Genomic DNA, 102,290 nt, shown 5'->3' on the forward strand with positions numbered 1-102,290 from the left:
GGAATAATACATTATGGCCTTTCTCTTGCATTTAAAAGATGATGGTACCAAAAAAATGCAAGAAAATGTTTTTTTCTTTGTATTTTACCAGATCTAATGTGTTATATTCTCCCACATTCTTTTCACATTTCCACAAACTTCAAAGTGTTTCCTTTCAAATGGTACCAAGAAAATGCATATCCTACTTCAGGGCCTGAGTTACAGGCAGTTAGATTTGGGTATGTCATTTTGTGCGAAAATTGAAAAAAGTGTCTGATCCCTTTAATGTACTTTAGTAGCAGTCTGTGACCTATTAAAGTGTCATGCAGTCTGTGAGGAGCACAGAGAGGACTTGCGGTTCCTTTAGCAAGCTTTGAACATAGCATTTATCCGCTACAATACAATAACTTTCAAACTTGTATAGTGGTATTTAGTAGGGGGAAGAATTTATTTATCTTGTAAATTAATTTGCAACCTGTTCAGGGCAGTATATCACCATACCATAGATTTAGCTAATCTAGTCGGAAATTACTACCAAGACCATCTATTTATATTTACGCTGGATTTGTTCCGACTTTGAAATTAGCCTTTCATTTTTGTATTTGATTAATTTCTGCATTGGAACTGTCAAATCGGTGAGCAGCTGCTCTTTTGATCATTGTCATGAAGCCACATCCGTCTCACTCGCGTTAGAAGTTCAGAAAGAGAACGTGTAGGCTATATAGAAATAATGACTCACATTGAAAATCATTAAACAAAATACTGAGGATTTTTATCAGCCTAATGAGGTGTAGATTACATCTCACATTCCAGTGTTTGTACTAGTAAACAAGGCTGCATGGGATTTCTCTTAAAGTGACGACTCCGTGTAGCCAATGGCAATGCCCAGGTATAATGCCAGGAGCCGCTTGTGGATTTTACAGCTCTAATGCAAGTTCCACCTCTTACATCATCCACACATCATCTATGGCGATGTCGGCTAAAGCGTATCTAAAGTGGTTCCCTGCGTTGTTGGATATTAGACTGTCAAAGCGCCAGCAAATCACCTCGAAGTGATTTTAATTTGGGTATTCTGTTTCAAACTATTCCCACGCATAATAGACACGTGATCATATACAAATGTAATCATGGTTTTAAATTATGATTTATTAATATTACATCTGGTTGGGTTTCTTGCGGTCAATTTGCAGTCTACAAATAATTTCTAATTATGTTCTGCCCTCCTGAACATCCGCTCAAGAAAAAATCAGCCTGCACTGAATTTAGTGGATGATCCCTGGACTTGTGCGTCACGGCTCTCCTTAGCTGTGTGCCATGTGAGTCGCGTCAGCCAGGCTAGTAAACAACAGGCAGATAGATGTTTTCTTAATATCCATGAAATATTATATTACAGGCCTGGCGCCTCTGACGATAGAAGGGTACGCTGTTTTGATCTAAACAGATTTGATAGGGGAGTTAGTAGAAAGAGTTAGGGGAGTTAGTAGAAAGAGTTACACTATTTCAAGGGAAGGTTGTACAATATGGATTACACTGGTTACAGCTTACTCATCAGTATGACATCCTACCACATGGCAGGGCATTCTGCTGCTTATAGATTTCAATAACCATCTGCCAAGTCTGCTACTATTGGCTCTTCCCATTGTAGACATGGAGGGCACAGTTTTTTATTTTTACCTTTATTTAAGTAGGCAAGTCAGTTAAGAACAAATTCTCATTTTCAACTAGGAACCATGGGTTCCCAAACATCCCCGAGCTGACAAGGTACAGATTTGTACCTTGTCAGCTCGGGGATATGAACTTGCAACCTTTCTGTTACTAGTCCAACACTCTAACCACTAGGCTACCCTGCTGCCCCGTTTTGAAATAGGGTCGTTCCACAAAAATAGTGCCTTTTCTGTCCCTTTGATATTCTAAGTAGAAATTCTGCACTAATGAGGCTGGTATGTTGAATTAAGTTCAATTTAATATAGACCACATGGACAATTCAATAAAATTGATTTTGCTATTTGAATAAAGACTTGCTAAAGTGCCAAATTTCAGCATTTGACATGTCCCTCTCTGCACCCTCTGACTTTCAGGAAGATTTTAACCCACTTAACCACTCTGAATTCTCAATTGCCACTCCTTGTTGCACACAAAAAGCTTCCATTCCCCCTTTCACAAGGGGAGTTATGGCTGGTTTAAGATCATTATCAAGCCTGTTACATTCAAGCCTGTTGCGTTCAAGCCTGTTAAGGTCAACCCTGTTAGGGTCAACTCTGTTAGGGTCAACCCATTTATGGTCAACCCTGTTACTTTATTTGGCATTAATAGGAACTTACAGTATATTTTTTATTTAACCCTTTGAGATGGGAAAACTCCTTTTTTATTAAGTTGAACATATGCTCTTTATGACAGGATGTTAATTAGGTAAAATCCAATCTTTTTTTTACCAAGTTACGCTCTTCAAAACGGCACTGAATTGGTGGAACGACCCGGGCAATAGTGGCAGTTTTGAATTGGGCGAGCTTGTTTTGCATAGCGTAACGTAACAGGCGTAAAATAAATGCCTGAAGCTAGATCTCTTAGAGCAGTGTTTCCCAAACCCAGTCCCGGGGACCCCAAGGGGTGCACCTTTTGTTTTTTGCCCTAGCACTATACAGTTGATTCAAATGATTAAAGCTTGACAATTAGTTATTTGAATCAGCTGTGTAGTGCTAGGGCAAAAACCAAAATGTGCACCTCTTGGGGTCCCCAGGACCATGTTTGGGAAACCATGCCTTATATTCTGGTCTTGATGAGAAAAAAAAAGTTGCGTCACAGGCTCTCTCTCTCTATTATTTTCATTCCTCCTGAAAACCGGAACATCTGGTTGTTGGGGACTGCGGGGGGATTAAAGCCTTGTTTATATCTGGTGCTAACATGCATCCTTTGTCCTGATTTTGTCCTCATTCTGATTGTGCCCACATTGTATCTGCTGCACAAATGTGTCTCATTTCCTCCATTGTGCCTGCATTGTAATCAGATATCAGGTTCCCCCGTAAGCAAATTATTTATTATTCATTATTTAATTATTAATAAATTATTATTTATTCTAAAATAATATTTAATGATTCATTTTAAGACATATATTAATGCCATAAGTCAATGGCGTCACAGGGCAAAGATTTTAGAAGACGGGATAATGATGATTTAAATGGTTTCACTGTCTAAAACCGTCTACACTTGTAAGATATCCAGACACATTAGATCCCGGACTACCTTAAATTCTGATCAAAATGAGACTTAATCGTCTACACCTGTCTAAAAATGTGCGCACAATCAGAATGTTGACAAGATCAGAACAAAGGATGTTAGAACCAGGTATAAACAGGGCTGTACACTGACCATCGACGACAAGGCCAGCTATCAGGGGTGGTGGATACAAACCAACTTCTAATCATTGACGCCCCGGCTGTGCAGGAAGTCGCCTGGCTGTGTACCGTATGATGAGGTTATATTGCTGAGCTTGGCAACCAGTGGAAAATGTGACATATGTACACTAATGTAAGTGCAAGCAATGTCTGTTTGACTGCTTCTCCCACAGTAACCTGAAACCAATAAACCCCATCAGAGTTTTATTGCTGTAACCCAATGGAAAGTGATACAAATTGACATACTCCATCTAACTTAGGATTCTTCTAGAAAAATGAGACATTTAAGTGAGCTTTAAACCATCTGTTTCCATAAAATGTGGGTTTAGCAGTTGGCACAAAAGGCTGGCCAGTAACCCACTCCAGTAGATGTTCACATACAGTATTTTCCACAAACATATTAGCTACTCATAATTCCCTCACAGAGATATGCTGCTTCAAAATATTACGCAATTAATATTACTTGAGACGTGTGGTCTTTGTTCAAGGGTCCTGCCTGTCACTTTGACCCTTCTAAGAGACTGAACGTTTTGCTTTTGGCATTTGCTGCTGCCTATATCCACAGAGGTGCTTTTCAACTGTGATCAATGGCCAAAAACCAGAGACAAAGACATGCCATTGGAACTGAGTGCACCACTCCTGCTTGGCTTTTTATTGACCCATTCAATGACTTCACAGTCGACTGCAAGGTGGATTAAGGCCAGGCAGACAAATTACTTTCCACCGCACAGATGATTTTCAACACAAACACACTTCTACAACATTTGGATCCTGACCACTTTAAATCGATTATGCACAATGGGACAGAAACAGTCAAAAGGTAAATAATAATATAAACTTGTGTTTTCATGGCTTGGTCTGTCAATACACAAAACTATACACAATGATGGTGAAACACAGTATATATATATATATATATATATATACACTGCTCAAAAAAATAAAGGGAACACTAAAATAACACATCCTAGATCTGAATGAATGAAATATTCCTATGAAATACTTTTTTCTTTACATAGTTGAATGTGCTGACAACAAAATCACACAAAAATGATCAATGGAAATTAAATTTATCAACCCATGGAGGTCTGGATTTGGAGTCACACTCAAAATTAAAGTGGAAAACCACACTACAGGCTGATCCAACTTTGATGTAATGTCCTTAAAACAAGTCAAAATGAGGCTCAGTAGTGTGTGTGGCCTCCACGTGTCTGTATCACCTCCTTACAATGCCTGGGCATGCTCCTGATGAGGTGGCGGATGGTCTCCTGAGGGATCTCCTCCCAGACCTGGAATAAAGCATCCGCCAACTCCTGGACAGTCTGTGGTGCAACGTGGCGTTGGTGGATGGAGCGAGACATGATGTCCCAGATGTGCTCAAATGGATTCAGGTCTGGGGAACGGGCGGGCCAGTCCATAGCATCAATGCCTTCCTCTTGCAGGAACTGCTGACACACTCCAGCCACATGAGGTCTAGCATTGTCTTGCATTAGGAGGAACCCAGGGCCAACCGTACCAGCATATGCTCTCACAAGGGGTCTGAGGATCTCATCTCGGTACCTAATGGCAGTCAGGCTCCTCTGGCGAGCACATGGGGGGCTGTGCGGCTCCCCAAAGAAATGCCACCCCACACCATGACTGACCCACCGCCAAACCCGGTCATGCTGGAGGATGTTGCAGGCAGCAGAACGTTCTCCACGACGTCTCCAGACTCTGTCACATGTGCTCAGTGTGAACCTGCTATCATCTGTGAAGAGCACAGGGCGCCAGTGGCGAATTTGCCAATCTTGGTGTTCTCTGGCAAATGCCAAACGTCCTGCACGGTGTTGGGCTGTAAGCACAACCCCCACCTGTGGACGTCGGGCCCTCATACCACCCTCATGGAGTCTGTTTCTGACCGTTTGAGCAGACACATGCACATTTGTGGCCTGCTGGAGGTCATTGTGCAGGGCTCTGGCAGTGCTACTCCTGTTCCTCCTTGCACAAAGGCGGAGGTAGCAGTCCTGCTCTGGGTTGTTGCACTCCTACGGCCTCCTCCACGTCTCCTGATGTACTGGCCTGTCTCCTGGTAACGCCTCCATGCTCTGGACACTACGCTGACAGACACAGCAAACCTTCTTGCCACAGCTCGCATTGATGTTCCATCCTGGATGAGCTGCACTACCTGAGCCACTTGTGTGGGTTGTAGACTCCGTCTCATGTTACCACTAGAGTGAAAGCACCGCCAGCATTCAAAAGTGACCAAAACATCAGCCAGGAAGCATAGGAACTGAGAAGTGGTCTGTGGTCACCACCTGCAGAACCACTCCTTTATTGGGGGTGTCTTGCTAATTGCCTATAATTTCCACCTGTTGTCTATTCCATTTGCACAACAGCATGTGAAATTTATTGTCAATCAGTGTTGCTTCCTAAGTGGACAGTTTGATTTCACAGAAGTGTGATTGACTTGGAGTTACATTGTGTTGTTTAAGTGTTCCCTTTATTTTTTGGAGCAGTGTATATACACACACACACACACACACACACACACACACACACACACACACACACACACACATATATATACATACATATTTTTATATATAATATATACAGTGCATTCCGAAAGTATTCAAACACCTTGACTTTTCAACATTTGTTACGTTATAGCCTTATTCTAAAATGGATTAAATTACTTTTTTCCTCATCAATCTACACACATTACCCCAGAATGACAAAGCAAAAACAGGTTATTAGAAGCTTTCGCAGGTAGCCTAGTAGTTAGAGCGCAGGGCCAATAACCAAAAGGTCACTGGTTCGAATACCCGAGTCAACAAGGTCTATCGATATGCCCTTGAGCAAGGCACTTAACCCTAATTTGCTCCATGACTGACCCTGTAAAACAACACATTTCACTGCATCTATTCAGTGAGTGAATCTTTTAATTTTTAAGCGGATCTGATTGAATAGAGCCCTAAGTCAACATATTACACCATTTAAGTGGCCATGGGGTCACTTTTAGTCTATGAGTTGAGTTGAGTTTATTTTTTATTTTTACAGGGACAGTGCACATTAATCAACGTTTCAGTAAAAGTGCCGGTTTTAGCCAGCCGGCTAATTTTCAACCGCAGTCCCTGGGCAGGTTATTAAAAACAATTACAATATAGACAATAGCAACATAGAACAAGCAAGACAGCAACATAGGACAAGAAGACATAGCATACAGACAGAGCAACATAGGACAAGCAAGACGTAGCATACAGACAGAACAAAAAGCAGCAAGACAAAATTCATAAAAGCAACAAAGTGTTTCCACACCTCACAAGCTACAGACAACAGACAACATGGAAAGCGGCAACACACAGCTAGGGACCATGTTCACAAATCTGATTGACCTTTAGCCATGTCTTCAAGCATTTTGTGAAAGTGTGATATGTGGTGCAGTTATGTGTGTCTGATGGCAGTGTATTCCAGACATGGGAAGCTCTCACAGAGAATGCAGATTTACTAAAGGTGCTTTTCCTTAGGGGAACTATACAGTCACCTCTCATTGCAGACCTTGTGGATCTGCTGCCATATGTCTGGGTTTTCTGTTTAACAACAATATTGAGTGGAGGGGGAGCCAGGCCATTAAGGATCTTGAATACAAGACATGCGTCGGTGTATTGCACAAGATTTTCCCAACTCAAGAGCTCATGCTTTCTAAGGATGTGACAATGATGATGGCTATTGGGCTTCCTATCAAGCACTTTGAGAGCCTGTTTGTAGACAGACTGAATAGGTTTTAATGTTGTACAGCAAGCTTGGGCCCAACTAGTCAAGCAGTATGTTAAGTGGGGGAGTATCATAGTTTCGAAGTACAGTTTTGCTGCCTCTGTAGTCAAACAATTTCGTATAAATCGGAAATTAGCTAGGTTGAATTTGGTTATTTGAATTACCTTTTTCACATGCTTTTTAAAAGAGAGGTTGGAATCAAGTATGATACCAAGGTACTTAAAATCTGATACCACCTGGAGCTTCTCCCCTGACACATAGACATCTGGCTCAGTAGCATCTGTTGCCCTCTTTGTGAAGAACATGCAAACAGTTTTTTTTTACATTGAGATGCAAACACGAGTCACTGAGCCACTTTGTCACCTGGACCATTACAGTAGTGATGGCTAATATGTAGCTAATACTGAAGGGTTATGGCATCTTCTTCCTGAGAATACACAGTTGATGGTTCGCATAAATGGTATCTATGTATGTGATCAACAACGGAACAATAAAGCAATTTAGAGGAATATATAGACCTCGTATATGCATGATGGATATGGGAGTGGCAATACATGTACAGTACCAGTCAAAAGTTTGGACACACCTACTATTTTCCACATTGCAGAATAATAATGAAGACATCAAAACTATGAAATAACACATATGGAATCATGTAGTAACCCAAAAAAGTGTTAAACAAATCTACATATTTGTTCTATTTTAGATTCTTCAAAGTAGCTACCCTTTGCCTCGATGACAGCTTTGCACTCTTGGCATTCTCTCAACCAGCTTCATGAGGTAGTCACCTGGAATGCATTTCAATTAACAGGTGTGTCTTGTTAAAAGTTCATTTGTGGAATTTCTTTCCTTCTTAATGCATTTTAGCCAATCAGTTGTGTTGTGACAAGGTAGGGGTGGTACACAGAAGATAACCCTATTTGGTAAAAGACCAAGTCCATATTATGTCAAGAACAGCTCAAATAAGCAAAGAGAAACGACAGTCCATCATTACTTTAAGACATGAAGGTCAGTCAATACAGAACATTTCAATAACTTTGAAAGTTTCTTTAAGTGCAGTCGCAAAAACCATCAAGCACTATGATGAAACTGGCTCTCATGAGGACTGCCACAGGAAAGGAAGACGCAGAGTTACCTCTGCTGCAGAGGATAAGTTCATTAGAGTTACCAGCCTCAGAAATTGCAGCCCAAATAAATGCTTCAGAGTTCAAGTAACAGACATCTCAACATCAACTGTTCAGAGGAGACTGCGTGAATCAGGCCTTCATTGTTGAATTACTGCATAGAAACCAGTACTAAAGGACACCAATAAGAAGAAGAGACTTGCGTGGGCCAAGAAACATGAGCAATGGACATTAGACCGATGGAAATCTGTCCTTTGTTCTAAATTTGAGATTTTTGGTTCCTTCAAGACAGTTGGAAAAGCATTCCTCATGAAGCTGGTTGAGAGAATGCCAAGAATGTGCAAAGCTGTCATCAAGGCAAAGGGTGGCTACTTTGAAGAATATAAAATCCAATATATTTTGATTTGTTTAACACTTTTTTGGTTACTACATGATTCCATATGTGTTATTTCATAGTTTTGATGTCTTCACTATTATTCTACTATGTAGAAAATAGTAAAAATAAAGAAAAACCTTTTAATGAGCAGGTGTGTCCAATCTTTTGACTGGTACTGTATATACATTAATATTATGTACTGACATAATTCAAAGATACAGTACTCACATATGAACAGCACATAGCGCCATCAATACAAAACTCATCCTGTACATCACATCAATGTAAAAATCTATAGGGTAATTGGCAGTAAACTTGTGATCATGCAACTGATATACATTATGTACAAAAAATCCATAGAATGAGAAAAACATTAGTATGAATACTATGGTTCTCTTCCTATATTCTACAGCTGCCCATAGCAGTCTGAAATGAATGTAAATTGATTGGTGCACCTCATCACAGAAATATCAAAGAAATGCTTCACATTTTATGACCAGGAAAAAAGCTCAATGGATTCATCTGGGACTGTAAAATACTAACATTTATCATATACTTTCAAACTACACAGACCATCCATTATTAATAGCTCAACCAATCTGAAGGGCAGACCAATTTGTTCTGAACTTGCCCTAAATTTGGAAAGAGTGAGTGGAAGAACAGCCTACATAGATCAATAGGGTCCACTCTGCTCTGTCCCTGTAAAAGATATGCTCAATAATGGTAAGTGTTCTAGAAAACATGACAAATACAGTAATGATACATATTCCTTATTATCTAGGCAAAATTAATGTACTCCCAGCCACTTTGAGATCAGCATCAACAATTACCCCTTAAAACAAGACCCAAACACCTTAATTTCCACCATCAAGACCACATGGCAGTAAAACTAACCATTTATTCTTAACACCTTGCCATGCACTTCCATGATTACGTTAAGTTAAGGACTATGTGTCTGATTTGGTTATATTTGTCATTGCACTGTTGGGGAAGCTTGCAAGTAAGCATTGCATTGCACGGTTTACATTGTATCCTGTGCATATCACAAATAAACATTGATTTGATTACTGTTACCTTTGGCTGGACTTGCCTAACCTACAACATTGTCATAGTTGCAAAACCATTTCCCTTCCAGTCCATGGGGACTTGGTCAAGGCCTGTTAAGGTGCTTTAGGGAAGCCAAAAAGTATGTGGGTAATTAAATCAGTGCTGTGTTACAAAGTGCAACAGTTTTGTCCTTCATGGATACTGGCCTCTCTCTCTCGGTCTGTCTCTTTTCACACAGCACTAAAGCCCAGTCTGGTCTGGGCTGTGTAAGCAGGTGTGGCCCAATGTTATCAACCTCTATTGATCTGTAGAGCTGGAGCCAGGTTGGCCCTGGGAGACGGTGTCCATGTGTCCGTGCCTAGGGGCATCCAGGCCCCAGGCTCCGGGGAAAAGCCCGATGGTGAAGCACGCAGCGGGGAGAGAGAGCCTTTAGGCAGTGCCGGCAGCCGACCAGCACCCCCACTGGAGAGAGAAATGCCTCAGGGCCGATGGAATCTGCCAAGGTACAGGGAAACAGACACTGTTGGATCAGAACTGCAGTCTGCACCTTATAGCACACTGTTACTAGGCCAAAATCAAACAGCAGTTTATTATCTTGTATGACTCATAATGAAGTGTAATGGCTGGGGATCAATAACGTTCAAGTTGTCATTACCTGGTAAATTGTTTGCTCTCTTCATGAACTTCCATCTCTTTGCTTTTGAACTCATTCAGTTCTTTACGGATAGCAGCCTGAGGGAATATAAACATTCAGTTCTTTATGGATAGCAGCCTGAGGGAATATAAACATTCAGTTCTTTACGGATAGCAGCCTGGGGGAATATAAACATTCAGTTCTTTACGGATAGCAGCCTGAGGGAATATAAACATTCAGTTCTTTACGGATAGCAGCCTGAGGGAATATAAACATTCAGTTCTTTACGGATAGCAGCCTGAGGGAATATAAACATTCAGTTCTTTACGGATAGCAGCCTGGGGGAATATAAACATTCAGTTCTTTACGGATAGCAGCCAGAGGGAATATAAACATTCAGTTCTTTACGGATAGCAGCCTGGGGGAATATAAACATTCAGTTCTTTACGGATAGCAGCCTGGGGGAATATAAACATTCAGTTCATTACGGATAGCAGCCTGGGGGAATATAAACATTCAGTTCTTTACGGATAGCAGCCAGAGGGAATATAAACATTCAGTTCTTTACGGATAGCAGCCTGGGGGAATATAAACATTCAGTTCTTTACGGATAGCAGCTTGGGGGAATATAAACATTCAGTTCTTTACGGATAGCAGCCTGGGGGAATATAAACATTCAGTTCTTTACGGATAGCAGCCTGAGGGAATATAAACATTCAGTTCTTTACGGATAGCAGCCTGAGGGAATATAAACATTCAGTTCTTTACGGATAGCAGCCTGGGGGAATATAAACATTCAGTTCTTTACGGATAGCAGCCTGAGGGAATATAAACATTCAGTTCTTTACGGATAGCAGCCTGAGGGAATATAAACATTCAGTTCTTTACAGATAGCAGCCTGAGAGAATATAAACATTCAGTTCTTTACGGATAGCAGCCTGGGGGAATATAAACATTCAGTTCTTTACGGATAGCAGCCTGAGGGAATATAAACATTCAGTTCTTTACGGATAGCAGCCTGAGGGAATATAAACATTCAGTTCTTTACGGATAGCAGCCTGAGGGATTCATAGATTAATTGTCACATTTTTGAATTCATTGTCAAACTATCAGACCATCAATAGCTTCAGACAGGCAACACATTTAATATAAGTGAAGATGAAATGGTAGATAAGTCATTATCTATGAATAATGTATTTACAGCATTGTTCAGGTAGCTGGAATACATGATACAATACAATACAATTAACCTAACCTCTCTTATAACCTCTCTTATTTCAAGTATTTAATGGCATTATGAATGTCATGTGTTTTAGTTGCTTTAGCAATAACATTATACGGTAGGAGTCTGGAACCCACTTTGTCAGCTGGAGTGAGCCTGGTCCAGGGTTTGTCTGCGCGACGGTCATAGTCCTTAGCATCTGTGCACTCCACGTACTCATTGAAGCGCAGAATCCGCCGAGCCACCAGCTCTGCTACTGTCGGCCTCACACTCAGCTATACAAACACACACGAAATATACAGAGTGGACAAACCATTAGGAACAACTGCTTTTTCCATGACATACTGACCAGGTGAATCCAGGTGAAAGCTATGATCCCTCATTGATGTCACTTGTTAAATCCACTTCAGTGAGTGTGGCTGAAGGGGAGGAGACAGGTTAAGGAAGGACTAAGCCTTGAGACAATTGAGACATGGATTGTGTATGCATGCCATTAAGAGGGTGAAAGACCAAGACAAAAGATTTAAGTGCCTTTGAATGGGATATGGTAGTAGGTGCCAGGTGCATCAGTATGTGTCAAGAACTGCAGCGTTTCTTGGTGTGTATCAAGAATGGTCCACCACCCAAAGGACATACAGCCAACCTGACATACAGCCAACTTAACACAACTGTGGGAAGCATTGGAGTCAACATGGGCCAGCATCCCTGGGGAATGCTTTCGACACCTTGTAGAGTCCATGCCCTGACGAATTGAGGCTGTTTTGAGGGGGTGTTCCTAATGTTTGGCATACTCAGTGTAAGTAGCCAGTGATTGACATCTGTATAGTGTGACTTCTAGACAAGACAGCTGCGGCACGGGAGATGGATAGAGAGTTGTCGGAAGAGTTTAAGTCCTTCCACAATGCCATACAGGGGCATTGTGTTGAAACTACACTCCAGTTCTCTTCATTATATCTAAGGTCAAGCAGTGTTGGCCTAACCCTGGAAAATTCCCTCTTCCCCCAGCCACCACAGGGGCGAGCAATCTGAGGAATTTCAAGCAGCCTGATACTACACTGAGGCATGCTTCTCACACAGAGCTGGAATGCCCTACAGTATGCACTGTGGCATGCTTCTCACACAGAGCTGGAATGCCCTACAGTATGCACTGTGGCATGCTTCTCACACAGAGCTGGAATGCCCTACAGTATGCACTGTGGCATGCTTCTCACACAGAGCTGGAATGCCCTACAGTATGCACTGTGGCAACTGAGTCATACAGTTGCTGCATTTTGGCTTGTCAAAAAACTCTAAAATTATGAGTTTGTTATTTTCTATTATACTTTTTTTAAACAATGGAATAAACACAATCATCTTCCTCCACCTTCAATGTGGGTTCTGAATGTGACAATGTGTGCACCCCCTCACATTGTATAACCCTAAATGAGTTTGACATTTGTTTGGTAATTCATAAATTCATAAATTGTTTGGAAATTCAGTCAATGAGATTGAATTTTTATTGGTAATTCAGAACCTAAGACATTATCTGGTAATTCAGTGAATATGAGTTTGAATGTGTTTGGTTCCAGTTAATTCAGTTCCGGCTATGTCCACCAGATGGATCTGTGTACCACAAATATCAACACAAGTCATCAGCCATAAACTCAATGAGATGCAGACGTTCAGCAGGCTTACCTAAACATAGTATAAATGACAGTACCTTTCGGGAGAGTCTCCTTTTAATCTCTTGTATGGCTTCATGTTGATCAGCTTCATTTGTCTCTGCAGTGAAATCAAAAAGAAGTTGTAAGTAGGCTGGGGTGGTACTTTACTCCCCAATATAGCGATTATTAATTAAGCAATGTGGTCTACAAATGGATGGAAAAGATAGATCTGGAAATGATACGGTGCTTATCTTTCCAATTGATGTTGGAGTGTGCCTTATGGCTACATCTACAAAACAGATGTCCTGGAATATGGAATTATCTCAACAGAAGTCTGCTTTTGAGGTCTGAAAACATCTGACAAACTTTGATTTTAGAGTTGTATTTTGTTAACCATACATAGTCAACCCTTTAAACCCGAGCCCAGCATAGACCATTGTTCTATTCTTCAACAGGTAGTTGTTGAGATTCTAACAGATGTGCATAGCGTCTCTGCGAGGCTGTGCATAGCGTCCCTGAGAGGCTGTGCATAGCGTCCCTGCGAGGCTGTGCATAGCGTCCCTGCGAGGCTGTGCATAGCGTCCCTGCGAGGCTGTGCATAGCGTCCCTGCGAGGCTGTGCATAGCGTCCCTGAGAGGCTGTGCATAGCGTCCCTGCGAGGCTGTGCATAGCGTCCCTGAGAGGCTGTGCATAGCGTCCCTGCGAGGCTGTGCATAGCGTCCCTGCGAGGCTGTGCATAGCGTCCCTGAGAGGCTGTGCATAGCGTCCCTGCGAGGCTGTGCATAGCGTCCCTGAGAGGCTGTGCATAGCGTCCCTGAGAGGCTGTGCATAGTGTCCCTGCGAGGCTGTGCATAGCGTCCCTGAGAGGCTGTGCATAGCGTCCCTGCGAGGCTGTGCATAGCGTCCCTGAGAGGCTGTGCATAGCGTCCCTGAGAGTCTGTGCATAGCGTCCCTGAGAGGCTGTGCATAGCGTCCCTGAGAGGCTGTGCATAGCGTCCCTGAGAGGCTGTGCATAGCGTCCCTGAGAGGCTGTGCATAGTGTCCCTGCGAGGCTGTGCATAGCGTCCCTGAGAGGCTGTGCATAGCGTCCCTGCGAGGCTGTGCATAGCGTCCCTGAGAGGCTGTGCATAGCGTCCCTGAGAGTCTGTGCATAGCGTCCCTGAGAGGCTGTGCATAGCGTCCCTGAGAGTCTGTGCATAGCGTCCCTGAGAGGCTGTGCATAGCGTCCCTGCGAGGCTGTGCATAGCGTCCCTGCGAGGCTGTGCATAGCGTCCCTGAGAGGCTGTGCATAGCGTCCCTGAGAGGCTGTGCATAGTGTCCCTGCGAGGCTGTGCATAGCGTCCCTGAGAGGCTGTGCATAGCGTCCCTGCGAGGCTGTGCATAGTGTCCCTGCGAGGCTGTGCATAGCGTCCCTGCGAGGCTGTGCATAGCGTCCCTGAGAGGCTGTGCATAGCGTCCCTGAGAGGCTGTGCATAGCGTCCCTGAGAGGCTGTGCATAGCGTCCCTGAGAGGCTGTGCATAGCGTCCCTGAGAGGCTGTGCATAGCGTCCCTGCGAGGTTGTGCATAGCGTCCCTGCGAGGTTGTGCATAGAGTCCCTGAGAGGCTGTGCATAGCGTCCCTGAGAGGCTGTGCATAGTGTCCCTAGCGTTCTAGCAGATATAGAGAATGATCAGGTAAACATACAGACGTAGGATCTTTATTTGAGCCAGTTTGCTACAGCAGGAAAACAATCCTACAGCAACAGAAAATGTGCATCATCATGTGAATTACACTTAATATACATTTTTCTAGGGGTTGATACATTTTTCCTAAGGGAAAATCAATCAGAAATTTCAGAGTGGAAATTACAAACTTCAGAAGCTTTTTAAACCTAATATGCACTAAGTTCTACTGCAACTGGGTGATCAAGTTAAGATTCTAGATATGTAAAGAACACATTCCTATTGACTTTTATCCTGCCATTCTCTGACCAACAATGTTTTAACACTGTCTGGCACAATAAGAGCTCAAGATGTTTTCCTCTTAAATTGTTTTATTTTGACTGGTCATGCTCAATCTGGGGCAATGCGTTTCTCCACATCGATTTTACTAACCAATAAACTGGGAAAGCAGATGGGCCATCAGTCGATAACTGGCCCTCCCTCCATATCAATGGACCACAGGATGTATGTATGCCAACAGCATACCACCCTGCATACCACTGCTGGCTTGTTTCTGAAGCTAAGCAGGGTTGGTACTGGTCAGTTCCTGGATGGGAGACCACATGCTGCTGGAAGTGGTGTTGGAGGGCCAGTAGGAGGCACTCTTTCCTCTGGTCAATTTTTTTTTTATCCCAATGCCCCAGGGCAATGATTGGGGACACTGCCCTGTGTAGGGTGCTGTCTTTCGGATGGGACGTTAAACGGGTGTCCTGACTCTCTGAGGTCATTAAAGATACCATGGCACTTATCGTAAGAGTAGGGGTGTTAACCCCAGTGTCCTGGCTAAATTCCCAATCTGGCCCTCAAACCATCACGGTCACCTAATAATCCCCAGTTTACAATTGGCTCATTCATCCCCCTCCCCTGTAACTATTCCCCAGGTCGTTGCTGCAAATGAGAATGTGTTCTCAGTCAACTTACCTGGTAAAATAAATAAACGTGGCACCTTAATTGGGGAGAACTGGCTCGTGGTAATGGCTGGAGCGGTTTCAGTGTAATGGTATCAAACACATGGTTTAATGCCATTCCATTTGCTCCATTCCAGCCATTATTATGAGCCGCCTCTACGACAATGCACCAATAGACTTTGATACACAACTATCCAAGCCAGAAGAACAACTTCACCTTAGTCTTGGATTCCAGCCTGGCTAATTCATTCACATACAATGTATTCTAATGAAAACCTGTAAGGCTAATTCATTCACATACACTTTATCCTTATGAAAACCTGTAAGGCTAATTCCTACACTACCGGTCAAAAGTTTTAGAACACCTACTCATTCAAGGGTTTTTCTCTATGTATTACTATGTTCTACATTGTAGAATAATAGTGAAGACATCAAAACTACGAAGTAACACATATGGAATCATGTAGTAACCAAAAAAGTGTTAAACAAATCAAAGCATATTTTATATTTGAGATTCTTCAAATAGCCATACTTTGCCTTGATGACAGCTTTGCACACTCTTGGCATTCTCTCAACCAGCTTGGGGCCAGTGTGGTCCTGTCTATCTGTGGTATGACTGGGGCCTGTGTGGTTCTGTCTGTCTGTAGCCTGACTGGGGCCAGTGTGGTCCTGTTTATCTGTGGTCTGACTGGGGCCAGTGTGGTCCTGTCTGTCTATGGTCTGACTGGGGCCAGTGTGGTCCTGTCTGTCCGTAGTCTGACTGGGGCCAGTGTGGTCCTGTCTGTCTGTAGTCTGACTGGGGCCAGTGTGGTTCTGTCTGTCTGTGGTCTGACTGGGGCCAGTGTGGTTCTGTCTGTCTGTGGTCTGACTGGGGCCAGTGTGGTCCTGTCTGTCTATGGTCTGACTGGGGCCAGTGTGGTCCTGTCTGTCCGTAGTCTGACTGGGGCCAGTGTGGTCCTGTCTGTCTGTAGTCTGACTGGGGCCAGTGTGGTTCTGTCTGTCTGTGGTCTGACTGGGGCCAGTGTGGTTCTGTCTGTCTGTGGTCTGACTGGGGCCAGTGTGGTCCTGTCTGTCTGTGGTCAGATTGGGGCCAGTGTGGTTCTGTCTGTCTGTGGTCTGACTGGGGCCAGTGTGGTCCTGTCTGTCCGTAGTCTGACTGGGGCCAGTGTGTTCCTGTCTGTCTGTGGTCAGATTGGGGCCAGTGTGGTCCTGTCTGTCTGTGGTCTGACTGGGGCCAGTGTGGTCCTGTCTGTCTGTGGTCTGACTAGGGCCAGTGTGGTCCTGTCTGTCTGTGGTCTGACTGGGGCCAGTGTGGTCCTGTCTGTCCGTAGTCTGACTGGGGCCAGTGTGTTCCTGTTTATCTGTGGTCTGAATGGGGCCAGTGTGGTCCTGTCTGTCTGTGGTCTGACTGGGGCCAGTGTGGTCCTGTCTGTCTGTGGTCTGACTGGGGCCAGTGTGGTCCTGTCTATCTGTAGTATGACTGGGGCCAGTGTGGTCCTGTCTGTCTGTAGCCTGACTGGGGCCAGTGTGGTCCTGTTTATCTGTGGTCTGACTGGGGCCAGTGTGGTCCTGTCTGTCCGTAGTCTGACTGGGGCCAGTGTGGTCCTGTCTGTCTGTGGTCTGACTGGGGCCAGTGTGGTCCTGTCTGTCTGTGATCAGATTGGGGCCAGTGTGGTTCTGTCTGTCTGTGGTCTGACTGGGGCCAGTGTGGTCCTGTCTATCCGTAGTCTGACTGGGGCCAGTGTGGTCCTGTCTGTCTGTGGTCTGAGTGGGGCCAGTGTGGTCCTGTCTGTCTGTGGTCTGACTGGGGCCAGTGTGGTCCTGTCTGTCTGTGGTCTGACTGGGGCCAGTGTGGTCCTGTCTGTCTGTGGTCTGACTGGGGCCAGTGTGGTTCTGTCTGTCTGTGGTCTGACTGGGGCCAGTGTGGTCCTGTCTGTCCGTAGTCTGACTGGGGCCAGTGTGGTCCTGTCTGTCTGTGGTCTGACTGGGGCCAGTGTGGTCCTGTCTGTCTGTGGTCTGACTGGGGCCAGTGTGGTCCTGTCTGTCTGTGGTCTGACTGGGGCCAGTGTGGTCCTGTCTGTCTGTGGTCAGATTGGGGCCAGTTTGTTCCTGTCTGTCTGTGGTCTGACTGGGGCCAGTGTGGTCCTGTCTGTCTGTGGTCTGACTGGGGCCAGTGTGGTGCAGTCTGTGGTTCTGTCTGTCTGTGGTCCTGTCTGTCTGTGGTCTGACTGGGGCCAGTGTAGTCCTGTCTGTCTGTGGTCTGACTGGGGCCAATTTGTTCCTGTCTGTCTGTGGTCTGACTGGGGCCAGTGTGGTCCTGTCTGTCTGTGGTCTGACTGGGGCCAGTGTGGTCCTGTCTGTCTGTGGTCTGACTGGGGCCAGTGTGGTCCTGTCTGTCTGTAGCCTGACTGGGGTCAGTGTGGTCCTGTCTGTCTGTAGCCTGACTGGGGTCAGTGTGGTCCTGTCTGTCTGTGGCCTGACTGGGGCCAGTTTGTTCCTGTCTGTCTGTAGTCTGACTGTGGCCAGTGTGGTCCTGTCTGACAGTAGTCTGACCGGGGCCAGTGTGGTCCTATCTGTCTGTGGTCTGACTGGGGCCAGTGTGGTCCTGTCTGTCTGTGGTCTGACTGGGGCCAGTGTGGTCCTGTCTGACCGTAGTCTGACTGGGGCCAGTGTGGTCCTGTCTGACCGTAGTCTGACTGGGGCCAGTGTGGTCCTATCTGTCTGTGGTCTGACTGGGGCCAGTGTGGTCCTGTCTGACCGTAGTCTGACTGGGGCCAGTGTGGTCCTATCTGTCTGTGGTCTGACTGGGGCCAGTGTGGTCCTGTCTGTCTGTGGTCTGACTGGGGCCAGTGTGGTCCTGTCTATCTGTGGTATGACTGGGGCCAGTGTGGTCCTGTCTGTCTGTAGCCTGACTGGGGCCAGTGTGGTCCTGTTTATCTGTGGTCTGACTGGGGCCAGTGTGGTCCTGTCTGTCCGTAGTCTGACTGGGGCCAGTGTGGTCCTGTCTGTCCGTAGTCTGACTGGGGCCAGTGTGGTCCTGTCTGTCTGTAGTCTGACTGGGGCCAGTGTGGTTCTGTCTGTCTGTGGTCTGACTGGGGCCAGTGTGGTTCTGTCTGTCTGTGGTCTGACTGGGGCAAGTGTGGTCCTGTCTGTCTGTGGTCAGATTGGGGCCAGTGTGGTTCTGTCTGTCTGTGGTCTGACTGGGGCCAGTGTGGTCCTGTCTGTCCGTAGTCTGACTGGGGCCAGTGTGTTCCTGTCTGTCTGTGGTCAGATTGGGGCCAGTGTGGTCCTGTCTGTCTGTGGTCTGACTGGGGCCAGTGTGGTCCTGTCTGTCTGTGGTCTGACTAGGGCCAGTGTGGTCCTGTCTGTCTGTGGTCTGACTGGGGCCAGTGTGGTCCTGTCTGTCCGTAGTCTGACTGGGGCCAGTGTGTTCCTGTTTATCTGTGGTCTGAATGGGGCCAGTGTGGTCCTGTCTGTCTGTGGTCTGACTGGGGCCAGTGTGGTCCTGTCTGTCTGTGGTCTGACTGGGGCCAGTGTGGTCCTGTCTATCTGTGGTATGACTGGGGCCAGTGTGGTCCTGTCTGTCTGTAGCCTGACTGGGGCCAGTGTGGTCCTGTTTATCTGTGGTCTGACTGGGGCCAGTGTGGTCCTGTCTGTCCGTAGTCTGACTGGGGCCAGTGTGGTCCTGTCTGTCTGTGGTCTGACTGGGGCCAGTGTGGTGCAGTCTGTGGTTCTGTCTGTCTGTGGTCTGACTGGGGCCAGTGTAGTCCTGTCTGTCTGTGGTCTGACTGGGGCCAATTTGTTCCTGTCTGTCTGTGGTCTGACTGGGGCCAGTGTGGTCCTGTCTGTCTGTGGTCTGACTGGGGCCAGTGTGGTCCTGTCTGTCTGTGGTCTGACTGGGGCCAGTGTGGTCCTGTCTGTCTGTAGCCTGACTGGGGTCAGTGTGGTCCTGTCTGTCTGTGGTCTGACTGGGGCCAATTTGTTCCTGTCTGTCTGTGGTCTGACTGGGGCCAGTGTGGTCCTGTCTGTCTGTGGTCTGACTGGGGCCAGTGTGGTCCTGTCTGTCTGTGGTCTGACTGGGGCCAGTGTGGTCCTGTCTGTCTGTAGCCTGACTGGGGTCAGTGTGGTCCTGTCTGTCTGTGGCCTGACTGGGGCCAGTTTGTTCCTGTCTGTCTGTAGTCTGACTGTGGCCAGTGTGGTCCTGTCTGACCGTAGTCTGACTGGGGCCAGTGTGGTCCTATCTGTCTGTGGTCTGACTGGGGCCAGTGTGGTCCTGTCTGTCTGTGGTCTGACTGGGGCCAGTGTGGTCCTGTCTGACCGTAGTCTGACTGGGGCCAGTGTGGTCCTGTCTGACCGTAGTCTGACTGGGGCCAGTGTGGTCCTATCTGTCTGTGGTCTGACTGGGGCCAGTGTGGTCCTGTCTGTCTGTGGTCTGACTGGGGCCAGTGTGGTCCTGTCTATCTGTGGTATGACTGGGGCCAGTGTGGTCCTGTCTGTCTGTAGCCTGACTGGGGCCAGTGTGGTCCTGTTTATCTGTGGTCTGACTGGGGCCAGTGTGGTCCTGTCTGTTCGTAGTCTGACTGGGGCCAGTGTGGTCCTGTCTGTCCGTAGTCTGACTGGGGCCAGTGTGGTCCTGTCTGTCTGTAGTCTGACTGGGGCCAGTGTGGTTCTGTCTGTCTGTGGTCTGACTGGGGCCAGTGTGGTTCTGTCTGTCTGTGGTCTGACTGGGGCCAGTGTGGTCCTGTCTGTCTGTGGTCAGATTGGGGCCAGTGTGGTTCTGTCTGTCTGTGGTCTGACTGGGGCCAGTGTGGTCCTGTCTGTCCGTAGTCTGACTGGGGCCAGTGTGTTCCTGTCTGTCTGTGGTCAGATTGGGGCCAGTGTGGTCCTGTCTGTCTGTGGTCTGACTGGGGCCAGTGTGGTCCTGTCTGTCTGTGGTCTGACTAGGGCCAGTGTGGTCCTGTCTGTCTGTGGTCTGACTGGGGCCAGTGTGGTCCTGTCTGTCCGTAGTCTGACTGGGGCCAGTGTGTTCCTGTTTATCTGTGGTCTGAATGGGGCCAGTGTGGTCCTGTCTGTCTGTGGTCTGACTGGGGCCAGTGTGGTCCTGTCTGTCTGTGGTCTGACTGGGGCCAGTGTGGTCCTGTCTATCTGTGGTATGACTGGGGCCAGTGTGGTCCTGTCTGTCTGTAGCCTGACTGGGGCCAGTGTGGTCCTGTTTATCTGTGGTCTGACTGGGGCCAGTGTGGTCCTGTCTGTCCGTAGTCTGACTGGGGCCAGTGTGGTCCTGTCTGTCTGTGGTCTGACTGGGGCCAGTGTGGTGCAGTCTGTGGTTCTGTCTGTCTGTGGTCTGACTGGGGCCAGTGTAGTCCTGTCTGTCTGTGGTCTGACTGGGGCCAATTTGTTCCTGTCTGTCTGTGGTCTGACTGGGGCCAGTGTGGTCCTGTCTGTCTGTGGTCTGACTGGGGCCAGTGTGGTCCTGTCTGTCTGTGGTCTGACTGGGGCCAGTGTGGTCCTGTCTGACCGTAGTCTGACTGGGGCCAGTGTGGTCCTATCTGTCTGTGGTCTGACTGGGGCCAGTGTGGTCCTGTCTGTCTGTGGTCTGACTGGGGCCAGTGTGGTCCTGTCTATCTGTGGTATGACTGGGGCCAGTGTGGTCCTGTCTGTCTGTAGCCTGACTGGGGCCAGTGTGGTCCTGTTTATCTGTGGTCTGACTGGGGCCAGTGTGGTCCTGTCTGTTCGTAGTCTGACTGGGGCCAGTGTGGTCCTGTCTGTCCGTAGTCTGACTGGGGCCAGTGTGGTCCTGTCTGTCTGTAGTCTGACTGGGGCCAGTGTGGTTCTGTCTGTCTGTGGTCTGACTGGGGCCAGTGTGGTTCTGTCTGTCTGTGGTCTGACTGGGGCCAGTGTGGTCCTGTCTGTCTGTGGTCAGATTGGGGCCAGTGTGGTTCTGTCTGTCTGTGGTCTGACTGGGGCCAGTGTGGTCCTGTCTGTCCGTAGTCTGACTGGGGCCAGTGTGTTCCTGTCTGTCTGTGGTCAGATTGGGGCCAGTGTGGTCCTGTCTGTCTGTGGTCTGACTGGGGCCAGTGTGGTCCTGTCTGTCTGTGGTCTGACTAGGGCCAGTGTGGTCCTGTCTGTCTGTGGTCTGACTGGGGCCAGTGTGGTCCTGTCTGTCCGTAGTCTGACTGGGGCCAGTGTGTTCCTGTTTATCTGTGGTCTGAATGGGGCCAGTGTGGTCCTGTCTGTCTGTGGTCTGACTGGGGCCAGTGTGGTCCTGTCTGTCTGTGGTCTGACTGGGGCCAGTGTGGTCCTGTCTATCTGTGGTATGACTGGGGCCAGTGTGGTCCTGTCTGTCTGTAGCCTGACTGGGGCCAGTGTGGTCCTGTTTATCTGTGGTCTGACTGGGGCCAGTGTGGTCCTGTCTGTCCGTAGTCTGACTGGGGCCAGTGTGGTCCTGTCTGTCTGTGGTCTGACTGGGGCCAGTGTGGTGCAGTCTGTGGTTCTGTCTGTCTGTGGTCTGACTGGGGCCAGTGTAGTCCTGTCTGTCTGTGGTCTGACTGGGGCCAATTTGTTCCTGTCTGTCTGTGGTCTGACTGGGGCCAGTGTGGTCCTGTCTGTCTGTGGTCTGACTGGGGCCAGTGTGGTCCTGTCTGTCTGTGGTCTGACTGGGGCCAGTGTGGTCCTGTCTGTCTGTAGCCTGACTGGGGTCAGTGTGGTCCTGTCTGTCTGTGGTCTGACTGGGGCCAATTTGTTCCTGTCTGTCTGTGGTCTGACTGGGGCCAGTGTGGTCCTGTCTGTCTGTGGTTTGACTGGGGCCAGTGTGGTCCTGTCTGTCTGTGGTCTGACTGGGGCCAGTGTGGTCCTGTCTGTCTGTAGCCTGACTGGGGTCAGTGTGGTCCTGTCTGTCTGTGGCCTGACTGGGGCCAGTTTGTTCCTGTCTGTCTGTAGTCTGACTGTGGCCAGTGTGGTCCTGTCTGACCGTAGTCTGACTGGGGCCAGTGTGGTCCTATCTGTCTGTGGTCTGACTGGGGCCAGTGTGGTCCTGTCTGTCTGTGGTCTGACTGGGGCCAGTGTGGTCCTGTCTGACCGTAGTCTGACTGGGGCCAGTGTGGTCCTGTCTGACCGTAGTCTGACTGGGGCCAGTGTGGTCCTATCTGTCTGTGGTCTGACTGGGGCCAGTGTGGTCCTGTCTGACCGTAGTCTGACTGGGGCCAGTGTGGTCCTGTCTGTCTGTGGCCTGACTGGGGCCAGTTTGTTCCTGTCTGTCTGTAGTCTGACTGTGGCCAGTGTGGTCCTGTCTGACCGTAGTCTGACTGGGGCCAGTGTGGTCCTATCTGTCTGTGGTCTGACTGGGGCCAGTGTGGTCCTGTCTGTCTGTGGTCTGACTGGGGCCAGTTTGGTCCTGTCTGACCGTAGTCTGACTGGGGCCAGTGTGGTCCTGTCTGACCGTAGTCTGACTGGGGCCAGTGTGGTCCTATCTGTCTGTGGTCTGACTGGGGCCAGTGTGGTCCTGTCTGTCTGTGGTCTGACTGGGGCCAGTGTGGTCCTGTCTATCTGTGGTATGACTGGGGCCAGTGTGGTCCTGTCTGTCTGTAGCCTGACTGGGGCCAGTGTGGTCCTGTTTATCTGTGGTCTGACTGGGGCCAGTGTGGTCCTGTCTGTTCGTAGTCTGACTGGGGCCAGTGTGGTCCTGTCTGTCCGTAGTCTGACTGGGGCCAGTGTGGTCCTGTCTGTCTGTAGTCTGACTGGGGCCAGTGTGGTTCTGTCTGTCTGTGGTCTGACTGGGGCCAGTGTGGTTCTGTCTGTCTGTGGTCTGACTGGGGCCAGTGTGGTCCTGTCTGTCTGTGGTCAGATTGGGGCCAGTGTGGTTCTGTCTGTCTGTGGTCTGACTGGGGCCAGTGTGGTCCTGTCTGTCCGTAGTCTGACTGGGGCCAGTGTGTTCCTGTCTGTCTGTGGTCAGATTGGGGCCAGTGTGGTCCTGTCTGTCTGTGGTCTGACTGGGGCCAGTGTGGTCCTGTCTGTCTGTGGTCTGACTAGGGCCAGTGTGGTCCTGTCTGTCTGTGGTCTGACTGGGGCCAGTGTGGTCCTGTCTGTCCGTAGTCTGACTGGGGCCAGTGTGTTCCTGTTTATCTGTGGTCTGACTGGGGCCAGTGTGGTCCTGTCTGTCTGTGGTCTGACTGGGGCCAGTGTGGTCCTGTCTGTCTGTGGTCTGACTGGGGCCAGTGTGGTCCTGTCTATCTGTGGTATGACTGGGGCCAGTGTGGTCCTGTCTGTCTGTAGCCTGACTGGGGCCAGTGTGGTCCTGTTTATCTGTGGTCTGACTGGGGCCAGTGTGGTCCTGTCTGTCCGTAGTCTGACTGGGGCCAGTGTGGTCCTGTCTGTCTGTGGTCTGACTGGGGCCAGTGTGGTGCAGTCTGTGGTTCTGTCTGTCTGTGGTCTGACTGGGGCCAGTGTAGTCCTGTCTGTCTGTGGTCTGACTGGGGCCAATTTGTTCCTGTCTGTCTGTGGTCTGACTGGGGCCAGTGTGGTCCTGTCTGTCTGTGGTCTGACTGGGGCCAGTGTGGTCCTGTCTGTCTGTGGTCTGACTGGGGCCAGTGTGGTCCTGTCTGTCTGTAGCCTGACTGGGGTCAGTGTGGTCCTGTCTGTCTGTGGTCTGACTGGGGCCAATTTGTTCCTGTCTGTCTGTGGTCTGACTGGGGCCAGTGTGGTCCTGTCTGTCTGTGGTCTGACTGGGGCCAGTGTGGTCCTGTCTGTCTGTGGTCTGACTGGGGCCAGTGTGGTCCTGTCTGTCTGTAGCCTGACTGGGGTCAGTGTGGTCCTGTCTGTCTGTGGCCTGACTGGGGCCAGTTTGTTCCTGTCTGTCTGTAGTCTGACTGTGGCCAGTGTGGTCCTGTCTGACCGTAGTCTGACTGGGGCCAGTGTGGTCCTATCTGTCTGTGGTCTGACTGGGGCCAGTGTGGTCCTGTCTGTCTGTGGTCTGACTGGGGCCAGTGTGGTCCTGTCTGACCGTAGTCTGACTGGGGCCAGTGTGGTCCTGTCTGACCGTAGTCTGACTGGGGCCAGTGTGGTCCTATCTGTCTGTGGTCTGACTGGGGCCAGTGTGGTCCTGTCTGACCGTAGTCTGACTGGGGCCAGTGTGGTCCTATCTGTCTGTGGTCTGACTGGGGCCAGTGTGGTCCTGTCTGTCTGTGGTCTGACTGGGGCCAGTGTGGTCCTGTCTGTCTGTGGTCTGACTGGGGCCAGTGTGGTCCTGTCTGTCTGTGGTCAGATTGGGGCCAGTTTGTTCCTGTCTGTCTGTGGTCTGACTGGGGCCAGTGTGGTCCTGTCTGTCTGTGGTCTGACTGGGGCCAGTGTGGTGCAGTCTGTGGTTCTGTCTGTCTGTCTGTGGTGCTGTCTGTCTGTGATCACTCACGTTTCAGAATGTTCCTCTGCTCCAGTTCCTCAGTACTGGGCCTCTGACTAAGTCGTCTGTGAGGGACAGAGAGGGAGAAGGAAGTGAGACAACACCACTGTGATTTGTTCCCCAAAAGCTTTGTAGGACCAGGATCATTTTAAGTCCCTTGGATGAAAGATGATTTTAGTGCTACCAAATTTTCAGGAATCTCACACCAGAACAGTTATTTCATATTAGATATAATCTTGATGACAAACAAATACTGTAGGTTTTGGAGACTTGGCTCCATCACATCTCATTATTCTATCCACAACTTTAATAGCCCACCCAGGGTAATGTTATCAACCCCCCACTGATGAGTGGAAACTTAGAAGAAGCCTCGGGTTATACCCACAGCAAGTCATGCCGGGTCTTCTGGAGTGGTGGATCCCTAAGCTAGAGACACCTACTGCTGCTTCAGACAGTGGTGTGTGTCAGTGTTTCCTCTGGAAACATGTGTAGCAGTGGGGGGAAAGGTCGCGGAGGGGGGTTGAAGAGGGTGGGTCCCTCCTATCATTTTTATGTTGAAGGACTGAGGAGCTCAGTTCTGGTGACTTTTTTAAAAGGATGAATTAAAAAAATTATGCTGACACCATCTAAAATAGAATTTCCACCTCCAGAAATTAGCCCAATAACACATTAGTAAAATTATTTTAATATATTGGGCCATGTACAGTATATATCCTATGCATGGTCCATATTATCAGCTATGCTATTAGCAATAAACATTATCACCTTTATCCCAACTGATGCTGCCAAACGCAAATAAATAGGCTGAAGCATGGGTTTGCCTATCTGCATTTACCCTATTGGGCTAATCATTAGCCAGATCTCAAATGTGATCTTTTAACTAGTTATTATCATATTGATTCATTTTATGTCCCAAAAAACGTGCATAAACTCTGAATATGATTTAGGCCTACCTGTTAGGGTAACTTAGGGTAACTTGCCACCTGGGGTAAAAAGCCCCCTGCCTGTACTTCTCACAGAAACCACGTCATGTCACAATTCTTCCCCCAACACTTTCCCTGTTTCCACTACTCTTGCTCAACCAAAAATATTATCTCTCATCACAATTTTTTTTATGTCATTCCAAAGAAATGATTTTGAGGTAGAGAGGCCTACAACTAACCAGTGTTACATTTAGCCCCACTCTCCCCTATGCACACTGGGAATTGCAGAGTGGTAATGTGTAACCATGCGTCTGTTAAAAAGCCCAGGTTTAAAATGGCGTATTTCACGCATATTTATGAGTTGAGAAATAAATAAAGTAGGAATGAAAAGCTGGGATTCCCAAACAAAAGCCATTAAAACTGTTGTTTTCACGATTGCAAGAATTGTTGTGCATTGACTACTTGTCAGAATGCATGTTTCCATCCTTGTGGCACTTATAGCATGAATACGCCACGAGAGGAATATTTATTTATCCGACTTGTTAAAAAGATTTATCTAGCCGACTAGGTAAATAGATCAACTATTCTACTATGGGGTTGTTAGATTTTTCCAGGAATTGTTTGTTTTGTTTTCACAGGAATTCATGTTCCATTGTTGCGTGGCGGCAATGATTTTGCCGTTGCGCAGCACCACAGGAAAATGAGTGTAGCGGAAACACCGGTGTGTGTGTGTGTGTGTCTGTGTGTGTATATGTGTGCATGACTCCAGGGGTGTACTCTGTACCTCACTAGCTTGGAGTGAATCTGCTGGCGGAGTTCCTGCCTCTCGGTCTCAGAGGTACGAGGCAGGATGTTCTTCTCCTCCAGCTCTCTCTTGCTGGGCCGGTTGCCAAGTCTGATGGCCAGTGTGTCCCTGCGGCGGATCTTACTGGCTAGAGAGCCTACAAAACCAATAATAGTCATGTAAATCCAGCTAGTCCCCCAGTTTTATACTGTAGGAAAGTGTTCTGTGCAGTACATATACGAGTACATATAAAACCTCCCAGAAAGAAACACAGAAGTGACATTGTTTTCAACTGTGTTTTGGTTGTTCCTTGTCCATGTGTCTAGTCCTTGTGTCTAGTCCTTGTTTCTAGTCCTTGTTTCATGGGTGTTTTCCGTATTTCTATCACTGTAAAAGTGAAATCTAAGCAAGCCTAAATATCTTATAGAGGGATAATTCACTTAAAATATGTTTCTTTTATTTTTTTACCAAGCAAAATTATCTCACATCATTGACAGATCATTTTTTGTTGTTAATTAGAAATAAGCAAAATTAAGATATGTTTCAAGATATTTTACCTTAAGACGATTAAAATATCTTGGTTAATAAAATCAAATCAGCAAAAAGATCTGCCGTAAGATCATTTAGCTTGGTAAGAAAAGAACAACACTGATTTTAAGTGAATTATCCCTCAATATAAGATATTTAGGCTTGCTTAGATTTCACTTTTTGCAGTGAGTGCACTAGTGGCTGTGGATTCATTTGTTGCAAAGTCTGGACAGCATACATGAAGACTGACTGACTAAAGGCTAGAATACAATGAGCTGTAAGCTTCTATATCTGTGTCGGATTCCTTACTTGTGGTATACTCGTCCTCCTCATCCTCGTCCTCTTCTTCGTCTCGGTAGAGGATGGGCCCATCTGAGTCCGAGTCGCTGACTATGGAGTGGTAGTCAGACTCCGTAGTACTGTCTGGGATGACTGTAACCTCTGGGCTCTCCAGGTTAACACTGTGGAGCTTCTCACCAATCCCATTGGTAGGCCTGGAATCATATCATCAAAACTCTGATATAGCGTTCTTACTTGATTGATTCTTGTCTATTGATTGATTTATCATGTCCATTGTTGTCCTCGTTGCATAATGGAAAATGGCGATTAAAAAATGTAGATAAAGGGTGTATAGACCAAAACGCTGGTGAAAACAGGCCTTTTCTTTCCCAAAAGGTTTTTCCTCATGAACCTGGCATCATGCAAGATAAACTATCCTATATCCAATGGTTGAAGGCATACTTCACAGACAGGGTTCTGTGACTTACAGCAGGGGTTCCCAAACTTTTCACTTAAGCCCCCCTTCCGGCATTGGGGTACATCCCACGCATGACCAAGTGCAATACCCCTGGCAAATGATCCAGCTTCTCTGGGAGAATAAGTGTATATCAGTAAATTATACAGTACAATATTCCACACAGAATAGCTTTTTACACTGCTGTGCTGTCTTCTGAATCTGCAGTACTGTCTGACTCCCAATGCTGCTGACCATCTCAAGCTGGAAAACACTGACAATGAGGGAACAACGTTGTTATTGGGTAGGTTGCCACGCCATGCTCCATCCCGTAATCCCGTTGGAACTGTCTGATCCATTTACACGTGCAGTAAGACTTACATCATCCCTTCGATGGAGTTTTGTAAAGCATACTGTATTATTATGGTATTTGTGATTGCAGTAAAGAGCTTTCCTACCAATAAAACCTGATTTCGTTCCAAAGTTTCGTAAGAGCAAACATGATGTAAGACACCCTTTTATTTTCTTCAGCTACTACCAGCCTGGGTCAAATATATAACTCAACTACTTTCAAATACTTGAAATGCACTTGATTTAATTGGCCTGGTTTGATAGAACAAATGGAATGATCCCAAAAGTGCAGAATTCAAGCTACATCAAGTGTACCTCAAATATCTCAAATACTTTGAAATATGTCTGCGTTTGATCCAGGTCTGCTTCACTTTATGAACTCAGACCTGCTATATGGACGCAAAGTCCACAACTCAAAAGCCTTGTAGCAGGAGACAGCTAGAACTAGTTTCCCTTCCATTCCTGCATGTACAATATGACGGAGTGTGTTTCCCGCATACAGATGTAAGACCTTAATTTGAGCCAGTTTGCTACAGCAGGAAAAAAATCTTGCAGCAACAGGAAATGTGAAATGTTATGTGGATTATAATTAATGGGCATTTTTGTAGGGGTTGATACATTTTTCGTAAGGGAAAATCAAGTCTGATTTCTAAGTGGAAAACTACAAACTTCAGAATACTTTTTAAACCTCAAGTACACTATAAGTTTAAAATGTCCTGCATTGCAGGAAAGTTCTCAAGTAACAGGGTGATCAAATTAAGACCCTACATCTGTAGCAGGATGCTCACGATAAACAAGGCCAGGCTTAATCAGATGCGTCTCAAAACTCGCAACATTTTCTGATGAATGTCGTTCTCTGAGATGATGAACGAACATTGCCATGCTTCAATATAGATTTTCAGCAAGCATCTGTTCAGCTGCTCCAGTAGGTGTTTGGAGTACAGTAGCTAGCAGAATACCACAGTACAGCCTGGGAACATACTTCAAATATAATGAGACTTCAACTATATGGTTCTGTCTGCAAGAATGTTCATACAATATAAATGTTATTATAATTATGTTGTTCATACCCTTATGAAGTGGCTTTGTGGCATTGCTGAACAATAACATTTTCTGTGCTGTTTTTTCTCTGTACGAAACCCCATAAAATGGCTTTTCTGCACTAGAGACATACCTCCGATTTTTCTCTAAGTCATGGTCTTCGTCCCCCGACTGTTGCTCATGGTCACCTCCTCCATCTTTCCCAGTCCTCAGGGCTTCCTCCGTGGAGCTCTCACTTTGAGACTCAGTGAAGGAAGTGTCCTCAGTGGTGCTGTTGACAAGGGGTGCTTTCTCACCAGGGTCCTGAGGGCCAGCACCTGAGGCATTGTCTTTATCCACCCCAGGCAGAGAGGAGTTATCCTGAGCAGCAGGCCTGCCCTCTGGGCCAGAAGAGGGATCCTCCTTACCCCCCTGGTTCCCATCCCCAGGACCTGTGAGCAGTCTTTCACCTGAGAGGCTGTCTGTGTCTGGGGAGGCCTTGGGGGCTCCAGAGAAGCGGGAAGGGTCAGTTTCTAGTTGGAGCTCGCGCTTGTTGGTCTTTTCTGTCCCGGTTGGATTGGCAGGCCTGTCCTTCGAGATCTTTGTGGTACACTGTGTGGACGATGAGGAGGATGAGGACTGGGCCGTGGTCTTGGATGTGCCTCCAGTTTTCTTAGGATGAGAGGATTTGGCTAAGAGGAGAGGAAACTTCGTTAGGTTTATTTGAAACAACAGCAAAAACTGGCTGATGTCCTGTTGTATTTTATGCCCTTTTGTTTTTGCTGTCATTTTAAATGACGAGCCCAGGGACTTCAGATCTGGAACAAATCTGGAACATTAACAGTCAATGATATAACAAATATATATATATAGAATGTTGTGGTCATGTGATAGAAATAAAAGAGTAAAATGATAATAATAATTTGGGTGGGGTCACAGCCAGGGTCAGGGTAAGCCAGGGTCAGCACAACGAAGAGCTGCTGGCAAAACGCACGAAAGTGCTGTTTGAATGAATGTTTACGCGCCTGCTTCTGCCTATCACCGCTCAGTCAGATACTTAGATACTTGTATGCTTGTATGCTCAGTCAGATTATATGCAACGCAGGACACGCTAGATAATATCTAGTAATATCATCAACCATGTGTAGTTAACTAGTGGTTATGATTGATTGTTTTTTATAAGATAAATTGAGTGCTAGCTGGCAACTTACCTTGGCTTACTGCATTTGCGTAACAGGCAGTCTCCTTGTGGAGTGCAACGAGAGAGAGGCAGGTCGTTATTGCGTTGGACTAGTTAACTGTAAGGTTGCAAGATTGGTTCCTCCGAGCTGGTGAAAATCTGTCGTTCTGCCCCTGAACAAGTTAACCCACCGTTCCTAGGCCATCATTGAAAATAAGAATGTGTTCTTAACTGACTTGCCTAGTTAAATAAAGATTTTATTATTATTATTTTTTTAATCGGCCAAATCGGCACCCAAAAATACAGATTTCCGAAAACCTGAAATCGGCCCTAATTAATCGGCCATTCCGATTAATCGGTCGACCTCTAGAAGCCACTGCTCCAAAACCGCCATAAAAAAGCCAGACTATGGTTTGCAACTGCACATGGGGACAAAGATTGTACTTTTTGGAGAAATGTCCTCTGATCTGATGAAACAAAAATATAACTGTTTGGCCATAATGACCATCGTTATGTTTGGAGGAAAAAGGGGGATGCTTGCAAGCCGAAGAACACTTTTCTCTGTATATATCAATGATGTTGCTCTTGCTGCGGGCGATTCCCTGATCCACCTCTACGCAGACGACACCATTCTATATACTTTCGGCCCGTCATTGGACACTGTGCTATCTAACCTCCAAACGAGCTTCAATGCCATACAACACTCCTTCCGTGGCCTCCAACTGCTCTTAAACGCTAGTAAAACCAAATGCATGCTTTTCAACCGATCGCTGCCTGCACCCACATGCCCGACTAGCATCACCACCCTGGATGGTTCCGACCTTGAATATGTGGACATCTATAAGTACCTAGGTGTCTGGCTAGACTGCAAACTCTCCTTCCAGACTCATATCAAACATCTCCAATCGAAAATCTAATCAAGAGTCGGCTTTCTATTCCGCAACAAAGCCTCCTTCACTCACGCCGCCAAGCTTACCCTAGTAAAACTGACTATCCCACCGATCCTCGACTTCGGCGATGTCATCTACAAAATGGCTTCCAACACTCTACTCAGCAAACTGGATGCAGTCTATCACAGTGCCATCCGTTTTGTCACTAAAGCACCTTATACCACCCACCACTGCGACTTGTATGCTCTAGTCGGCTGGCCCTCGCTACATATTCGTCGCCAGACCCACTGGCTCCAGGCCATCTACAAGTCCATGCTAGGTAAAGCCCCGCCTTATCTCAGTTCACTGGTCACGATGGCAACACCCATCCGTAGCATGCGCTCCAGCAGGTGTATCTCATTGATCATCCCTAAAGCCAACACCTCATTTGGCCGCCTTTCGTTCCAGTACTCTGCTGCCTGTGACTGGAACGAATTGCAAAAATCGCTGAAGTTGGAGACTTTTATCTCCCTCACCAACTTCAAACATCAGCTATCTGAGCAGCTAACCGATCGCTGCAGCTGTACATAGTCTATTGGTAAATAGCCCACCCATTTTCACCTACCTCATCCCCATACTGTTTTATTTATTTACTTTTCTGCTCTTTTGCACACCAATATCTCTACCTGTACATGACCATCTGATCATTTATCACTCCAGTGTTAATCTGCAAAATTGTAATTATTCGCCTACCTCATGCCTTTTGCACACATTGTATATAGACTCCCCCTTTTTTTCTACTGTGTTATTGACTTGTTAATTGTTTACTCCATGTGTAACTCTGTGTTGTCTGTTCACACTGCTATGCTTTATCTTGGCCAGGTCGCAGTTGCAAATGAGAACTTGTTCTCAACTAGCCTACCTGGTTAAATAAAGGTTAAATAAAAAAATAAAAAACACCATCCCAACCGTGAAGCACGGGGGTGGCAGCATCATATTCTGGGGGTGCTTTGCTGCAGGAGGGACTGGTGCACTTCACAAGATAGATGGCATCATGAGAAAATAAAATGATGTGGATATATTGAAGCAGCATCTCAAGACATCAGTTAAAGTTTGATCGCAAATGGGTCTTCCAAATGGACAATGACCCCAAGCATACTTCCAAAATTGTGGCAAAATGGCTTAAGGACAACAAAGTCAAGGTATTGGAGTGGCCATCACAAAGCCCTGTCTCAATCCCATAGAACATTTGTAGGCAGAACTTGAAAAGCGTGTGCGAGCAAGGAGGCCTACAAACCTGACTCAGTTACACCAGCTCTGTCAGGAGGAATGGGCCAAAATTCACCCAACATATTGTGGGAAACTTGTGGAAGGCTACCTGAAACTTTTGACCCAAGTTAAACAATTTAAAGGCAATGCTAGCAAATACTAATTGAGTGTAAACTTATGACCCACTAGGAATGTGATGACAGAAATAAAAGCTGAAATAAATCCCTCTCCACTATTTTTATTATTATTAATTATTATTATTATTATTATTTCACATTCTTAAAACAAAGTGATGATCCCAACTGACCTATGACAGGACATTTTTACTAGAATTAAATGTCAGGAATTGTGAAAAACTGAGTTTAAATGTGCAGTTGAAGTCAGAAGTTTACATACACCTTAGCCTAAGACATTTAAACTCAGTTTTTCACAACTCCTGACATTTAATCCTAGTACAGATGTCCTACCTGGATTATATTGGAGAGGCTTCCATTAAAGAACACCCTCTGTGTTCTGTTAGACAAGTAACTCTTTATCAACATTATAGCAGGGTGTGTAAAGCCATAACACATATGTTTTCCAGCAGCAGACTATGATCGTTAATGTCAAAAGCAACACTGATGTCTAACAAAACAGCCCCCACAATCTTTTTATCATACATTTCTCTCAGCCAATCATCAGTCATTTGTGTAAGTGCTGTGCTTCTGGAATGTCCTTCCCTAGAAGCGTGCTGAAAGTCTGTTGTCAATTTGTTTACTGTAAAATAGCATTGCATCTGGTCAAACACAATTTTTTCAAAAAGTTTACTAAGGTTTGGTCTTATGCCGATTGGTCGGCTATTTAAGCCAGTTAAAGGGGCATTATTGTTCTTAGGTGGGAGAATAACTTTTGCTTCCCTCCAGGCCTGAGGTCACACTCTTTCTAGTAGGCTTCAATTGAAGATATGGCAAATGGGAGTGGCAATATCGTCCACTATTATCCTCAGTAATTTTCTATCCCAGTTGTCAGACCACCAGTGGGTTGCCATTTTTGATAGACAACCATTTTTTCACCTCTTCCACACTCACTTTACAGAGTTAAATATTACTTGTCTTTCATAATTTGGCCAGATATACTTGAATGTGTAGTGCCAGCGTTTGTTGCTGGCATGTCATGCCTAAATTTGCTAATCTGAATGAGCAATCTGATTCAGTGAATGATGGAAGTGGGAATTTGCCCTTTTGCCTCAAATTTCATTTAAGGTGCTCCAAAGGTCATATTGTGGATAGAGGTGGTATTGTGGATACAGGCCGTATTGTGGATAGAGGTCGTACTGTGGATACAGGCCGTATTGTGGATACAGGCCGCATTGTGGATACAGGCCGCATTGTGGATACAGGCCGTATTGTGGATAGAGGTTGTATTGTGGATAGAGGTTGTATTGTGGAAACGCCATTTGGTAGATATACCGAAGCTATTCAAAACCAAATGAACTACTGTCACTCAACAGGAGAGAAATGTGAACTCAATAAACTGTCACTCAACAAGAGAACAATGTGAACTCAATAAACTATACTGTCACTCAACAAGAGAACAATGCGAACTCAATAAACTATACTGTCACTCAACAAGAGAACAATGTGAACTCAATAAACTATACTGTCACTCAACAAGAGAACAATGTGAACTCAATAAACTACTGTCACTCAACAAGAGAACAATGTGAACTCAATAAACTACTGTCACTCAACAAGAGAACAATGCGAACTCAATAAACTATACTGTCACTCAACAAGAGAACAATGTGAACTCAATAAACTATACTGTCACTCAACAAGAGAACAATGTGAACTCAATAAACTATACTGTCACTCAACAAGAGAACAATGTGAACTCAATAAACTATACTGTCACTCAACAAGAGAACAATGTGAACTCAATAAACTACTGTCACTCAACAAGAGAACAATGTGAACTCAATAAACTACTGTCACTCAACAAGAGAACAATGTGAACTCAATAAACTACTGTCACTCAACAAGAGAACAATGTGAACTCAATAAACTACTGTCACTCAACAAGAGAACAATGTGAACTCAATAAACTACTGTCACTCAACAAGAGAACAATGTGAACTCAATAAACTATACTGTCACTCAACAAGAGAACAATGCGAACACAATAAACTACTGTCACTCAACAAGAGAACAATGTGAACTCAATAAACTACTGTCACTCAACAAGAGAACAATGTGAACTCAATAAACTATACTGTCACTCAACAAGAGAACAATGCGAACTCAATAAACTATACTGTCACTCAACAAGAGAACAATGTGAACTCAATAAACTATACTGTCACTCAACAAGAGAACAATGTGAACTCAATAAACTACTGTCACTCAACAAGAGAACAATGTGAACTCAATAAACTACTGTCACTCAACAAGAGAACAATGCGAACTCAATAAACTATACTGTCACTCAACAAGAGAACAATGTGAACTCAATAAACTATACTGTCACTCAACAAGAGAACAATGTGAACTCAATAAACTATACTGTCACTCAACAAGAGAACAATGTGAACTCAATAAACTATACTGTCACTCAACAAGAGAACAATGTGAACTCAATAAACTACTGTCACTCAACAAGAGAACAATGTGAACTCAATAAACTACTGTCACTCAACAAGAGAACAATGTGAACTCAATAAACTACTGTCACTCAACAAGAGAACAATGTGAACTCAATAAACTACTGTCACTCAACAAGAGAACAATGTGAACTCAATAAACTACTGTCACTCAACAAGAGAACAATGTGAACTCAATAAACTATACTGTCACTCAACAAGAGAACAATGCGAACACAATAAACTACTGTCACTCAACAAGAGAACAATGTGAACTCAATAAACTACTGTCACTCAACAAGAGAACAATGTGAACTCAATAAACTATACTGTCACTCAACAAGAGAACAATGTGAACTCAATAAACTACTGTCACTCAACAAGAGAACAATGTGAACTCAATAAACTACTGCCACTCAACAAGAGAACAATGCGAACTCAATAAACTACTGTCACTCAACAAGAGAACAATGTGAACTCAATAAACTACTGTCACTCAACAAGAGAACAATGTGAACTCAATAAACTACTGTCACTCAACAAGAGAACAATGTGAACTCAATAAACTACTGTCACTCAACAAGAGAACAATGTGAACTCAATAAACTACTGCCACTCAACAAGAGAACAATGCGAACTCAATAAACTACTGTCACTCAACAAGAGAACAATGTGAACTCAATAAACTACTGTCACTCAACAAGAGAACAATGTGAACTCAATAAACTACTGTCACTCAACAAGAGAACAATGTGAACTCAATAAACTACTGTCACTCAACAAGAGAACAATGTGAACTCAATAAACTACTGTCACTCAACAAGAGAACAATGTGAACTCAATAAACTATACTGTCACTCAACAAGAGAACAATGCGAACACAATAAACTACTGTCACTCAACAAGAGAACAATGTGAACTCAATAAACTACTGTCACTCAACAAGAGAACAATGTGAACTCAATAAACTATACTGTCACTCAACAAGAGAACAATGTGAACTCAATAAACTATACTGTCACTCAACAAGAGAACAATGTGAACTCAATAAACTACTGTCACTCAACAAGAGAACAATGTGAACTCAATAAACTACTGCCACTCAACAAGATAAAAATGTGAACTCAATAAACTACTGCCACTCAACAAGATAAAAATGTGAACTCAATAAACTACTGCCACTCAACAAGAGAACAATGTGAACTCAATAAACTACTGTCACTCAACAAGAGAACAATGTGAACTCAATAAACTACTGTCACTCAACAAGAGAACAATGCGAACTCAATAAACTACTGTCACTCAACAAGAGAACAATGCGAACTCAAAGATTACTATAGCCAGAGGATAACAATGGACATGGACATAAAACAGAAATATGGAGTGCCCAACATATGGCATTTCTTTACAGAAACTCATAAAATACATAGTTTGGCAGGCATGCCCATCACATGCAACACTATTGGCCCTGAGTAGCATAGTTTATTCTAATGGGGTCAAATGAGACATGTGCACAGACGCTGGCACACAGACAGACAGACAGACAGACAGACAGACAGACAGACAGACAGACAGACAGACAGACAGACAGACAGACAGACAGACAGACAGACAGACAGACAGACAGACACAAACACGACAAGGCCACGCAAAAAAGACAAAAAGAAACCACATGAGCACGGGTTCTCAGAGGCAGACAGCAGAAAGACAGCAGGCAGGCAGAAGTCGGGCAGGCAGACAGCAGGTAGGCAGCAGGAAGGCAGCAGGCAGACAGCAAGTAGACAGCAGGCAAACAACAGACAGACACAGGCAGACAGAAGGAAGGCAGCAGGAAGGCAGCAGGCAGAGAGGCAGCAGGCAGGCAGCAGGCAGACAGCAAGCAGGGGAACACAAATGGGACACATTGTCTCATTGTAGTGCTCTGCTGTGTAAAAGTCTTTGCAGGCAACATTCTGTACACACTCTTCTCACTTCCCTTTTTGCTACAAAAAAAACTAACTTTCAACTACTGTAAACCCTCAGCCTATTCTAGTATGGACACTACCATTCATTCCTGAGGGGGGACAAGGATGGATGGACTGATGGACGGAGGGAGGCCTTCCACATGCGAAGACGGGTTTTGCATGCAAACAGGCTTCTCTCTCTCTCCCAACCAACCAGCACCACTGATACTCACCGCTCCCACGGTAATTGTTTCGAGGGTTTTGTTTGTGGGACAGAGCAGTAGCTTGCTTGCCTGTGCTTTTGGCCAGCTTTTTACCGCCCATGGTTCCGTCCCTGCGCCCTGCTGTAACCCCACCAGCTGATTTGGGAGGTGCAGTGGTAGGGCTTTTATGGGGGGCTTCCCGCGTTCTGGCCTGGTTCGTTCTGGCCTGGTTCCCATTTGGAGTAGCTTTGTTTTCATTTGTCACTACGAGGGTAGAGGAGGGGGAGCAGAGCAACCTCTCCTGTCATTTACCAACACCCAGATGGAGGGAGTCAGACAGACACAGTCTCACTAATAATCGTAAAAGTGGGGAACATAAAGTCGGTGCATTATGTGCATATCGGAGGAATGAAGAAAGGTCTAACAAACCCTTATGTTGTGACCTGACCTCCAACCTAACGTGTGTTTACAGTGCCATGCAAAAGCATTCACCCCTGTTGGCATTTTTCCTATTTTGTTGCATTACACCCTGTAATTTAAATATATTTTTATTTGGATGTCATGCTATGGACATACACAAAATAGTCCAAATTGGTGAAGTGAAAAGAAAGTTTAAAAAAATTAAAAGCTGAAAAGTATTGACCCCCTTTGCTATGAAGCCCCTAAATAAGACCCTAAATAAGATCTGGTGCAACCAATTACCTTCAGAAGTCACATAATTAGTTAAATAAAGTCCACCTAAGTGTCCCATGATCTCAGTAGATATACACCTTTTCTGAAAGGCCCCAGAGTCTGCAACACCACTAAGCAAGGTGTACCACCAAGCAAGCGGCTCCATGAAGACCAAGGAGCTCTCCAAACAGGTCAGGGACAAAGTTGTGGAGAAGTACAGATCAGGGTTGGGTTATAAAATAATATCTGAAACTTTGAACATCCCATGGAGCACCGTTAAATCCATTATAAAAAAATGAAAGAATATGGCACCACAACAAACCTGCCAAGAGAGGGCCGCCCACCAAAACTCACGGACCAGGCAAGAAGGGCATTAATCAGAGAGGCAACAAAGAGACCAAAGTTAACCCTAAAGGAGCTGCAAAGCTCCACAGCAGAGATTAGAGTATCTGTCCATAGGACCACTTTAAGCTGTACACTCCAGAGTTGGGCTTTACGGAAGAGTGGCAAGAAAAAAGCCATTGCTTAAGAAAAAAATAAGCAAACACATTTGGTGTTCGCCAAAAGGCATGTTGGAGACAATGAGGAATACCTATGTAGGAATGCTGTTCATCGATTACAGCTCAGTATTTAGCACCATAGTACCCTGGGTCTCGACCTTGCCCCGTGCAACTGGGTCCTGGACTTCCTGACGGGCCACCCCCAGGTTGTGAGGGTAGGTAACAACATCTCCACCCCGCTGATCCTCAACACTGGGGCCCCACAAGGGTGCGTTCTCAGCCCTCTCCTGTACTCCCTGTTCACCCATGACTGTGTGGCCATACATGCCTCCAACTCAATCATCAAGTTTGCAGACGACTCTACAGTGGTAGGCTTGATTACCAACAACGACGAGACGGCCTACAGGGAGGAGGTGAGGGCCCTCGGAGTGTGGTGTCAGGAAAATAACCTCACACTCAATGTCAACTAAACAAAGGAGATTACTTCAAGAAACAGCAGAGGGAGCAGCCCCCTAGCCACATCGACGGGACAGTAGTGGAGAAGGTGGGAAGTTTTAAGTTCCTTGGCGTACACATCACGTAAAAACTGAAATAGTCCACCCACACAGACAGCATGGTCTCTTCAACCTCAGAAGGCTGAAAAGAACACTCACAAACTTTTACAGATGCACAATTGAGAGCATCTTGTCGGGCTGTATCACCGCCTGGTACGGCAACTGCTCCGCCCTCAACCGCAAGGCCCTCCAGAGGGTAGTGAGGTCTGCACAACGCATCACCGGGGGCAATCTACCTGCCCTCCAGGACACCTACACCACCCGATGTCACAGGAAGGCCAAAAAGATCATCAAGGACAACAACCACCCGAGCCACTGCCTGTTGACCCCGCTATCATCCAGAAGGCGAGGTCAGTACAGGTGCATCAAAGTGCAGACCGAGAGACTGAAAAACAGCTTCTATCTCAAGGCCACCAGACTGTTAAACAGCCATCACTAACATTGAGTGGCTGCTGCCAACACACTGACTCAACTCTAGCCACTTTAATAATAAAAAATTGGATGTAATAAATGTATCACTAGTCACTTTAAACAATGCCACTTAATATAATGTTTACATACCCTACATTACTCATCTCATATGTATATACGGTGCTCTATACCATGTACTGCATCTTGCCTAAGCTGTTCGGCCATCACTCATTCATATATTCTTATGTACATATTCTTATTCATTCATTTACACTTGTGTGTATAAGGTAGTTGTTGTGAAATTGTTAGGTTAGATTATTTGTTAGCTATTACTGCATGGTCGGAACAAGCATTTTGCTACACTCGCATTAACATCTGCTAACCATGTGTATGTGACAAATACAATTTGATATGATTTGAGAAGATACTCTGGTTAGATAAGAACACCATCATGCTGTGGGGATGTTTTTCATCGGCAGGGACTGGCAAACTGTTCAGAATTGAAGGAATGATGGATGGTGCTAAATACAGGGAAATTCTTGAGGGAAACCCGTTTCAGTTTCAGTCTTCCAGAGATTTGAGACTGGGACGGAGGTTCACCTTCCAGCAGAACAATTTAAGTCCATGTTGTAAGGCAACAAAATAGGAAAAATGCCAAGGGGGGTGAATAATTTCGCAAGCCACTGTATATCGGTATGAAGGTATGAAGAAAGGTCTAACAAACCTTTATGATGTGACTTGACCTCTAACCTAACGTGTGTGTTTATATCGGAGGGGACAAAAGTAGAAGACAAATGTCCATCTAGTATGGACTTATAAAGTATATCTTATGGGGTCAACATAGGAGAATTTCTCTCCACATTCTTACTCATATGAGCTGTCACGACCATGCTCCCGATGCATTCATTAAAGCAGCACATTATTATTGCCAGGCAGTGCCCTCAGTGCTCGGGCACTGTAGATGAGGCATAGTCTGAGTATCTGCCCTGACAGGGCGCCAAATGGCTCTGTAATGAACTGAGAACTCAATTGAATCAGATTTCCTGACCTGCATTGACCAGCTGAACCACTCTGAATGTGTCGTTGGAGAGAGATCTAGCCGGTCATTCCAGTTTGTCTTTGGTCTTAAGTGGGGAGCAGTGGAGTGGCTTACTATTGATCTGAAGAGGCCAGAGCTCTGGCTCCAGTGGTATGATCAGTAAGAGTACAGAAGGCATTTGATCATTGCAGAAGTGACAGACTCCTTTGACCTGCAGGTCTTAAGAATAGGGGACTTCTACTCTTTAATTTCTCTATCCAAGCATCAAGGGGATTTAACATAGAAGGTGTATCTGGATACATTCTGCTGGAGTGTGCAGCCTTGTGCCGATCAGCCATCTGCTAAAAGATGAACAGCGATGGAGACATCTTAATGGATATGGGGTGGAAAAACCAATACAAATTGAATTGAGAAACCCCCACAACACGTTAAAATCTTCAGATGGCAATACTCCTGCAGGTCTAACAGGGTAATATTGGCCATCAGTGGATGGGTTATTGCTCTGTTCAGACTCATGCTTGGAGGTCAAAGCCAAAATAGGAAACGCTAGTGGACACATTATTCAATCAAACACTGAATGGATTTAGACCATGCCATTTCATTTAGCTTTGGCCTGCTTGCAGACAAACATGTTCAAAGCATTCCAGTATACCTGCTTTGTCTTCAGAATTCTCTAACTCTTCGGTCTTCTCCTCTGAAGGCGTTTCAGGAGACTCTATGTCAACTTTGACCTCCTCTGACCCCAGACTAAGCGTGGCGTGGCCATTTAGGGTTTCAGGGTTCACTGGGTCCTCTGGTCCTAAGGAAACATTTAACAGTTAGCAGGGGGTGATATGAAACTATTTTACTATTTTACATCCACTCAGTATACAGTACACACGAGGAATACAAGGAGGCTTCTGGCTTGAGACATTTACGTTTACCATGAGATTAACTCCCTTAAGAACAAAATGTCATTTTTCATCCTTGCAGATTTGAAGTAATGTTAAATTAGAATGTAACAATGTAGGGGGAGGGGGATGTTAGTGAGGGCAGCAATAGAGTCCTCTCCTGGGCCTCATTACTCTTGCTCTTCAGTGACTACCAGGAGGACAAACAACTTAGATGGTACTGCAGTTTGGGTTTCTTCCCCATCGTAGCAACAGCTAACATCAGGGAGTTTTCCACTGGTTATAAAAACACAAACTTGTTGATTCAGGTAAATTGTTAGTAGAGGAGAGCAGCTCTTGTGAGAGTGGTTTTTGGCATGACAATGCCACAGAGGGAAACAGGGGGTTGGGGGAGGGCCTTAAACAAATGCACACCGTAACTCTCACCTTGATCAGGAATGAGGACTCCTCGTCTTATCAGCTCCTCTCGACTTTGCCTCGTGGAGATTTTCCTCTCCAGAACTATGGAGATGAGCAAGGCAGAGTTAATCATTGGCCAGATGTAGTCATTCATTTTGTGATCTTTGCAATGACAGGGTAGGATATTACCCAGTGTGTACACACGCACACACACACATGCACACACACACATGCACACACTATATGTACGGCAGGGATGAAATAAAAGTCCAGGAAACATTGCACAGAAGAATACAACTAGAACAGACCATGTGACAGATGGACAGCTTAGGGTCATGGAGCCATGATGCAGTAGGGAAAGTAGACCATTAAATATGTAAATTCTGTCAAAAAAATTATAATAACAGCATTTGTGTTCAAAAGTCGATTATCACACAAAGAGATAAACGTGAGAAGGCCTTCCTACTACTAGCCAGACAGGTATGACACAGACGACAGAATTGGGTTCCAGTAGTATTGTTTTTCTTTAAATAGCTGTCCGACCCAGCTGTCATTTAGACAGGCTCAATCAAATGGTCAAACTATTTGAAATAAAACAAACTATTTGAAGCCAGGTCTACTATGACATGAATAGCTCAACATGATTGCATATGATGATCAGATATCACTTCATTTAGTTCTGTGTTACATCATACATAGTACAGAAACAGTGGAGGATGCTTGAGAAATGAAACCCATGATTACACTCACTCCTGTCAAACCTGCCCCTAGCCTGCTGATATTCTTATAATCAAGCTTCAAATTTGTACATAAATGTCAAATCCACAAGATATACTTTAGTTAGGGTATACACTATGTAGTTTGCCCGGCATGGCAGAGTCACGCAAGATGCAAACCAATAGACTCAAACTTTGCGGGGATGTTAATCATGTGAGGGGATAGCGAATGGCACAAGTTTCACGTCATGTTTGGCATGAAAACATGTGGAATGACAACGATGAAGGAGTTGGCTACAGCATAATACATGAAAACATGTGGAATGACAACGATGAAGGAGTTGGCTACAGCATAATACATGAAAACATGTGGAATGACAACGATGAAAGAGTTGGCTACAGCATAATACATGAAAACATGTGGAATGACAACGATGAAAGAGTTGGCTACAGCATAATACATGAAAACATGTGGAATGACAACGATGAAAGAGTTGGCTACAGCATAATACATGAAAACATGTGGAATGACAACGATGAAGGAGTTGGCTACAGCATAATACATGAAAACATGTGGAATGACAACGATGAAAAAGTTGGCTACAGCATAATACATGAAAACATGTGGAATGACAACGATGAAAGAGTTGGCTACAGCATAATACATGAAAACGTGGAATGACAACGATGAAAGAGTTGGCTACAGCATAATACATGAAAACATGTGGAATGACAACGATGAAAGAGTTGGCTACAGCATAATACATGAAAACATGTGGAATGACAACGATGAAGGAGTTGGCTACAGCATAATACATGAAAACATGTGGAATGACAACGATGAAAGAGTTGGCTACAGCATAATACATGAAAACATGTGGAATGACAACGATGAAAGAGTTGGCTACAGCATAATACATGAAAACATGTGGAATGACAACGATGAAAGAGTTGGCTACAGCATAATACATGAAAACATGTGGAATGACAACGATGAAGGAGTTGGCTACAGCATAATACATGAAAACATGTGGAATGACAACGATGAAGGAGTTGGCTTCAGCATAATACATGAAAACATGTGGAATGACAACGATGAAAGAGTTGGCTACAGCATAATACATGAAAACATGTGGAATGACAACGATGAAAGAGTTGGCTACAGCATAATACATGAAAACATGTGGAATGACAACAATGAAGGAGTTGGCTACAGCATAATACATGAAAACATGTGGAATGACAACGATGAAGGAGTTGGCTACAGCATAATACATGAAAACATGTGGAATGACAATGATGAAGGAGTTGGCTACAGCATAATACATGAAAACATGTGGAATGACAACGATGAAGGAGTTGGCTACAGCATAATACATGAAAACATGTGGAATGACAACGATGAAGGAGTTGGCTACAGCATAATACATGAAAACATGTGGAATGACAACGATGAAAGAGTTGGCTACAGCATAATACATGAAAACACGTGGAATGACAACGATGAAGGAGTTGGCTACAGCATAATACATGAAAACATGTGGAATGACAACGATGAAAGAGTTGGCTACAGCATAATACATGAAAACGTGGAATGACAACGATGAAAGAGTTGGCTACAGCATAATACATGAAAACATGTGGAATGACAACGATGAAGGAGTTGGCTACAGCATAATACATGAAAACATGTGGAATGACAACGATGAAGGAGTTGGCTACAGCATAATACATGAAAACATGTGGAATGACAACGATGAAAGAGTTGGCTACAGCATAATACATGAAAACATGTGGAATGACAACGATGAAGGAGTTGGCTACAGCATAATACATGAAAACATGTGGAATGACAACGATGAAAGAGTTGGCTACAGCATAATACATGAAAACATGTGGAATGACAACGATGAAAGAGTTGGCTACAGCATAATACATGAAAACATGTGGAATGACAACGATGAAAGAGTTGGCTACAGCATAATACATGAAAACATGTGGAATGACAACGATGAAGGAGTTGGCTACAGCATAATACATGAAAACATGTGGAATGACAACGATGAAAGAGTTGGCTACAGCATAATGAAGCAGTATGTGATGAGGCTACTTCAGACATACATATGGATAGGTCCTGAAACTTGTCGCTGGTTTTCTTCTTGCGCCACTTCCAGGGTTTGAAGATCTTCCCTATAGTGGAGAGCTTCCCCTTCTGCTTCAGTGGAGGATTCTGGGTGCTGCCCACCACAACATCACAGCTGGCCAGAGAACATTTTTCCAGTCCGTCAACTGTGGGAAATCACACAAGAACACCTGATCAGAAAAAATGAACATACTGTATTTACTGTTCATTACTATGTGGAACATTAGGCTTCAAGAATCACTGAACACAAAATTAGAAATTGTGGATATTGAACAATGGTATATTCAAGTCAGTACATACAGTGCCTTGTGAAAGTATTCGGCCCCCTTGAACTTTGAGACCTTTTGCCACATTTCAGGCTTCAAACATAAAGATATAAAACTGTATTTGTTTGTGAAGAATCAACAACAAGTGGGACACAATCATGAAGTGGAACGACATTTATTGGATATTTCAAACTTTTTTAACAAATCAAAAACTGAAAAATTGGGCGTGCAAAATTATTCAGCCCCCTTAAGTTAATACTTTGTAGCGCCACCTTTTGCTGCGATTACAGCTGTAAGTCGCTTGGGGTATGTCTCTATCAGTTTTGCACATCGAGAGACTGAAATCTTTTCCCATTCCTCCTTGCAAAACAGCTTGAGCTCAGTGAGGTTGGATGGAGAGCATTTGTGAACAGCAGTTTTCAGTTCTTTCCACAGATTCTCGATTGGATTCAGGTCTGGACTTTGACATGGCCATTCTAACACCTGGATATGTTTATTTTTGAACCATTCCATTGTAGATTTTGCTTTATGTTTTGGATCATTGTCTTGTTGGAAGACAAATCTCCGTCCCAGTCTCAGGTCTTTTGCAGACTCCATCAGGTTTTCTTCCAGAATGGTCCTGTATTTGGCTCCATCCATCTTCCCATCAATTTTAACCATCTTCCCTGTCCCTGCTGAAGAAAAGCAGGCCCAAACCATGATGCTGCCACCACCATGTTTGACAGTGGGGATGGTGTGTTCAGGGTGATGGGCTGTGTTGCTTTTACGCCAAACATAACGTTTTGCATTGTTGCCAAAAAGTTAAATTTTGGTTTCATCTGACCAGAGCACCTTCTTCCACATGTTTGGTGTGTCTCCCAGGTGGCTTGTGGCAAACTTTAAACAACACTTTTTATGGATATCTTTAAGAAATGGCTTTCTTCTTGCCACTCTTCCATAAAGGCCAGATTTGTGCAATATACGACTGATTGTTGTCCTATAGACAGAGTCTCCCACCTCAGCTGTAGATCTCTGCAGTTCATCCAGAGTGATCATGGGCCTCTTGGCTGCATCTCTGATCAGTCTTCTCCTTGTATGAGCTGAAAGTTTAGAGGGACGGCCAGGTCTTGGTAGATTTGCAGTGGTCTGATACTCCTTCCATTTCAATATTATCGCTTGCACAGTGCTCCTTGGGATGTTTAAAGCTTGGGAAATCTTTTTGTATCCAAATCCGGCTTTAAACTTCTTCACAGCAGTATCTCGGACCTGCCTGGTGTGTTCCTTGTTCTTCATGATGCTCTCTGCGCTTTTAACGGACCTCTGAGACTATCACAGTGCAGGTGCATTTATAAGGAGACTTGATTACACACAGGTGGATTGTATTTATCATTAGTCATTTAGGTCAACATTGGATCATTCAGAGATCCTCACTGAACTTCTGGAGAGAGTTTGCTGCACTGAAAGTAAAGGGGTTGAATAATTTTGCACGCCCAATTTTTCAGTTTTTGATTTGTTAAAAAAGTTTGAAATATCCAATAAATGTCGTTCCACTTCATGATTGTGTCCCACTTGTTGTTGATTCTTCACAAAAAAATACAGTTTTATATCTTTGTGTTTGAAGCCTGAAATGTGGCAAAAGGTCGCAAAGTTCAAGGGGGCCGAATACTTTCGCAAGGCACTGTATCGGTAATAAACTGTACTTTCACTTGACTTTAATTGGACATTCTAGGCCAATAATTCTGTCAACGATTATCCCAACTCTTTGCAAAACAAATTATAATCTCCATAGCAAAGCAAAATAACAGATGAAGTCTTCTGATAGAGCGCAGCACTAGGGTAGCAGATGAAGTCTTCTGATAGAGCGCAGCACTAGAGTAGCAGATGAAGTCTTCTGATACAGCGCAGCACTAGGGTAGCAGATGAAGTCTTCTGATACAGCGCAGCACTAGGGTAGCAGATGAAGTCTTCTGATACAGCTCTGTACTAGGGTAGAAAATGAAGTCTTCTCATACAGCTCTGCACTAGGGTAGAAAATGAAGTCTTCTCATGCAGCTCTGTACTAGGGTAGAAAATGAAGTCTTTCGATACCGCTCTGTACTAGTGTAGAAAATGAAATCTTCTCATATAGCTCTGTACTAGGGTAGAAAATGAAGTCTTCTCATACAGCTCTGTACTAGGGTAGAACATGAAGTCTTCTCATACAGCTCTGTAGTAGGGTAGAAAATGAAGTCTTCTCATACAGCTCTGTACTTGGGTAGACAATTAAGTCTTCTCATACAGCTCTGTACTAGGGTAGAAAATTAAGTCTTCTCATACAGCTCTGTACTAGGGTAGAAAATTAAGTCTTCTCATACAGCTCTGTACTAGGGTAGAAAATGAAGTCTTCTCATACAGCTCTGTACTAGGGTAGAAAATGAAGTCTTTTGATACAGTGCTGCACTAGGGTAGAAAATGAAGTCTTCTCATACAGCTCTGTACTAGGGTAGAAATGAAGTCCTCTCATATAGCGCTGCACCAGGGTTTTCACAGTGATTCACTTACTTAGGGACCAGATTCTTGTCCTTCCCTAATCCTTCCCTTTCCTGTTTCAAAGTAAGAAGCCCGGGGAATGGAAACAGACCGGAAACACTGAGGCTGGAGGGGAAAGATAAGGTGTGGCATTTACTCATGCCTCACTTTTCAAGAATAGGGAGGTTCTATGGCCCATGGCTGTTGAATGTTTTATCTGCACCATTAATTCACACTCTACATACAACACTACTACCACTGAGGACTGCCACATAGGACTACTACAGAGGACAACAGCAGAAGATTCTCCACCTACTTCTTCAAAAAGATTAACACCACAAGAAGTGCAATCATAGCCTGTGTAAACTCAAGACTATGAGAATTTCCAATCCGGTTTCAGGCCTAACCAATGTAGAGAAACACCTAGGACCGGGACGATACCTGTATCGCGATACATTTTAGTATCGTGGCAAAGGAACAAAACACAAAGCAGATTTAACTTCTCTAGGAAAACAGCCCTAATGTTGGAAACAAACATCATTATCATCAAGAGTCACATTTATTTATTTTCCAAGCTATATCACACAATATTTGACATAGAGCAGGTTTTTAAGGATCAAAAAGTTTGGTCTGCTTCGTGTTTTCAGTTTTGCCATGGAAAAGATATTGCAGTACTGGTATCGTCCAGGCCATAGAAATGGCCCTCGTCAGCGTGGTAAACAACCTCCTCGTGTCAGCTGACAGTGGACTTCCGAACATCCTCGTCTTCCTTGACCTCAGTGCCGCCTTTAACACGGTTGACCACAGCATCCTCCTGGATCGATTGAAGGAACAGATAGGTCTCGACAGTATCGTCCTACACTGGTTCACCTCCTACCTTTTCAAATGCACACAATATGTTGTCATAGGAAATGACAAGTCAGAACCAACCACGATCACCTGTGGTGTCTCTCAAGGCTTCATCTTAGGCCCGTATTCAAAAATGGATTAAATAAAAAATAATTTTTTGCAAATGTATAAAAAAAACATTTTAAAAATAGCTTATTTACATAAGTATTCAGACCCTTTGATATGAGAGTCGAAGACTCATATCACCCTCATTAGCTTTAAGCACCAGCTGACAGAGCAGCTCACAGATCACTGCACCTGTACATAGCCCATCCAACTACCTCATCCCCATACTGTATTTATTTATCTTGCTCCTTTGCACCCCAGTATGTCTACTTGCACATTCATCTTCTGCACATCTACCATTCCAGTGTTTATTTGCTATATTGTAATTACTTCGCCACCATGGCCTATTTATTGCCTTACCTCCCTTATCCTACCTCATTTAGACATACTGTATACAAACTTATTTTTTTTATACTGTATTATTGACTGTATGTTTGTTTATTCCATGTGTAACTCTGTGTTGTTGTATGTATCAAACTGCTTTGCTTTATCTTGGCCATGTCGCCGTTGCAAATGAGAACTTGTTCTCAACTAGCCTACCTGGTTAAATAAAGGTGAAATTAAAAAATGTTATTTTAAAAAGCATGGTGGTGGAAGCATCATGCTGTGGGGATGTTGTTCAGCTGCAGGGACTAGGAGACGAGTCGGGATCAAGGGAAAGATGAACGGAGCAAAGTACAGAGAGATCCTTGATGAAAACCTGCTCAAGACCTCAGACTGGGGTGAACGTTCACCTTCCAACAGGACAACAACCCTATGCAGACAGTCAAGACAAAGCAGGAGTGGCCCAGCCATAGCCCGGACATGAACCCGATCGAACATCTCTGGAGAGACCTGAAAATAGCTGTGCAGCGACGCTCCCCATCCAACCTGACAGAGCTTGAGAGGATCTGCAGAGAAGAATGGGAGAAACTCCCCAAATACAGGTGGGCCAAGCTTGTAGCATCACACCCAAGAACTCAAGAATGTAATCACTGCCAAAGGTGCTTCAACAAAGTATTGAGTAAAGGGTATGAATACTTACATAAATGTGATATTTCTGGGGATTTTTAAATAAATGTGCAAACTTTTCTAAAAACCTGTTTTGCTCTGTCATTATGGGGTATTGTATGTGGATTGATGAGGGGGAAAAAACAATTTAATCAATTTTAGAATATGGCTGTAACGTAACCAAATGTGGAAAAAGTCAAGGGTTCTGAATTCTTTCAGAATGCACTGTATCTACATAAAACAAACCTGGACTCCCTCTCTTTCAGAAATACCCCGAAGGAGAGGGAGAAACGCCACCCTAAAGTTTTTTTTCTTTAAATGGTTGAAAGAATGGTTGAAAGAATAAAGGGGTGTTTGAACACATCGTGGAATAGAATCCCAGACCATCTCGAGAACAATGCAAGCTCAGTTCAATTTAATGTCCAAGTAGCTGTAAATAAGCAGAACTAATGTATATAAAACCGGGGGTCTCTGTCTGATGGAGGGGAAGTGGATGAAGGCCTGTCCAAATAAAGGAAACACATGGGAGTTTCCCATTGACACAGAAAAATATGGGAGTTTCCCATTGACACAGAAAAATATGGGAGTTTCCCATTGACACAGAAAAATATGGGAGTTTCCCATTGACACAGAAAAATATGGGAGGTTCCCATTGACACAGCAAGACATGGGAGGTTCCCATTGACACAGCAAAACATGGAAGGTTCCCATTGACACAGCAAAACATGGGAGGTTCCCATTGACACAGCAACACACGGGAGGTTCCCATTGACACAGCAAAACATGGGAGGTTCCCATTGACACAGCAAAACATGGGAGGTTCCCATTGACACAGCAAAACATGGAAGGTTCCCATTGACACAGCAAAACATGGGAGGTTCCCAATGACACAGCAAAACATGGGAGGTTCTCATTCACACAAAAGAAACAAGACAGTGTAAAATAATGTGCTTGAGAAACAGGAAGTGTCAAAAATTCAAGCCATGGTACTACAGCATCTCTCTTGTAATTACCAGCGTCTCTCTTATACTTTACACTTATTGTTTGATTTGCTGTTCAGTGCTGTTCACTGTTGTTCAGTGCAGAATTATGATGCCTGTAAGTAAAATGTTCTCAAGTATTCAAAAGCAGAAGGTAGGTTCAAAGGTTGATTTCTGGAGGCAACAATTTGAGCATCAAAAAAGGCCATATAGGTTAACATTATTACATTACATTTTTACATTTTAGTCATTTAGCAGACGCTCTTAACCAGAGCGACTTACAGTAGTACCTCAGGAGGTTTGGCTCTCCAAAGATCATGAGGCCAGAGGGGAATACAACAAACCAGGATCAATGAGTTAGCCAGCTTACTTGCAAAAATATTCAGAAATAACTTCTATTTTTTTAGAAAGATAAGCTTGCAATGGACATGATCTAATTGACTCAACAACCAAAAACACATCTCTATGATTAGCATTCTAAATTAATTAGAATATAAGTGGTTATTTCTGGTTGTTTATCAGAGTTAGCTGGCTAACTCATTGATTCTGCTTTGTTGTATAGCCCTCTAGGGTATCTTATCCCTAACAACGTAATTACCAGGAACCTTGTGACAGCCACCTTATGATAGATTTCATTAGTGGTTCTATGCTGTGTGAAGGGTCAGACATGGAGACTAAACAGCACTCCTCCACACCAGTCTGAGAGGAACACACCCACATTCCCTCCCAAGGACATTCCCCCAAGATCTAGTGAGCAGTCGATTCACCTGCCTGTAAACAACCATAGAGATAGTTAGAGGATGCAACATTGTATCCGTTCCATTATGGTGTCTGTGAGAGCATGGGCAGCACCAATGAGGCCAGCTTCATTTTGAAGTAATCAATTTTCTTATTCTACTACTTCTATGAATTGGTAAACAAACTGAAAGTGTGTATACTGCCACCTGGAGAGGGTTGTTTGAACAGGTATAATGCCAAGATTGTTGATTTACTGCCCATTGCAGTTTTGGAATGTTTGCTCATTATTATAATTCATTGTCTGACTCCTGGTGACCTGGATGGACTGATGTGATCCTTCCTTAACCCATAGGAAGTCCCATCCAGTTAACTACTTTAAAATGGTGACAGGCCTCAATGCCCCTGCTCATGCTAAATCTGGCATTTGGGTACTAGAGTCCTCTATATATCTCTATGTAAACAACCCACTGCTGATCTAGGTTGCTTTCAGATTCCTAGGCTGTAAAATGTGACTTTATTTCTTTCGATATGACTTTACCTTGAACTAAAACATAATTTAGTTCAAGGTAAGGAGGTGAGGAACAGTCACAAGGAAAAGACAAGCAGAAAGATAATGGTATTTCAATTGATCAGATCATCCTTGTTCACTCCATTCATTCAAAGTCACACACAACCTTAGAGTATACATCTATAGAGTAGAACCTAGTAGTATACATCTACAGAGTACAACTTAGTAGAATATATATTATTTCTTTATTTTTTATTTCACCTTTATTTACCCAGGTAGGCCAGTAGAGAACAAGTTCTCATTTACAACTGCGACCTGGCCAAGATAAAGCAAAGCAGTGCAACAACAACAACACAGAGTTACACATAAACAAATGTACAGTCAATAACACAATAGAAAACTCCATGTACAGTGTGTGCAGAGTACAACCTAGTAGTATAGAGCTATAGTAGAACCTAATAGTATACCTCTGTAGAGTATAACCTAGACATATACAGTGTCTTGCAAAAGTATTCATCCCCTTGGCGTTTTCCTATTTTGTTGCATTACAACCTGTAATTTAAATGTTTTTTTATTTGGATTTCTTATAATGGACATACACAAAATAGTCCAAATTGGTGAAGTGAAAGGAAATGTTAAAAATGTAAATGAAATGAAAAAATTCAAAAAAATAAAAAACTGAAAACTGGTGCATGCATATGTATACAGCCCCTTTGCTATAAAGCCCCTAAATGTGATCTGGTGCAACCAATTACCTTCAGAAGTCACATAATTAGTTAAATAAAGTCCACTTGTGTGCAATCTAAGTGTCACATGATCTGTCACATGATCTCAGTATTAGAGTATTAATCGGAATGGCCGATTTCAAGTTTTCATAACAATCGGTAATCTGCATTTTTGGACACCGATCATGGACGATTACATTGCACTCCACAAGGAGACTGCGTGGCAGGCTGACTACCTGTTATGCGAGTGCAGCAAGGAGCCGAGGTAAGGTGCTAGCTAGCATTAAACGCATCTTATAAAAAACAATCAATCTTAACATAATCTCTCGTTAACTACACATGGTTGATGATATTACTAGTTTATCTAGCTTGTCCTGCGTTGCATATAATCGATGCGGTGCCTGTTAATTTATCATTGAATCATAGTCTACTTAATCATAGCCAAACGGGTGATTTAACAAGCGCATTCGCGAAAAAAATCACTGTCGTTGCACCAATGTGTACCTAACCATAAACATCAACGCCTTTCTTAAAATCAATACACAAGTATATATTTTTAAACCTGCATATTTAGTTAATATTGCCTGCTAACATGAATTTCTTTTAACTAGGGAAATTGTGTCACTTCTCTTCCATTCTGTGCAACAGAGTCAGGGTATATGCAGCAGTTTGGGCCACCTGGCTCGTTGCGAACTGTGAAAACGATTTCTTCCTAACAAAGACAGCCAACTTCGTCAAACGGGGGATGATTTAACAAAAGCGCATATGCGAAAAATGCATAATCATTGCACGAATGTACCTAACCATAAACATCAATGACTTTCTTAAAATCAATACACAGAAGTATATATTTTTAAACCTGCATATTTAGTTTAAAGAAATTAATGTTAGCAGGCAATATTAACTAGGGAAATTGTGTCACTTTTCTTCAGTGCAAGCAGAGTCAGGGTATATGCAACAGTTTGGGCCGCCTGGCTCGTTGCGAACTGTGAACTAATTTGCCAGAGTTTTACATAATAATGGCATAACATTGAAGATTGTGCAATGTAACAGCAATATTTAGACTTAGGGTTGCCACCTGTTTGATAAAATATGGAACGGTTCCGTATTTCGCTGAAAGAATAAACTTTTGTTTTCTAAATGATAGTTTCCGGATTTTACCATATTAATGACCAAAGGCTCGTATTTCTGTTTATTATATTAAGTCTATGATTCGATATTTGATAGAGCAGTCTGACTGAGCGGTGGTAGGCTGCAGCAGGCTCGTAAGCATTCAATCAAACTTTACTTCGTTTGCCAGCAGCTCTTAGCAATGCTAGAAGCACAGCACTGTTTATGACTTCAAGCCTATCAACTCCCGAGATTAGGCTGGCAATGCTAAAGTGCCTATTAGATCATATAGTCAAAGGTATATGAAATACAAATGGTATAGAGAGAAATAGTCGACGCGTCATAATTTCTATAATAACTACAACCTAAAACTTCTTAACTGGGAATATTGAAGAACTGGGAATATTGAACCACCAGCTTTCATATGTTCTGAGCAAGGAACTTAAAAGTTAACTTTTTTACATGGCACATATTGAACTTTTACTTTCTTCTCCAAAACTGTGGGGCGGCAGGGTAGCCTAGTGGTTAGAGCATTGGACTAGTAACCGAAAGGTTGCAAGTTCAAATCCCTGAGCTGACAAGGTACAAAATCAAAACCCACTGTTCCTAGGCCGTCATTGAAAATAAGAATTTGTTCTTAACTGACTTGCCTAGTAAAATAAACTGTATTTTTGCATTATTTAAACCAAATTGAGCATGTTTGATTATTTATTTGAGACTAAATAGATTATATTTATATGATATTTTATTTAGTTAAAATAAAAGTTTAAATAAAAGTGTTCATTGTTCATTCAGTATTGTTGTAATTGTCATTATTACAAACAAAAAATTACATATATATATATATATATATATATATATATATATATATATATATATATTTAAAAACAATGGTCGATTTAATCAGTATCGGCTTTTTTTGGTCCTCCAATATTCGGTATTGGCGTTGAAAATAATTGGTCGACCTCTACCTAGTAGTATACATCTATACAGTAGAACCTAGTAGTATTGATCTATAGAGTACAACCTAGTAGTATACATCTATAGAGTAGAACCGAATATAATAGATCTATAGAGTAGAACCGAATATAATAGATCTATAGAGTAGAACCGAATATAATAGATCTATAGAGTAGAACCTAATAGAATAGATCTATAGAGTAGAACCTAGTAGAATACATCTATAGAGTTGAACCTAGTAGAATACATCTATAGAGTAGAACCTACTGGAATATATCTATAGAGTACAACCTAGTGGAATACATCTATAGAGTAGAACCTAGTAGAATACATCTATAGAGTAGAACCTAGTAGTATAGATCTATAGAGTAGAAACTAGTAGTATAGATCTATAGAGTAGAACCTAGTAGTATAGATCTATAGAGTAAAACCTAGTGGAATACATCTATAGAGTAGAACCTAGTAGTATAGATCTATAGAGTAGAACCTAGTAGTATAGATCTATAGAGTAGAACCTAGTAGAATATATCTATAGAGTAGAACCTACTGGAATACATCTATAGAGTAAAACCTAGTCATATAGATCTATAGAGTAGAACCTAGTAATATATATCTATAGAGTAGAACATAGTAGTATAGATCTATAGAGTAGAACCTACTGGAATACATCTATAGAGTAGAATATGTCTATAGAGCAGAACCTAGTAGAATACATCTATAGAGTAGAACCTAGTAGAATAGATCTATAGAGTAGAACCTACTGGAATAGATCTATAGAGTAGAACCTAGTAAAATAGATCTAGAGTAGAACCTAGTAGTATAGATCTATAGAGTAGAACCTACTGGAATACATCTATAGAGTAGAATATGTCTATAGAGCAGAACCTAGTAGAATACATCTATAGAGTAGAACCTACTGGAATACATCTATAGAGTACAACCTAGTAGAATACATCTATAGAGTAGAATATATCTATAGAGCAGAACACATCTATAGAACCAAGTAGAATACATCTGGCAGGTAGCCTAGTGGCTAAGAGTGTTGGGTCGATATCTGAAAGGTTGGTGGTTTGAATCACCCAGCTGATAAATCTGTTGATGTGCCCTTGAGCAAGGCACTTAACCCTAGTTGCTCTGGATAAGAGCATCTGATAAATTACAAAAAAAGAATGATGTATATAGAGTAGAATCGAAGACAGATGTATTTGATAGGTCTGAATGGTATCATGTACGCATGACATTTTGAGTGAACAAATGACCGGTAACAAGCTAAATAAATAATCATTATGTCTCAGCCAGTGGTTATATATGGCAAGTGTTTCAATGTGAAGAGAAGTACAGCATGAGGCAAGTGTGATTTCCAACAGCTTGAGCTAACAACTCCATTTCAGCTGAGCTTGTTTTAGTCTAACTAGCATTTGTGACACTGTTCGAGCGCAGGGTTTTGATTTGAGCACGACATAATTGTCCATCATTCTAAGGCTTATAATACCTTGTTATGTCATTGCAATGAAAACAACATTTAAAGCCATCAGACAGCTTTATAGCCCAAATTGTGTTTACACAGGCGACATATCTTTTCCAATTTCTAATCATCCTTCCAACAGAGCTCCAGTTACAAGTTTAAACATCCTACTCATATAAAAACTGATTAGCTATATACAAACAGAAAACTATATATATATATATATCATTGCAGATGGCAGTTACCAAACATTGATACGATAAAAAACAACAACACACAACCATGATAACTAATGATTATTCCCATGAATGACCAGACCAGCAGGGATAACAACTTCTTGCCTGAGGCCTGACATTCAATATTAAAAAGGCCTGAGGTGATGAGCATTGAATAGTGCAGGAACATATCATACACCACTACAGTACATCAGTTAATATCTTCCTATGAGACTTTGCTTCTCAACTCTGACAAGGAATTTTAAGTGAATGTTCATTTCTGATGCAAATCAAAGTTTTACTAGAAATATATTTTTCTCTAGCATAAGGGAGGGACAAAACAGTGGACAATGAAGTAGTTGTTAATCAGGTCCTACTAATTTCCCAGAATGACACTCAATACTCCAAACAGCTACTAAAAACAACCCCAAACTGTTTGGGGAATTTTGGGTTAAGCCTATAGAAGGACTCATAATGTCCTTCCGCAGTTATCACATGTAGCCTCAATTAATCAAGCTAACAAAGAAATATAAAAGAGGTGTGGCCCATGAGGGGCCAGCTGCACTCCAAACTTCCGATCCCATGGTTTCATTTCCAGATTGATATAAACTAAGAACAATGGGAACGTTACAGCAGGTTCTTTGTGTGTTTAATGGCTGGAAAATCTGTAATGCTCACAATTATCACCATTAGACTCTTCAATAAAAAGACTAGAACTGCCTGGGAGAAAATGGACAGTGGCTTCACTTGTTGCTGCTTAGTGGAGAGTGTTAGAGAGGTTGACTATTAGGAAGAACTGATTTAGGACAGAGCTTTATATCCACATGACACCAAGTCATTAATAATGTTGTTCTCCTAGCACATGGGCATTTCGCTGTCACTACTGTCATGTCACCTTTCTTCCATTCTTAGACAAGCTCACTTAATTGACATCAAATTTTCTTTGTCACATGCGCCGAATACAACAGGTGTAGACCTTGTCATGAAATGCTAACTTACGACACCTTAACCAACAATGTAGTTTAAGAAAAATAGTTAAGAAAATATTTACAAAATAAACTAAAGTAAAAAATAAAATAAAAAGTAACACAATAAAATAACAATAACGAGGCTAGAAACAGGGGGTACCGGTACCGAGTCGATGTGCAGGAGTACAGGTTAGTCAATGTCATTGGGGGAGGGGGGGGGGTAGAAAACACCTGTATATAGGTAGTATATACCTGCATATACGAGGTATATTCTACCTAGTATATACAGTGCCTTGCAAAAGTATTCACCCCCTTGGTGTTTTTCCTATTTTGTTGCATTACAACCTGTAATTTAAATAGATTTTTATTTGGATTTCATATAATGGACATACACAAAATACTCAACATTTGTGAAGTGAAAGAAAATTGAAAAAATGGGAAAAAAAATGAAAGAATTCTAAAAAAATAAAAAACTGAAAAGTGGTGAGTGCATATGTATTCACCCCCTTTGCTATGAAGCCCCTAAATAAGATCTGGTGCAACCAATTACCTCCAGAAGTCACATAATTAGTTAAATAAAGTCCACCTGTGTGCAATCTAAGTGTCACATGATCTGTCACATGATCTCAGTATATATACACCTGTTCTTAAAGCCCCAGAATCTGCCACACCACTAAGCAAGGGACACTATGAAGACCAAGGAGCTCTCCAAACAGGTCAGGGACAAAGTTGTGGAGAAGTACAGATCAGGGTTGGTTATAAAAAAATACCTGAAACTTTGAACATCCCTCAGAGCACCATTAAATCCATTATTAAAAAATGGAAAGAATATGGCGCCACAACAAACCCGCCAAGAGAGGGCTTTACACCGAAACTCACGGACCAGGCAAGGAGGGCATTAATCAGAGAGGAAATTAAGATACCAAAGATAACCCTGAAGGAGCTGCAAAGCGCCACAGCGGAGATTGGATTATCTGTCCATAGGGCCACTTTAAGCTGTACACTCCACAGAGCTGGGCTTCACGGAAGAGTGGCCAGAAAAAAATAAGCAAACATGTTTGGTGTTCGCCAAAAGGCATGTGGGAGACTCCCCAAACATATGGAAGAAGGAACTCTGGTCAGTTGAGACTAAAATTGAGCTTTTTGGCCAACAAGGAAAATGCTATGTCTGGCGCAAACCCAACACCTCTCATCACCCCGAGAACACCGTCACCACAGTGAAGCATGGTGGTGGCAGCATCATGCTGTGGGGATGTTTTTCATCGGCAGGGACTGGCAAACTGGTCAGAATTGAAGCACTAAATGCAGGGAAATTACTGAGGGAAACCTGTTTTAGTCTTCCAGAGATTTTAGACTGGGATTGAGGTTCACCTTCCAGCAGGACAATGACCCTAAGCATACTGCTAAAGCGACACTCGAGTGGTTTAAGAGGAAACATTTAAATGTCTTGGAATGGCCTAGTCAAAGCCCAGACCTCAATCCAATTGAGAATCTGTGGTATGACTTAAAGATGTCTGTACAGAAGCGGGAACCCATCCAACTTGAAGGAGCTGGGGCAGCTTCGCCTTGAAGAATGGCAAAAATTTCCAGTGGCTAGATGTGCCAAGCTTATAGAGACATACCCCAAGAGACTTGCAGCTGTAATTGCTGCAAAAGGTTGCTCTACAAAGTATTGACTTTAGGAGGGTGAATAGTTATCCACGCTAAAGTTTTCTGTTTTTATGTCTTATTTCTTGTTTGTTTCACAATAAAAAATATTTTGCATCTTCAAAGTGTTGTGTAAATCAAATGATACAACCCCACCAAATTCCATTTTAATTCCAGGTTGTAAGGCAACATAATAGGAAAAATGCCAAGGGGGGTGAATACTTTCATTATAGGTCGAGGATGGCAGGAAGCTTGGCCCCAGTGATGTACAGGGCCGTACGCACTACCCTCAGTAGTGCCTTACGGTCGGATGCCAAGCAATTGCCATACCAGGCGGTGATGCAACCTGTCAGGATGCGATAGAATAGATGGTGCAGCTGTAGAACCTTTTGAGAATCTGGCGACCCATGCCAAATCTTTTCAGTCTCCTGAGGGGGAAAAGATGTTGTCATGCCCTTTTCATGACTGTTTGGTGTGTTTTGATCATGATAGTTTGTTGGTGATGTGGACACCAAGGAACTTGAAACTCTCGACCCGCTCCACTACATTTGTCTATGGCTGCGTTTACACAGGGAGCCGATTCCGATCTTTTCCGATCTAATTGGTCAAAAGACCCATTGGTGAAAAAAAAGATTGGATTTGGGCTGTCTGTGTAAATTTCAGCCATAGACAAATGAATGACTGGGACTATACAGAATCCATCTATGATTTGAGATGACTTAAATGTCATCAGTAGTTATATATATATCAGCTTCAGCTGTAATGAGACAACAATCAAGACATTTCATTTCAAGAGAAAACAAGAGGCCTATAAGACTTTCAATAAAGGACCAGCATGCCTCAGTCAGGCTGATAATTCATGTTTATGAGGTATCAGGAGAATCAGCCAAAATAAACATCACAGATGGAGTACACAGAAATCATGAATAGTATGAAATTGATACTTCCACAATGGTACGTTAGGAGGGTCAAAACACATGTCCGGTCCTATGTGTTTACTGATGCACTTGCCATACAATTTAGTCAACCCTTTTTGTAAACTCCAGGCTGTGACTCATACTGACGGGATTCTAGTTCTGTGATGACGTCATTGGAAAGGAGTCTCATAACCAAAAACACTAATACTGTTTGGGCCTTCGAAAACAGAATTTCGAGTAGCCAGATAACATATGATGAAACTACACACCAAATCAAAAGGCATTCATTCACATCCATCTGTTTGCGTTAAATACGATCAGCCATGCTGTTTGCTCACCAGATGTTTTTCCCATTGTCTTTCTTTATGTGCCACGGGCAACAAGAAAAACATTTGGTCAAGGGGAAATAGGGAGAGGTTTCCTCAGTTGAAGTCACTGGGGAGGGTTTATCCAGTCACTGTGGAGGGCTTACACACTTAAACGCCAAGGTTTTTAAGATCACATGCTATTTGGCATATAAGAATTTTCTCACATTTTGTGTAATTGACCAAACGTGAAAAGCTGACATTGTTATTACGAATAGGGAAAATTATGGACTATGGTTCCTTATAGGAGGGAAGAGAACAGGAAGAGAACAGGGAGAGAACAAATTTGTTTAAGAGAATACATGCCTTGCAAGGTAAACTCATAACTATAACACCTTAGGTTATGTTTTATTTAACTTTTATTTATCTAGGGAGGTCAGCTTAGAACAAATTCTTATTTACAATGACGGCCTACCCCGGCCAAATCCTAACCCAGACGACGCTGGGCCAATTATGCGTCGCCCTATGGGACTCCCAATCACGGCCAGTTGTGATACAGCCAGGAATAGAACCAAGGTCTGTAGTGACGCCTCTAGCACTGAGATGCAGTGCCTTAGACCGCTGCGCCACTCGGGAGCCCCAATGTGGCTGCACTATAAGCTTATTTAGGCCCTGGAGAATTGAAAAGTCAGGCCTGCATGAACTTGTTAGTAATGTTATTGTTAAAGGTTCAATGCAGCCCTTATTATCTCAATATCAAATCATTTCTGGGTAACAATGAAGTACCTTACTGAGATTCAATACCATAGTACCCTCCAAGCTCATCATCAAGCTGGAGGACCTGGGTCTCAACCTCGCCCTGTGCAATTGGGTCCTGGACTTTCTGACGGGCTGCCCCCCAGGTGATGAAGATAGGAAACAACATCTCCACTTCGCTGACCCTCAACACTGGGGCCCCACAAGGGTGCGTGCTCAGCCTCCTCCTGTACTTCCTGTTCACCCACAACTGCGTGGCCATGCAGGACTCCAACTCAATCATCAAGTATGCAGACGATACAACAGTAGTGGGGTTGGTTACCAACAACGACAAGACAGCCTACACGGAGGAGGTGAGGGCACTTGGAGTGTGGTGTCAGGAAAACAACCTCTCACTCAACGTCATCAAAACAGAGATGATCGTGGACTTCAGGAAGCAGAAGAGGGAGCTACCCCCTATCCACATCGAAGGGACAGCAGTGGATAAGGTGGAAAGTTGTAAGTTCCTTGGCGTACACATCACAGATAAACTGAAATGGTCCACCCACACAGACACAACAGTGCCTCTTCAACCTCAGGAGGCATACATATAAAAACACAGGGAAATCCCATTTCTGACTGCACTGGGCCTTTAAGTAAGCTTTGTGGTTGGTATGGTACAGAAGTTGCATCCTGATCCACCCTGTTGAACATCTCCCACTGCATTAACTGTGCCATTATTCAACACCACTCACATACTAACTTTGACATCAATACAGCAATGTCTGTTTGCTTGGGCATGTGTGAGCAACTGGGTATTGAACCCAGGTTGTCTGCAAGACTACTGCGTTAGCCCACTGAGCTAAAGCCGTAAGGCATAAGCTCTTAGGGCTCAGTCAAGGTTAGGTTACTTATTGTGTAGGCTAGCTTGTTCACCAAACCTATATGTCCCTACTCTCTTTTGAAAAGAAAACAGATGTGCTGATCAGTATCTCTTCCATTGAAGATGTAGTTTATAGCACTAAAGCCCAGGGGTGGACAAACTTTTTGGCTCAAGGGCCACATCGGATTGTGAAATTCAACAGAAGGCCACATTTTTTGGGGTGACCAATTATTTGTTAAAATCAGTTTGTAGGGGCCTCCCGAGTGGCGCAGCGGTCAAAGGCATTGCAAGGCAGTGCTTGAGGTGTCACTACAGACCTGGGTTCGATTATACATTTTTTGTATGTCTCGCGGGCCAGATTGAAGTGCAAAACATTGATTGTTTGTTCAATAGTGAACTGTTATTGCGCCGTAAAAAAAAAATCGAGTACAACACGTACGTCCCCTGATCCAGAGCTGTTTTGTACTCGATTTTTTACGGGTTAGGGTTAGTTCACTATTGAACAAACAATCAATATTTTGCATGTCTTCCGGTTTGCATTGTCATTTAGTTGTGTCTATATTAAACAGGGTTCAAATATGAGTAATTGTTGAGTCCATCACTGATGGCCATAACGTAACCGTTAGTGATACAAAGTATTCGATTCTTGTCAAAGTAAATGTTACTTTCGTTTCGCCTCCAGCAGCTTGTTACATGTACATGCATTCAGAATCAGCTGCAATGATGTAGCTGCATATGCACGAGCACATTGGAGTGATGGGAAATAGGACAGATATTTTTTCCGGCAAACCAACTCAAACTTGTTGAAAAGCTACATTTCAATAGGGTAAAGTTTTTTAAAAAAAATAATATAACGAGTGAAAATTGTCAGACATCGACTTCCTAAACAATTAGATAGCGGTACGCGCTTGAACGAGGAAAGTAGACTCACCACCGCTCGCATTTTGAGACAAGGTAGAGACAGACGTCTGGCCCATTCTGTCTTCAATTGACCGAAAAAGCAACAATCACGCGCTCCCCGAGGAACTTTTTTTTTCACCACAAAATCGTAGCCATCGCCTAATCCTAAAGTTCATTTCACCTACTTCAGGCAGTGGACAATTGTTGGTATAAAACTCTTGAAAAAACCGCTGGGTCTCAAAACCACTGATTCAGCTCAAGAATGCCTGTCATTCCTTTATGCAGATTAGTCTACTACCCGTCAGAGGTCGAGGGGAGGCAGTCTCTGTAGCCTACCTCCCCAACAGCCTACAACTGAGATGTAGATACCAGGTTTTCATCCATACAGTATAGAGACATTTTTCGAACACACAGTTACTGACACCACAATATCATTCCAGTGTTCAAAATCTTGAAATTCATGGCAGTTTGATGTTTGCAAACATCAATTTCTAAAATCCAAATAATCATGGCATAGTTTTAGTAACTTAGTAATACATATCAAATCAACACAAATCTTCAAACAGGTCTTTGAAAACAGAATAGAAAGTTAGTTTAATACTATATTTGGGCAATGGAAATCTTAAATCTACATATGATGGCTACCTGCAAAACTTTCTTACACTGTTACAGTCATCTGAATTGTTCCTCTTAGGCTACGGTTTCCTGAGAAGAAGAACAAAGCCCTGAGTGAGCTATATGGTCAGTGGGTGGGAACCTCTCAGGAAGGCTCTCCAATTCCCACCCAGAGCTGACAGAAACCAGCCCTCTCCTGCCTCCAGACCCTCCCTGAGCATTGTGTCACGCCTCACCATAACCCATCTCCTCGTCCTCCCACCTCCTAAACCATCCTCCTAAACCGTGTACAGTATCTCTGTTATTACAGCACACAAAGGCAGCACTGTACAATGAGCATATGCTGTTACTTTGGCCCTAAATGCTAATACTAAACTAAAAGATCACCACCCCTGAGCTTGTTCACACCACTTAAAAATACACCAAAGATGGCTGGCTCTATTTCCTTTCGAGGCATGAGGCTCAACCCCTGAGTGGACCTCTGTTGCAGTGAGCTCCAGCTTTTGACATGGGCGATACCATTCTGATGTGATAGTACTCGCAGGGGCCCTATGGCAGGGCCTCAGCTGACACTCTAGCTGTGTGATATCAGGAGATAAAATACTTTCACATACCAAAACATGGATATACTAAACCCTTCAGCACTGTCACACACACTGATTACAGCCTACACGTTGAGTAAGAGCATTGCCATTGTACATATAGGGAAACTGTGATTGTAGATACATTGTAATGTGCAAATAACTATTGTAATGTTGACAAGAGGGATCATTATAATCATGATTAATGACATGAATGTATGTACACAGTAGGGTCTATGGTGAGTTGATAGATACAGAGTATCTGAGAGCGGTTGTAAAAATCCATTGACCTTTGCAGATTGTTTGGTTTAGGTGCAAGGCTGACATCTACTGTTCAATGAAAATTCTGTCAACAAGGATATTCTAGAAACCATGCCATCAATCAATTTAACAGCAAAAAGGTTTGGACAAATCTTTAAGTAAAAGGCAAAATCTTTAAGAAAAGTCTTACCAAAATGTCCCAAAGTACATACAGAAACATAACATTAGCCTTATATTATCAAACACGAATCAAGGCTCATACATGCTTCTAACAAGAAAAGCATTGCCAGTCAGCTTTAAGTAAAGTGGCACATTGCTCTTGAGATGAAAGCCTGCCGTGGCATAGGGAGGAAATCACTAACGACTATAACCAAAGTGCAGTCTAAGTGCATATGGCAGACTAGATCCTCCACCACTCAACCTCTCCACAAGAACCCAAATACAGCCCTATGAATCTATCAATGGTAATACACTGATCCCCCAGACAGCCTCACTACTTATCCTCTGTGCCTTCCGTCAGTTCCTTAATGTATTAGCCTACTTTTACAAATCACTAGGTAAATACTTTAAATGCTAGGTTATAATCCGTACAAAAAGTATATTGTTTCAATACGTGAAAGGTAGTTCTGTATGGCCTAATCACTATTCTATGCTAGTATCAATTACTACTCAGTATAATCCTAGTTATTCATTATGAAGAAGGCCCAGTAGTAGGAAGGGAAATGGATAATGGATATGCAGTACCAGTCAAAAGTTTGGACACACCTACTCATTCCAGGGTTTTTCTTTAGTTTGACTATTTTCTAAATTGCAGAATAATAGTGAAGACATTAAAACCATGAAATAACGCATACGGAATCATGTAGTAACCGAAAAAGTGTTAAACAAATCAAAATATATTTTAGATTTGAGATTCTTCAAAGTAGCCACTCTTCGCCTTGATGACAGCTTTGCACACTCTTTGGATTCTCTCAAACAACTTCATGAGGTAGTCACCTGGAATGCATTTCAATTAACACATGTGCCTTGTTAAAAGTTCATTTGTGGAATTTATTTTTTCTTAATGCGTTTGAACCAATCAGTTGTGTTGTGACAAGGTAGGGGTGGTATCCAGAAGATAGCTCTATTTGGTAAAAGAACAAGTCCATTTATGTCAAGAACAACTCAAAGAAGCAAAGAGAAAGGAAGGCCATCATTACTTTAAGACATGAAGGTCAGTCAATACAGAAAATTTCAAAAACTTTGCAGACAGTGCCGTCGCAAAAACCATCAAGCGCTATGATGAAACTGGCTCTCATGAGGACTGCCACAGGATAGGAAGACCCAGAGTTACCTCTGCTGCAGAGGATACATTCATTAGAGTTACCATTCTCAGAAATTTCAGCCCAAATAAATGCTTCACAGAGTTCAAGTAACAGACATATCTCAACATCAACTGTTCAGAGGAGACTGTGTGAATCAGGCCTTCATGGTCGAATTGCTGCAAAGAAACCACTACTAAAGGACACCAGTAAGAAGAAGAGACTTGTTTGGACCAAGAAACACGAGCAATGGACATTCATTCAGTGGAAATCTGTCCTTTGGTCTGATGAATCCAAATTTGAGATTTTTCCAAACCCCGTGTCTTTGTGAGATGCAGAGTAGGTGAACAGATGATCTCCGCATGTGTGGTTCCAACCGTGAAGCATGGAGGAGGAGTTGTGATGTTGTGGGGGTGTTTTGCTGTTGACACTGTCTGTGATTTATTTATAATTCAAGGCACACTTAACCAGCATGGCTACCACAGCATTCTGCAGCTATACACCATCCCATCTGGTTAGCGCTTAGTGGGACTATCATTTATTTCTCAACAGGACAATGACTCAAAACACACCTCCAGGGTGTGTAAGAGATATTTGACCAAGAATGAGAGTGATGGAGTGCTGCATCAGATGACCTGGCCTTCACAATCAACCGACCTCAACCCAATTGAAATGGTTTGGGATGAGTTGAAGCTGGTTGAGAAAATGCCAAGAGTGTGCAAAGCTGTCATCAAGGCAAAGGGTGGCTACTTTGAAGTATCTCAAATCTGAAATATATTTGTTTAACACTTTTTTGGTTACTACATGATTCCATATGTGTTATTTCATAGTGTTGATATCTTCAATATTATTCTGCAATGTAGAAAATAGTAAAAATAAAGAAAAAGTCTGGAATGAGTAGGCGTGTCCACAATTTTGACTGGTACTGTATGTCTTTACAATGTTACAATATACCCCACTCATTGACTAATGGATATATGTATTTATGTTATTACAGTATACCTCACTCATTGACTAATGGATATATGTATTTATTTTATTACAGTATACCTCACTCATTGACTAGTGGATATATGTATTTATGATGTTACAGTATACCTCACTCATTGACTAATGGATATATGTATTTATGTTATTACAGTATACCTCACTCATTGACTAATGGATATATGTATTTATTTTATTACAGTATACCTCACTCATTGACTAATGGATATATGTATTTATGTTATTACAGTATACCTCACTCATTGACTAATGGATATATGTCTTCATGTTATTACAGTATACCTCACTCATTGACTAATGGATATATGTCTATATGTTATTACAGTATACCCCACTCATTGACTAATGGATATATGTATTTATGTTATTACAGTATACCTCACTCATTGACTAATGGATATATGTATTTATGTTATTACAGTATACCTCACTCATTGACTAATGGATATATGTATTTATGTTATTACAGTATACCTCACTCATTGACTAATGGATATATGTCTATATGTTATTACAGTATACCTCACTCATTGACTAATGGATATATGTCTTCATGTTATTACAGTATACCCCACTCATTGACTAATGGATATATGTATTTATGTTATTACAGTATACCTCACTCATTGACTAATGGATATATGTCTTCATGTTATTACAGTATACCTCACTCATTGACTAATGGATATATGTATTTATGTTATTACAGTATACCTCACTCATTGACTAATGGATATATGTATTTATGTTATTACAGTATACCTCACTCATTGACTAATGGATATATGTCTTCATGTTATTACAGTATACCTCACTCATTGACTAATGGATATATGTATTTATGTTATTACAGTATACCTCACTCATTGATCAAAAAAGTAACAGGATGTCCAAGTGGAGGAAAAAGGGAACGCGTCATAAATGATTAACCAGAAATCTCAGCCAAGGTAATTATTGTTTATGTGGTGCTTCTTAGTTCTTCCTCTTTTTAGATGATTTCTTTATTAACCTCTAATTTCGAGGTGAGTTCCTATGTGTTGGTAAACTTTGTTTTATATTACCTAGACTGTATATGTCTAAAATGACAGTAAAACCATAGTTCTAATCTGTATTGTAGAGTAGAGAGGATAATACTTTGTCTATGATGTAGTCTACATTAAGGTGAATATTTTCAGAACAACATTTGATACATTCAGATTGGTCTCATACTATAGGATCTGTTTTGCATATAGATTAAGTGGAGCAGACAGGGCCATTTGTCCATACAGGTCATTGCTAGATCCGAAGAGCAAAGGTCTAGCTTCTCTATCAAGCACTGTGAAATGATGGGATCGTCATTGAGTGTGTCTAGTTGCTAGTCACTGAGTGCATTCAGATTACCGGCTGCAGTACAGTACACATTGATGTGAATGTTATATGATGGACCAAGCTAATATTATATGTTATGCATGCCATTCCATAGCTAGCCACAGGTAAAAAGGCTAAAATGACTATCATAATATGAGACAGAGAGGTGCAAGCATGTCCTCATCCCAGTGGTAGAGACTTGATGGTAGTTGTGCATGAAACACACTTTTTTTTTTAAGTCATAAAATTGAAACAACTGTATGTTTTGGATGTGCAATTTGCACCATAGTTTGAATTGTCTCACCATTGTGGGACGATTCAAAGTATGCTGCAACCTCAACGTTTCAGAGAATTTTACATACCCAAATCAAAAGTGATTACATACAAATACTGTATGTATGGTACAAGTATGTTGAGAAAACCTTAACATTGACACATCAGAATGGGTTACTTTATACACAGATTAGATTTGACCTTCTCCACAAGCAAACTATTATTGAAACTGATATCAGTTACTTTGTTACTTTGTTTGGATAGCAGGTATCTCTCATTACTGGACCACTTCACTTCCTACACTGAAATGTTGTATGTACTGTATACAAATCAATGCGTCATCCTGTCTGTATAAGGAGCTTATTTTCCCTGGTCTGGATGGCTCTTATTTTGAAATCTAGGCTGTTTAAAAATAGCTCATTGCAGAGCGAATCGAGAGCATTATATTTCACAGTGCAGAGACATCGGGGCTTATGATCACATAAAGGTTCAATATGAGAGAGAGGAGAGCAGCAGCAGACAGCCAGAGACAGAGGTCTACCCACCCATTGCTCATCCACGTCAAAATAGACCATGACGATGTCGGACTGTTTTTCTTCATTGAAAAATCACTACCACTATCTGTAGCAAATGACAGATCTGATTTTCCTCAATTGGAATTCAATTGTTTTTGTTCAGACATGCTGCTAAGCTTATTGATGTGTTGTACATTAAAGATGTGGATTGGCTCAAAACCGTTGGCTTAGTGTCATTGATTTTCACGATTCTTACAGTTACTTTGGTCCATTACACTGTTTGGACTGAGACTGATCTGTTACTTCATATGCTGTCACACTGTACTAAAGCTGTTTCAATTACAAGTTCAATTGAAAGGACAACATAAGACTAGACAAAATAACATTTGTAAGACTGCATTGGTTAATTCCCCAATGGAAGTAGTGCCACATTTCCCGCCATTGAGTACATCTATTCTGGGATAGGGTTGGTTGTGACAGAATAAAGTAATGCCACAGGGTAGCTTTTAGCCTTGTTGAGCATCAGGAGTTTCTACAACACTGCTGAATCACTGTGGTCTGAGGCTATGCAAATGTGAACAACCTGATTCATATGATACCATATACAAATTCTGTTTTGCATTGTAAAACACAGATTGAAGAACACAATCTAAGAACACATCTAGTCAAATGGCTACCCAGACTATTTGCATTGCCCCCCCCCCCCCCTCCTCTCTCCACACCATTGCCACTCTCTGTTGTCATCTATGCATAGTCACTTTAATTAACTCTACCTACATGTACATACTACCTCAACTAACCGGTGCCCCCACACACTGACTCTGTACCTGCACCCCCTGTATATATTCTTATTTTTACTGCTGCTCTTAATTACTTGTTACTTTTATCTCTTATTCTTATCCATATTTTTTTAAACTGCACTGTCGGTTAGGGGCTCGTAAGTACCGGTAAGCATTTCACTGTAAGGTCTACATCTGTTGTATTCGGCGCATGTGACTAATAAAATTTGATATGATTTGATTTGACAATCTACTGTTAAGAATCCACCTGGACCATATGAAATCATGTGTAAAGAAATATACATACTGTACCTATAACAGACTCACAGAGTCATGACATATGGCTTTGTATCTTATCTTTCTATACATCACATCATAGATCAATACTGCATTATTATCAAAGGTGAACTTGACTTATATTTCTGTCTGGGAGATCTATGTACCTAGCCCTCCGTGTCAGTCCAATTTCTCCACTAGAGAAAGTTAGGAGTTAAGATAGGAGTTATGACATGAGTTAACAAACAGTGAAATGTTATGACATTCACAGAGTGTGGCAAACTTAATTAAACTTATCAAATGGCATTGACTAAATATAGACCGACTGTAATCCACTACAAGACACAGAGTCATCATACCCTGTCATTAGCTGTGACTACCCTGTCACTAGCTGTGACTAACCTATCCTTAGCTGTGACTAACCTGTCACTAGCTGCGACTAACCTGTCACTAGCTGTGACTAACCTGTAATTAGCTGTGACTACCCTGTCACTAGCTGCGACTAACCTGTAATTAGCTGTGACTACCCTGTCACTAGCTGTGACTAACCTGTAATTAGCTGTGACTAACCTGTCACTAGCTGTGACTAACCTGTCACTAGCTGCGACTACCCTGTCACTAGCTGTGACTACCCTGTCACTAGCTGCGACTACCCTGTCACTAGCTGTGACTACCCTGTCACTAGCTGCGACTAACCTGTAATTAGCTGTGACTACCCTGTCACTAGCTGCGACTACCCTGTCACTAGCTGTGACTACCCTGTCACTAGCTGTGACTAACCTGTCACTAGCTGCGACTACCCTGTCACTAGCTGTGACTAACCTGTCACTAGCTGCGACTACCCTGTCACTAGCTGTGACTAACCTGTCACTAGCTGCGACTACCCTGTCACTAGCTGTGACTAACCTGTCACTAGCTGCGACTACCCTGTCACTAGCTGCGACTACCCTGTCACTAGCTGTGACTACCCTATCCTTAGCTGTGACTAACCTGTAATTAGCTGTGACTACCCTGTCACTAGCTGTGACTAACCTGTAATTAGCTGTGACTAACCTGTCACTAGCTGTGACTAACCTGTCACTAGCTGCGACTACCCTGTCACTAGCTGTGACTACCCTGTCACTAGCTGCGACTAACCTGTAATTAGCTGTGACTACCCTGTCACTAGCTGCGACTACCCTGTCACTAGCTGTGACTACCCTGTCACTAGCTGTGACTAACCTGTCACTAGCTGCGACTACACAGTCACTAGCTGCGACTACCCGGTCACTAGCTGTGACTACCCTGTCACTAGCTGCGACTAACCTGTAATTAGCTGTGACTACCCTGTCACTAGCTGCGACTAACCTGTCATTAGCTGCGACTACCCTGTCATTAGCTGCGACTACCCTGTCACTAGCTGTGACTACCCTGTCACTAGCTGTGACTACCCTGTCACTAGCTGTGACTATATAATATGTTATGAGATGATGAATATAATATTCTTCGAGGTAATCTCTGTAAGTGATAAGGCTTTTTGTGTATCTTTAAATAATCAAATAAGTACAATACAAAACAGGTTTTTAAACAATTTAGGCACAAGCTAAGTTATTTAAACAACTCTAATCCAACAAAATGACATTACAGGAATGGGTTTTTGCCTGGCAGTGTTCCCTAAACAGCTGATCTGAATACACAGAGGGAAAGTCAAAAGGTTCCTCCTCAATAAGTAGGGTAGATAGCAATCCCAACTGTCTCTCGGCAACCCTCTTCATGCATAGTCCAGGGGCAATGTATCCAACAGAGAACATTTAGAGAACTCCTACTACCAACTACTGTAACAGCACACACACAGCAATCACAAGGACAATAAATTATCTCTCACACACAAATACACACAAATACACACAGACACACACAGGAACATAGACACACACAGGAACATAGACGCACACAGAAACATAGACACACAGACACAGACACACAGACACAGACACGCAGACTAAAGGGGACTCACGAGCATGCTCCATGACTGGAAGAAAATGATCACCCTTGTGAGCTGATCCTTTCTTTTCCTCATAACTCTCTTTCCCTCTCTCCCTCTCTCTCTCCTCCTAGCCCTCTCTCTTTCCCTCCCTCCTCTCTCTCTCTCTCTTTATCTCCCTCCCTCTCTCCCTCTAACCCTTCCTGTGCAGGGAGCTGGCTCTCTAATGTTCATCAGTGTTCCTTGCTGCATGCCTCTCTGCAGTGGACATGACCATGAAGCCAGTGGAGGCTGCTGAGGGGAGGACAGCTCATAATAATGGCTGGAATGGAGCGAATGGAATGGTATCAAACACATGGAAACCATGTTTGATGTATTTGATACCATTCCACTGATTCCGCCATTACAACGAGCCCGTTCTCCCCAATTAAGGTGCCACCAACCTCACTGTACATGAAGCAGCCCAGTGAGCACAGGCAGGGGACACAACAACCATTACCTCCATTAGCAAGGCTTGATTGAGCCAGTCTGGAACCATCAAATGGAGCCTCCCTGTCCACTGAGGCTTTTAGCTGCAACCTGGGGCCACAGGGAGGAAGATAGAGAGAGGGGGGGGGGGCTCTGCAACCATCATTAAAGCCAGACTGATTTCATTACTGCTATTCACCTAAAAAAAAATATTCTCTCTGCACCCCAGACTCCATGTGTCAATACCCATCACGACATTCAGAGGCAGAATGGAAAGTTATGTGAGGTTGAAGTCGGTGAACAAGTGGGTTTGAGGGCTGTGTGGAAAATCTCTGAAAAAAACAGTTTAGTCTATTTTGAAGCGCAGTGTTGAAATTAGCCAACGTTCTAAAAGGAATGAGTCATAGTAGCTGATATTTTCTTCTCTGGCAGCAGACACTTCAGAGTGGGCTTTCAGAGAAACAACACTTGAGGGTATTTAGATCTCTGGCTCAGCCAGGAGTCTATAAGAAGGCTGTAAATGGCATTGCACTGTAGAACTGAGCAAGCATACAGTATGAAGCCTGGGCAGGTTTCATTGTACATTTCATTGTTAGGATAATCTCTCATGGACAAGTAACCTAATCAAGAATCTTACACAATAATGCAAGATTTTAGTACCTGGTGTCCTAGATTATTGTTAGGCTATTGACAAGATAACGACTGAAAGTGCTGCCACTTAAGAATTTCACTCACAACCTGTCTAGTCTCCCGGGAACCAGCACCTGATAAGGTAGTTAGTAGCTAAAGAGCCATGGGGGTTGAGATGAGAAGAGGCCTCCAAGGCTTCCAAAAGCTGCAAAGTCCTTAGCCCTTTATGGTCCTAACAAGTCCTTAGTCCATTATGGTCCTAACAAGTCCTTAGCCCTTTATGGTCCTAACAAGTCCTTAGCCCTTTATGGCCCTAACAAGTCCTTAGCCCTTTATGGCCCTAACAAGTCCTTAGCCCTTTATGGCCCTAACAAGTCCTTAGCCCTTTATGACCCTAACAAGTCCTTAGCCCTTTATGGCCCCTAACAAGTCCTTAGCCCTTTATGGCCCTAACAAGTCCTTAGCCCTTTATGGCCCTAACAAGTCCTTAGCCCTTTATGGCCCTAACAAGTCCTTAGCCCTTTATGGCCCTAACAAGTCCTTAGCCCTTTATGACCCTAACAAGTCCTTAGCCCTTTATGGCCCCTAACAAGTCCTTAGCCCTTTATGGCCCTAACAAGTCCTTAGCCCTTTATGGCCCCTAACAAGTCCTTAGCCCTTTATGGCCCCTAACAAGTCCTTAGCCCTTTATGGTCCTAACAAGTCCTTAGCCCTTTATGACCCTAACAAGTCCTTAGCCCTTTATGGCCCCTAACAAGTCCTTAGCCCTTTATGGCCCTAACAAGTCCTTAGCCCTTTATGGTCCTAACAAGTCCTTAGCCCTTTATGGCCCCTAACAAGTCCTTAGCCCTTTATGGCCCTAACAAGTCCTTAGCCCTTTATGGCCCCTAACAAGTCCTTAGCCCTTTATGGCCCCTAACAAGTCCTTAGCCCTTTATGGCCCCTAACAAGTCCATAGCCCTTTATGGCCCCTAACAAGCTTGATGACTAATTTAGAACGCCAAGTAAATTATAGCAATCTGAACAAGGTGCAAACTTGTGCCCTGCTAACTCTCCCTGATGGTGCTAAAACTGAACTGCATTATTAAAGTAGCTGCATATACTCAATACTCAAATAGATCATATTTGAGAGTCAAAGTCCATGTTACATTTCTGCCAGTGTTTCAACACATGATGTAATTGAATGTATTTAATCATTATTGTGTGAACAGCATTATTACAAGTTATGTTGACAATATCCTCCATGTCCTTTTGGTCTTGCGGATATTAATGACCAACAGTGTGACATTAACTGAGCTGGGTTACTGTTTGACAACTGGGTCAGCTCGACTGGGATGGAAATTGCATTTACATAGTTTTGAAAGTGACAGCGGAAACAAGTTTGTATTTTTAGACTCTTTAAGGAATGATAAACACAGTGAGCCACTGACCTGGCACAGTCAGGTTGTTGAGTAACTTAAAGTCACACCGTACCGTATTAAAGGTTGAGTTTTACTATGTTGGAACTTGTAACTCGTGGTCATTGGACAAAGTATGTGGCTGCAGAATAGATGCAGACCCATGATGACGAGTCATAACTATATATCTATAAAGACATCAAAGCAAAATAAACCTTTTATAAGCAACTGAAAAACATATGGGAAAATATCCTATCGGCTTTCAAAGATAACCAGGGCAGCATGGAAATCAGTGATGAAAGACCCCTCTCACAAAGATAACCAGGGCAGCATGGAAATCAGTGATGAAAGACCCCTCTCACAAAGATAACCAGAGCAGCATGGAAATCAGTGATGAAAGACCCCTCTCACAAAGATAACCAGGGCAGCATGGAAATCAGTGATGAAAGACCCCTCTCACAAAGATACCCAGGGCAGCATGGAAATCAGTGATGAAAGACCCCTCTCACAAAGATAACCAGGGCAGCATGGAAATCAGTGATGAAAGACCCCTCTCACAAAGATAACCAGGGCAGCATGGAAATCAGTGATGAAAGACCCCTCTCACAAAGATAACCAGGGCAGATTGGAAATCAGTGATGAAAGACCCCTCTCACAAAGATAACCAGGGCAGCATGGACATCAGTGATGAAAGACCCCTCTCACAAAAATAACCAGGTCAGATTGGAAATCAGTGATGAAAGACCCCTCTCACAAAGATAACCAGGGCAGCATGGACATCAGTGATGAAAGAATCTGTGCCGTACTAAACCCAGACTGGTCTGTTAGTTCATAAGCTGTCACACTGTACTAAACCCAGACTGGTCTGTTAGTTCATAAGCTGTCACACTGTACTAAACCCAGACTGGTCTGTTAGTTCATAAGCTGTCACACTGTACTAAACCCAGACTGGTCTGTTAGTTCATAAGCTGTCACACTGTACTAAACCCAGACTGGTCTGTTACTTCATAAGCTGTCACACTGTACTAAACCCAGACTGGTCTGTTACTTCATAAGCTGTCACACTGTACTAAACCCAGACTGGTCTGTTACTTCATATGCTGTCACACTGTACTAAACCCAGACTGGTCTGTTACTTCATATGCTGTCACACTGTACTAAACCCAGACTGGTCTGTTACTTCATAAGCTGTCACACTGTACTAAACCCAGACTGGTCTGTTACTTCATATGCTGTCACACTGTACTAAACCCAGACTGGTCTGTTACTTCATATGCTGTCACACTGTACTAAACCCAGACCGGTCTGTTACTTCATATGCTGTCACACTGTACTAAACACAGACTGCTACCCTGGTTACAAAGATAACCAGGGCAGCATGGAAATGAGTGATGAAAGACCGCTCTTACAAAGCGACCCTTTGTGTGTTTGATGCTGAGTCTTTTGGCATCGCCGTCTCACAGGGCCACGATTTTGCATTCAAGGGAGCAGAGAGCTTTAGGCTTGGAAAGATGATCAAGGAAGATGTTCGAGGTGTTTTCCCTGCCTCCCCCACAGGTCGGTGGGGGTAAACCCAGGAATACATGTCTTCTCATGTCGCTGCCTGAGGTACAGACTCAAAAATACTTATTTACTGTAACGTTATGCAGGGAGACAGAATACTTCATAATGGCAGGCCCTTCAAAACCGAGGAGATATTGAAGTTCAAACTTATTCCAGAAGCTTCCGTCTGTATGTGTTGATCATCACAACTCAAGATGAGGATATGACTCCAAAATATTGACAATAAAACAGGAATGGAATGGATCTGGAATGAATATCAGCCAAGTCCTCAAATCGATGAGTGGATATGATCGACATCTGAGGGAAGATCATTTCAGGGGAAGGGAATTATATGATGTTGTTCAGCGGCATTGAAATAGTCCCAGCCAGCTAGAGACAAATTAATATTGCGCTTCAGTCGGAATCACTCTGAACTGATCTTAGTTAGAAGCAGACATCTGCCCCCACACAGCTGCCTGCATAGAGATACTGTATCACGTACTAATTATATTTTTATGGCCAACTGCTTAGATTACCCCTCTTTCACTTTCAGTTCCTTCCCAGTCTAGAGATTGATTAGTGTCAGAGGAAGATCACTTCCCTTGGTTCCACTCTACCAACACTGCAGTGACTACAGGTCCTTGTGAGGGGTTGTACTTTCCTAGAAAATGGGGTTACCTTAATTACTATGGTTACAACTGGATTAGTTATAACATGTTTTGATGTTCATTGATACTACCTTACCAGACCAGTTAGCCTTGTTGAGAAACCAACAAGACTGCTACAGTACAAACTCTCTTAGAATGTAGTCTGAGAATCATTTACATGATATGCAGTACCAGTCAAAAGTTTGGACGCACCTAGTCATTCAAGGGATTTTCCAATGTTTTACTATTTTCTACATTGTAGAATAATAGTGAATACATCAACATTATGAAATAGCACATATGGAATCATCTAGTGACCAAAAAAGTGTTAAACAAATCAAAATAGATTTTAGATTTTAGATTCTTCAAAGTAGCCACCCTTTGCCTTGATGACGACTTTTCACACTTTGGCATTCTCTCAACCAGCTTCACCTGGAATGCTTTTCCAACAGTCTTGAAGGAGTTCCCACATATGCTGAGCACTTGTTGACTGCTTTTCGTTCACTCTGTGGTCAACTCATCACAACTCATCCCAAACCATCTCAACTGGGTTGAGGTCAGGTGATTGTGGAGGCCAGGTCATCTGATGCAGCACTCCATCACTCTCTTTCTTGGTCAAATAGCCCTTACACAGCATGGAGGGGTGTTTTGGTTCATTGTCCTGTTGAAAAACAAATGATAGTCCCACTAAGAGCAAACCAGATGGGATGACGTATGACTGCAGAATGCTGTGGTAGCCATGCTGGTTAAGTGTGCCTTGAATTCTAAATGAATCACAGACAGTTTCACCAGCAATGCACCAACACACCATCACACCTCCTCCCTCATGCTTCACAGTGGGAACCACACATGCAGAGATCATCATTTCCACCGGTCTAATGTCCATTGCTTGTGTTTCTTGGCCCAAGCAAGTCTCTTCTTATTATTGGTGTCCTTAAGTAGAGGTTCCTTTGCAACAACTCGACCACGAAGGCTTGATTGACGCTGTCTTCTCTGAACAGTTGATGTTGAGATGTGTCTGTTACTCTGTTACTCTGTGAAGCATTTATTTGGGCTGCAATTTCTGAGGCTGGTAACTCTAATGAATGTATCCTCTGCAGCAGATGTAACTCTGGGTCTTCCTATCCTGTGGTGGTCCTCCTGAGAGCCAGTTTCATCATAGCGCTTGATGGTTTTTGCGACTGCACTTGAAGAAACGTTCTTGAAATGTTCCCTATTGACCGATCTTCATGTCTTAAAGTAATGATGGACTGTCGTTTCTCTTTGCTTATTTGAGCTGTTCTTGCCATAATATGGACTTGGCATTTTACCAAAAAGGGTTATCTTCTGGATACCACTCCTACCTTGTCATAACACAACTGATTGGCTCAAATGCATTAAGAAGGAAATAAATTCCACAAATGAACATTTAAAAAGGCACACCTGTTATTTCAAATGCATTCCAGGTGACTACCTCATAAAGCTGGTTGAGAGAATGCCAAGAGTGCCCAAAGCTGTCATCAAGGCAAAGAGTGGCTACTTTAAAGAATCTCAAACATAAAATATATGTTGATTTGTTTAACACTCTTTTGGTTACTACATGATTCCATATGTGTTATTTCATAGTTTTAACGTCTTCACTATTATTCTGCAATGTAGAAAATAGTCAAACTAAAGAAAAACTCTGGAATGAGTAGGTATTCTAAAACTTTTGACTGCTACTGTACATTGTTATAATGACCTGGCTATGATTGAATGCAATGCTGGATATGTTGGAAACATAATTATGACCAGCTGCATTGTGTTAAACACAGGCAGTAGCAAAGGGCACAGAAAGTGTGATACTTAGTAATTTGGAGTGTCAAATTCAAACTGAATGTCTATTTTGGGAGTATTGTCCAGAAAGGGTACAATGTGCACAGCGTGCTACACTGCCTAGCTCCCTTACAGTGTAATTACATGACTAATTGAGTGGAGGGAGGAACAGTATTCAACCCCTCATTGATTCTGAAGGGGCAAAAACCTATAATGATCACAACAAATCATTACTTCCCAGAGCTTCTCTAAGAGTCTGAAACCCCTTCCATTATTATTTGAGAGAGCGTAACAACTCTGAGTTGGAAAGGTCAGAGGTACTCAAATGAGAGACAAAGAGTACACTTTCAAGACAAGTTCTTATTAAGCAAAACAATATATAAATGGTATATTAACTAGATCATTTCCATGTAGGCCTTTATTGTGGTGATGTGTGGCCCTGTACTGTTATATTTATTAGAAGACCACATACTGTATATATATATTTATAAACTGGGTGGTTCCAGCCTGAATGCTTACTGGCTAAAAGCTGTGGTACATGAGACCGTATACCACGGATATGACAAATCATTTATTTTTACTGTTCTAATGACATTGGTAACCAGTTTATAATAGCAATAAGACACCTCAGGGGTTTGTGGTATATGGCCAACAGACCATGGCTAAAGGCTGTATCCAGGCACTCTTAAGAACATCTCATAGCCATGGTATATTGGCCATATACCACACCACACCCCCTCGTGCCTTATTGCTTTAATATACACTACCGTTCAAAAGTTTGGGGTCACGTAGAAATGTCTTTGTTTTTTAAAGAAAAGCAATTTTTTGTCCATAAAAATAACATCAAATTGATCAGAAATACAGTTTAGACATGGTTGTAAATGACTATTGTAGCTGGAAACGGCTGATGTTTTTATGGAATATCTACATTGGCGTATAGAGGTCCATTATCAGCAACCATCAGTCCTGTGTTCCAATGGCACGTTGTGTTAGCTAATCCAAGTATATCATTTTAAAAGGCTAATTGATCATTAGAAAACCCTTTGCAATTATGTTAGCACAGCTGAAAACTGTTGTGCTGATTTAAAGAAGCAATACAACTGGCCTTCTTTAGAATAGTTGAGTATCTGTAGCATTAGCATTAGTGGCTTCGTTTACAGGCTCAAAATGGCCAGAAATGAATAACTTTCTTCTGAAACTCATCAGTCTATTCCTGTTCTGCGAATTGAAGGCTATTCCATGCAAGAAATTGCCAAGAAACTGTAGATCTGGTACAAGACTGTGTACTATTCCCTTCACAGAACAGCACAAACAGTCTCTAACCAGAATAGAAATCGGAGTAGGAGGCCCCAGTGCACAACTGAGCAAGAGGACAAGTACATTAGAGTGTCTAGTTTGAGAAACAGATGCCTCACGAGTCCTCAACTGGCAGCTTCATTAAATAGTACCCACAAAACACCAGTCTCAACATCAACAGTGAAGAGGCGACTCCAGGATGCTGGCCTTCTAGGCAGAGTTCCTCTGTCCAGTGTCTGTGTTCTTTTGCCCAGCTTCATCTTTTATTTTTATTGTCCAGTCTGAGATATGTCTGAGAATCTGCTTATTCTTTGCAATTGTGCCTAGAAGGCCAGCATCCCGGAGTTGCCTCTTCACTGTTGGCATTGAGACTGGTGTTTTGCGGGGATGATCAATTGATCAATTAGCCTTTTGAAATGATATACTTGGATTAGCTAACACAACGTGCCATTGGAACAAAGGACTGATGGTTGCTGATAATGGACCTCTGTACGCCTATGTAGATATTCCATAAAAAACAGCCGTTTCCAGCTACAATAGTCATTTACAACGTTAACAATGTCTACACTGTATCTCTGATCAATTTGATGTAATTTTAATGGACAAAAAATTGCTTTTCTTTCAAAAACAAGGAAATGTCTAAATGACCCCAAACTTTTGAACGGTAGTGTATATATACCCTTTTCAAAACAAGTTGGCCTGAGTTACAACTGAGATACAACAGACACAGGAAATGAGCTCCAACAAAAGGAGCTTTCCCCCCCTCTTGTGGATATTTGAGAAACTACCAGACAATAGCCAGCATTTCCTGCTATTACTCTACATGTGTTATCACACTTCCTGCTGCAATAAAGTGCAAAGAATGAATGATGACAATACATAACCCGACTTTTGTCTCTAAAATATTTCTGGTTTAGGTAATGTGATCTAGATAATAAAAATAACTTGAAACTAAATTAACAAGGCAAGGCAATATCACACAGACACCAATCGGCAGACTTTGGCTAGATACAGACAATGATAATATACAGATGTAGAATCTTAATTTAAACACCCTGTTGCAGGAGGAGTTTCCTGTAATGCGGGACATTTAAAACATAGTGTATTTGAGGTTTAAAACGACTTCTGAAGTTTGTCATTTCCGTTTAGACATTTCTGACTTGATTTTCCCTTACGAAAAATTGTATCAACCCCTACAAATGTATAATACACATAATCATTCACATTTCCTGTTGCTGCAGGATTCTTTTCCTGCTGTAGCAAACTGGCTCAAATTAAGATCCTACAGCTGTACTGTAGCATGCATGAATTCAAGATCCACTTAACTAGACTACTCTGAAAGGGCAGAAGGACAGAAGTGGAAAACAAAGTTGACTGATGACAGGAAGTGGACTGTCGGTAGACATAATGTACTGATGTGACATTTGATAGAGGAGGCATGGTAAAGCTGGGGACTAATGTCAGTAAATTGTTTGCGAAAGCCTTGACATTGTACATACTGTATGAGAACCTTATGACCACATCAATGTGAAATATGTGAACATTTAACCCACACAGCTGTGACAATTAAGAAATAATACAGATATGGTGTTTATAATGCACTTCTGAACGATATGGAATATCTCACAAACAAAGTCCTTCTTCTATAGGAAATAATCTATGTGGAATAAAGAACAAGGCCTTTACTGTGACGATTAACAGCCCATTCTCACCAGAGCCTATTAAACCTCAGAGGAACACAGCTCCATAGGACATCAAGACTAGAGGCATTATAGCTCTTTGAAGGTCTGTGCACTTTGCAGAAATGACAACAGGAAACCACTGCAGCATTGGGCACCTTAGTTCTATATAAAGGCCATTCTAGAGAAGGGGACTCAGCAACTTCTCTCTTGGAACCGTGATCTCATTATGCTATCGTTGTCATTGTCAGTTCATGATATCAAGTACATCCATTCATTGAAAAACATGAGGGCAGTAGAAAAAGTACCCAACTGTCATACTTGAGTAAAAGTAAAGATACCTTAATAGAAAATGACTCAAATAAAAGTAAAAGTCACCCAGTAAAATTCTACTTGAGTAAAAGTATAAAAGTATTTGGTTTAAAATATACTTAAGTATCAAAAGAAAAGTATAAATAATTTCAAATTCCTTATATTAAGCAAACCAGATGGGACTATTTTATTTTTAATTTATGGAAAGCCACAGGCACACTCCAACACTCAGACATAATTGGCAAACAAAGCATGTCGGTTTAGTGAGTCCGCCAGATCAGAGGAAGTAGGGATGACCAGTGATGTTCAGTTGATAAGTGCATGAATTTCATTATTTTGCTGTCCTGCTAAGCATCAATAATGTAACAAGTACTTTTGGTTGTCAAGGAAAACATGTGGAGTAAAAAGTACAATATCTTCTTTAGGAATGCAGTGAAGTAAAAGTAGAGGAAAATATAAATAGTACAGTACAGATAAGATACCCCCAAAAATGACTTAAGTAGTATTTTTGTTCACTTTACCACACTGCATAAGGGAAATCATAATTCATGATTGATTGTTAATCAACAACAACACATTATACATTGTTGGACTTTTATGTTGAGGCCTGCCTATATTAAATAGAAAACATAAACGTAAGTGTTTTAAAGTTGGAAGTTTGTGACTGGAATCACAATGAGGAGCATCAAATGCCTTGCATGTTTAAAACAAATATATATATATATATTTTACAGTTGAAGTCAGAAGTTTACATACACCTTAGCCAAATATATTTAAACTCAGTTTTTCACAATTCCTGACCTTTAATCCTAGTAAAAAGTCCCTGTCTTAGGTCAGTTAGGATCACCACTTTATTTTAAGAATGTGAAATGTCAGAATAATAGTAAAGAGAATTATTTTTTTCAGCTTTTATTTCTTTCATCACATTCCCAGTGGGTCAGAAGTTTACATATACTCAATTAGTATTTGGTAGCATTGCCTTTAAATTGTTTAACTTGGGTCAAACGTTTCGGGTAGCCTTCCACAAGCTTCCCACAATAAGTTGGGTGAATTTTGGCCCATTCCTCCTGGCAGAGCTGGTGTAATTGAGTCAGGTTTGTAGGCCTCCTTGCTCGCACACGCTTTTTCAGTTCTGCCCACACATTTTCTATAGGGTTGAGGTCAGGGCTTTGTGATGGCAAAATGGCTTAAGGACAACAGTCAAGGTATTGGAGTGGCCACAACTTTGGAAGTATGCTTGGGGTCACTGTCCATTTGGAAGACCCATTTGCAACCAAGCTTTAACTTCCTGACTGGTGTCTTGAGATGTTGCTTCAATATATCCACATAATTTTCCACCTCATGATGCCATCTATTTTGTGAAGTGCACCAGACCCTCCTGCAGCAAAGCACCCCCACAACATGATGCTGCCACCCCCATGCTTCACGGTTGGGATGGTGTTCTTCGGCTTACAAGCCTCCCCCTTTTTCCTCCAAACATAACGATGATCATTATCGCCAAACAGTTCTATTTTTGTTTCATCAGACCAGAGGACATTTCTCCAAAAAGTACAATCTTTGTCCCCATGTGCAATTGCAAACTGTAGTCCGGCTTTTTTATGGTGGTTTTAGAGCAGTAGCTTCTTCCTTGCTGATCAACCTTTGAGGTTATGCCAATATAGGACTCCTTTTACTGTGGATATAGATACTTTTTTACCCGTTTCCTCCAGCATCTTCACATGGTCGTTTGCTGTTGTTCTGGGATTGATTTGCACTTTTCGCAGCAAAGTACGTTCATCTCTAGGAGACACAATGCATCTCATTCCAGAGCGGTATGAGGGCTGCGTGGTCCCATGGTGTTTATACTTGCGTACTATTGTTTGTACAGATGAACGTGGTACCTTCAGGCATTTGGAAATTGGTCCCAAGGATGAACCAGAATTGTGGAGGTCTACAATTTATTTTCTGAGGTCTTGGCTGATTTCTTTGGATTTTCTCATGATGTCAAGCAAAGAGGCACTGAGTTTGAAGGTAGGCCTTGAAATACATCCACAGGTACACCTCTAATTGACTCAAATTATGTCAATTAGCCTATCAGAAGCTTCTAAAGCCATGACATCAATTCTGGAATTTTCCAAGCTGTTTAAAGGCACAGTCAACTTAGTGCATGTAAAATTCTGACCCAATGGAATTGTGAAACAGTGAATTATAAGTGAAATAATCTGTCTGTAAACAATTGTTGGAAAAATGACTTGTGTCATGCACAAAGTAGATGTCCTAACCGACTTGCCAAAACTATAGTTTGTTCACAAGAAATGTGTGGAGTGGTTGGTAAACATACACCTAACTGTATGTAAACTTCCGACTTCAACTGTATATATAATAAACCCCCATATATATAATAAACCCACAATCAAAATGACTGCATATCCTCATTTGATCACAGAGGGGTGTAGCATAATGCATTCAAAAACTTTAATTATGAATTCTATGCCATTTAATTTAATTTAATTTCTTCCAAATATACTTTTAACTAACTCTGCTTTCATCTGTGGTACAACCATTTTCAGTGTTTTCCATTAAGTTCTAATTTTATTCATTTTGACTGAAATAATGAACTATTATTTAAACTTCAGCAAACAAAACTAAATTTGCAAAATATGGACGAGGTTATACATATTTGGCGCGTGTAGGCTATTGAAATACTCACCTGAACGTGCGCCTCGCAGTCTCAACAGTATTCTAGACCTGAAACCAGAAGTGTCACTGTGAGAACGAACTCTGCAAATCGGAGAGAACGTCTTCAAATCGGGGAAACTGTCTTCATTGGCCATCTGATCCATAGAACACCGAGTGATATATACAGTATTGTCGGGTGTGCTGAAAATGACAGGGTACAGCGACAGCTTTTAAGAAGATCAGTAACCCCTCCCCTCGACTTGTTGTTCCGCTCTAGAAGATTGCTGTAAAATTCACTCAATTCACTTTCAATGTACTTGTACAAAAATACAGTATTTGGGTTAATAGTGTGTCATAAAGTTGGGAATTAAGAAGATATGAGAGAGGAAATATGATCTGTCTAAATATATATATATATATATATATATATATAGCAACACCTCTCCTTCACTTGCTGTTCTGTTGTTGTTGATACAGTGATGAGAGTGGGCCTGTGTATTCAAATAACAACTTTACAGAGAATATCCTGCCTGTCACCGTGTAGGCTTTAAATTAATGTTCAGAGTCATAATATCTAGATTAGTGATAAAGACAAAATAACATTATCTACCCTAAACTATTAACATAATCCACCATAACCCAATTTTATATTACAATAATTTTATCAATAAGGGATTTAGGCCTGCCATTTTAATTGTGGTATAATTTGCCACAAGCGAAGTTACCAAAACAATTCATTTGGTGGCAGTATTGTTTCAGCAAAAAGAGTCTGATTTTTGACAGTTATTATTATAACAATTTTGTGTGACACTTATTGGGGCCCTTCTGGGGCTATTTTACAAATTCTTTAAGTAATGCATAACATGTAGTGGTTGACATAAGCTGACATTGGCAATTATATCAATCAATAAAATGCGTGATATAAACATTTTTAGGGCCCTGACAACAAAGTGTTTTTTTGATGTAAGAACAATAGATATTCTGAGGGTGTAGCCAAACTATAATGTTGACCTTTTCCTATAAAGGTTTGCTGCAATGAACCAAGAACGTGTGGAATTTTTCAATAACACTCCTTCCACAGATATACACAAACATGCTGTATTCTTCTTACACACGTTGTGACTCCAACCCTAGATATAGAAAACCTGGCTTTGACACCATTTTCTGGTTTCCTCTTGTCAAAACCAAATTCCTGCTTGGGTCATGTTTTGAGTAACTACTGTACATTGGGCACAAGGACAACAGGGTGGTCTTCTGCTCTGACCCATTTATTCATCAGCAAGTACAACCCACATGAAAAGAGCAAATAGTATACTATGGTGTAAATCAGAGGAGGCTGGTGGGAGAAGCGATAGGAGGACAGGCTCATTGTAATGGTTTTATTCCATTCCAGCCATGAGCCCGTCCTCATATTGCTCCTCCCATCAGCATCTGTTATAAATACCATTATGGACTAAAGTGTACTGTAGTGTACTGTAGTATTTGCACTTATGTATAGTATAAAATACTGTAGTAAAAGAAAACTGTAGTGTATGCAATAGTAATTGCTGTAGTATTTTTACAGACTGTAGTATACAGTGCCTTCCACATTTTGTTACGTTCTAAAATGGATTAAATAAATAAAAAATCCTCAGCAATCTACACACAATACCCCATAATGACAAAGCGGAAAACAGGTTTTTAGACATTTTAGCAAAAAAAAAATATATATATATATATATAAACAGAAATACCTTATTTACATATGTATTCAGACCCTTTGCAATGAGCCTCGAAATTGAGTTCAGGTGTATCCTGTTTCCATTGATCATTCTTGAGATGTTTCTACAACTTGATTGGAGTCCACCTGTGGTAAATGTAATTTATTGGACATGATTTGGAAAGGCTGTCTATATAAGGTCCCATAGTTGACAGTGCATGTCAGAGCAAAAACCAAGCCATGAGGTCGAAGCAATTGTCCACAGAGGTCAGAGACAGGACTGTGTCGAGGCTCAGATCTGGGAGAGGGTACCAAAAAATTTCTCCAGCATTGAAGGTCCCCAAGAACACAGTGGCCTCCATCATTCTTAAATGGAAGAAGTTTGGAACCACCAGACTCTTCCTAGAGCTGGCTGCCTGGCCAAACTGAGCAAGGGCCTTGGTCAGGGAGGGGACCAAGAACCCGATGGTCACTGACAGAGCTCTAGAGTTCCTCTGTAGAGATGGGAGAACCTTCCAGAAGGACAACCATCTCCAAGATTCGACTCTTTGGCCTGAATGCCAAGGGTATTTTGCCAAATGTTCTAACAACCTGATTTTGCTTTGTCATTATGGGGTATTGTGTTTAGATTGATGAGAAAAACATGTACCGGTAATCAATTATAAAATAAGGCTATAACGTAACAAAATTTGGAAGAAGTCAAGGGGTCTGAATAATTTCTGAAGGCGCTGTACTCTATAGTAATTCCTGTTGTATTTTACAGACTGTAGTACACTGTAATATTTACTGTAGTGTTTTTGCAGACTTATTTGTAATATTTACTATGGTGTTTTTGTTTTGTTATCTTTGATATAGAAGTGAAGGTTTTCTTCTTCAAGAAACCTACTGGAGAAATAGTGAAAGAGCTCATTTTCCATAACCTGTATGTAGATAGGACTGGGGTGTGAATGGACAGTTCAGCACTTTTTTTTCCATAACCTGGGTGGCACAAATGTGACATGGGGAGGGGAATGGGCAGGGTATATGTAAATTGAATACTGTAGAATTCACTATAGTTAAACAAGGGTAGTGTTTTTGCAGACTGTAGTGTTTTTGGACATTACTGTAGTATTTACTACAGGTTTATTTTTGTGGATAATACTGTAGTATTTAGTGTAGTATTCTACAACATTACATAGTACGTACTATACATAATTGAGGGATACTACAGTGTACTAAAGTTTAGGTTCACGTTAACTAGCTAGCTAATTTAGCTGGTTCATTGTTGCCCATGCGAGGCAGTCAGGCTAGCAAGCATTTTAGCTAGGTAGCCTATTAACAACAACACAAATTAAAAGTGTACTGTATGAGAGAGCCATAGATCGTTTTGCCAGCATGAAAGAGGATGGCATTGGCGTTCAACTACTCTACAGGTAGGGTGGGTAAAAAAACATGTTTTAATTGCTGTGTGAACACACACACAGAAATCAGTACCATGAAGATCCACATGATATTCAGCAATATTGATTGAGCTAAATTGTTTGTGGTATATTTAAGTTTGCTTTCAGTGTATTAAACTAAGCATATATAGCCTTATTGATTTAATAATGTTTAAATTGAAATAGTGCTGGAATAGCAGTGCTCCTGTTGTCTTTGAGTTGACTTGTGGTAACTCTGTAGTTCTAAATCAGTAGTTGTTTAGTATACTGTCGAAAACATTAACTTGTTTGACCATGCAGCAGGTGATATCTGTTTTTAGTCCACAAAGCAAATATTGCATGCACCTGACAGATGTTGCTCTCCGGTTTTGGAATTAAACAAACATATGCTTAGTTAAATTTATTTCGCCACCGTGTGACTGTTGTCCTTTTGTTGTATGGCCTTATTGTATATCACGTGGAGTATAAACAAATGGGTTATAGAGCAAGCAACGCAATTATCACAAAATACACTATACAGTGCATTCGAGAAAGTATTCAGAAGTATTCAGACCCCATGACTTTTCCCACTGTGTTACGTTAATCTTATTCTAAAATGACCCCATAATGACAAAGCAAAAAATGTTTTTTAGAAATGTTTGCAAACGTATGAATAAAATGAGAAAAGAGAAAGAAGAAACCCGCGCACTGCTCTTGATAGTATCACTAGTCTTTAATAAGCTTTACTTATCGGCCTCACGGCCTTCATCAGAACTTTTGTGAGTTTTTTAAATTAGCACCCTTATGTAGACCTAGCCCCACGCACATCCGTCCCACGCAACGAAAGGGTTGGAGTCGAGGGAAAACAAATAAATGCTACCAAATATAACAATATGCATTTCATCAATATTCGAATAAAGTGTGTACATAAAATGTATTAAACACATCTGTAAAACCACAATGAGGACATCGACCTACCAATAAAGTTTTCATTAATCATTGGGTACAGCGCAAGAAAAACGTCAGAGTAATCTGAAATAGGGGCATAATTCATGTTAAAATGTACAACATAACACACGTAGGCATTTCATCATTAAGACCTTTAGGAAATAACGTCTGAAGGGTGAAAATCACAAAACATTCCCTTTTACTCAGAGTATTATTCATATCACCTCCCATGTCTGATATCTTAACTTTCTCTATGCCACAAAATCTAAATGTAGAAATGTCATGTTTTAGGTCATTAAAATGTACTGCGACTGGATAATCCCTGTCATTTCTCCTAATTGAACTTTATGTTCACAGTTTGAGAGAGCGAGAGGTTTTACCTACATACCTACATAGCACAGCCCACAAGGACATTTAATAATGTAAATAACATGGGTGGTGGAGCACCAAATAATGTCATTTATTTGGGAACCGTTTTCCTGTATGTGGGTGGCAGAAATACTTCATCAGATTGTTGCACTGTGCGCAACCTCAGCATTTATAGCTACCATTCGGAAGAGGGCGCAAAAGAGCCTGGCTGATTTTCTTTTGAGGCTGGCAGTTGGCATGGACCAATTTATCGCATAAATTGCGACCTCTATACAATAAGTGGTGGATTCATAAATTCAGCTGGAAAAGCTGGGTCCGTTGATAAAACATGCCACTGTTTATTGACAGCATCTCCCATTTTTCGTGAGTTGAAAGTGGTTGTGAACATTACAGATTGTTCTTTAGCTCTAGTGTCTTTTTTTATTTGATTTATTTAACCTTTATTTAAAGAGAGACCTAAGACAACACAGCATGGTAGCAAGACAACATAACAACAACATGGTAGCAGCACAAAAAAATGGTACAAACATTATTGGGCACAGACAACAACACAATGGGCAAGAAGGTAGAGACAACAATACATCAGACAAAGCAGCTACAACTGTCAGCAAGAGTGTCCATGATTGTGTCTTTGAATGAAGAGATTGAGATAAAACTGTCCAGTCTGAGTGTTTGCTACCGCTCGTTCCAGTCACTAGCTGCAGCGAACTGAAAAGAGGAGCGACTCAGGGATGTGTGTGATTTGGGGACCTTTAACAGAATGTAACTAGCAGAACGGGTGTTGTATGTGGAGGATGAGGGCTGCAGTAGATATCTCAGAGAGGTGAGAGTGAGGCCTAAAGAGGGTTTTATAAATAAGCATCAACCTGTGGGTCTTGCGACAGGTATACAGAGATGACCAATTTACAGGTATATAGAGTGCAGTGATGTGTCCTATAAGGAGCATTGGTGGCTAATTTGATGGCCGATTGGTAAAGAACATCTAGCCGCTCAGTTGCACCCTTACCTGCCTATCTATAAATTATGTTTCCCTAATCTAGCATTGGTAGGACGGTCATCTGAATCAGTGTTAGTTTGGCAGCTGGGGTGAAGAGGAGAGATTACGATTAAGGACACCAAGTCTAGATTTAACATTAGCTTGCAGCTTTGATATGTGCTGAGTGAAGGACAGTGCACCGTCTAGCCATACTCCCAAGTACTTGTATGAGGTGACTACCTCAAGCTCTAAACCCTCAGATGTAGTAATAACACCTGTGGGAGTAGGGGCAATCTTCTTACCAAACCACATGACCTTTGTTTTGGAGGTGTTCAGAACAAGGTTAACGGTAGAGAAAGCCTGTTGGACACTAAGAAAGATTTGTTGTAGAGCATTTAACACAAAATCAGGGGAGGGGGCAGCTGAGTATAAGATTGTATCATCTGTACATAAATGTTGTTGTTGCTATGTTGTTGATGAAAATTGAGAAGAGCGTGGGGCCTAGGAATGAGCCTTGGGGTACACCCTTGGTGACAGGCAGTGGCTGAGACTGCAGATTTTCTGACTTTATACACTGCACTCTTTGAGAGAGGTAGTTAGCAAACCAGCCCAAAGACCCCGCAGAGACCCCAATACTCCTTAGCTGGCCCACAAGAATGGAATGTCATACCATATCAAAAGCTTTGGCCAAGTCAATAAAAATGGCAGCACAATATTGCTTAGAATCAAGGGAAATGGTGACATCATTGAGGACCTTTAAGGTTACAGTGACACATCCATTAGCTGAGCGGAAACCAGATTGCATACCCGAAAGAATACTATAGACATCAAGAAAGCCGGTCAATAGATTATTGACAAGTTTTTCCAACACTTTTGATAAACAGGGCAAATAGAAATAGGCCTATAACAGTTAGGATCAGCTTGATCTCCCCTTTATTTAAAGAACAAACCGTGACTGCCTTCCAGCAATGGGAACCTCCCCAGAAAGGAGAGACAGGTTAAAACGGTTGGAGATAGGCTTGGCGATGATAGGGGCAGCAACCTTAAAGAAGAAAGGATCTAAACCATCTGACCCAGATGACTTTTTTGGTCAAATTTAAGGAGGTCCTTTAGCACCTCAGACTCAGTGACTGCCTGAAGGGAGAAACTTTGTAGTGGGGCAGGGGAAAAAGAGGGAGAAGCATCGGCGATAGTCGCATTAGAAGGGGTGGGAGATTAAGAAATGTTTGACGGGCAAGGAGGCATGGCTGAGTCTAATAGGAATCCTAACTTAATGAAGTGGTGATTAAAGAGCTCAGCCATGTGCTTCTTGTCAGTAACAACTACATCAACATTAAGGGACATGGGCAGTTGTGAGGAGGAGGAGGGTTTATTCTCCAGGTCTTTAACCACTTTCCAGAACTTCTTGGGGTTAGACCCACAGAGAAAGAACTGCTCCTTAAAGTAACTAACTTTGGCCTTCCGGATAGCCTGAGTGCACTTATTTCTCAATTGCCTGAACAATAGCCAGTCAGCCTGAGTATGCGTGTGCCGAGCCTTTAGCCAAATGCAGTTCTTGAGGTGGAGTAACTCTGCAAGATTACTGTCCAACCAGGGGCTGAACCTGTTTTTAATTCTCATTTTCTTTATGTGTTTGTTAACAATACCACTGAAAATATTAAAAAAGAAGGTCCAAGCGTCTTCGATAGAGGGGATCAAGCTGATTCTATACAATTTTACAGAGGCCAGTTCATGAAGGAAGGCTTGCTCATTCAAGTTTTTTTAGCAAGCGTCTATGGCAAATCAGGACAGGTCATTTCACTGAGCAGCCATTACGAACACAGGCTGTAAAACAGTGATCACTAAGGTCATTACAGAAACACCAGACTCATACCTATCAGGGTTATAGGTGAGGATAACATCGAGGAGAGTAGCCTTTTCTGGGTATTTGGAGTCATACCTTGTGGGATTGGTAATAATCTGAGAAAGATTTAGGGAGTCACATTGCTTTAGGACTTGGTTAGATGGTTTAAGCATGTCCCAGTTTTGGTCACCTAGCAGGACAAATTCAGACTTAGTGTAAGGGGCCAGGAGAGAACTTAGGGCAGGTAGGGTACAGGCCGGTGCCCAGCAACAGTCAACAAAGAGCTATTTGAAAGTTTAATGATTAAAACCAGCAGATCAAATTGTTTGGGGACAGACTTGGTGGAGACAACCGAGCACTGAAGGTGATCCTTGGTAAATATTTTCACTCCCACACCTTTGGAAGATCTGTCTTGCCAAAAAAGGTTATAACCAGAAAGGTTAACATCAGTATTCAAAACACTCTCCCTTAACCACGTCCCAGTAATGACCAACACATCTGGATTGGAGCTGTTAACCCAAACTTTCAATTGATCAATTTTAGTTAATAAGCTTCTAGTGTTAACGTACAGAAAACCCAGGCTTTTACGAGAGCAGAAATCAGTGAAGCAGATATCAGAGCACAATTCAGAATTGGGGCAAGTAGATGGGCCAGGGTGTACATGCACATTTCCAGATAACATCAACAGTAATACAATCAACGCACCGCAGAGGACGGGGAGAGCTCAGCAGTGCTGATTTATGACATCTGAATGTGCATCAGATGGCAACAAGATCATATTGTACAGCAATGTCATCGGGTAACATGAATACAAAGCCGGTGAGAGGTGGTTAGAATGGGATGGGAGGCCAAAAGTCTGTGTAACCAATAGAGAGTCAGAGTCCCGAGTGTGGGAACAACCGTGTCCCATGGTTGGGTAAAGAAAGTTTGTAGTCAACAAAGTATGCGTGAGGCAAATAGCAAAAAGCACAATAAAAAAAATATAATGACTTGGGGCTAGCCAGTGTACGTTCAGAGTCACTCTCCCCAACAGTGTGTGAGTGCTGGAGGCGAGTGAAAGCTCGGGAGAGAGGGGTGAGTGTGGTGGAGGAACCTGTACCACACAGGGGGAGACAGGCCAGGGAGAGAGGGGTGAGTGTGGTGGAGGAACCTGTACCAGACAGGGGGAGACAGGCCAGGGAGAGAGGGGTGAGTGTGGTGGAGGAACCTGTACCAGACAGGGGGAGACAGGCCAGGGAGAGAGGGGTGAGTGTGGTGGGGGTACCTGTACCAGACAGGGGGAGACAGGCCAGGGAGAGAGGGGTGAGTGTGGTGGGGGTACCTGTACCAGACAGGGGGAGACAGGCCAGGGAGAGAGGGGTGAGTGTGGTGGGGGTACCTGTACCAGACAGGGGGAGACAGGCCAGGGAGAGAGAGGTAGTGTGGTGGAGGCGAGTGAAAGCTCAGGAGAGAGGGGTGCGTGTGGTGGAGGTACCTGTACCAGACAGGAGGAGACAGGCCAGGGGGAGAGGGGTGAGTGTGGTGGGGGTACCTGTACGAGACAGGGGGAGATAGGCCAGGACAGACGGTGAACAGAGAGGGGTGAGTGTGGTGGAGGCGAGTGAAAGCTCAGGAGAGAGGGGTGAGTGTGGTGGGGGTACCTGTACCAGACAGGAGGAGACAGGCCAGGGAGAGAGGGGTAAGTGTGGTGGAGGTACCTGTACCAGACAGGGGGAGACAGGCCAGGGATAGAGGGGTAAGTGTGGTGGAGGTACCTGTACCAGACAGGGGGAGACAGGCCAGGGAGAAAGGGGTGAGTGTGGTGAAGGTACCTGTACCAGACAGGGGGAGACAGGCCAGGGAGAGAGAGGTGAGTGTGGTGGAGGCGAGTGAAAGCTCAGGAGAGAGGGGTGAGTGTGGTGGGGGTACCTGTACCAGACAGGAGGAGACAGGCCAGGGAGAGAGGGGTGAGTGTGGTGGGGATACATGTACCAGACAAGGGGATATAGGCCAGGACAGACAGTGAATAGAGAGGGGTGAGTGTGGTGGAGGCGAGTGAAAGCTCAGGAGAGAGGGTGAGTGTGGTGGGGGTACCTGTACCAGACAGGGGAGACAGGCCAGGGAGAGAGGGGTAAGTGTGGTGGAGGTACCTGTGGTGAACCAGACAGGGGGGAGACAGGCCAGGGAGAGGGGGTGAGTGTGGGAGAAGGGTAAGTGTGGTGGAGGTACCAGACAGGGGGAGACAGGCCAGGGAGAGAGGGGTAAGTGTGGTGGAGGTACCTGTACCAGACAGGGGGAGATAGGCCAGGGAGAGAGGGGTAAGTGTGGTGGAGGTACCTGTACCAGACAGGGGAGACAGGCCAGGACAGACGGTGAACAGAGAGGGGTAAGTGTGGTGGAGGTACCTGTACCAGACAGGGGAGACAGGCCAGGGAGAGGGGTAAGTGTGGTGGAGGTACCTGTACCAGACAGGGGGAGACAGGCCAGGGATAGAGGGGTAAGTGTGGTGGAGGTACCTGTACCAGACAGGGGGAGACAGGCCAGGGAGAAAGGGGTGAGTGTGGTGAAGGTACCTGTACCAGACAGGGGGAGACAGGCCAGGGAGAGAGAGGTGAGTGTGGTGGAGGCGAGTGAAAGCTCAGGAGAGAGGGGTGAGTGTGGTGGGGGTACCTGTACCAGACAGGAGGAGACAGGCCAGGGAGAGAGGGGTGAGTGTGGTGGGGATACATGTACCAGACAAGGGGATATAGGCCAGGACAGACAGTGAATAGAGAGGGGTGAGTGTGGTGGAGGCGAGTGAAAGCTCAGGAGAGAGGGGTGAGTGTGGTGGGGGTACCTGTACCAGACAGGGGGAGACAGGCCAGGGAGAGAGGGGTAAGTGTGGTGGAGGTACCTGTACCAGACAGGGGGAGACAGGCCAGGGAGAGAGGGGTGAGTGTGGTGAAGGTACCTGTACCAGACAGGGGGAGACAGGCCAGGGAGAGAGGGGTAAGTGTGGTGGAGGTACCTGTACCAGACAGGGGGAGACAGGCCAGGAGAGAGGGGTAGGCCAGGGAGAGAGGGGTAAGTGTGGTGGAGGTACCTGTACCAGACAGGGGGAGACAGGCCAGGACAGACGGTGAACAGAGAGGGGTAAGTGTGGTGGAGGTACCTGTACCAGACAGGGGGAGACAGGCCAGGGAGAGAGGGGTAAGTGTGGTGGAGGTACCTGTACCAGACAGGGGGAGACAGGACAGGGAGAGAGGGGTGAGTGTGGTGGAGGTACCTGTACCAGACAGGGGGAGACAGGCCAGGGAGAGAGGGGTAAGTGTGGTGGAGGTACCTGTACCAGACAGGGGGAGACAGGCCAGGGAGAGAGGGGTAAGTGTGGTGGAGGTACCTGTACCAGACAGGGGGAGACAGGCCAGGGCAGACGGTGAACAGAAGGCCAGGTGGAATCCAAGCAGCAGTGCAGCAGGTAACAGGAGTAGGTGTCACACCCACTTGGGAGAAGCTTTTATTTCTGGAGGCAGATTTCTTGTAGAAAATACCAGTGAATTGTCTTTGAACAGCAGGAGGGGGTTTCAGAGGATGCTTCAAAGACTACTGCCACTTGTTGGGCCCAAATAACTTTGCTGCACATTTACAGCAACGTTATTCATATTCAGGTTTTGAGATAAGATAGCTCAGATGTGCGAGTGCCTTGTGAATTTTGCAAATGTATGAATAAAACCCCCCTGAAATATCACATTTACATACAGGGGCAAGAAAAAGTATGTGAACCCTTTGGAATTACCTGGATTTCTGTATAAATTGGTCATCAAATATAATCTGATCTTCATCTAAGTCACAACAATAGACAAGCATAGTGTGCTTAAACTAATAACACACCAATTATTGTCTTTTTCTTGTCTATATAGAATACATCATTTATACCTTCACAGTTTAGGTCGCTAATGAACCGCTAGGATAATGACTTGTCCAAAAGCTAATTGAAGTCAGGAGTCAGCTAACCCGGAGTCCAATCAATGAGACGAGATTGAAGATGTTGGTTAGAGCTGCCTTGCCCTATAAAAAACACTCACAAAATTTGAGTTTGTTATTCACAAGAAGAATTGCCTGATGTGAACCATGCCTCGAACAAAAGAGATCTCAGAAGACCTAAGATTAAGAATTGTTGACTTGTATAAAGCTGTAAAGGGTTACAAAAGTATCTCTAAAAGCCTTGATGTCCATCAGTCCACAGTAAGACAAATTGTCTATAAATGGAGAAAGTTCAGCACTGTTGCAACTCTCCCTAGGAGTGACCATCCTGCAAAGATGACTGCAAGAGCACAGAGCAGAATGCTCAGTGAGGTTAAGAAGAATCCTAGTGTCAGCTAAAGACTTACAGAAATCTCTGGAACATGCTAACATCTCTGTTGACGAGTCTACGATACGCTCTGGATAAGAGCGTCTGCTAAATGACTTAAATGTAATGTAAATGTAAAATACTAAACAAGAATGGTGTTCATGGGAGAACACCATGGAAGAAGCCACTGCTGTCCCCCAAAAAATATTGCTGCACTTCTGAAGTTTGTAAAAGTGCACTTGGATGTTCCACAGCGCTACTGGCAAAATATTCTATGGAGAGATTAAACTATAGTTCAGTTGTTTGGAAGGAACATACAACTCTATGTCTAGAGGAAAAAAGGCACAGCACACCAACATCAACCTCATCCCAACTAGAAAGTATGCTGGAGGGAGCATCATGGTTTGGGGCTGCTTTGCTGCCTCAGGGCCTGGACAGCTTGCAATCATCAACGGAAAAATGAATTCCCAAGTTTATCAAGACATTTTGCAGGAGAATGTCAAATCAAATCAAATGTTATTTGTCACATGCGCCGAATACAACAGGTGTAGACCTTCCAGTAAAATGCTTACTTACAAGCCCTTAACCAACAATGCTTTAAGTGTTAAGTAAAAAGTAGACAGCCTAACATTATACTTATCTGTCTGCCAATTGATGCTCAACAGAAGTTGGGTGATGCAACAGGACAACGACCCAAAACACAGAAGTAAATCAACAACAGAATGGCATCAACAGAAGAAAATACGCCTTCTGGAGTGGCCCAGTCAGTGTCCTGACCTCAACCCAATTGAGATGCTGTGGCATGACCTCAAGAGAGCAGTTCACACCAGACATCCCAATAATATTGCTGAACTGAAACAATTTTGTAAAGAGGACTGGTCCAAAATTCTTTCTGACCGTTGTGCAGGTCTGATCCGTAACTACAGCAGAAAACGTTTGGTTGAGGTTATTGCTGACAAAGGAGGGTCAACCAGTTATTAAATCCAATGGCTCACACACTTTTTCCACCATGCACTGTGAATGTTTATGCAGCGTGTTCAATGAAGACATGAAAACATATAATTGTTTGTGTTTTTCATTTATGCAGACTGTGTTTGTCTATTGTTGTGACCTGGATGAAGTTCAGATCTAATTTTATGACCAATTTATGCAGAAATTCAGGTATTTCCAAATGTTTTGCATACTTTTCCTTGCCACTAAGTAGTCAGACCCTTTACTCAGTACTTTGTTGAAGCACCTTTGGCAGCGAATACAGCCTTGAGTCTTCTTTGATATGATGCTACAAGCTTGGCACACCTGTATTTGGGGAGTTTCTCCCATTATTTTCTGCAGATCCTCTCAAGCTCTGTCAGTTTGGATGGGATGGTCTATTTTCAGGTCCCTCCAGAGATGTTAGATCGGGTTCAAGTCTGGGTCTGGCTGGGCCGCTCAAGGACATTGGGACTTGTCTCGAAGCCACTCCTGTGATGTCTTGGCTGTGTGCTTAGGGGCGTTGTCCTGTTGGAAGATAAACCTTCACCCTAATCTGAGGTCCTGAGCACTCTGGAGCAGGTTTTCATTGAGGATCTCGCTGTACTTTGCTCCGTTCATCTTTGCCTCGATCCTGACTAGTCTCCCAGTCTCTGCCGCTGAAAAACATCCCCACAGCATGATGCCGCCACCACCGTGCTTCACCGTAGGGATGGTGCCAGGTTTCCTCCAGTCAAAATGCTTGGCATTCAGGCCAAAGAGTTCAATCTTGGTTTCATCAGACCAGATAATCTTGTTTCTCATGGTCTGAGAGTCCTTTAAGTGCTTTTCGAAAACTCCAAGTGGGCTGTCATATGCCTTTTATTGAGGAGTGGCTTCCGTCTGGCCACTCTACCAAAAATACCTGATTGGTGGAGTGCTGCAGAGATTGTTGTCCTTTTGCAAGGTTCTCCCATCTCCACAGAGGAACTCTGGAGTTCTGTCAGAATGACCATCGGGTTCTTGGTAACCTCCCTGACCAAGGTCCTTCTCCCCATATTGCTCAGTTTGGCCGAGCGGTCAGCTCTAGGAAGAGTCTTGGTGGGTCCTAACTTATTCCTTTTAAGAATGATGGAGGCCACTGTATTCTTGGGGACCTTCAATGCTGCAGACATTTTTGGTCCCTTGCCCAGATCTGAGTCTCGACACAATACTGTTTCGGAGCTCTACGGACAATTCCTTCGACCTCATGGCTTGGTTTTTACTCTGACATGCACTGTCAACTGTGGGACCTTATATAGACAGGTGTGTGCCTTTCCAAATAATGTCCAATCAAGTACTTTACCGCAGGTGGACTCCAATCAAGTTGTAAAAACATCTCAAGGATGATCAATGGAAACAAGATGCACCTGAGCTCAATGCAGGGTCTCATAGCAAAGAGTCTGAATTCTTATGTAAATAAGGTATGTTTTTTATTTTTTATAAATTTGCAAACATTCTAAAAACCTGTTTTCGCTTTGTCATTATGGGGTATTGTGTGTAGATTGATGAGGATTTATTTATTTTTTTAATCAATTTTAGAATAGGGCTGTAACGTAAAACAAAATGTGGAAAACAATCAAGGGGTCTTTCCGAATGCACTGTATGTCATCTATATTATATAACACCAACAAGTGTTGATTTGTGTACAGCATTAAACACTGATAACTATTGCAGCAATATTAGAGCTGAATATGTTACTGTACCAAGGAGAATACCCAATTTTGGACATCTGACACCTTTATGGAAAGATGAACAAACAATCAAACAAACCAAGGTAAATAAGGGTTGCGGTTAGGGTTTGAGCAGCTATCAGGGGATATGGACAGAAATAAGCACTGTACAAACTGGCCTGTTGTTTTCCTTGTAGGTTCCTGGACCTGTCTCTGCCAAAGATCTCCATGACAGCCCCGACTGACCTAAGGTCGTTGCTCTCGGCCATGGCAGCTAAGATTGATAAATGTTTGCTGGGTTCAGATACTGAGTTTGAAAGACTCGGCAGTAACAAGTTGTTCAGTGTTGATAAGGTAAGATTTAGAATTCCTCTTAGTGTCATAGGAATAAATAATCTGTTAACCTAATGAGTGAAATATGTTTACATAAACCTGTGATATAGAGCAGATAGATATTAAACTAAACAGTACCTTTACAAACTGTAGTTTACTATGTGTGGTGAACGCAAAAGATAGAATGGAAAAAACCTATGGGTACTGTTAGTCTTTTGCAACAATTTGTTTGAATCTAATGGTGACTGTGAGCTTAGAGTAGTTTATCTTGCAGGTGTTCAACAAAGTCATGTTTGAGATGGCTGAAGGTAGTGCTGAAACTCAAGACAAGACCCAATATGGAGGGTTCCCTCTCAAACTCACTGTCCACAATCCCTACTTCACTATAGTAGAGGGAAACTCCAATGCCATTCTCTTGTTGGGGAAAGTAAGAAACCCAACTCTAGGACTTTCTACATCAACATGACCATTTTTTAAATTTCACCTTTATTTAACCAGGTAGGCCAGTTGAGAACATGTTCTCATTTACAACTGCAACCTGGCCAAGATAAAGCAAAGCAGTGAAACAAAAACAACAACACAGAGTTACACATAAATAAACATACAGTCAATAACACAAATTAAAAATAGAGAAATCTATGTACAGTGTGTGCAAATGTAGAAGAGTAGGGAGGTAGGCAATAAATAGGCCATAGAGGTGAAAATAATTACAATTTAGCATTAACACTGGAGTGATAGATATGCAGATGATGATGTGCAAGTAGAGATACTGGGGTGCAAAAGAGCAAGAGGGTAAGTAATAATATGGGGGTGAGGTCGGGTGTGCTATTTACAGATTGGCTGTGTACAGGTACAGTGATCGATAAGCTGCTCTGACAGCTGATGCTTAAAGTTAGAGAGGGAGATAAAACTCTAGCTCTAGCAGAGATTTTTGCAATTCGTTCCAGCAGCAGAGAACTGGAAGGAAAGGAGACCAAATTAAGTGTTGGCTTTGGGGATGACAGTGAAATATACCTGCTGGAGAGCGTGCTACGGGTGGGTGTTGCTATGGTGACCAGTGAGCTGAGACTTATAGATGACCTGGAGCCAGTGGGTTTGGCGACGGATATTTAGTGAGGGACAGCCAACGAGAGCGTACAGGTCGCAGTGGTGGGTAGCATATGGGGCTTTGGTGATAAAAAGGATGGCACTGTGATTGACTACATCCCGTTTGCTGAGTAGAGTGTTGGGGGCTATTTTGTAAATGACATCGCCCGAAGTTAAGGATTGGTAGGATAGTTCGTTTTACGAGGGTATGTTTGGTGGCATGAGTGAAGGAGGCTTTGTTGTGATTCTAGATTTAATTTTGGATTGGAGATGCTTAATATGAGTCTGGAAGGAGAGTTTACAGTATAACCAAACACCTAGGTATTTGTAGTTGTCCACATATTCTAGGTCAGAACCATCCAGAGTAGTGATGCTAGTCGGGTGGGAGGGTGCGGGCAGCAATCAGTTCAAGAGCATGCACTTAGTTTTACTAGCATTTAAAAACAGTTGGGAGGCCACAGAAGGAGTGTTGTATGGCGTTGAAGCTTGTTTGGAGGTTTGTTAGCACAGTGTCCATAGAAGGGCCAGATGTATACAGAATGGTGTCGTCTGCGTAGAGGTGGATCAGAGAATCACCAGCAGCAAGAGCGACATCATTGATATATACAGAGAAAAGAGTCGGCCTGAGAATTGAACCCTGTGGCACCCCCATAAACTGCCGAATCTGTGACCAACTGCAGAATAATACAAAACATACTGGATCAGCAGATATGCTGGTTTGTACTAACAGTAGTTATGTCCTTAAGCTGTTCTTGTCTATTGATGTTCTGTATTATGTCATTCTCTATTATGTTTCATGTTTTGTGTGGACCCCAGGAAGAGTAGCTGCTGCTTTTGCAACAGCTAATGGGGATCCTAAAAAAATACCAAACACCCCCCCAAAATACTAAGATCAATGCAGTATTTCATGTTCCCTTACTGGTATGATAATTTATTCCTGGAGTTAGAATTTACACTCAGTGGCCAGTTTATTAGGTATACACCCTGTTCACGAAAATGGTTAGCTCCGACAGAGTGAGTCAGGTGGCCGTGGCTTGCTACATAAAGCACGCAGACAGGTATCGAGGCAATCAGTTACTGCTTGATTGAGCGTTAGAATTGGCAAAACAATTTTCCAAGCGCGCCTGTCTGTCACGTTCTGACCTTAGTTATTTTGTTATGTCTTTGTTTTAGTATGGTCAGGGTGTGAGTTGGGTGGGTTGTCTATGTTTTTTTTCTATGATTTGGGATTTCTGTGTTTGGCCTGGTATGGTTCTCAATTAGAGTCAGCTATCAATTGTTGTCCCTGATTGAGAACCATACTTAGCCTGGTTTCACTTCTGAGTTGTGGGTGCTTATTTCCTGTTTAGTGTTTTTGTCTTTCACCTTACGGGACTGTTCATTTGTTATTTATTATTTTGCTCAGTGTTCTAGTACGTCATTAAAAGCTATGAACACTTACCACGCTGCGCATTGGTCCTCTTCTCTTTCTCCCAACGACGAACGTTACACTGTCCCAGTATCTCAGAAACGTCTGGCCTCCTGGGCTTTTCACGCATGACATTGTCTAGGGTTTACTGAGAATGGCGTGACAAACAAAAAACATACTGTCAGTGGCAGTCTTGTGGGCGAAAACAGCTTGTCGATGAGAGGTCGAGCTAACAGGCGGGCCACAAACAGGAAAATATCAGCGCAGTACAACAGTGTTCAGAACAACATCTCGGAAAGCACAACTCGTCGATCCTTGTCACGGATGGTCTATTGCAGCAGACAGCCACACCGGGTTCCACTCCTATCAGCGGCTCCAGTGGGCACATGATCACCAACACTGGACAACTGAGGAGTGGAGAAACATCACCTGGTCCCATGAATCCCGGTTCCTGTTGCGTCATGCTGATGGTTGAGTCAGGATTTGGCGTAAGCAGCATGAGTCCATGGCCCCATCCTGCCTGGTGTCAACGGTAAGACTGGCGGAGGTGGTGTAATGGTGTGGGGAATGTTTTAATGTTTTTTGTTAGCTTAATTAAATAGTACCCGCAAAACACCAGTCTCAACATCAACAGCGAAGAGGCGACTCCGGGATGTTGGCCTTCTAGGCAAAGTTCCTCTGTCCAGTGTCTGTGTTCTTTTGCCCATCTTCATCTTTTATTTTTATTGGCCAGTCTAAGATATGGCTTATTCTTTGCAACTCTGCCTAGAAGGCCAGCATCCCGGAGTCGCCTCTTCACTGTTGACGTTGAGACTGGTGTTTTGCGGGTACTATTTAATGAAGCTGCCAGTTGAGGACTTGTGAGGCGTCTGTTTCTCAAACTAGACACTCTAATGTACTTGTCCTCTTGCTCAGTTGTGCACCGGGGCCTCCCACTCCTCTTTCTATTTTGGTTAGTGCCAGTTTGCGCTGTTCTGTGAATGGAGTAGTACATAGCATTGTACAAGATCTTCAGTTTCTTGGCAATTTCTCACATGGAATAGCCTTCATTTCTGAGAACAATAGACTGACAAGTTTCAGAAGAAAGTGCTTTGTTTCTGGCTATTTTAAGCCTGTAATCAAACCCACAAATGCTGATGCTCCCGATACTCAACTAGTCTAAAGAAGCTCAGTTTTATTGCTTCTTTAATCAGAACAACAGTTTTCAGCCATGCTAACATAATTGCAAAAGGGTTTTCTAATGATCAATT

The 102,290-nt window shown here is 42.9% G+C and overlaps 1 protein-coding gene across 5 annotated transcripts; it reads right to left on the minus strand.

The window, feature by feature from the left end:
- Positions 1-3,989: 3,989 nt before the first annotated feature.
- Positions 3,990-84,211, minus strand: LOC115112842 (phosphatase and actin regulator 2-like). Of its 5 annotated transcripts, none has more exons than XM_029639845.2 (12): positions 84,044-84,210; positions 44,896-45,063; positions 42,086-42,160; positions 41,422-41,568; positions 29,667-30,204; positions 27,718-27,902; positions 26,881-27,037; positions 25,183-25,238; positions 13,227-13,288; positions 11,665-11,802; positions 10,327-10,403; positions 3,990-10,166 (listed from the first exon to the last, which is right to left on the minus strand). In XM_029639845.2, exons 1-12 carry the CDS (start codon positions 84,174-84,176, stop codon positions 10,151-10,153), a joined length of 1,752 nt encoding a protein of 583 aa, XP_029495705.1. In that variant the 5' UTR covers positions 84,177-84,210; the 3' UTR covers positions 3,990-10,150. The 5 variants fall into 5 exon arrangements, with proteins under 5 accessions (XP_029495705.1, XP_029495707.1, XP_029495706.1 ...); XM_029639847.2 differs by lacking the exon at positions 84,044-84,210 and adding an exon at positions 71,623-71,700; XM_029639846.2 differs by lacking the exon at positions 84,044-84,210 and adding an exon at positions 62,702-62,954.
- Positions 84,212-102,290: the final 18,079 nt, after the last annotated feature.

This window comes from Oncorhynchus nerka, linkage group LG28 (assembly GCF_034236695.1).
Source record: "Oncorhynchus nerka isolate Pitt River linkage group LG28, Oner_Uvic_2.0, whole genome shotgun sequence".
Lineage (NCBI taxonomy): Eukaryota > Metazoa > Chordata > Actinopteri > Salmoniformes > Salmonidae > Oncorhynchus > Oncorhynchus nerka.

What these genes read in the sequence shown, in the direction of transcription:
- LOC115112842 (XM_029639845.2), bottom strand. Translation starts at nt 84,176, where the DNA reads ATGGATCAGATGGCCAATGAAGACAGTTTCCCCGATTTGAAGACGTTC. An exon ending in GTTTCAGGACCTATCCATAT is followed by an intron (nt 42,161 to 44,895) that starts GTATGTCTGAAG and finishes TCATCTCCATAG; the next exon opens with TTCTGGAGAGGAAAATCTCC. An exon ending in GAATTCTGAAGACAAAGCAG is followed by an intron (nt 30,205 to 41,421) that starts GTATACTGGAAT and finishes CTCTCCTCTTAG; the next exon opens with CCAAATCCTCTCATCCTAAG.